Below are 140137 nucleotides of genomic sequence, written 5' to 3'. Positions count from 1 at the left end.
TGAGCAGCCATTCCCGTTCACCTCCCACAGATCGACTTCCGTTGTGTCTGCCGCGGTACTCTGCGTCGCCTTTGGCCTCCGCGTCAACTCTTGTAGGAGTCTGCCGTACTGGACCTCCAAGGCCCCAAGGTAGTCTTTTGTGCAGGCAGTTAGGGTGTCGGCACCTTCGATTATTCTCTTCCTCCGCAGAAGCTCATTCATTTCTCTGGTTATTCTTTTTTTTCGTTTCCTGCCCTCTCTTTGCAGGAGCCCTTTCCACACATTCTTCAGGTGGTCCCAGACTTCAGGGGTGACCTGGGGGGCTTCTTTCAGCGAGTTTGCGATGAGGTCCTGAAGAATCGGGGCGCAAGTTTTGTCATCCAACAGCGCCGAGTCGAGTCGCCAGCGCGTGCTGCCGGTAGGAAGACCGGGCGTTCCCTTGACCGTTGTGAGGACTGGGGCATGGTCAGTTTGCCCTTGCAGGAAGTCCGGCAGGGCTAGGACTTCGCACGACATAATGGAGGGGAGGAGGAAGTCCGGGACGTAAGCCCGGTCGATCCTGCTTGCCGTGGTTCTTGATGACCGGGTGGGAACGAAGGTGTCATCGTGGAGATGGACCCATACATCCGTGAGCCGCAGGTGCCGAAGGATCTTCACCAGTTCTTTGGCGTGGTAGGTTGATCCCCCTCGGCCTGGACCCCGGATGTCTCTCGTCGAGTCAACCACGCAGTTGAAGTCACCAAGAATCACGTGTGGCAGAGGATCGGTTAGGCATTCATGGAGTTCCTTAAAAAAGGAGTTTGTATCCGCGCGCGTCACTGGGGCGTATACGTTCGTAAAACGGACTCTCCTTCCGTCCACGTATATGTCTAGCATGATCGAGCGGCCATTTGCTGAAAAAATACAGTGGGAGCCCTGCCGGTAGCGACCCGAAACGAAAATGACCCCGACACCACAGGACCTGGCAGTCGTCAAGGAGAAAAAGGCATCAGTGTGGCACGAACGCCGGAAATTAACCACGTCTAAGGGAGACCTGAAGTTGGTCTCTTGGACGAAAAGTATGTCTATGTCCTGACCTTGGGCAACGGATAAGACCTGACGTTGTTTGTCCCTGTCTCGGAACCCACGGACGTTCCAGGTGGCAAACTTAAGCGACGGCATCTCCGATGGCTGCGCGCACAGCTGAGTGAAGGTAAAGAGCCAGCTGAGAGCAGGCAAAAAAAACTAGGGAGGCATTGTTAGGGGGACAAACGCCTAGGCTGTTGAGCAGAACGGGCTCGCGTGTTTTTCGTCGGTGCGGTGATCGCCTGTTTAACAGCACGCAAGCGTCAAATGTAAACAAGCGTGACGTCACGCGCTGCCGCGATAGCGAAAGAGTGTGAAAGCGCGTGTGTGCCTGCGATAAGAGGAGCATTGCAGCATGGCTTGATTCCGGTGTCGGTGGCGAGGGTGTCTCGGCGTGGCTAATCTTAGTAAGAGGGGAGGGGGGGGGGGGGGAGAGCGGCGCGTCGCCTAGGCAGATGGATGGCCACTTATTTTCTTCGCTCCCCGGTGTCATCCGCGGGGGCGGAGGGGGGGCCGTCGCCTATAGAGCCCTTTCGCGACTTCTTTGGCTGGTTGCGGGCTAATGTTGCATCACTGTCGCTGCTTGTTTCAGGGGGCTTTGAGCGGCGTAGGGCGTGCTCGGCGCTCTCGGCTCTCCCCCCTTTCTCCTTCCTCCTGTCTTCTGTACCGGTCGCCGACCTTCGGCGCGAGCGTGAACGGTGCCGCCGCTGTTCGAGTTCAGGCGGGAGCGTGTTTGCGGGAGAGGAAGGGGGGGCGTCTCCTGAGCTGCTCGCTATTGGTAACTGGTGGAAGAGGCCGGTGAGGGTTGTCGAATCGTCGTGTGCAGCGTCGCCCGGGAGTATGTAGCGGCCGCAACTCGTGATCGGGATGTCTTCTGAGCAGTTTGGGCGTGTGTGCCTGCTGGGCAGCGGCGGGAAAGATTCGTCGTCCAGTCTGCGCGGCGCTTGCTCCTCTCTATTATTAGTCGCCTTGGCCTTTGCGGTTTCTTGGTCATCAGGCTCCGATAAGACCACCACCCATGAATCACGTGACGAGTTCGGGGAACTGGACTCGGTGCCGCTTCCGCCGTCGGAGACGCGGTGTGTGTGAGGGCTGTCTGCTCCTCCCGCTTTCGCTGGCTGACCCGCGGGAAGCGACGTGGACGTGGACTCGGCGTGCGTACTGTCACTCGTGTTCGTGGTATCCGTCTCCCTAACTGGTGGAACGCTAGGGGGGGTACGAGTGGGGGGGCCCGAACGCAAGACTTGCAAGTTCGGCTTGTCGGTACGGCTGACCAGGGGGGTGAGGACGCTCGCGCGGTCTTGTTTGTTGGCGGCGGTTGTAAGAGCAGTCGGGAGGCCACGGGCGGCTGCGACATAAGACCGTTTGCGAAAACATTCGCGTGTGCCGTGTTGGCCCCCACATCGCTGGCACTCGGCTTCGCATCCCTCCGTATCATGGCCAAAGGTGCCACACCGTTTGCAATAAGGCGTCGAGCAAGCGGAGGCCATGTGGCCCACCTCGCTACACCGCGCGCAAACGCGCCGCATTCCCCGGTACTCGAACATTACGCGGTGCCCCGCGACGGTTGTGAAGTTGGGCACCGGTTTGTTCATTTCCATGCGCACAACTCGTATGCCATTCAGCTTGTTTGGGCGGTTTGTGGCTGTCGCAAAGGCCACGCTCTTCACCTTCCCAAACTGCGCAAGTGCGTTTATCAGGGGTTCATCGGGGAGAAATGCGGGGTAGCGAAACACGTTAACGAAAGTTATCGGTGGCCCCACAGCCTCCACTGCCACTTTCACATTGCTAACGACAAAACCCTCGGCTACCGTCAATTTGGTTGCTTGAGCCGCGGTGCGAGTACACACCAGGAAGCGCGATCCACCCATATGCTGGAGTACGTGCACGCTATCATCTCCGGCAGTGCGCTCTACTGCATCGATTAAATCATCTATACAAAGATCGCCGTCTGGCGCGTTAAAGAAAAAACAATTTTCCCTCACCGGGAGGTTAGTTTGCGCGGATGTCATGCTGGTAAGCGTTGCCTGTTGCTCCTCCAAGCTAGGAGAAGGGGGGGCGTGGCTGTGACTGGTAGGAACGCAGCTATGCTGCGTACTGGTAGACGGGCTCAGCAGGCGCTGTGTCCGAGGTCTGGTAGTTGATGGTAGACGGCGGGGCGGAAGGCACCAGGGCAGCAGGTGGGGTCCGGGGTCCGCACGTCATCGGGCATGGGGGGGTCACCGAGCAGGAAAGCCCGGGACAGGGATCCGGGTGCTGCAGGCTGGGCCGACAGCTCTCCGGGGTAGACGCTGGACTTTCTTTTCGCACTGGAAGGCCCGGGGGTCGACGTCGGCGCGACGTGACCCCAGGTCCGGCTGAGTGACTCGCGCGAGAAAAAACGGCTTGCTCGGACACTTTGATCTTAGCCAAAAGGCCGAGAAGCGATGCAATTCATTAGCACGTAATTAAAATCCATTCTTTCACACCTCGTACTTAGTTCTGGCCAAAAGCCGGGCAAACAGTAGCAAAGCAATTCCGACGTCCACCCATGCACAACCAGCATTGTGCACCGACAGCGGCAGCGCTGGCTTCACGGCATTGCTTTTATCCCCAGTCCGCTTGAAGTTTCTAGTTTCGCTTACAAACATGTTAAAACTGAAACCTTCTTTTTCCCAGAGGTCGAAGCCACGCGTGCTTGCTTGCATGCGTACTCTCTATGCGCCCATGACGTCACACCAAATGCTTGCTGGCGAACATTATCAGGCATGTCGCGAGGGATGCTACAGCATTTGTTTTAAAAACTGATGCATAGTGTACATGTCCAACTCGAGCACCAAAGTCTGGAAGGAAGGAAAAAAAAAAAAAAAAATGACTGTGCAAAATGTGAATACGTCACCCATCCAACATGGCTTCTACGCCGGCTGCCCAAGCAACGCCTCTGCAACGACGCCCACAATCATCGGCAAAAAGGTGGTGCCTTTGGCTGCTTCAGCACGCTCAACATATGCCTTGCAAGTTCCGACGTGGCGGAACACCGCACCGAGGTCGACGAAGGTCCTGCCGTGAAAGGCAGACCCGGGAATGCGTGCGAAACGTCTACCGCGTGGGTTGTGAAGCCGGTGAATGAAGGATCATGTGGCAGAGGGTGACGGAACGTGAGTGTGCGACTTGACGCTGCGATGTCGTTCAAGCGTTCAACGGGCCGGCAGGTTCTGTCTGTCGTGGTCGAAAACGTCCGAGTTTTGCTGATTCCGAGGGGTAGGAGTGCTATGGTGGCGTGTACGAGGCGCTGGTGCGGCGCTCCGTCGATCGTGCCGGACGGACATGAGGCGGCCGAAGGCGGTCGTGAAGTGGTCGCGGAAATCAGTGGAGAAGTACTCGCCTGCGCTTTTCGTCGAAGACGCGCGACACACGGTCTTCGGGAGACACGGGTGGTTGCACAAATGCGACCGTGCGTCAACGTGCAGCCATATTCGTGGATTATTTCGCCCCATTACGATAGCTTCGTCACTGCGCTCGCTGGTGTTGCTTGTTTTTGTTGACCTTCACTTGTGGCTCACACCCACTGTGGGGGATTGGCTGGTTTGTTGTTCTGCTTCTTCGACTTCTACATACTCGGCTTAGTGAAGCTGTGAGGAGTGACGAGTGGGTACGGAGGCAAAGCGCGCCCGGGGCGTGATCTCACGCGTCCTGGGGTCCACGTCGCTTCAGGTACGTGCGTGGTGCGTCCGAACGTCTAGTGCGCAATTTTCTTGGAACTTCCAGCAACTGGCAATTCCATTGAGGTGAGCGTGCGAGGATGTTCGTTGTAATTAACGAGAGCCAACGGTGGATGAGCTGGTATGAGATGGTGTTCAGAAATGAAGTGTTTGATCAACAAGGCGATGCCCGCCGTGGTGGTCTGATGGCCGTAAGGTACTCGGCTGCTGACCCGCAGGTGGTGGGATCGAATCCCGGCCGCGGCGGCTGCATTTCCCTGTGCTCAGATTAGGGTGCACGTGAAAGAACCCCAGGTGGTCGAAATTTTCCCATAATCATATGGTGGTTTTGGGACGTCAAACCCCAAAGGTCAGTGGACATAGGAAAAGCACATCGGGGCTTTGCCGCTCCACCGTACAGCAGGTGTGTGCGGAGTGGGTCCTGTGGCGTTCTTTGCGATTTTAATTTGTGATGGGGAATAGTGTAGATGCGTAGACGTGGCGAGAGCACGCGTCTTCAGGTTCAGACGCCGCGTGAAGATGTGAAATAAAAATGCCTTCGCTTGCCACTGCAACTGTAAACAGAAACACCAACCAAACCCCATTTTCTAGAGGCTTTTTTTATTTTTCGTTGCGAAACGGGTGAATTCGAAAAGCGGAAATAGCTTGGCACATACATACACACTTCTACACACATACATACATACACATCGCACATGCATACACATCGTATACACACTTCTAGCTTTCCTCCGAAACAGTAATGATAATTTCCTCAATAGTTTTATTAATATGAGTAGGAACGTTAAAAAAATAAGAAACTTGAGTATGTACGTGTGAACATAACAAAATAAAAGAGACCCTCCATATATGAAATACACACGGAAACATTTATTTTCCCAGAGCAATCGTAAGTGTAAACACAGCTAGCGCACTCCCTGCACGCGAATACCGCGTCAGCCGGGGCGGCGTGCCGCCACCGTCTCGGACACTCGACGCACCCAAGCCGTTTACCCCGGTATCATGGGTAAATCCGAACACTCCTTCTATCATTGAATTTATTGTCGAACTCACCCCGCAGGGGGTGAGTGGGCCGATCCCGGAGGTAGTGCAATACCGGGCCAACCCGTGGCGGAGGTGAAGCAAGCTTCAAGCACTCCGCCGCATCACAAAAATAAGTTTAATATCTTGGATCCAAATAGGATCCGTATCAGATATTAAGCTGATAAGAACAGATTGAGGTTGTCAAAAGAGGCAGCACACAAGAGAGGAAGTAGAAGTCTCGGCCTTGCTGGCCCGATCAAAGGCCGCCCGGACCTCCGGGACCACCGGGCCTGACCAAGGGTGCGGCGCCCTACCGGCTGCCCCAGCGTCCACCCTTTCTCACCAAAGGGCTTGGCCAGTCGCCATGGCTTAGAGCCATGGTGGAGCTGCATTGGAGCAGGCCGGCAGAGCAGGGGCTGGGCTGCACGTCCACCCAGGGCCGGGGAACCCTGGGCTTAGTCGGGAAGGCCGCCTTGGGCGACCACCCGCCAGCTAAGCAAGCGACCCCAGAGCTTATAGCTCAATACAGCGGTGATAGCGGGGTGAGCCTTTTGCCCACCGCGGAGCGTCACTCCCCTGCTGCCGCACCCCGAAGAGAGGCCGCAAGTGGATCCCGCAGGCATAACACCTTCGCGGGTCCAAAGACCCCAGACAGTCCTGCTGGAGAGGCCAGGCGGTCAGGGGTGGGTTCAGACCCACGCCCTAACCTCAGGACAGGGGAAGAACGTATAAGTTGCGGTGCAACTGCCCAGTCAGCTCCCGAGGGAGCCCGGTTTGGATGCACCGCAAGCGTAAGAAGGAAGCGGGAAAAGAGAAGCGAGAGGAGAAAGAAAAAAAAGAGTGAAAAGGGTTGTCCCCCCTCAAGGGGGGGCATCCAACCCCGGCCCAAAGGCCAAAAATGTAGTCCCGAGAGGTAGGACTACACTTTGATCTTAGCCAAAAGGCCGAGAAGCGATGCAATTCATTAGCACGTAATTAAAATCCATTCTTTCACACCTCGTACTTAGTTCTGGCCAAAAGCCGGGCAAACAGTAGCAAAGCAATTCCGACGTCCACCCATGCACAACCAGCATTGTGCACCGACAGCGGCAGCGCTGGCTTCACGGCATTGCTTTTATCCCCAGTCCGCTTGAAGTTTCTAGTTTCGCTTACAAACATGTTAAAACTGAAACCTTCTTTTTCCCAGAGGTCGAAGCCACGCGTGCTTGCTTGCATGCGTACTCTCTATGCGCCCATGACGTCACACCAAATGCTTGCTGGCGAACATTATCAGGCATGTCGCGAGGGATGCTACAGCATTTGTTTTAAAAACTGATGCATAGTGTACATGTCCAACTCGAGCACCAAAGTCTGGAAGGAAGGAAAAAAAAAAAAAAATGACTGTGCAAAATGTGAATACGTCACCCATCCAACATGGCTTCTACGCCGGCTGCCCAAGCAACGCCTCTGCAACGACGCCCACAATCATCGGCAAAAAGGTGGTGCCTTTGGCTGCTTCAGCACGCTCAACATATGCCTTGCAAGTTCCGACGTGGCGGAACACCGCACCGAGGTCGACGAAGGTCCTGCCGTGAAAGGCAGACCCGGGAATGCGTGCGAAACGTCTACCGCGTGGGTTGTGAAGCCGGTGAATGAAGGATCATGTGGCAGAGGGTGACGGAACGTGAGTGTGCGACTTGACGCTGCGATGTCGTTCAAGCGTTCAACGGGCCGGCAGGTTCTGTCTGTCGTGGTCGAAAACGTCCGAGTTTTGCTGATTCCGAGGGGTAGGAGTGCTATGGTGGCGTGTACGAGGCGCTGGTGCGGCGCTCCGTCGATCGTGCCGGACGGACATGAGGCGGCCGAAGGCGGTCGTGAAGTGGTCGCGGAAATCAGTGGAGAAGTACTCGCCTGCGCTTTTCGTCGAAGACGCGCGACAGACGGTCTTCGGGAGACACGGGTGGTTGCACAAATGCGACCGTGCGTCAACGTGCAGCCATATTCGTGGATTATTTCGCCCCATTACGATAGCTTCGTCACTGCGCTCGCTGGTGTTGCTTGTTTTTGTTGACCTTCACTTGTGGCTCACACCCACTGTGGGGGATTGGCTGGTTTGTTGTTCTGCTTCTTCGACTTCTACATACTCGGCTTAGTGAAGCTGTGAGGAGTGACGAGTGGGTACGGAGGCAAAGCGCGCCCGGGGCGTGATCTCACGCGTCCTGGGGTCCACGTCGCTTCAGGTACGTGCGTGGTGCGTCCGAACGTCTAGTGCGCAATTTTCTTGGAACTTCCAGCAACTGGCAATTCCATTGAGGTGAGCGTGCGAGGATGTTCGTTGTAATTAACGAGAGCCAACGGTGGATGAGCTGGTATGAGATGGTGTTCAGAAATGAAGTGTTTGATCAACAAGGCGATGCCCGCCGTGGTGGTCTGATGGCCGTAAGGTACTCGGCTGCTGACCCGCAGGTGGTGGGATCGAATCCCGGCCGCGGCGGCTGCATTTCCCTGTGCTCAGATTAGGGTGCACGTGAAAGAACCCCAGGTGGTCGAAATTTTCCCATAATCATATGGTGGTTTTGGGACGTCAAACCCCAAAGGTCAGTGGACATAGGAAAAGCACATCGGGGCTTTGCCGCTCCACCGTACAGCAGGTGTGTGCGGAGTGGGTCCTGTGGCGTTCTTTGCGATTTTAATTTGTGATGGGGAATAGTGTAGATGCGTAGACGTGGCGAGAGCACGCGTCTTCAGGTTCAGACGCCGCGTGAAGATGTGAAATAAAAATGCCTTCGCTTGCCACTGCAACTGTAAACAGAAACACCAACCAAACCCCATTTTCTAGAGGCTTTTTTTATTTTTCGTTGCGAAACGGGTGAATTCGAAAAGCGGAAATAGCTTGGCACATACATACACACTTCTACACACATACATACATACACATCGCACATGCATACACATCGTATACACACTTCTAGCTTTCCTCCGAAACAGTAATGATAATTTCCTCAATAGTTTTATTAATATGAGTAGGAACGTTAAAAAAAATAAGAAACTTGAGTATGTACGTGTGAACATAACAAAATAAAAGAGACCCTCCATATATGAAATACACACGGAAACATTTATTTTCCCAGAGCAATCGTAAGTGTAAACACAGCTAGCGCACTCCCTGCACGCGAATACCGCGTCAGCCGGGGCGGCGTGCCGCCACCGTCTCGGACACTCGACGCACCCAAGCCGTTTACCCCGGTATCATGGGTAAATCCGAACACTCCTTCTATCATTGAATTTATTGTCGAACTCACCCCGCAGGGGGTGAGTGGGCCGATCCCGGAGGTAGTGCAATACCGGGCCAACCCGTGGCGGAGGTGAAGCAAGCTTCAAGCACTCCGCCGCATCACAAAAATAAGTTTAATATCTTGGATCCAAATAGGATCCGTATCAGATATTAAGCTGATAAGAACAGAGGTTTTCAAAAATGTTAGGAACATTTCTGACCGAAAAGGAAAAACTTGTTCTCATTTTTTGTTCCTTCAACCAGAAAGGAAGAAGGTGGTGTATCGTGAACTGTGTATAGAGAAGGTAAAAATAGGAAATAGCAGGGGAGAAAAAGTGAAAGGGGCGTGTGTCGTGTAGTATCACCTCTTATTTTTGCGATGTCTTTGGGAGGGTGACTTTGTCAGCACGTGGCCCAGCGAGTGACAGTCACTTTATGGCCACGTGTGCGCAGTACACTTCCCGAGAAGCTGCAATGGTCTCGCTCACTGCAAGCTTCTTAAGTAACCGGAGATATCTCCGGCTGCAGAGTTTTTTAAAAACTCTGTCATTTGCCGGGTCCCAGGAGCCAAGCATGCCGACGACGACTGCTTCGATCGTGACTCTCTGGTAGCGGCGGAGCAAGAAGTCCCGAACTGGTTCGTATTTTCGTTCCTTTTCCAGTCGGGCTGCCTCGAGTGCTTTGAGCCGGTTGTCAAAGGGGCAGGTCACGTCGACGATGATCGCCTCTTCCCCCCTGGCGAGAACGAGGTCGGGGCGAAGGTTGGTGGTACCAACCGCTCTGTTCTCATGCGTGACCGTGAACTTCTTGCTGGCGGCTTGTTTCACCCTCGCCACAATCTTGTTGTGACGACTGGTGTAGGCCATGCTGTGGCGCATGCAGTGACCCAGGACGTGTGGCAGCGTTTCCACTGCGTAACCGCACACACGGCACCGTTTGTCGGCGGAGGTGGTCCATGGGTTGGCTCCATTCACAGGTAGGAGGTTCAGGCGTGCCCTGTGAATGAAGCGCCAGTCGCAAAAGCGGGTGAATTTGCCGGAGCGCATGAAGTGGGAGCTGCTCGGGTCTGCGGCGACGCATTCCATTGCCTTCCCTTGATTGGGCATTTCTTGAAGGAAGCGATCGCGTGCCCGCATCATTCGGACACGCAGCGTTTTCACCACTTTTCGTCGTTTCTTTGACGTGAGAGTTTCCTCTCCGTCACACGTGATGCTGGTCCCCCCGTCCTCGAAGATTTCCCAGGTGACGTGTAGCCTGCGGGAAGCCTTCCGAGCCTCGGTCCAGACGGACTGCAGTTGTGTCGGCCGTGCCTGGAAAATGCCCTCCGTTTCGCCGCTGAGGTAGCAGGCGAGCTCCTCGTTGGTGGCCTGCCTGCGAATGCGCTTGGAGACAATTTTGGTTAGCGCTTCGAAGGCAAGTTCCCGGACCTCGAGATCGGCTGAGGTCAGAAGCTTGAAGGCGTTGTCCACGCGGCAGGCGTCACTTGTGTCTGCGGCGAGGGGGATTCCAGCTGCTCCGGCCGCTGCGCTGCCGTAGAGGTAGTTGTTTGCAGCGTTACCTGGAAGATAAAGAGTTTTCTTTATCAGGGGCCGGAGTGCGTCGTCTAGGCGGGCCCATTCCGCCTTGCCCACTTGTCCGCACCGCATGGCGAAGTTGAGTGCTGGAAAGACAAAAGTTTTCAGTGCATCAATTCGCTGCCATGGGGCAAGCATGGACTCGAGCAGGGTGCGGCCGACGGAGATCGCCTCATCGACCTTAGAGCGGTCTTGGAGAAGGCTGAACCCGACGGGGCGTCCTAGAAAAGATTGACTCTCGTAGTCACTGATGCGAGGGATCTCTTCTCCGTCGACGAAGAATTTCGTGTCCCTAGTGCCTACGGGAGTCCTACCAGAGAGGTGCAGGCTTCTGCACTTCTTGGGGTTCAGCCGAAGTCCCAGCTGGCCCGCGAGAGCCGCCACGACGTTGATGCGGTCCTGCAGTTTCTGCAGTCCTGCAGTTGATGCGGTCCTGCAACTGGCAATTCCATTGAGGTGAGCGTGCGAGGATGTTCGTTGTAATTAACGAGAGCCAACGGTGGATGAGCTGGTATGAGATGGTGTTCAGAAATGAAGTGTTTGATCAACAAGGCGATGCCCGCCGTGGTGGTCTGATGGCCGTAAGGTACTCGGCTGCTGACCCGCAGGTGGTGGGATCGAATCCCGGCCGCGGCGGCTGCATTTCCCTGTGCTCAGATTAGGGTGCACGTGAAAGAACCCCAGGTGGTCGAAATTTTCCCATAATCATATGGTGGTTTTGGGACGTCAAACCCCAAAGGTCAGTGGACATAGGAAAAGCACATCGGGGCTTTGCCGCTCCACCGTACAGCAGGTGTGTGCGGAGTGGGTCCTGTGGCGTTCTTTGCGATTTTAATTTGTGATGGGGAATAGTGTGTAGATGCGTAGACGTGGCGAGAGCACGCGTCTTCAGGTTCAGACGCCGCGTGAAGATGTGAAATAAAAATGCCTTCGCTTGCCACTGCAACTGTAAACAGAAACACCAACCAAACCCCATTTTCTAGAGGCTTTTTTTATTTTTCGTTGCGAAACGGGTGAATTCGAAAAGCGGAAATAGCTTGGCACATACATACACACTTCTACACACATACATACATACACATCGCACATGCATACACATCGTATACACACTTCTAGCTTTCCTCCGAAACAGTAATGATAATTCCTCAATAGTTTTATTAATATGAGTAGGAACGTTAAAAAAATAAGAAACTTGAGTATGTACGTGTGAACATAACAAAATAAAAGAGACCCTCCATATATGAAATACACACGGAAACATTTATTTTCCCAGAGCAATCGTAAGTGTAAACACAGCTAGCGCACTCCCTGCACGCGAATACCGCGTCAGCCGGGGCGGCGTGCCGCCACCGTCTCGGACACTCGACGCACCCAAGCCGTTTACCCCGGTATCATGGGTAAATCCGAACACTCCTTCTATCATTGAATTTATTGTCGAACTCACCCCGCAGGGGGTGAGTGGGCCGATCCCGGAGGTAGTGCAATACCGGGCCAACCCGTGGCGGAGGTGAAGCAAGCTTCAAGCACTCCGCCGCATCACAAAAATAAGTTTAATATCTTGGATCCAAATAGGATCCGTATCAGATATTAAGCTGATAAGAACAGAGTGAGGTTGTCAAAAGAGGCAGCACACAAGAGAGGAAGTAGAAGTCTCGGCCTTGCTGGCCCGATCAAAGGCCGCCCGGACCTCCGGGACCACCGGGCCTGACCAAGGGTGCGGCGCCCTACCGGCTGCCCCAGCGTCCACCCTTTCTCACCAAAGGGCTTGGCCAGTCGCCATGGCTTAGAGCCATGGTGGAGCTGCATTGGAGCAGGCCGGCAGAGCAGGGGCTGGGCTGCACGTCCACCCAGGGCCGGGGTACCCTGGGCTTAGTCGGGAAGGCCGTCTTGGGCGACCACCCGCCAGCTAAGCAAGCGACCCCAGAGCTTATAGCTCAATACAGCGGTGATAGCGGGGTGAGCCTTTTGCCCACCGCGGAGCGTCACTCCCCTGCTGCCGCACCCCGAAGAGAGGCCGCAAGTGGATCCCGCAGGCATAACACCTTCGCGGGTCCAAAGACCCCAGACAGTCCTGCTGGAGAGGCCAGGCGGTCAGGGGTGGGTTCAGACCCACGCCCTAACCTCAGGACAGGGGAAGAACGTATAAGTTGCGGTGCAACTGCCCAGTCAGCTCCCGAGGGAGCCCGGTTTGGATGCACCGCAAGCGTAAGAAGGAAGCGGGAAAAGAGAAGCGAGAGGAGAAAGAAAAAAAAGAGTGAAAAGGGTTGTCCCCCCTCAAGGGGGGGCATCCAACCCCGGCCCAAAGGCCAAAAATGTAGTCCCGAGAGGTAGGACTACACTTTGATCTTAGCCAAAAGGCCGAGAAGCGATGCAATTCATTAGCACGTAATTAAAATCCATTCTTTCACACCTCGTACTTAGTTCTGGCCAAAAGCCGGGCAAACAGTAGCAAAGCAATTCCGACGTCCACCCATGCACAACCAGCATTGTGCACCGACAGCGGCAGCGCTGGCTTCACGGCATTGCTTTTATCCCCAGTCCGCTTGAAGTTTCTAGTTTCGCTTACAAACATGTTAAAACTGAAACCTTCTTTTTCCCAGAGGTCGAAGCCACGCGTGCTTGCTTGCATGCGTACTCTCTATGCGCCCATGACGTCACACCAAATGCTTGCTGGCGAACATTATCAGGCATGTCGCGAGGGATGCTACAGCATTTGTTTTAAAAACTGATGCATAGTGTACATGTCCAACTCGAGCACCAAAGTCTGGAAGGAAGGAAAAAAAAAAAAAAAAAAAATGACTGTGCAAAATGTGAATACGTCACCCATCCAACATGGCTTCTACGCCGGCTGCCCAAGCAACGCCTCTGCAACGACGCCCACAATCATCGGCAAAAAGGTGGTGCCTTTGGCTGCTTCAGCACGCTCAACATATGCCTTGCAAGTTCCGACGTGGCGGAACACCGCACCGAGGTCGACGAAGGTCCTGCCGTGAAAGGCAGACCCGGGAATGCGTGCGAAACGTCTACCGCGTGGGTTGTGAAGCCGGTGAATGAAGGATCATGTGGCAGAGGGTGACGGAACGTGAGTGTGCGACTTGACGCTGCGATGTCGTTCAAGCGTTCAACGGGCCGGCAGGTTCTGTCTGTCGTGGTCGAAAACGTCCGAGTTTTGCTGATTCCGAGGGGTAGGAGTGCTATGGTGGCGTGTACGAGGCGCTGGTGCGGCGCTCCGTCGATCGTGCCGGACGGACATGAGGCGGCCGAAGGCGGTCGTGAAGTGGTCGCGGAAATCAGTGGAGAAGTACTCGCCTGCGCTTTTCGTCGAAGACGCGCGACAGACGGTCTTCGGGAGACACGGGTGGTTGCACAAATGCGACCGTGCGTCAACGTGCAGCCATATTCGTGGATTATTTCGCCCCATTACGATAGCTTCGTCACTGCGCTCGCTGGTGTTGCTTGTTTTTGTTGACCTTCACTTGTGGCTCACACCCACTGTGGGGGATTGGCTGGTTTGTTGTTCTGCTTCTTCGACTTCTACATACTCGGCTTAGTGAAGCTGTGAGGAGTGACGAGTGGGTACGGAGGCAAAGCGCGCCCGGGGCGTGATCTCACGCGTCCTGGGGTCCACGTCGCTTCAGGTACGTGCGTGGTGCGTCCGAACGTCTAGTGCGCAATTTTCTTGGAACTTCCAGCAACTGGCAATTCCATTGAGGTGAGCGTGCGAGGATGTTCGTTGTAATTAACGAGAGCCAACGGTGGATGAGCTGGTATGAGATGGTGTTCAGAAATGAAGTGTTTGATCAACAAGGCGATGCCCGCCGTGGTGGTCTGATGGCCGTAAGGTACTCGGCTGCTGACCCGCAGGTGGTGGGATCGAATCCCGGCCGCGGCGGCTGCATTTCCCTGTGCTCAGATTAGGGTGCACGTGAAAGAACCCCAGGTGGTCGAAATTTTCCCATAATCATATGGTGGTTTTGGGACGTCAAACCCCAAAGGTCAGTGGACATAGGAAAAGCACATCGGGGCTTTGCCGCTCCACCGTACAGCAGGTGTGTGCGGAGTGGGTCCTGTGGCGTTCTTTGCGATTTTAATTTGTGATGGGGAATAGTGTAGATGCGTAGACGTGGCGAGAGCACGCGTCTTCAGGTTCAGACGCCGCGTGAAGATGTGAAATAAAAATGCCTTCGCTTGCCACTGCAACTGTAAACAGAAACACCAACCAAACCCCATTTTCTAGAGGCTTTTTTTATTTTTCGTTGCGAAACGGGTGAATTCGAAAAGCGGAAATAGCTTGGCACATACATACACACTTCTACACACATACATACATACACATCGCACATGCATACACATCGTATACACACTTCTAGCTTTCCTCCGAAACAGTAATGATAATTTCCTCAATAGTTTTATTAATATGAGTAGGAACGTTAAAAAAAATAAGAAACTTGAGTATGTACGTGTGAACATAACAAAATAAAAGAGACCCTCCATATATGAAATACACACGGAAACATTTATTTTCCCAGAGCAATCGTAAGTGTAAACACAGCTAGCGCACTCCCTGCACGCGAATACCGCGTCAGCCGGGGCGGCGTGCCGCCACCGTCTCGGACACTCGACGCACCCAAGCCGTTTACCCCGGTATCATGGGTAAATCCGAACACTCCTTCTATCATTGAATTTATTGTCGAACTCACCCCGCAGGGGGTGAGTGGGCCGATCCCGGAGGTAGTGCAATACCGGGCCAACCCGTGGCGGAGGTGAAGCAAGCTTCAAGCACTCCGCCGCATCACAAAAATAAGTTTAATATCTTGGATCCAAATAGGATCCGTATCAGATATTAAGCTGATAAGAACAGAGTGAGGTTGTCAAAAGAGGCAGCACACAAGAGAGGAAGTAGAAGTCTCGGCCTTGCTGGCCCGATCAAAGGCCGCCCGGACCTCCGGGACCACCGGGCCTGACCAAGGGTGCGGCGCCCTACCGGCTGCCCCAGCGTCCACCCTTTCTCACCAAAGGGCTTGGCCAGTCGCCATGGCTTAGAGCCATGGTGGAGCTGCATTGGAGCAGGCCGGCAGAGCAGGGGCTGGGCTGCACGTCCACCCAGGGCCGGGGTACCCTGGGCTTAGTCGGGAAGGCCGCCTTGGGCGACCACCCGCCAGCTAAGCAAGCGACCCCAGAGCTTATAGCTCAATACAGCGGTGATAGCGGGGTGAGCCTTTTGCCCACCGCGGAGCGTCACTCCCCTGCTGCCGCACCCCGAAGAGAGGCCGCAAGTGGATCCCGCAGGCATAACACCTTCGCGGGTCCAAAGACCCCAGACAGTCCTGCTGGAGAGGCCAGGCGGTCAGGGGTGGGTTCAGACCCACGCCCTAACCTCAGGACAGGGGAAGAACGTATAAGTTGCGGTGCAACTGCCCAGTCAGCTCCCGAGGGAGCCCGGTTTGGATGCACCGCAAGCGTAAGAAGGAAGCGGGAAAAGAGAAGCGAGAGGAGAAAGAAAAAAAAGAGTGAAAAGGGTTGTCCCCCCTCAAGGGGGGGCATCCAACCCCGGCCCAAAGGCCAAAAATGTAGTCCCGAGAGGTAGGACTACACTTTGATCTTAGCCAAAAGGCCGAGAAGCGATGCAATTCATTAGCACGTAATTAAAATCCATTCTTTCACACCTCGTACTTAGTTCTGGCCAAAAGCCGGGCAAACAGTAGCAAAGCAATTCCGACGTCCACCCATGCACAACCAGCATTGTGCACCGACAGCGGCAGCGCTGGCTTCACGGCATTGCTTTTATCCCCAGTCCGCTTGAAGTTTCTAGTTTCGCTTACAAACATGTTAAAACTGAAACCTTCTTTTTCCCAGAGGTCGAAGCCACGCGTGCTTGCTTGCATGCGTACTCTCTATGCGCCCATGACGTCACACCAAATGCTTGCTGGCGAACATTATCAGGCATGTCGCGAGGGATGCTACAGCATTTGTTTTAAAAACTGATGCATAGTGTACATGTCCAACTCGAGCACCAAAGTCTGGAAGGAAGGAAAAAAAAAAAAAAATGACTGTGCAAAATGTGAATACGTCACCCATCCAACATGGCTTCTACGCCGGCTGCCCAAGCAACGCCTCTGCAACGACGCCCACAATCATCGGCAAAAAGGTGGTGCCTTTGGCTGCTTCAGCACGCTCAACATATGCCTTGCAAGTTCCGACGTGGCGGAACACCGCACCGAGGTCGACGAAGGTCCTGCCGTGAAAGGCAGACCCGGGAATGCGTGCGAAACGTCTACCGCGTGGGTTGTGAAGCCGGTGAATGAAGGATCATGTGGCAGAGGGTGACGGAACGTGAGTGTGCGACTTGACGCTGCGATGTCGTTCAAGCGTTCAACGGGCCGGCAGGTTCTGTCTGTCGTGGTCGAAAACGTCCGAGTTTTGCTGATTCCGAGGGGTAGGAGTGCTATGGTGGCGTGTACGAGGCGCTGGTGCGGCGCTCCGTCGATCGTGCCGGACGGACATGAGGCGGCCGAAGGCGGTCGTGAAGTGGTCGCGGAAATCAGTGGAGAAGTACTCGCCTGCGCTTTTCGTCGAAGACGCGCGACAGACGGTCTTCGGGAGACACGGGTGGTTGCACAAATGCGACCGTGCGTCAACGTGCAGCCATATTCGTGGATTATTTCGCCCCATTACGATAGCTTCGTCACTGCGCTCGCTGGTGTTGCTTGTTTTTGTTGACCTTCACTTGTGGCTCACACCCACTGTGGGGGATTGGCTGGTTTGTTGTTCTGCTTCTTCGACTTCTACATACTCGGCTTAGTGAAGCTGTGAGGAGTGACGAGTGGGTACGGAGGCAAAGCGCGCCCGGGGCGTGATCTCACGCGTCCTGGGGTCCACGTCGCTTCAGGTACGTGCGTGGTGCGTCCGAACGTCTAGTGCGCAATTTTCTTGGAACTTCCAGCAACTGGCAATTCCATTGAGGTGAGCGTGCGAGGATGTTCGTTGTAATTAACGAGAGCCAACGGTGGATGAGCTGGTATGAGATGGTGTTCAGAAATGAAGTGTTTGATCAACAAGGCGATGCCCGCCGTGGTGGTCTGATGGCCGTAAGGTACTCGGCTGCTGACCCGCAGGTGGTGGGATCGAATCCCGGCCGCGGCGGCTGCATTTCCCTGTGCTCAGATTAGGGTGCACGTGAAAGAACCCCAGGTGGTCGAAATTTTCCCATAATCATATGGTGGTTTTGGGACGTCAAACCCCAAAGGTCAGTGGACATAGGAAAAGCACATCGGGGCTTTGCCGCTCCACCGTACAGCAGGTGTGTGCGGAGTGGGTCCTGTGGCGTTCTTTGCGATTTTAATTTGTGATGGGGAATAGTGTAGATGCGTAGACGTGGCGAGAGCACGCGTCTTCAGGTTCAGACGCCGCGTGAAGATGTGAAATAAAAATGCCTTCGCTTGCCACTGCAACTGTAAACAGAAACACCAACCAAACCCCATTTTCTAGAGGCTTTTTTTATTTTTCGTTGCGAAACGGGTGAATTCGAAAAGCGGAAATAGCTTGGCACATACATACACACTTCTACACACATACATACATACACATCGCACATGCATACACATCGTATACACACTTCTAGCTTTCCTCCGAAACAGTAATGATAATTTCCTCAATAGTTTTATTAATATGAGTAGGAACGTTAAAAAAAATAAGAAACTTGAGTATGTACGTGTGAACATAACAAAATAAAAGAGACCCTCCATATATGAAATACACACGGAAACATTTATTTTCCCAGAGCAATCGTAAGTGTAAACACAGCTAGCGCACTCCCTGCACGCGAATACCGCGTCAGCCGGGGCGGCGTGCCGCCACCGTCTCGGACACTCGACGCACCCAAGCCGTTTACCCCGGTATCATGGGTAAATCCGAACACTCCTTCTATCATTGAATTTATTGTCGAACTCACCCCGCAGGGGGTGAGTGGGCCGATCCCGGAGGTAGTGCAATACCGGGCCAACCCGTGGCGGAGGTGAAGCAAGCTTCAAGCACTCCGCCGCATCACAAAAATAAGTTTAATATCTTGGATCCAAATAGGATCCGTATCAGATATTAAGCTGATAAGAACAGAGGTTTTCAAAAATGTTAGGAACATTTCTGACCGAAAAGGAAAAACTTGTTCTCATTTTTTGTTCCTTCAACCAGAAAGGAAGAAGGTGGTGTATCGTGAACTGTGTATAGAGAAGGTGAAAATAGGAAATAGCAGGGGAGAAAAAGTGAAAGGGGCGTGTGTCGTGTAGTATCACCTCTTATTTTTGCGATGTCTTTGGGAGGGTGACTTTGTCAGCACGTGGCCCAGCGAGTGACAGTCACTTTATGGCCACGTGTGCGCAGTACACTTCCCGAGAAGCTGCAATGGTCTCGCTCACTGCAAGCTTCTTAAGTAACCGGAGATATCTCCGGCTGCAGAGTTTTTTAAAAACTCTGTCATTTGCCGGGTCCCAGGAGCCAAGCATGCCGACGACGACTGCTTCGATCGTGACTCTCTGGTAGCGGCGGAGCAAGAAGTCCCGAACTGGTTCGTATTTTCGTTCCTTTTCCAGTCGGGCTGCCTCGAGTGCTTTGAGCCGGTTGTCAAAGGGGCAGGTCACGTCGACGATGATCGCCTCTTCCCCCCTGGCGAGAACGAGGTCGGGGCGAAGGTTGGTGGTACCAACCGCTCTGTTCTCATGCGTGACCGTGAACTTCTTGCTGGCGGCTTGTTTCACCCTCGCCACAATCTTGTTGTGACGACTGGTGTAGGCCATGCTGTGGCGCATGCAGTGACCCAGGACGTGTGGCAGCGTTTCCACTGCGTAACCGCACACACGGCACCGTTTGTCGGCGGAGGTGGTCCATGGGTTGGCTCCATTCACAGGTAGGAGGTTCAGGCGTGCCCTGTGAATGAAGCGCCAGTCGCAAAAGCGGGTGAATTTGCCGGAGCGCATGAAGTGGGAGCTGCTCGGGTCTGCGGCGACGCATTCCATTGCCTTCCCTTGATTGGGCATTTCTTGAAGGAAGCGATCGCGTGCCCGCATCATTCGGACACGCAGCGTTTTCACCACTTTTCGTCGTTTCTTTGACGTGAGAGTTTCCTCTCCGTCACACGTGATGCTGGTCCCCCCGTCCTCGAAGATTTCCCAGGTGACGTGTAGCCTGCGGGAAGCCTTCCGAGCCTCGGTCCAGACGGACTGCAGTTGTGTCGGCCGTGCCTGGAAAATGCCCTCCGTTTCGCCGCTGAGGTAGCAGGCGAGCTCCTCGTTGGTGGCCTGCCTGCGAATGCGCTTGGAGACAATTTTGGTTAGCGCTTCGAAGGCAAGTTCCCGGACCTCGAGATCGGCTGAGGTCAGAAGCTTGAAGGCGTTGTCCACGCGGCAGGCGTCACTTGTGTCTGCGGCGAGGGGGATTCCAGCTGCTCCGGCCGCTGCGCTGCCGTAGAGGTAGTTGTTTGCAGCGTTACCTGGAAGATAAAGAGTTTTCTTTATCAGGGGCCGGAGTGCGTCGTCTAGGCGGGCCCATTCCGCCTTGCCCACTTGTCCGCACCGCATGGCGAAGTTGAGTGCTGGAAAGACAAAAGTTTTCAGTGCATCAATTCGCTGCCATGGGGCAAGCATGGACTCGAGCAGGGTGCGGCCGACGGAGATCGCCTCATCGACCTTAGAGCGGTCTTGGAGAAGGCTGAACCCGACGGGGCGTCCTAGAAAAGATTGACTCTCGTAGTCACTGATGCGAGGGATCTCTTCTCCGTCGACGAAGAATTTCGTGTCCCTAGTGCCTACGGGAGTCCTACCAGAGAGGTGCAGGCTTCTGCACTTCTTGGGGTTCAGCCGAAGTCCCAGCTGGCCCGCGAGAGCCGCCACGACGTTGATGCGGTCCTGCAGTTTCTGCAGTCCTGCAGTTGATGCGGTCCTGCAACTGGCAATTCCATTGAGGTGAGCGTGCGAGGATGTTCGTTGTAATTAACGAGAGCCAACGGTGGATGAGCTGGTATGAGATGGTGTTCAGAAATGAAGTGTTTGATCAACAAGGCGATGCCCGCCGTGGTGGTCTGATGGCCGTAAGGTACTCGGCTGCTGACCCGCAGGTGGTGGGATCGAATCCCGGCCGCGGCGGCTGCATTTCCCTGTGCTCAGATTAGGGTGCACGTGAAAGAACCCCAGGTGGTCGAAATTTTCCCATAATCATATGGTGGTTTTGGGACGTCAAACCCCAAAGGTCAGTGGACATAGGAAAAGCACATCGGGGCTTTGCCGCTCCACCGTACAGCAGGTGTGTGCGGAGTGGGTCCTGTGGCGTTCTTTGCGATTTTAATTTGTGATGGGGAATAGTGTAGATGCGCAGACGTGGCGAGAGCACGCGTCTTCAGGTTCAGACGCCGCGTGAACATGTGAAATAAAAATGCCTTCGCTTGCCACTGCAACTGTAAACAGAAACACCAACCAAACCCCATTTTCTAGAGGCTTTTTTTATTTTTCGTTGCGAAACGGGTGAATTCGAAAAGCGGAAATAGCTTGGCACATACATACACACTTCTACACACATACATACATACACATCGCACATGCATACACATCGTATACACACTTCTAGCTTTCCTCCGAAACAGTAATGATAATTTCCTCAATAGTTTTATTAATATGAGTAGGAACGTTAAAAAAAATAAGAAACTTGAGTATGTACGTGTGAACATAACAAAATAAAAGAGACCCTCCATATATGAAATACACACGGAAACATTTATTTTCCCAGAGCAATCGTAAGTGTAAACACAGCTAGCGCACTCCCTGCACGCGAATACCGCGTCAGCCGGGGCGGCGTGCCGCCACCGTCTCGGACACTCGACGCACCCAAGCCGTTTACCCCGGTATCATGGGTAAATCCGAACACTCCTTCTATCATTGAATTTATTGTCGAACTCACCCCGCAGGGGGTGAGTGGGCCGATCCCGGAGGTAGTGCAATACCGGGCCAACCCGTGGCGGAGGTGAAGCAAGCTTCAAGCACTCCGCCGCATCACAAAAATAAGTTTAATATCTTGGATCCAAATAGGATCCGTATCAGATATTAAGCTGATAAGAACAGAGTGAGGTTGTCAAAAGAGGCAGCACACAAGAGAGGAAGTAGAAGTCTCGGCCTTGCTGGCCCGATCAAAGGCCGCCCGGACCTCCGGGACCACCGGGCCTGACCAAGGGTGCGGCGCCCTACCGGCTGCCCCAGCGTCCACCCTTTCTCACCAAAGGGCTTGGCCAGTCGCCATGGCTTAGAGCCATGGTGGAGCTGCATTGGAGCAGGCCGGCAGAGCAGGGGCTGGGCTGCACGTCCACCCAGGGCCGGGGTACCCTGGGCTTAGTCGGGAAGGCCGTCTTGGGCGACCACCCGCCAGCTAAGCAAGCGACCCCAGAGCTTATAGCTCAATACAGCGGTGATAGCGGGGTGAGCCTTTTGCCCACCGCGGAGCGTCACTCCCCTGCTGCCGCACCCCGAAGAGAGGCCGCAAGTGGATCCCGCAGGCATAACACCTTCGCGGGTCCAAAGACCCCAGACAGTCCTGCTGGAGAGGCCAGGCGGTCAGGGGTGGGTTCAGACCCACGCCCTAACCTCAGGACAGGGGAAGAACGTATAAGTTGCGGTGCAACTGCCCAGTCAGCTCCCGAGGGAGCCCGGTTTGGATGCACCGCAAGCGTAAGAAGGAAGCGGGAAAAGAGAAGCGAGAGGAGAAAGAAAAAAAAGAGTGAAAAGGGTTGTCCCCCCTCAAGGGGGGGCATCCAACCCCGGCCCAAAGGCCAAAAATGTAGTCCCGAGAGGTAGGACTACACTTTGATCTTAGCCAAAAGGCCGAGAAGCGATGCAATTCATTAGCACGTAATTAAAATCCATTCTTTCACACCTCGTACTTAGTTCTGGCCAAAAGCCGGGCAAACAGTAGCAAAGCAATTCCGACGTCCACCCATGCACAACCAGCATTGTGCACCGACAGCGGCAGCGCTGGCTTCACGGCATTGCTTTTATCCCCAGTCCGCTTGAAGTTTCTAGTTTCGCTTACAAACATGTTAAAACTGAAACCTTCTTTTTCCCAGAGGTCGAAGCCACGCGTGCTTGCTTGCATGCGTACTCTCTATGCGCCCATGACGTCACACCAAATGCTTGCTGGCGAACATTATCAGGCATGTCGCGAGGGATGCTACAGCATTTGTTTTAAAAACTGATGCATAGTGTACATGTCCAACTCGAGCACCAAAGTCTGGAAGGAAGGAAAAAAAAAAAAAAAAAATGACTGTGCAAAATGTGAATACGTCACCCATCCAACATGGCTTCTACGCCGGCTGCCCAAGCAACGCCTCTGCAACGACGCCCACAATCATCGGCAAAAAGGTGGTGCCTTTGGCTGCTTCAGCACGCTCAACATATGCCTTGCAAGTTCCGACGTGGCGGAACACCGCACCGAGGTCGACGAAGGTCCTGCCGTGAAAGGCAGACCCGGGAATGCGTGCGAAACGTCTACCGCGTGGGTTGTGAAGCCGGTGAATGAAGGATCATGTGGCAGAGGGTGACGGAACGTGAGTGTGCGACTTGACGCTGCGATGTCGTTCAAGCGTTCAACGGGCCGGCAGGTTCTGTCTGTCGTGGTCGAAAACGTCCGAGTTTTGCTGATTCCGAGGGGTAGGAGTGCTATGGTGGCGTGTACGAGGCGCTGGTGCGGCGCTCCGTCGATCGTGCCGGACGGACATGAGGCGGCCGAAGGCGGTCGTGAAGTGGTCGCGGAAATCAGTGGAGAAGTACTCGCCTGCGCTTTTCGTCGAAGACGCGCGACAGACGGTCTTCGGGAGACACGGGTGGTTGCACAAATGCGACCGTGCGTCAACGTGCAGCCATATTCGTGGATTATTTCGCCCCATTACGATAGCTTCGTCACTGCGCTCGCTGGTGTTGCTTGTTTTTGTTGACCTTCACTTGTGGCTCACACCCACTGTGGGGGATTGGCTGGTTTGTTGTTCTGCTTCTTCGACTTCTACATACTCGGCTTAGTGAAGCTGTGAGGAGTGACGAGTGGGTACGGAGGCAAAGCGCGCCCGGGGCGTGATCTCACGCGTCCTGGGGTCCACGTCGCTTCAGGTACGTGCGTGGTGCGTCCGAACGTCTAGTGCGCAATTTTCTTGGAACTTCCAGCAACTGGCAATTCCATTGAGGTGAGCGTGCGAGGATGTTCGTTGTAATTAACGAGAGCCAACGGTGGATGAGCTGGTATGAGATGGTGTTCAGAAATGAAGTGTTTGATCAACAAGGCGATGCCCGCCGTGGTGGTCTGATGGCCGTAAGGTACTCGGCTGCTGACCCGCAGGTGGTGGGATCGAATCCCGGCCGCGGCGGCTGCATTTCCCTGTGCTCAGATTAGGGTGCACGTGAAAGAACCCCAGGTGGTCGAAATTTTCCCATAATCATATGGTGGTTTTGGGACGTCAAACCCCAAAGGTCAGTGGACATAGGAAAAGCACATCGGGGCTTTGCCGCTCCACCGTACAGCAGGTGTGTGCGGAGTGGGTCCTGTGGCGTTCTTTGCGATTTTAATTTGTGATGGGGAATAGTGTAGATGCGTAGACGTGGCGAGAGCACGCGTCTTCAGGTTCAGACGCCGCGTGAAGATGTGAAATAAAAATGCCTTCGCTTGCCACTGCAACTGTAAACAGAAACACCAACCAAACCCCATTTTCTAGAGGCTTTTTTTATTTTTCGTTGCGAAACGGGTGAATTCGAAAAGCGGAAATAGCTTGGCACATACATACACACTTCTACACACATACATACATACACATCGCACATGCATACACATCGTATACACACTTCTAGCTTTCCTCCGAAACAGTAATGATAATTTCCTCAATAGTTTTATTAATATGAGTAGGAACGTTAAAAAAAAATAAGAAACTTGAGTATGTACGTGTGAACATAACAAAATAAAAGAGACCCTCCATATATGAAATACACACGGAAACATTTATTTTCCCAGAGCAATCGTAAGTGTAAACACAGCTAGCGCACTCCCTGCACGCGAATACCGCGTCAGCCGGGGCGGCGTGCCGCCACCGTCTCGGACACTCGACGCACCCAAGCCGTTTACCCCGGTATCATGGGTAAATCCGAACACTCCTTCTATCATTGAATTTATTGTCGAACTCACCCCGCAGGGGGTGAGTGGGCCGATCCCGGAGGTAGTGCAATACCGGGCCAACCCGTGGCGGAGGTGAAGCAAGCTTCAAGCACTCCGCCGCATCACAAAAATAAGTTTAATATCTTGGATCCAAATAGGATCCGTATCAGATATTAAGCTGATAAGAACAGAGTGAGGTTGTCAAAAGAGGCAGCACACAAGAGAGGAAGTAGAAGTCTCGGCCTTGCTGGCCCGATCAAAGGCCGCCCGGACCTCCGGGACCACCGGGCCTGACCAAGGGTGCGGCGCCCTACCGGCTGCCCCAGCGTCCACCCTTTCTCACCAAAGGGCTTGGCCAGTCGCCATGGCTTAGAGCCATGGTGGAGCTGCATTGGAGCAGGCCGGCAGAGCAGGGGCTGGGCTGCACGTCCACCCAGGGCCGGGGTACCCTGGGCTTAGTCGGGAAGGCCGCCTTGGGCGACCACCCGCCAGCTAAGCAAGCGACCCCAGAGCTTATAGCTCAATACAGCGGTGATAGCGGGGTGAGCCTTTTGCCCACCGCGGAGCGTCACTCCCCTGCTGCCGCACCCCGAAGAGAGGCCGCAAGTGGATCCCGCAGGCATAACACCTTCGCGGGTCCAAAGACCCCAGACAGTCCTGCTGGAGAGGCCAGGCGGTCAGGGGTGGGTTCAGACCCACGCCCTAACCTCAGGACAGGGGAAGAACGTATAAGTTGCGGTGCAACTGCCCAGTCAGCTCCCGAGGGAGCCCGGTTTGGATGCACCGCAAGCGTAAGAAGGAAGCGGGAAAAGAGAAGCGAGAGGAGAAAGAAAAAAAAGAGTGAAAAGGGTTGTCCCCCCTCAAGGGGGGGCATCCAACCCCGGCCCAAAGGCCAAAAATGTAGTCCCGAGAGGTAGGACTACACTTTGATCTTAGCCAAAAGGCCGAGAAGCGATGCAATTCATTAGCACGTAATTAAAATCCATTCTTTCACACCTCGTACTTAGTTCTGGCCAAAAGCCGGGCAAACAGTAGCAAAGCAATTCCGACGTCCACCCATGCACAACCAGCATTGTGCACCGACAGCGGCAGCGCTGGCTTCACGGCATTGCTTTTATCCCCAGTCCGCTTGAAGTTTCTAGTTTCGCTTACAAACATGTTAAAACTGAAACCTTCTTTTTCCCAGAGGTCGAAGCCACGCGTGCTTGCTTGCATGCGTACTCTCTATGCGCCCATGACGTCACACCAAATGCTTGCTGGCGAACATTATCAGGCATGTCGCGAGGGATGCTACAGCATTTGTTTTAAAAACTGATGCATAGTGTACATGTCCAACTCGAGCACCAAAGTCTGGAAGGAAGGAAAAAAAAAAAAATGACTGTGCAAAATGTGAATACGTCACCCATCCAACATGGCTTCTACGCCGGCTGCCCAAGCAACGCCTCTGCAACGACGCCCACAATCATCGGCAAAAAGGTGGTGCCTTTGGCTGCTTCAGCACGCTCAACATATGCCTTGCAAGTTCCGACGTGGCGGAACACCGCACCGAGGTCGACGAAGGTCCTGCCGTGAAAGGCAGACCCGGGAATGCGTGCGAAACGTCTACCGCGTGGGTTGTGAAGCCGGTGAATGAAGGATCATGTGGCAGAGGGTGACGGAACGTGAGTGTGCGACTTGACGCTGCGATGTCGTTCAAGCGTTCAACGGGCCGGCAGGTTCTGTCTGTCGTGGTCGAAAACGTCCGAGTTTTGCTGATTCCGAGGGGTAGGAGTGCTATGGTGGCGTGTACGAGGCGCTGGTGCGGCGCTCCGTCGATCGTGCCGGACGGACATGAGGCGGCCGAAGGCGGTCGTGAAGTGGTCGCGGAAATCAGTGGAGAAGTACTCGCCTGCGCTTTTCGTCGAAGACGCGCGACAGACGGTCTTCGGGAGACACGGGTGGTTGCACAAATGCGACCGTGCGTCAACGTGCAGCCATATTCGTGGATTATTTCGCCCCATTACGATAGCTTCGTCACTGCGCTCGCTGGTGTTGCTTGTTTTTGTTGACCTTCACTTGTGGCTCACACCCACTGTGGGGGATTGGCTGGTTTGTTGTTCTGCTTCTTCGACTTCTACATACTCGGCTTAGTGAAGCTGTGAGGAGTGACGAGTGGGTACGGAGGCAAAGCGCGCCCGGGGCGTGATCTCACGCGTCCTGGGGTCCACGTCGCTTCAGGTACGTGCGTGGTGCGTCCGAACGTCTAGTGCGCAATTTTCTTGGAACTTCCAGCAACTGGCAATTCCATTGAGGTGAGCGTGCGAGGATGTTCGTTGTAATTAACGAGAGCCAACGGTGGATGAGCTGGTATGAGATGGTGTTCAGAAATGAAGTGTTTGATCAACAAGGCGATGCCCGCCGTGGTGGTCTGATGGCCGTAAGGTACTCGGCTGCTGACCCGCAGGTGGTGGGATCGAATCCCGGCCGCGGCGGCTGCATTTCCCTGTGCTCAGATTAGGGTGCACGTGAAAGAACCCCAGGTGGTCGAAATTTTCCCATAATCATATGGTGGTTTTGGGACGTCAAACCCCAAAGGTCAGTGGACATAGGAAAAGCACATCGGGGCTTTGCCGCTCCACCGTACAGCAGGTGTGTGCGGAGTGGGTCCTGTGGCGTTCTTTGCGATTTTAATTTGTGATGGGGAATAGTGTAGATGCGTAGACGTGGCGAGAGCACGCGTCTTCAGGTTCAGACGCCGCGTGAAGATGTGAAATAAAAATGCCTTCGCTTGCCACTGCAACTGTAAACAGAAACACCAACCAAACCCCATTTTCTAGAGGCTTTTTTTATTTTTCGTTGCGAAACGGGTGAATTCGAAAAGCGGAAATAGCTTGGCACATACATACACACTTCTACACACATACATACATACACATCGCACATGCATACACATCGTATACACACTTCTAGCTTTCCTCCGAAACAGTAATGATAATTTCCTCAATAGTTTTATTAATATGAGTAGGAACGTTAAAAAAAATAAGAAACTTGAGTATGTACGTGTGAACATAACAAAATAAAAGAGACCCTCCATATATGAAATACACACGGAAACATTTATTTTCCCAGAGCAATCGTAAGTGTAAACACAGCTAGCGCACTCCCTGCACGCGAATACCGCGTCAGCCGGGGCGGCGTGCCGCCACCGTCTCGGACACTCGACGCACCCAAGCCGTTTACCCCGGTATCATGGGTAAATCCGAACACTCCTTCTATCATTGAATTTATTGTCGAACTCACCCCGCAGGGGGTGAGTGGGCCGATCCCGGAGGTAGTGCAATACCGGGCCAACCCGTGGCGGAGGTGAAGCAAGCTTCAAGCACTCCGCCGCATCACAAAAATAAGTTTAATATCTTGGATCCAAATAGGATCCGTATCAGATATTAAGCTGATAAGAACAGAGGTTTTCAAAAATGTTAGGAACATTTCTGACCGAAAAGGAAAAACTTGTTCTCATTTTTTGTTCCTTCAACCAGAAAGGAAGAAGGTGGTGTATCGTGAACTGTGTATAGAGAAGGTGAAAATAGGAAATAGCAGGGGAGAAAAAGTGAAAGGGGCGTGTGTCGTGTAGTATCACCTCTTATTTTTGCGATGTCTTTGGGAGGGTGACTTTGTCAGCACGTGGCCCAGCGAGTGACAGTCACTTTATGGCCACGTGTGCGCAGTACACTTCCCGAGAAGCTGCAATGGTCTCGCTCACTGCAAGCTTCTTAAGTAACCGGAGATATCTCCGGCTGCAGAGTTTTTTAAAAACTCTGTCATTTGCCGGGTCCCAGGAGCCAAGCATGCCGACGACGACTGCTTCGATCGTGACTCTCTGGTAGCGGCGGAGCAAGAAGTCCCGAACTGGTTCGTATTTTCGTTCCTTTTCCAGTCGGGCTGCCTCGAGTGCTTTGAGCCGGTTGTCAAAGGGGCAGGTCACGTCGACGATGATCGCCTCTTCCCCCCTGGCGAGAACGAGGTCGGGGCGAAGGTTGGTGGTACCAACCGCTCTGTTCTCATGCGTGACCGTGAACTTCTTGCTGGCGGCTTGTTTCACCCTCGCCACAATCTTGTTGTGACGACTGGTGTAGGCCATGCTGTGGCGCATGCAGTGACCCAGGACGTGTGGCAGCGTTTCCACTGCGTAACCGCACACACGGCACCGTTTGTCGGCGGAGGTGGTCCATGGGTTGGCTCCATTCACAGGTAGGAGGTTCAGGCGTGCCCTGTGAATGAAGCGCCAGTCGCAAAAGCGGGTGAATTTGCCGGAGCGCATGAAGTGGGAGCTGCTCGGGTCTGCGGCGACGCATTCCATTGCCTTCCCTTGATTGGGCATTTCTTGAAGGAAGCGATCGCGTGCCCGCATCATTCGGACACGCAGCGTTTTCACCACTTTTCGTCGTTTCTTTGACGTGAGAGTTTCCTCTCCGTCACACGTGATGCTGGTCCCCCCGTCCTCGAAGATTTCCCAGGTGACGTGTAGCCTGCGGGAAGCCTTCCGAGCCTCGGTCCAGACGGACTGCAGTTGTGTCGGCCGTGCCTGGAAAATGCCCTCCGTTTCGCCGCTGAGGTAGCAGGCGAGCTCCTCGTTGGTGGCCTGCCTGCGAATGCGCTTGGAGACAATTTTGGTTAGCGCTTCGAAGGCAAGTTCCCGGACCTCGAGATCGGCTGAGGTCAGAAGCTTGAAGGCGTTGTCCACGCGGCAGGCGTCACTTGTGTCTGCGGCGAGGGGGATTCCAGCTGCTCCGGCCGCTGCGCTGCCGTAGAGGTAGTTGTTTGCAGCGTTACCTGGAAGATAAAGAGTTTTCTTTATCAGGGGCCGGAGTGCGTCGTCTAGGCGGGCCCATTCCGCCTTGCCCACTTGTCCGCACCGCATGGCGAAGTTGAGTGCTGGAAAGACAAAAGTTTTCAGTGCATCAATTCGCTGCCATGGGGCAAGCATGGACTCGAGCAGGGTGCGGCCGACGGAGATCGCCTCATCGACCTTAGAGCGGTCTTGGAGAAGGCTGAACCCGACGGGGCGTCCTAGAAAAGATTGACTCTCGTAGTCACTGATGCGAGGGATCTCTTCTCCGTCGACGAAGAATTTCGTGTCCCTAGTGCCTACGGGAGTCCTACCAGAGAGGTGCAGGCTTCTGCACTTCTTGGGGTTCAGCCGAAGTCCCAGCTGGCCCGCGAGAGCCGCCACGACGTTGATGCGGTCCTGCAGTTTCTGCAGTCCTGCAGTTGATGCGGTCCTGCAACTGGCAATTCCATTGAGGTGAGCGTGCGAGGATGTTCGTTGTAATTAACGAGAGCCAACGGTGGATGAGCTGGTATGAGATGGTGTTCAGAAATGAAGTGTTTGATCAACAAGGCGATGCCCGCCGTGGTGGTCTGATGGCCGTAAGGTACTCGGCTGCTGACCCGCAGGTGGTGGGATCGAATCCCGGCCGCGGCGGCTGCATTTCCCTGTGCTCAGATTAGGGTGCACGTGAAAGAACCCCAGGTGGTCGAAATTTTCCCATAATCATATGGTGGTTTTGGGACGTCAAACCCCAAAGGTCAGTGGACATAGGAAAAGCACATCGGGGCTTTGCCGCTCCACCGTACAGCAGGTGTGTGCGGAGTGGGTCCTGTGGCGTTCTTTGCGATTTTAATTTGTGATGGGGAATAGTGTAGATGCGTAGACGTGGCGAGAGCACGCGTCTTCAGGTTCAGACGCCGCGTGAAGATGTGAAATAAAAATGCCTTCGCTTGCCACTGCAACTGTAAACAGAAACACCAACCAAACCCCATTTTCTAGAGGCTTTTTTTATTTTTCGTTGCGAAACGGGTGAATTCGAAAAGCGGAAATAGCTTGGCACATACATACACACTTCTACACACATACATACATACACATCGCACATGCATACACATCGTATACACACTTCTAGCTTTCCTCCGAAACAGTAATGATAATTTCCTCAATAGTTTTATTAATATGAGTAGGAACGTTAAAAAAAATAAGAAACTTGAGTATGTACGTGTGAACATAACAAAATAAAAGAGACCCTCCATATATGAAATACACACGGAAACATTTATTTTCCCAGAGCAATCGTAAGTGTAAACACAGCTAGCGCACTCCCTGCACGCGAATACCGCGTCAGCCGGGGCGGCGTGCCGCCACCGTCTCGGACACTCGACGCACCCAAGCCGTTTACCCCGGTATCATGGGTAAATCCGAACACTCCTTCTATCATTGAATTTATTGTCGAACTCACCCCGCAGGGGGTGAGTGGGCCGATCCCGGAGGTAGTGCAATACCGGGCCAACCCGTGGCGGAGGTGAAGCAAGCTTCAAGCACTCCGCCGCATCACAAAAATAAGTTTAATATCTTGGATCCAAATAGGATCCGTATCAGATATTAAGCTGATAAGAACAGATACTACACAAGGAGAAGTTTATTCAACTCTCAACGCATGAAACAAAAAAAACAGTACAGTATGCACCGCCGGGTAATCGGCTGATAACTACATCAAATACATGAGTTACTTATAGCACAGAAAAAAAACAGAGTAACATTGAACAACGGATGTGTGTATATACAAAGGTGAGTAAACAAGGCGTACAGAGAAACGAAAAAAACACGCGGGCTATATACATATATACAATGCCGGAAAACAAGATGAGCAATGGATATCAGTTTCCCCACGAATGAATATAGACGCTGGGGGGGGGGGGGGGGTACACAACAAGGTCTGAGTTACACCTCAAAAGATTGACACATGGGATGCATGTGGAACGCACTACTTAAACATAAGGTGTTGGAGCAGGAGGGGGGGGGGGGTTAGAAGGGAGTGATTGGGGCGGCTAACTTGCCGTCCCTGAGGAAGAAAAATTTCGTATGCCAGCGACGGAGGAACTTTTCCTCGCCGCTGGCTTCGAGTTCGGCCGATAAATAGGCCCACAGCAGCCTTCGGATCCTCGAGACTGCCGGAAACGCGGCTCGTACTGGTTTCCTGCGCGCTTCCGCAAGCGATCGCCTCTGCCATAAAACCAACACTGTGAAAATCACCACGAGTTGGGCGAAGGCGCCTTTGTTACGTTTGTGGTTGGGAGGGGTGCGGATGCCGAAGGAGTGGGCCACCATGCGCCACACGGGTTTCACCGCGACGCATTCAAACAACGCGTGCTCCTGCGTTTCCACGACGCGACAGTTGGGGCAGCTAGCATTCGGGACTATGCCTAATTTGTTAAGGCGCTGTCTTGTAGGTAGGACGTGCCAGGCCTTTTTAAGGAGCAAATCGTGCGCCTCGCGGGGGATGCCGCAACGGAGGGAGCCAAGTTCGCTCTGCGCGCGCTTGGCCCGTTTTCGGTCGGCATCGCTTAGCTGGTTCATCGTGATGGCCTCGACGATGCGTGCTGGCGGGTCTTCGTCTACGTCACAGCCGGGTAGTTCATTCCCCAACATGCGCATTGTTGCCGCTGCCGTTTTATAGTAGGGCGCGGGTGCTTCAGCAAAAGGACCGGTGTGTCGGCCAGCGTCCAGCCAGTCGTGCCTGGCACCGCTCCAGTAGAGGAGGAGGTTGTGGCCAACGTAATCGCTCGCGCGCGCGAGCGCTCGGGCGGTTTTAAGGGCTAGAATTCTGCCTGCGCTCTGTACATGTGGAAGGCCGAGACCCCCTTCGGATACTGCCAGGTGTAAGAGGTGTCTTTTTAAAGGTGGCGGTTTCCCTTCCCACAAGTACGCCGTGATGAGCTTGGACAGCTGGTTTATCGTCCTTGCGGGCATCACTGCTACTCGACTTGCGTACAAAGCAAGTGCGCAAATACTCGTTTTAACCGCCAGCGCTTTCTCGCGCAACGAGAGGTCTCGCAGGCCTGCACGCTCTGCCATTTGAGCGGCCCTTTCAAGGACGCGGGACCACGTTGACGGTGCGACTCCCTCGCTCGAAAAATATATCCCGAGTACCTTTACTGTGTTGACCGCTTGAAAGGTGCCGATGGCATGCGCAGGGAAATTGCCGAAGCGAAGGGCCCTGCACTTTTCCTCGTTCAGCTGCGCTCCGGACGCTGCCGCGTAGAATGCGAAGAGCTGACGAAAACGGTCGAGGCTACTGGCGTCCCTCACGAAAAGGGAGATGTCATCGGCATAACCAAGGATCTTTAGTTCCGCAGTTCCTGTGAGCGGGAGGCCCCGAATACGCGTGTCACCGGCTACGGACGTGAGCAGGGGCTCTATGGAAAGCACAAACAGGGTCGGGCCAAGTGGGCATCCCTGTCTGATCCCACGCGTGTACTGGAAGGTGTCCGTAGTGGAGCCGTTCACAACCACATGGCACCTGAGGTCCGAGTAGAGGAGCTTGATGATGTTAACAAACCCTGCCGGGAGGCCAAACTCTCGGAGCGTTTCGAACAGGTAGGCGTGCCTGACCCGGTCGAAGGCCTTGGCCTGGTCGAGGGAAAGAAAAGCTCCTGATACTCTTTTCTCGGTGGCGTACTGAAAGGCGTCTCTAGTCATGTTCAGGTTGGCAAACAGTGATCTGCCCGGAACTGCGCAGGTTTGGTGCGGCGCGATGATGTCCGGCAGAAAGGTCTTTAAACGGCTGTTTAGAATAGAGGCGACAATCTTGTAATCCGCATTCAGTAGCGTGATAGGGCGCCATGACGTGGGGTCGTTCGGTGGTGAGCCTTCCTTAAGTATCAGGACCACGCGCCCCATGGCAAACGAGGCGGGTTTCGCGTGGCCTTCGAGAATGCTGTTGATTACGCCAAGTAGCGGCTCGCTCAGGATACTAAAAAAGGTCGCATAAAACCCTGCAGTGAGGCCATCCGCGCCGGGAGCTGAGTTCGGTGGCATAGACTGGATGGCGGCCCACAATTCCTGCATCGTCGCTGCGCCGCATAAGGTCGGGCATTCACCTTCATCGAGGTGTTTCAAGAATTGGTACAGTTCTGACCGGTGCGGTAGCTCCGATGAGGTCGTTATGGGCTCCGGTTCGCGGAAAGCGGTCTCGAAGTGGCGTCGAAAGGTCGCCTCGATCTCTGCTGGGTCTTCCGTGAGTGTGCCATCTGGGCGCCTTACTTGTAGGATCCGTACTGAGCCGTTGCCGCTTACTTCGCGCAGGTCCTCTTCCCGGTGCCCCTCTGAGGTGGTTCGGAACGCGCACTTCTCGCCGGTGATGGCTCGTTGCAGTCGTGCATGCTGTACCTTAAGCGCGGCAAGATAGTCGCGAGTGCAGGAAGTGAGACACTCGGCGTTCTGGACGATGCGCATCCTGCGCAGCAGCTCGTTCATCTGAGCCGTAATGCGTTTTTTTCTCGCTCTGCCCTCTTGTTGTAAATGCGCCTTCCAGGTCGCCTTGAGGTCGTCCCAGACGGCCGGGGTCACTCGGGGGGTCGCTCTGATTGTGGCTTCAATGCGTTGCTGCATCAGGGGGGTGGAAACCGGGTCATTTAATAAAGCCGGATCTAGGCGCCACGACGCGTTTGCTGGACTGGGGCCGGGCTTCCCGCGCACGGTTGTCACCAACGGGACGTGATCCGAAATGCCCGCCAAGGCAGGAGGCAACGGGAGCACCTCACACGCCTCAAGGGAAGGTAACAAAAGGTCAGGTAAGTAGGCGCGGTCGAGCCTACTGGCGGTGGTCCTCGACATGCGAGTGGGACCGAATGCGTTATCATGCTGGAGAACCCATGCATCCGAGAGTCGCAGTCGGCGAAGGAGTCTGACAAGGTCTTTCGCGTGGTAGGCTGAGCCTCCGCGACCTGGGCCCCTGATGTCCCTTGTAGTGTCGACGACACAGTTGAAGTCGCCGAGGACTACATGCGGGAGGGGCGCTTGCAAGGACTCGCCGAGCTCTCTAAAAAAGGTGTTCGTTTCCGTTCTCGTTGTTGGCGCGTACACATTAACGAGCCGTACTTTGCGACCGTCGATGAAGATGTCCAGGATTAGCGTACGGCCGTCGGCGCCAAACACGCAATGAGCCTTTTGCCTGAACCTTCCAGAGACGAAGACGACTCCGACCCCGCATGACTTGGCCCGCGTCAAGGAAAAGAAGGCATCGACCTGGCAAAGGTTCCGAAAAAGGGTGACATCGAGGAGGGAACGGAAATTCGCCTCTTGGACGAACAGCAGGTCAATGTCATGGAGCTTGGCCAAAGAGATGACGGCGGTTTGCTTCGTCTTATCGCGGAACCCGCGTACGTTCCAGGTGGCGAAACGCAGCCGGTCAGCCATAAAGCGGAGCTAGGAGGGGAGAGGGGGCAAGTTTACGAAAGGGTGAGTGCATGGCGCGCCAGGGGAAAGGGACACAGAGGGAGAAGGAAGGGAGCGCAGTGGGGGAAGGGCGCTGCCATCTGGGGTGGGGTCGGCGTACTAGGCGCTGGAATCGCCGGCTTGAGGGGGCGGGTCCCCTTCGCTTTCCGCGCGCTCGCCCAACTTCTGTGATTTCGCTTTCGGAGGGGCGTCGCTGTCGCTGCTCCTCGCGCCGAGCCCGGCCCGTCGCTGCTTCGTCTCTCCGCTCGTCGCTCGTTCTCTCGGATCGCTCTTAACACCCTCTCCTGTGCGTCGGCGCGAGCGCGAGCGGGAGCGTGTCCTCTGATCGCGGCCAGTCGCGGTCTGAGCTGTAATCGGGTCCCGGTTTCGGCAGAGACTGGGCAACGCATGGTCAGAGGAGGGCGCAGGGAGGGGTATCAGGCTTGGTTGAGCGCGGACTTCAGGGAGCACGTAGTACCCGCGACTCACGATGGGCAAGTCCTCTCGGGCGGGGTCTTGGCTCCTTTCTTCCAAGTCCAGGGGAGTGACTGGAGCCAGCACGTTAGTGGGTGGGTTTGCGACAAGGAGGCTCGCTGCTTCTTGCTCAGAGGCACCAGTAAGGGCTTTAGGCGCGACAGAGGAGCCCTGGCGGCCGGGCCCGCCTAGCGGGCGTGCGGGCTGCGTGGTGGGTGACGATTGTGCAGAGACCGTCTCGAGGTCACTGGTGTCTGTTTCAGACGACGTGGTGGCGACGTCGTCAACGCTTCCCGGCTTCTCCCCTTCGTTGGCAGACGAAGTGTCCGCACTGCTGCCTGTGGGCGGGCCAGTGTTGCAGTTGCGGTCCTCGGGTGGGAGCCCCTTCCCAATGGTGCGAGGTGCAGTCCTTGGCGATAGCACCTGTAGGCGTGGGGCACTGGCGGCCTTCGATACGGCAGGGCCGCTTACATGTACAAGTGAGGGGGTGGTATCAGTCAGTGTGGGGAAACCGCGGGCGGCAGACGCGTAAGAGCGCCTCCGAAAACACTCGCGCGTCCCGTGGTGGCCGCCACAGCGTTTACATTCGGCCTCGCAGCCCTCCGTATCGTGGCCAAAAATGCCACACCGTCTGCAGTACGCGGCAGAACATGCGGTCGCCATATGTCCGACCTCGCCGCAGCGGGCGCACACGCGACGCATCCCACGGTATTCACACATGACTTTGTGCCCCGCTATTGTCATGAAATTAGGAACAGGCCGGGACATTTCTATTTTGACTAGCCTCACACCATTTAGCTTAGTCTGGCGAGTCGCCAAGGTGGCGAAGGAAATGCTCTTAATTTTGCCGAAAGGGGCAAGAGCATTACTAAGGGCCTCATCAGACAAGAAAGCCGGGTAGCGGTAGACGTTCACGTACGTTACCGGCGGCCCGACTGCCTCTACCGGCACCTTCACCCCATTCACCGTGAAACCCTCCGCCACCATTAGGCTCGTCGCCTGACTAGCATTGCGAGTACACACAAGGAACTTTGCGCCCCCCATGTGCTGAAGCACGAATACACTATCATCACCAGCGGTTAATTCTACTGCATCAATCAGATCGTCAACAGAGACATCGCCCTCGGGCGCGGAAAACATGAAACAATTCTCCCTCACCGGGAGCTCAACTGGCATGGCCATACTGGTGGGCGGATCCCGCAAGCCGCCGGGGGGGGGCGAGGCTCTGGGACGACTCGTGACGTGCAGTCAAGCTGCACACTGGTAGGCAGCGGCTCAGCTGAGGCGGGGGCCGCTTGGGGTCTGGTGATGGCAGGGGTCGCCGCTAGGAGCTCCGGGGCAGCAGGGGCGGACCGGGGGCCTGGCTCGACCTGGCATGTAGAGGGTCTCCGGGCGGGAAGGCCCGAAACCCAAGGGTGGCAGCCGCGTGCACGAGGCTGCGGCGGCGAAGGGCTTGCACTGGTTCTGGGGCTCGAACTCCGAGAGGGCCCGGGGGCCGACGCCGACGTGACGTGACCCCGGGTCTCGCGCGAGGGCTCGTAAAAAACAGCTAACTCGACACTTTGATCTTAGCCAAAAGGCCGAGAAGCGATGCAATTCATTAGCACGTAATTAAAATCCATTCTTTCACACCTCGTACTTAGTTCTGGCCAAAAGCCGGGCAAACAGTAGCAAAGCAATTCCGACGTCCACCCATGCACAACCAGCATTGTGCACCGACAGCGGCAGCGCTGGCTTCACGGCATTGCTTTTATCCCCAGTCCGCTTGAAGTTTCTAGTTTCGCTTACAAACATGTTAAAACTGAAACCTTCTTTTTCCCAGAGGTCGAAGCCACGCGTGCTTGCTTGCATGCGTACTCTCTATGCGCCCATGACGTCACACCAAATGCTTGCTGGCGAACATTATCAGGCATGTCGCGAGGGATGCTACAGCATTTGTTTTAAAAACTGATGCATAGTGTACATGTCCAACTCGAGCACCAAAGTCTGGAAGGAAGGAAAAAAAAAAAAAAAATGACTGTGCAAAATGTGAATACGTCACCCATCCAACATGGCTTCTACGCCGGCTGCCCAAGCAACGCCTCTGCAACGACGCCCACAATCATCGGCAAAAAGGTGGTGCCTTTGGCTGCTTCAGCACGCTCAACATATGCCTTGCAAGTTCCGACGTGGCGGAACACCGCACCGAGGTCGACGAAGGTCCTGCCGTGAAAGGCAGACCCGGGAATGCGTGCGAAACGTCTACCGCGTGGGTTGTGAAGCCGGTGAATGAAGGATCATGTGGCAGAGGGTGACGGAACGTGAGTGTGCGACTTGACGCTGCGATGTCGTTCAAGCGTTCAACGGGCCGGCAGGTTCTGTCTGTCGTGGTCGAAAACGTCCGAGTTTTGCTGATTCCGAGGGGTAGGAGTGCTATGGTGGCGTGTACGAGGCGCTGGTGCGGCGCTCCGTCGATCGTGCCGGACGGACATGAGGCGGCCGAAGGCGGTCGTGAAGTGGTCGCGGAAATCAGTGGAGAAGTACTCGCCTGCGCTTTTCGTCGAAGACGCGCGACAGACGGTCTTCGGGAGACACGGGTGGTTGCACAAATGCGACCGTGCGTCAACGTGCAGCCATATTCGTGGATTATTTCGCCCCATTACGATAGCTTCGTCACTGCGCTCGCTGGTGTTGCTTGTTTTTGTTGACCTTCACTTGTGGCTCACACCCACTGTGGGGGATTGGCTGGTTTGTTGTTCTGCTTCTTCGACTTCTACATACTCGGCTTAGTGAAGCTGTGAGGAGTGACGAGTGGGTACGGAGGCAAAGCGCGCCCGGGGCGTGATCTCACGCGTCCTGGGGTCCACGTCGCTTCAGGTACGTGCGTGGTGCGTCCGAACGTCTAGTGCGCAATTTTCTTGGAACTTCCAGCAACTGGCAATTCCATTGAGGTGAGCGTGCGAGGATGTTCGTTGTAATTAACGAGAGCCAACGGTGGATGAGCTGGTATGAGATGGTGTTCAGAAATGAAGTGTTTGATCAACAAGGCGATGCCCGCCGTGGTGATCTGATGGCCGTAAGGTACTCGGCTGCTGACCCGCAGGTGGTGGGATCGAATCCCGGCCGCGGCGGCTGCATTTCCCTGTGCTCAGATTAGGGTGCACGTGAAAGAACCCCAGGTGGTCGAAATTTTCCCATAATCATATGGTGGTTTTGGGACGTCAAACCCCAAAGGTCAGTGGACATAGGAAAAGCACATCGGGGCTTTGCCGCTCCACCGTACAGCAGGTGTGTGCGGAGTGGGTCCTGTGGCGTTCTTTGCGATTTTAATTTGTGATGGGGAATAGTGTAGATGCGTAGACGTGGCGAGAGCACGCGTCTTCAGGTTCAGACGCCGCGTGAAGATGTGAAATAAAAATGCCTTCGCTTGCCACTGCAACTGTAAACAGAAACACCAACCAAACCCCATTTTCTAGAGGCTTTTTTTATTTTTCGTTGCGAAACGGGTGAATTCGAAAAGCGGAAATAGCTTGGCACATACATACACACTTCTACACACATACATACATACACATCGCACATGCATACACATCGTATACACACTTCTAGCTTTCCTCCGAAACAGTAATGATAATTTCCTCAATAGTTTTATTAATATGAGTAGGAACGTTAAAAAAAATAAGAAACTTGAGTATGTACGTGTGAACATAACAAAATAAAAGAGACCCTCCATATATGAAATACACACGGAAACATTTATTTTCCCAGAGCAATCGTAAGTGTAAACACAGCTAGCGCACTCCCTGCACGCGAATACCGCGTCAGCCGGGGCGGCGTGCCGCCACCGTCTCGGACACTCGACGCACCCAAGCCGTTTACCCCGGTATCATGGGTAAATCCGAACACTCCTTCTATCATTGAATTTATTGTCGAACTCACCCCGCAGGGGGTGAGTGGGCCGATCCCGGAGGTAGTGCAATACCGGGCCAACCCGTGGCGGAGGTGAAGCAAGCTTCAAGCACTCCGCCGCATCACAAAAATAAGTTTAATATCTTGGATCCAAATAGGATCCGTATCAGATATTAAGCTGATAAGAACAGATACTTTTTATTGATGTTTCATGGGGCCGTAAGTGAATGAGTCCAACTATTAGACATAGCTTTTCCCGCGACATAATTGATGTTAGCGCGATAGCCAAAACATGAAATGGCGCTTTAGAATCGACACTTTCAGGTCACTTGCAAGGACGCACTTGGGGAGTTTGCACATGGTCGGGAACGAGTTCAACCAGATTATATAATGTTAATGCATTTGCATTGTTCTAGGGACGCGCACGCACACAGTTTAATTTGACTGCCGTAAGTGTTCGTGATATATGCCTCGTGATGCGGCAATCACTTCACTAACGCAGAGTTTCTTAAATAGGCGCAGATAGGGACGCGAACATATGCGCCGAAGCACACGATCGTTCCTTGAGTCCCACGCGCCGAGGGCTCCCACGATGACGGCGTCCATGGTGACCCGCTGGTACCGGCGACGGAGAAACGCCACCACCGGCTCGTAATGAGCCAGCTTGGCGTTGCGGGCGTTCTCGAATGCATCCGGCGTATTCTCGAACGGGCACGTGACGTCGATGACAATTGCCTCTTCGCCACGCACCAGGACGAGATCCGGACGCAGGCCCGTGTCTCCGACGGCCTGGTTTTCGAAGGCCACCGTGAACTCGCGGGAGGCGGCGGTCCGGACACGGTTGACGATGGCGTCGTGGCGGGCCCGGTAGAGTGCACTGCGAGGCATGCAGTGGCACACCACATGCGGCAGCGTCTCCCTCAGGTATCCGCAGACGCGGCACCGCTGGTCCCTGTCCGGCGCGCCCCACATGCGAGCGCCGTTGAGTGGGAGCAGGTTCAGTCGGGCCCTGTGCACGAACCGCCAGTCCGCGAAGGTGGTGAAGGCGCCCGTCCGCATGAAGTGGGAACTGGCGCGATCAGCCGCCACGCAGGCCAGCACCTTCCCTTGGTTGGGGAGGTCGTGCAGGGCGCGGTCCCGTTGTCTGGCCAGTATCTCACGCAGCGTCCGCATGACGCGGCATCGGTGCTGCGGAGTTATCGTCGCGTCGCCACAGGTGAGCCGAACGCCGCCAGGATCCAGGGTCCAGGCGACGTTGTACTGGCGGGACGCTTTACGGGCATTCGTCCACACGGACCGCAACTGGTTGGCCGGGACCCGGAACCCGTCCTCAAGCGATCCGCCGAGGTACGACTCCAACTCGAAGCGGGTGACCTCCCAACCGAGGCGTGCAGTGGCGGTTGCATAGGCGTCTTCCAAGGCCATCTGCCGCAGCTCGGTGTCGGGGGACGTCAGGAGCTTGTAGGCCGAGTCGATGCGGCAGAGTTGGCTAAGCTCCGCCGCGACCGGGATCCCGACGGCACCACCAGGGGCGGAACCGTAGATATAGTTGGTGGCCGCGTTGGTCGGGAGGTAAAGCGTGCGCTTTACCAGCGGCCGAATGGCATCGTCCAGTCGGCGCCAGTCCGTCGTCGAAAGGACCCCGCACCTCATCGGGAAGTTGAGCGCCGGGTAGACGAAGGTCCGGAGGGCGTCCAGACGCTGCCACGGCGCCAACATCGATGACATGATCGCCCGGGCTTGGGCGATGGCGGACTCGACGGCGGAACCGGAGCCGGAGGGGATCCGGAAGCCGATGGGTCGTCCCAAGTACCGCTGCGGCTCGAAGTCGCGCAGTACCGAGATGGGAACGCCCGAGACTGTGAACTCCGTCGGGCGCATCCCCACAGGTGTCGATCCGACCATGTGGAAAGACGCGCACTTCGACGGGTTCAAGGACAGGCCCAGGGATGCGGCGAGGGTCTCGATCCGGTTGATGCGCTGCTGGAGTCGGCGCGGGGTCGAGGCCAGGGGAGTCAGGTCGTCCGCGTAGGCAAGGATCTTGTGGTCGGAACCTTCACCCTGCACTGCGCGGATGACCGGGTCAATCACCAAGTTAAATAAAATTCCACTTAGTGGGCAACCCTGACGCAGCCCTGCCAGGATCGGGATCGGCTCGGTTGTTCCCTCGGCCGCCAGGATGCAGGTGGTGTTGTCCCTGTAAAGGTCGCCGATTACCTCCGTAAACACGGGGCCGGCGCCAGCACCGGTCAGGGCGTCGAGCAAAGCCCGGTGCGGGACGGATCCAAACGCGTTGTTGAAGTCCAAGAGCGCCGCACACAGGTCGGGGCCTCCCGACCGGGCGATGTCGAGCCTGCGTTGTAAGATGTAGTTAAGCTCGAACACGCCGTCGTGCGGAAGGAAGCCCTTCTGGCACTTCGACAGCACGGCGTGCTCGATCATCCAGGCCTGGAGCCGGGCTGCAAGGCACTTAGCATAAAGCTTCGCAGCCGTGCAGCCAAGGGCTATGGGCCGCCAGTTGGACGGGACCTGGGGGTCTCCTCTCTTGAAAATGAGGACGGTTCTAGTTGTCCTCCAAGAGTCGGGCGTGCGTCTGTGGTGTAGACAGGCGTTGAAGAGCGCCGCCAGGAACCGTGCCTCCGGGTCGACCGTTCGCCAATGGTGGTAGGTAAGACGGTCTGCTCCGGGGGCCGTGCTCTCGGACTTGCGCAAACGCCCGAACACCTCGTCTGGTGAAAAGTTGGTCGTATCTACTCCCGCCGGGGCCGGTTCTCTTCCCAGAAGAAGGGTAGAGTCGGCCTGGCGGGCCGACCACGTGCGTCCCCAATGGTCCTGCAGATCCTGGAGCGGGATGGCGCACGTCTGGGGTTGTCCCTCCAGGATTAGCCGAACCGCGCGTCGACGGTTGCGGCGGTACAGCCGCTGTATGTCGACCGCGTTCGTTGGGTCGGGCTGGCGGCGTTGGCGACCAGGACGCACCGGTGGGAGACGCACCGCCTCGACAGCCAAGGCGACGGCCCGCGTCCATGCTTCCTCGCATTGGGCCCATGACTCGTCGGTGGGCGGGTCCCGCAGCAAGGAGCGGAGCAGGCGTGCCTGGTCCTCGAGGAGGCGCGTGTGGTCCGGTGGCATCCGGAGGGTCGCGGGGTCGGACTCGGGTTGCTCCTGTACGTCGTCGGGATCCGCCGCGGCCTCGTCCACGGACGCGGGTGGCGACGGGGAGGAGGCCGGAGACACCGGGGACCCGGGCAGAACGACCGGGGACGACCCGGCATCGAGCGGCGGCGAAGACACCGCGACGTCGTAGGAGATGGTGTCGTCGTCGTCGAGCAGAAACGCGGCGTCGCCAACGGGCGAAGCCGCCGACGAGCCGCGCGGGGCAGGAGACGCGCCATCTGACGACGACGAGGGCCCGAAGTCGTACGGTACCAGGACTTGCCTGGCGGACGACGGAGGTCTTTGTGGCGACGCAGGATCCGGCGACCGTGGTGACCCGAGAACGGGCGAGGCCACGGGAACGCCGGCAGGCGTCGGGACCCCTATCTGCGGCGTAGGTGAAGACGTGCCTCCGGCGTCACGCAAGGGCTGCTCGGAGGGGGCCGGGCTTGCGGCAGGTGATGGTGCCGGCGAACCGGGGACGGAGGCCGAGCCCACGGACGTCGACGAACCGCTGGACGACAGGTACTCGAAGGCAGACGGTTCGCCGATCGACGCGGGCGAAGAGGCCCCCGACCTGGCGGCCGGAGACGACGGGGGCCGCACCGGAGATGCGGCGTCAGAGGGCGATAGGCCCCTGAGGCGTCGCGAAGCCCGGGGTGCTGCTGGCGGCGACGAGGAACCCGATCCGGACGATGACGTGTCAGACGATGATGAGCTGACGTGGCGCACACGCCGGGCAGGCGCGCGCTCGCGAGCGGCGCCGGACGGCCCAGCCTGGTCGACGTGGCACCGCAGGTGATTGGCCAGGCCGCGCTTGGTAGTAAACGTGGCGTCGCACACGCCACAGCGACGGCGAGGCGTCTCCGTCGATGGCACGAGCGTGGCCCTTGCCAGGCAGTGGTGGTACGAGGGCCGGGACGTGAGCGGCGCGCCGCACACCGCGCACACGTAGATTCGCTCGCGCACGCGAACGCCGTGCTCGAACTCCACGTGGCGGCGCACCGACTGCGCGCGAGACGTCCAAGCGGCCCCGCTGTACCTCATACTGCAGTTGTCGACCGGGCACTGCAGCTCCGCCGGGGCCGGGAGATACACCCACAGAACGTCGCCGTCCAGGGTCGGCTGGCGTGGTTGCACCGGGGCAGAAGGGCGTGAGGACGCCGGTGCTTCGGAACCAGCCGGTCCCGGCGAGGGCGACGCAGTCGACGCCGGCGATGAAGGGCCCGCCGCGGGAGAACCCGGAGTCCCGCGCCGAGGTCGCTGAGGAGGGGGCGGTGCCGGGGAGCCAGTAGGGGCAGCAGCGTGGCGCCTCCTGGCACGACGCCCCCTCGCGGAACTCGGGCGGGCAGGATCCATGGCGGCGGTCCCGGCAGGCAGCAGGACCGGACGGCAACAGCAAGGCCAGGCAGGACCAGGCGGGCCGGGCGGTGGGCGACGACGGCGGTGCGGTCACGAGGGTGACCGTGGCCCGATGACGTCGTCAGCAGGCGGTGACGACCGGGCCGGGCATGCAGCAGGCGGCAGGCGAAGAGCCAAGCAAGGAAATGAGCTGTAGACTCTCACCAACCGCCGTCCAGCATCCGGGGGTCGCCAGGGCCAGCCAGGACGTCCAAGGCCTCCAGGGTCAGCAGGTCCGCCACGTCGAAGGTCCGAGAACGGGAAGCTCAGCCGGTCAGCAGCAGCAGCAGCAGGTGCCCCTCCGCAAGGGCAGGCGCAGCCAGGAACGTCGTCGCCTTCCCGGGGTGGCCGAGTCCCCGGGAGGGGACGCCTCTCGACCTAGGCCAGAGGATCAAAGTGGGTCAGCTTATATTAAGCTGATAAGAACAGACCAAAAATAAGTTTAATATCCGCCGCATCACAAAAATAAGTTTAATATCTTGGATCCAAATAGGATCCGTATCAGATATTAAGCTGATAAGAACAGATTGAGGTTGTCAAAAGAGGCAGCACACAAGAGAGGAAGTAGAAGTCTCGGCCTTGCTGGCCCGATCAAAGGCCGCCCGGACCTCCGGGACCACCGGGCCTGACCAAGGGTGCGGCGCCCTACCGGCTGCCCCAGCGTCCACCCTTTCTCACCAAAGGGCTTGGCCAGTCGCCATGGCTTAGAGCCATGGTGGAGCTGCATTGGAGCAGGCCGGCAGAGCAGGGGCTGGGCTGCACGTCCACCCAGGGCCGGGGAACCCTGGGCTTAGTCGGGAAGGCCGCCTTGGGCGACCACCCGCCAGCTAAGCAAGCGACCCCAGAGCTTATAGCTCAATACAGCGGTGATAGCGGGGTGAGCCTTTTGCCCACCGCGGAGCGTCACTCCCCTGCTGCCGCACCCCGAAGAGAGGCCGCAAGTGGATCCCGCAGGCATAACACCTTCGCGGGTCCAAAGACCCCAGACAGTCCTGCTGGAGAGGCCAGGCGGTCAGGGGTGGGTTCAGACCCACGCCCTAACCTCAGGACAGGGGAAGAACGTATAAGTTGCGGTGCAACTGCCCAGTCAGCTCCCGAGGGAGCCCGGTTTGGATGCACCGCAAGCGTAAGAAGGAAGCGGGAAAAGAGAAGCGAGAGGAGAAAGAAAAAAAAGAGTGAAAAGGGTTGTCCCCCCTCAAGGGGGGGCATCCAACCCCGGCCCAAAGGCCAAAAATGTAGTCCCGAGAGGTAGGACTACACTTTGATCTTAGCCAAAAGGCCGAGAAGCGATGCAATTCATTAGCACGTAATTAAAATCCATTCTTTCACACCTCGTACTTAGTTCTGGCCAAAAGCCGGGCAAACAGTAGCAAAGCAATTCCGACGTCCACCCATGCACAACCAGCATTGTGCACCGACAGCGGCAGCGCTGGCTTCACGGCATTGCTTTTATCCCCAGTCCGCTTGAAGTTTCTAGTTTCGCTTACAAACATGTTAAAACTGAAACCTTCTTTTTCCCAGAGGTCGAAGCCACGCGTGCTTGCTTGCATGCGTACTCTCTATGCGCCCATGACGTCACACCAAATGCTTGCTGGCGAACATTATCAGGCATGTCGCGAGGGATGCTACAGCATTTGTTTTAAAAACTGATGCATAGTGTACATGTCCAACTCGAGCACCAAAGTCTGGAAGGAAGGAAAAAAAAAAAAAAAAATGACTGTGCAAAATGTGAATACGTCACCCATCCAACATGGCTTCTACGCCGGCTGCCCAAGCAACGCCTCTGCAACGACGCCCACAATCATCGGCAAAAAGGTGGTGCCTTTGGCTGCTTCAGCACGCTCAACATATGCCTTGCAAGTTCCGACGTGGCGGAACACCGCACCGAGGTCGACGAAGGTCCTGCCGTGAAAGGCAGACCCGGGAATGCGTGCGAAACGTCTACCGCGTGGGTTGTGAAGCCGGTGAATGAAGGATCATGTGGCAGAGGGTGACGGAACGTGAGTGTGCGACTTGACGCTGCGATGTCGTTCAAGCGTTCAACGGGCCGGCAGGTTCTGTCTGTCGTGGTCGAAAACGTCCGAGTTTTGCTGATTCCGAGGGGTAGGAGTGCTATGGTGGCGTGTACGAGGCGCTGGTGCGGCGCTCCGTCGATCGTGCCGGACGGACATGAGGCGGCCGAAGGCGGTCGTGAAGTGGTCGCGGAAATCAGTGGAGAAGTACTCGCCTGCGCTTTTCGTCGAAGACGCGCGACAGACGGTCTTCGGGAGACACGGGTGGTTGCACAAATGCGACCGTGCGTCAACGTGCAGCCATATTCGTGGATTATTTCGCCCCATTACGATAGCTTCGTCACTGCGCTCGCTGGTGTTGCTTGTTTTTGTTGACCTTCACTTGTGGCTCACACCCACTGTGGGGGATTGGCTGGTTTGTTGTTCTGCTTCTTCGACTTCTACATACTCGGCTTAGTGAAGCTGTGAGGAGTGACGAGTGGGTACGGAGGCAAAGCGCGCCCGGGGCGTGATCTCACGCGTCCTGGGGTCCACGTCGCTTCAGGTACGTGCGTGGTGCGTCCGAACGTCTAGTGCGCAATTTTCTTGGAACTTCCAGCAACTGGCAATTCCATTGAGGTGAGCGTGCGAGGATGTTCGTTGTAATTAACGAGAGCCAACGGTGGATGAGCTGGTATGAGATGGTGTTCAGAAATGAAGTGTTTGATCAACAAGGCGATGCCCGCCGTGGTGGTCTGATGGCCGTAAGGTACTCGGCTGCTGACCCGCAGGTGGTGGGATCGAATCCCGGCCGCGGCGGCTGCATTTCCCTGTGCTCAGATTAGGGTGCACGTGAAAGAACCCCAGGTGGTCGAAATTTTCCCATAATCATATGGTGGTTTTGGGACGTCAAACCCCAAAGGTCAGTGGACATAGGAAAAGCACATCGGGGCTTTGCCGCTCCACCGTACAGCAGGTGTGTGCGGAGTGGGTCCTGTGGCGTTCTTTGCGATTTTAATTTGTGATGGGGAATAGTGTAGATGCGTAGACGTGGCGAGAGCACGCGTCTTCAGGTTCAGACGCCGCGTGAAGATGTGAAATAAAAATGCCTTCGCTTGCCACTGCAACTGTAAACAGAAACACCAACCAAACCCCATTTTCTAGAGGCTTTTTTTATTTTTCGTTGCGAAACGGGTGAATTCGAAAAGCGGAAATAGCTTGGCACATACATACACACTTCTACACACATACATACATACACATCGCACATGCATACACATCGTATACACACTTCTAGCTTTCCTCCGAAACAGTAATGATAATTTCCTCAATAGTTTTATTAATATGAGTAGGAACGTTAAAAAAAATAAGAAACTTGAGTATGTACGTGTGAACATAACAAAATAAAAGAGACCCTCCATATATGAAATACACACGGAAACATTTATTTTCCCAGAGCAATCGTAAGTGTAAACACAGCTAGCGCACTCCCTGCACGCGAATACCGCGTCAGCCGGGGCGGCGTGCCGCCACCGTCTCGGACACTCGACGCACCCAAGCCGTTTACCCCGGTATCATGGGTAAATCCGAACACTCCTTCTATCATTGAATTTATTGTCGAACTCACCCCGCAGGGGGTGAGTGGGCCGATCCCGGAGGTAGTGCAATACCGGGCCAACCCGTGGCGGAGGTGAAGCAAGCTTCAAGCACTCCGCCGCATCACAAAAATAAGTTTAATATCTTGGATCCAAATAGGATCCGTATCAGATATTAAGCTGATAAGAACAGATTGAGGTTGTCAAAAGAGGCAGCACACAAGAGAGGAAGTAGAAGTCTCGGCCTTGCTGGCCCGATCAAAGGCCGCCCGGACCTCCGGGACCACCGGGCCTGACCAAGGGTGCGGCGCCCTACCGGCTGCCCCAGCGTCCACCCTTTCTCACCAAAGGGCTTGGCCAGTCGCCATGGCTTAGAGCCATGGTGGAGCTGCATTGGAGCAGGCCGGCAGAGCAGGGGCTGGGCTGCACGTCCACCCAGGGCCGGGGAACCCTGGGCTTAGTCGGGAAGGCCGCCTTGGGCGACCACCCGCCAGCTAAGCAAGCGACCCCAGAGCTTATAGCTCAATACAGCGGTGATAGCGGGGTGAGCCTTTTGCCCACCGCGGAGCGTCACTCCCCTGCTGCCGCACCCCGAAGAGAGGCCGCAAGTGGATCCCGCAGGCATAACACCTTCGCGGGTCCAAAGACCCCAGACAGTCCTGCTGGAGAGGCCAGGCGGTCAGGGGTGGGTTCAGACCCACGCCCTAACCTCAGGACAGGGGAAGAACGTATAAGTTGCGGTGCAACTGCCCAGTCAGCTCCCGAGGGAGCCCGGTTTGGATGCACCGCAAGCGTAAGAAGGAAGCGGGAAAAGAGAAGCGAGAGGAGAAAGAAAAAAAAGAGTGAAAAGGGTTGTCCCCCCTCAAGGGGGGGCATCCAACCCCGGCCCAAAGGCCAAAAATGTAGTCCCGAGAGGTAGGACTACACTTTGATCTTAGCCAAAAGGCCGAGAAGCGATGCAATTCATTAGCACGTAATTAAAATCCATTCTTTCACACCTCGTACTTAGTTCTGGCCAAAAGCCGGGCAAACAGTAGCAAAGCAATTCCGACGTCCACCCATGCACAACCAGCATTGTGCACCGACAGCGGCAGCGCTGGCTTCACGGCATTGCTTTTATCCCCAGTCCGCTTGAAGTTTCTAGTTTCGCTTACAAACATGTTAAAACTGAAACCTTCTTTTTCCCAGAGGTCGAAGCCACGCGTGCTTGCTTGCATGCGTACTCTCTATGCGCCCATGACGTCACACCAAATGCTTGCTGGCGAACATTATCAGGCATGTCGCGAGGGATGCTACAGCATTTGTTTTAAAAACTGATGCATAGTGTACATGTCCAACTCGAGCACCAAAGTCTGGAAGGAAGGAAAAAAAAAAAAAAATGACTGTGCAAAATGTGAATACGTCACCCATCCAACATGGCTTCTACGCCGGCTGCCCAAGCAACGCCTCTGCAACGACGCCCACAATCATCGGCAAAAAGGTGGTGCCTTTGGCTGCTTCAGCACGCTCAACATATGCCTTGCAAGTTCCGACGTGGCGGAACACCGCACCGAGGTCGACGAAGGTCCTGCCGTGAAAGGCAGACCCGGGAATGCGTGCGAAACGTCTACCGCGTGGGTTGTGAAGCCGGTGAATGAAGGATCATGTGGCAGAGGGTGACGGAACGTGAGTGTGCGACTTGACGCTGCGATGTCGTTCAAGCGTTCAACGGGCCGGCAGGTTCTGTCTGTCGTGGTCGAAAACGTCCGAGTTTTGCTGATTCCGAGGGGTAGGAGTGCTATGGTGGCGTGTACGAGGCGCTGGTGCGGCGCTCCGTCGATCGTGCCGGACGGACATGAGGCGGCCGAAGGCGGTCGTGAAGTGGTCGCGGAAATCAGTGGAGAAGTACTCGCCTGCGCTTTTCGTCGAAGACGCGCGACAGACGGTCTTCGGGAGACACGGGTGGTTGCACAAATGCGACCGTGCGTCAACGTGCAGCCATATTCGTGGATTATTTCGCCCCATTACGATAGCTTCGTCACTGCGCTCGCTGGTGTTGCTTGTTTTTGTTGACCTTCACTTGTGGCTCACACCCACTGTGGGGGATTGGCTGGTTTGTTGTTCTGCTTCTTCGACTTCTACATACTCGGCTTAGTGAAGCTGTGAGGAGTGACGAGTGGGTACGGAGGCAAAGCGCGCCCGGGGCGTGATCTCACGCGTCCTGGGGTCCACGTCGCTTCAGGTACGTGCGTGGTGCGTCCGAACGTCTAGTGCGCAATTTTCTTGGAACTTCCAGCAACTGGCAATTCCATTGAGGTGAGCGTGCGAGGATGTTCGTTGTAATTAACGAGAGCCAACGGTGGATGAGCTGGTATGAGATGGTGTTCAGAAATGAAGTGTTTGATCAACAAGGCGATGCCCGCCGTGGTGGTCTGATGGCCGTAAGGTACTCGGCTGCTGACCCGCAGGTGGTGGGATCGAATCCCGGCCGCGGCGGCTGCATTTCCCTGTGCTCAGATTAGGGTGCACGTGAAAGAACCCCAGGTGGTCGAAATTTTCCCATAATCATATGGTGGTTTTGGGACGTCAAACCCCAAAGGTCAGTGGACATAGGAAAAGCACATCGGGGCTTTGCCGCTCCACCGTACAGCAGGTGTGTGCGGAGTGGGTCCTGTGGCGTTCTTTGCGATTTTAATTTGTGATGGGGAATAGTGTAGATGCGTAGACGTGGCGAGAGCACGCGTCTTCAGGTTCAGACGCCGCGTGAAGATGTGAAATAAAAATGCCTTCGCTTGCCACTGCAACTGTAAACAGAAACACCAACCAAACCCCATTTTCTAGAGGCTTTTTTTATTTTTCGTTGCGAAACGGGTGAATTCGAAAAGCGGAAATAGCTTGGCACATACATACACACTTCTACACACATACATACATACACATCGCACATGCATACACATCGTATACACACTTCTAGCTTTCCTCCGAAACAGTAATGATAATTTCCTCAATAGTTTTATTAATATGAGTAGGAACGTTAAAAAAAATAAGAAACTTGAGTATGTACGTGTGAACATAACAAAATAAAAGAGACCCTCCATATATGAAATACACACGGAAACATTTATTTTCCCAGAGCAATCGTAAGTGTAAACACAGCTAGCGCACTCCCTGCACGCGAATACCGCGTCAGCCGGGGCGGCGTGCCGCCACCGTCTCGGACACTCGACGCACCCAAGCCGTTTACCCCGGTATCATGGGTAAATCCGAACACTCCTTCTATCATTGAATTTATTGTCGAACTCACCCCGCAGGGGGTGAGTGGGCCGATCCCGGAGGTAGTGCAATACCGGGCCAACCCGTGGCGGAGGTGAAGCAAGCTTCAAGCACTCCGCCGCATCACAAAAATAAGTTTAATATCTTGGATCCAAATAGGATCCGTATCAGATATTAAGCTGATAAGAACAGAGGTTTTCAAAAATGTTAGGAACATTTCTGACCGAAAAGGAAAAACTTGTTCTCATTTTTTGTTCCTTCAACCAGAAAGGAAGAAGGTGGTGTATCGTGAACTGTGTATAGAGAAGGTGAAAATAGGAAATAGCAGGGGAGAAAAAGTGAAAGGGGCGTGTGTCGTGTAGTATCACCTCTTATTTTTGCGATGTCTTTGGGAGGGTGACTTTGTCAGCACGTGGCCCAGCGAGTGACAGTCACTTTATGGCCACGTGTGCGCAGTACACTTCCCGAGAAGCTGCAATGGTCTCGCTCACTGCAAGCTTCTTAAGTAACCGGAGATATCTCCGGCTGCAGAGTTTTTTAAAAACTCTGTCATTTGCCGGGTCCCAGGAGCCAAGCATGCCGACGACGACTGCTTCGATCGTGACTCTCTGGTAGCGGCGGAGCAAGAAGTCCCGAACTGGTTCGTATTTTCGTTCCTTTTCCAGTCGGGCTGCCTCGAGTGCTTTGAGCCGGTTGTCAAAGGGGCAGGTCACGTCGACGATGATCGCCTCTTCCCCCCTGGCGAGAACGAGGTCGGGGCGAAGGTTGGTGGTACCAACCGCTCTGTTCTCATGCGTGACCGTGAACTTCTTGCTGGCGGCTTGTTTCACCCTCGCCACAATCTTGTTGTGACGACTGGTGTAGGCCATGCTGTGGCGCATGCAGTGACCCAGGACGTGTGGCAGCGTTTCCACTGCGTAACCGCACACACGGCACCGTTTGTCGGCGGAGGTGGTCCATGGGTTGGCTCCATTCACAGGTAGGAGGTTCAGGCGTGCCCTGTGAATGAAGCGCCAGTCGCAAAAGCGGGTGAATTTGCCGGAGCGCATGAAGTGGGAGCTGCTCGGGTCTGCGGCGACGCATTCCATTGCCTTCCCTTGATTGGGCATTTCTTGAAGGAAGCGATCGCGTGCCCGCATCATTCGGACACGCAGCGTTTTCACCACTTTTCGTCGTTTCTTTGACGTGAGAGTTTCCTCTCCGTCACACGTGATGCTGGTCCCCCCGTCCTCGAAGATTTCCCAGGTGACGTGTAGCCTGCGGGAAGCCTTCCGAGCCTCGGTCCAGACGGACTGCAGTTGTGTCGGCCGTGCCTGGAAAATGCCCTCCGTTTCGCCGCTGAGGTAGCAGGCGAGCTCCTCGTTGGTGGCCTGCCTGCGAATGCGCTTGGAGACAATTTTGGTTAGCGCTTCGAAGGCAAGTTCCCGGACCTCGAGATCGGCTGAGGTCAGAAGCTTGAAGGCGTTGTCCACGCGGCAGGCGTCACTTGTGTCTGCGGCGAGGGGGATTCCAGCTGCTCCGGCCGCTGCGCTGCCGTAGAGGTAGTTGTTTGCAGCGTTACCTGGAAGATAAAGAGTTTTCTTTATCAGGGGCCGGAGTGCGTCGTCTAGGCGGGCCCATTCCGCCTTGCCCACTTGTCCGCACCGCATGGCGAAGTTGAGTGCTGGAAAGACAAAAGTTTTCAGTGCATCAATTCGCTGCCATGGGGCAAGCATGGACTCGAGCAGGGTGCGGCCGACGGAGATCGCCTCATCGACCTTAGAGCGGTCTTGGAGAAGGCTGAACCCGACGGGGCGTCCTAGAAAAGATTGACTCTCGTAGTCACTGATGCGAGGGATCTCTTCTCCGTCGACGAAGAATTTCGTGTCCCTAGTGCCTACGGGAGTCCTACCAGAGAGGTGCAGGCTTCTGCACTTCTTGGGGTTCAGCCGAAGTCCCAGCTGGCCCGCGAGAGCCGCCACGACGTTGATGCGGTCCTGCAGTTTCTGCAGTCCTGCAGTTGATGCGGTCCTGCAACTGGCAATTCCATTGAGGTGAGCGTGCGAGGATGTTCGTTGTAATTAACGAGAGCCAACGGTGGATGAGCTGGTATGAGATGGTGTTCAGAAATGAAGTGTTTGATCAACAAGGCGATGCCCGCCGTGGTGGTCTGATGGCCGTAAGGTACTCGGCTGCTGACCCGCAGGTGGTGGGATCGAATCCCGGCCGCGGCGGCTGCATTTCCCTGTGCTCAGATTAGGGTGCACGTGAAAGAACCCCAGGTGGTCGAAATTTTCCCATAATCATATGGTGGTTTTGGGACGTCAAACCCCAAAGGTCAGTGGACATAGGAAAAGCACATCGGGGCTTTGCCGCTCCACCGTACAGCAGGTGTGTGCGGAGTGGGTCCTGTGGCGTTCTTTGCGATTTTAATTTGTGATGGGGAATAGTGTAGATGCGTAGACGTGGCGAGAGCACGCGTCTTCAGGTTCAGACGCCGCGTGAAGATGTGAAATAAAAATGCCTTCGCTTGCCACTGCAACTGTAAACAGAAACACCAACCAAACCCCATTTTCTAGAGGCTTTTTTTATTTTTCGTTGCGAAACGGGTGAATTCGAAAAGCGGAAATAGCTTGGCACATACATACACACTTCTACACACATACATACATACACATCGCACATGCATACACATCGTATACACACTTCTAGCTTTCCTCCGAAACAGTAATGATAATTTCCTCAATAGTTTTATTAATATGAGTAGGAACGTTAAAAAAAATAAGAAACTTGAGTATGTACGTGTGAACATAACAAAATAAAAGAGACCCTCCATATATGAAATACACACGGAAACATTTATTTTCCCAGAGCAATCGTAAGTGTAAACACAGCTAGCGCACTCCCTGCACGCGAATACCGCGTCAGCCGGGGCGGCGTGCCGCCACCGTCTCGGACACTCGACGCACCCAAGCCGTTTACCCCGGTATCATGGGTAAATCCGAACACTCCTTCTATCATTGAATTTATTGTCGAACTCACCCCGCAGGGGGTGAGTGGGCCGATCCCGGAGGTAGTGCAATACCGGGCCAACCCGTGGCGGAGGTGAAGCAAGCTTCAAGCACTCCGCCGCATCACAAAAATAAGTTTAATATCTTGGATCCAAATAGGATCCGTATCAGATATTAAGCTGATAAGAACAGATACTACAACAAGGAGAAGTTTATTTAACTCCAAACATGTATACTCAGGTCACTGACTTATACATAATACTCAGCCGGCACTTCGGCTGGTCACAATAGTTTGGCGCGATCATTGGAGCGCCGCGTTACAGGAACAACACGTATGTGAATAGGTGCGCCTGAACGGGAAAACAATACATATGCAGTCATTTTAACAGGCTCTCCCACGCCCGACTCGCAAATTAACATGCAAGTGTGTACACTATGCACCCGGCCTACATAAAATAAATACATGCAACATTTATTAAATTTATACAATGCTACGCAGTGAGCGCTCTGCGCAGCGCGGCGGCGCTGCGCAGGGCAAGCACATTGCAGCGCGGTCGTGTGCGCATCTGCTCAAAACAGGATAAAGCTTGTTCGTTTATCGAGGGAGCAGTTAGGCTCCTGCGTGATACCCTATGTATCGCTCATTTGAAGAAAAGGGTGGGAGGTGGTGGGGAGGGGGGCCTCGGACGGCGGTCCGGAACTAAAAAAAGGTGGGAGGGGGGGGGGGGGTGTCAGTAGGGGATGATCGGGGAAACGAGCTTTCCGTTTCTCAAAAAGAAAAACTTGGTGTGCCAGCGGCGCAAAAACTTTTCCTCCCCGCCAGCTTCTAGCGCTTCGGACAGGAATGCCCACACCATCAAGCGAATGTTCGCTACTACCGGAAATGCCGCCCTCACTGGCGAGCGGCGCGCTTCCGCGAGGGAGCGACGCTTCCAAATCGCGAAGAGCGTGCATGCCACGACCAGTTTAGCGAAGGCGCCTTTGTTTCGCCTGAGATAGGGGGGAGGGCGGATGCGGAAACATCGTGCGATGATGCGCCACACAGGCTTGGCGGCCGTGCAATCAACTAGGGCGTGTTTCTGCGTTTCCGTTTCGCGGCAATTCGGGCAACGCGCGTTCGGGACGATGCCGAGTTTGTGCAGGCGCTGCCGCGTTGGCAGCACGTTATACGCCTTCTGCCACGCAAAGTCATGGGTCGCCTTTGGCTGGCCGTGGAAGGTTGTTGGCAGGGCTCGAAGAGCGTTTCTGGCCACCGTTTTCTCCTCGTCGGATAGTTGGGCGCGGTTGAGGGCTTCCGCGATTCGGGTGGGCGGGTCGGCGTCAACGTCGCAGTCCGGCGTCTCTTTGGTAAGCATGCGCATCGTCGCTGATGCTGTCCTGTAGAAATGCGAGGGTATTTCTGCGTGTGGCCCGGAGTGTCTGCTTGCGCCCAACCAACTATTTGTTGCGCCACTCCAGTATAGGAGCAGGCCTCTCCCGAGGTAATCGCCCGCTTGGAAGAGGGAGCGCGCCGTCTTCACAGCGAGGATTTTGCTTAGGGTGAGGGCGTGCGGTAGCCCAAGCCCCCCCTCTGTCACAGCCATCTGTAGGAGGCTTCGCCGCACCGGTGGAGGTTTGTGGTTCCAAAGGAATGCGTTTAGCATCTTGTTGATCTGGGTTGCCACTTTCACAGGCATGACAGCAACCCGGCTCGTGTAGAGGGCTAGTGCGCAAACACACGTTTTCGCGGCGAGAGCCTTCTCATGAATGGACAGACTGTGCCGGCTCGCTCTTTCGATGAAGTGGCGAGCCCTGTCTAGGACTCGCGTCCACGTTGTCACCGCCACTCCCTCGCATGTGTAGTAAATGCCCAGCACTTTCACCGTAGATACGATGCTGATTTCTCCGATTGCCTCGGCGGGGAAGCCACCGAACAGGAGGGCCTTACTCTTGGCTTCGTTCAGCAAGGCGCCCGATATTCCTGCGTAGGTGCTGAAGATCCGACGGAAGTGCTCCATACTGCTTGGGTTCCGGACGAACAGGGAGACGTCGTCAGCGTATGCTAACACCTTTAGTTCGTCAGAGCCCGTCAGGGGTAGGCCTCTAAACTGCGGGTCACATGCGAGGTTTGTAAGTAGGGGTTCCAGTGACAGGATGAAGAGCGTCGGGCCCAACGGGCACCCCTGTCTTATTCCGCGCGTGTATTGGAATCCAGCCGACTCGGACCCGTTGACTACGACGCTGCCTCTCAGATCTTTATACAGGAGTTCTAGTATAGAGACGAAGTCCGCTGGGAGGCCGAAATGACGGAGCATTTCGAACAGGTATGCATGCCGCACCCTGTCGAAGGCCTTCGCCTGGTCCAGCGACAAGAAGGCTCCCTTAATTTTCTTTGCTGCGGCGAACTCGAATGCGTCTCTTGTGAGCGAAAGATTCGCAAACATAGATCTGCCTGGCACGGCGCAGGTCTGGTGCGGGGCTACCATGTCTGGGAGGAAGAGTTTGAGCCGATTGTTGACTATGGTTGCCACGATTTTATAGTCAACATTAAGAAGGGTAATCGGACGCCAAGACGTCGGGTCACATGGGGGGGCTCCGTCTTTCAAGATCAGGACGATCCGTCCGTGGCGGAAAGAGTCCGGCTTCACCCGTTGCTTGAGAACCAGGTTTACAACCTCAAGGAGGTGATTACCAAGAGTCTCAAGAAAAGCAACATAGAAAGCAGCCGTGAGGCCGTCTGTTCCTGGGGCAGAAGTTGGGGGCATGGTGCCTAAGGCGCAACGAAGCTCCTCAATCGTTGCTTCGCCACACAAAGTCGTGTAGTCAGCCTCGTCCAAGCGCCGGAGATTCCTGCAGAGATCGCTTGTTGCTCTTGGTAGCCCAGGTTCACAGGGCTCAGTCTGCTGGAAGGCCGACCTGAGGTGGTCCCGGAAGATGGCTGCAATCTCGGCCTGGTCTTCTGTGATCGTCCCGTCAGGACGCCTGGCCTCAGTGATCTTTGAGCAGCCATTCCCGTTCACCTCCCACAGATCGACTTCCGTTGTGTCTGCCGCGGTACTCTGCGTCGCCTTTGGCCTCCGCGTCAACTCTTGTAGGAGTCTGCCGTACTGGACCTCCAAGGCCCCAAGGTAGTCTTTTGTGCAGGCAGTTAGGGTGTCGGCACCTTCGATTATTCTCTTCCTCCGCAGAAGCTCATTCATTTCTCTGGTTATTCTTTTTTTTCGTTTCCTGCCCTCTCTTTGCAGGAGCCCTTTCCACACATTCTTCAGGTGGTCCCAGACTTCAGGGGTGACCTGGGGGGCTTCTTTCAGCGAGTTTGCGATGAGGTCCTGAAGAATCGGGGCGCAAGTTTTGTCAGCCAACAGCGCCGAGTCGAGTCGCCAGCGCGTGCTGCCGGTAGGAAGACCGGGCGTTCCCTTGACCGTTGTGAGGACTGGGGCATGGTCAGTTTGCCCTTGCAGGAAGTCCGGCAGGGCTAGGACTTCGCACGACATAATGGAGGGGAGGAGGAAGTCCGGGACGTAAGCCCGGTCGATCCTGCTTGCCGTGGTTCCTGATGACCGGGTGGGAACGAAGGTGTCATCGTGGAGATGGACCCATACATCCGTGAGCCGCAGGTGCCGAAGGATCTTCACCAGTTCTTTGGCGTGGTAGGTTGATCCCCCTCGGCCTGGACCCCGGATGTCTCTCGTCGAGTCAACCACGCAGTTGAAGTCACCAAGAATCACGTGTGGCAGAGGATCGGTTAGGCATTCATGGAGTTCCTTAAAAAAGGAATTTGTATCCGCGCGCGTCACTGGGGCGTATACGTTCGTAAAACGGACTCTCCTTCCGTCCACGTATATGTCTAGCATGATCGAGCGGCCATTTGCTGAAAAAATACAGTGGGAGCCCTGCCGGTAGCGACCCGAAACGAAAATGACCCCGACACCACAGGACCTGGCAGTCGTCAAGGAGAAAAAGGCATCAGTGTGGCACGAACGCCGGAAATTAACCACGTCTAAGGGAGACCTGAAGTTGGTCTCTTGGACGAAAAGTATGTCTATGTCCTGACCTTGGGCAAAGGATAAGACCTGACGTTGTTTGTCCCTGTCTCGGAACCCACGGACGTTCCAGGTGGCAAACTTAAGCGACGGCATCTCCGATGGCTGCGCGCACAGCTGAGTGAAGGTAAAGAGCCAGCTGAGAGCAGGCAAAAAAAACTAGGGAGGCATTGTTAGGGGGACAAACGCCTAGGCTGTTGAGCAGAACGGGCTCGCGTGTTTTTCGTCGGTGCGGTGATCGCCTGTTTAACAGCACGCAAGCGTCAAATGTAAACAAGCGTGACGTCACGCGCTGCCGCGATAGCGAAAGAGTGTGAAAGCGCGTGTGTGCCTGCGATAAGAGGAGCATTGCAGCATGGCTTGATTCCGGTGTCGGTGGCGAGGGTGTCTCGGCGTGGCTAATCTTAGTAAGAGGGGAGGGGGGGGGGAGAGCGGCGCGTCGCCTAGGCAGATGGATGGCCACTTATTTTCTTCGCTCCCCGGTGTCATCCGCGGGGGCGGAGGGGGGGCCGTCGCCTATAGAGCCCTTTCGCGACTTCTTTGGCTGGTTGCGGGCTAATGTTGCATCACTGTCGCTGCTTGTTTCAGGGGGCTTTGAGCGGCGTAGGGCGTGCTCGGCGCTCTCGGCTCTCCCCCCTTTCTCCTTCCTCCTGTCTTCTGTACCGGTCGCCGACCTTCGGCGCGAGCGTGAACGGTGCCGCCGCTGTTCGAGTTCAGGCGGGAGCGTGTTTGCGGGAGAGGAAGGGGGGGCGTCTCCTGAGCTGCTCGCTATTGGTAACTGGTGGAAGAGGCCGGTGAGGGTTGTCGAATCGTCGTGTGCAGCGTCGCCCGGGAGTATGTAGCGGCCGCAACTCGTGATCGGGATGTCTTCTGAGCAGTTTGGGCGTGTGTGCCTGCTGGGCAGCGGCGGGAAAGATTCGTCGTCCAGTCTGCGCGGCGCTTGCTCCTCTCTATTATTAGTCGCCTTGGCCTTTGCGGTTTCTTGGTCATCAGGCTCCGATAAGACCACCACCCATGAATCACGTGACGAGTCCGGGGAACTGGACTCGGTGCCGCTTCCGCCGTCGGAGACGCGGTGTGTGTGAGGGCTGTCTGCTCCTCCCGCTTTCGCTGGCTGACCCGCGGGAAGCGACGTGGACGTGGACTCGGCGTGCGTACTGTCACTCGTGTTCGTGGTATCCGTCTCCCTAACTGGTGGAACGCTAGGGGGGGTACGAGTGGGGGGGCCCGAACGCAAGACTTGCAAGTTCGGCTTGTCGGTACGGCTGACCAGGGGGGTGAGGACGCTCGCGCGGTCTTGTTTGTTGGCGGCGGTTGTAAGAGCAGTCGGGAGGCCACGGGCGGCTGCGACATAAGACCGTTTGCGAAAACATTCGCGTGTGCCGTGTTGGCCCCCACATCGCTGGCACTCGGCTTCGCATCCCTCCGTATCATGGCCAAAGGTGCCACACCGTTTGCAATAAGGCGTCGAGCAAGCGGAGGCCATGTGGCCCACCTCGCTACACCGCGCGCAAACGCGCCGCATTCCCCGGTACTCGAACATTACGCGGTGCCCCGCGACGGTTGTGAAGTTGGGCACCGGTTTGTTCATTTCCATGCGCACAACTCGTATGCCATTCAGCTTGTTTGGGCGGTTTGTGGCTGTCGCAAAGGCCACGCTCTTCACCTTCCCAAACTGCGCAAGTGCGTTTATCAGGGGTTCATCGGGGAGAAATGCGGGGTAGCGAAACACGTTAACGAAAGTTATCGGTGGCCCCACAGCCTCCACTGCCACTTTCACATTGCTAACGACAAAACCCTCGGCTACCGTCAATTTGGTTGCTTGAGCCGCGGTGCGAGTACACACCAGGAAGCGCGATCCACCCATATGCTGGAGTACGTGCACGCTATCATCTCCGGCAGTGCGCTCTACTGCATCGATTAAATCATCTATACAAAGATCGCCGTCTGGCGCGTTAAAGAAAAAACAATTTTCCCTCACCGGGAGGTTAGTTTGCGCGGATGTCATGCTGGTAAGCGTTGCCTGTTGCTCCTCCAAGCTAGGAGAAGGGGGGGCGTGGCTGTGACTGGTAGGAACGCAGCTATGCTGCGTACTGGTAGACGGGCTCAGCAGGCGCTGTGTCCGAGGTCTGGTAGTTGATGGTAGACGGCGGGGCGGAAGGCACCAGGGCAGCAGGTGGGGTCCGGGGTCCGCACGTCATCGGGCATGGGGGGGTCACCGAGCAGGAAAGCCCGGGACAGGAATCCGGGTGCTGCAGGCTGGGCCGACAGCTCTCCGGGGTAGACGCTGGACTTTCTTTTCGCACTGGAAGGCCCGGGGGTCGACGTCGGCGCGACGTGACCCCAGGTCCGGCTGAGTGACTCGCGCGAGAAAAAACGGCTTGCTCGGACACTTTGATCTTAGCCAAAAGGCCGAGAAGCGATGCAATTCATTAGCACGTAATTAAAATCCATTCTTTCACACCTCGTACTTAGTTCTGGCCAAAAGCCGGGCAAACAGTAGCAAAGCAATTCCGACGTCCACCCATGCCCAACCAGCATTGTGCACCGACAGCGGCAGCGCTGGCTTCACGGCATTGCTTTTATCCCCAGTCCGCTTGAAGTTTCTAGTTTCGCTTACAAACATGTTAAAACTGAAACCTTCTTTTTCCCAGAGGTCGAAGCCACGCGTGCTTGCTTGCATGCGTACTCTCTATGCGCCCATGACGTCACACCAAATGCTTGCTGGCGAACATTATCAGGCATGTCGCGAGGGATGCTACAGCATTTGTTTTAAAAACTGATGCATAGTGTACATGTCCAACTCGAGCACCAAAGTCTGGAAGGAAGGAAAAAAAAAAAAAAAATGACTGTGCAAAATGTGAATACGTCACCCATCCAACATGGCTTCTACGCCGGCTGCCCAAGCAACGCCTCTGCAACGACGCCCACAATCATCGGCAAAAAGGTGGTGCCTTTGGCTGCTTCAGCACGCTCAACATATGCCTTGCAAGTTCCGACGTGGCGGAACACCGCACCGAGGTCGACGAAGGTCCTGCCGTGAAAGGCAGACCCGGGAATGCGTGCGAAACGTCTACCGCGTGGGTTGTGAAGCCGGTGAATGAAGGATCATGTGGCAGAGGGTGACGGAACGTGAGTGTGCGACTTGACGCTGCGATGTCGTTCAAGCGTTCAACGGGCCGGCAGGTTCTGTCTGTCGTGGTCGAAAACGTCCGAGTTTTGCTGATTCCGAGGGGTAGGAGTGCTATGGTGGCGTGTACGAGGCGCTGGTGCGGCGCTCCGTCGATCGTGCCGGACGGACATGAGGCGGCCGAAGGCGGTCGTGAAGTGGTCGCGGAAATCAGTGGAGAAGTACTCGCCTGCGCTTTTCGTCGAAGACGCGCGACAGACGGTCTTCGGGAGACACGGGTGGTTGCACAAATGCGACCGTGCGTCAACGTGCAGCCATATTCGTGGATTATTTCGCCCCATTACGATAGCTTCGTCACTGCGCTCGCTGGTGTTGCTTGTTTTTGTTGACCTTCACTTGTGGCTCACACCCACTGTGGGGGATTGGCTGGTTTGTTGTTCTGCTTCTTCGACTTCTACATACTCGGCTTAGTGAAGCTGTGAGGAGTGACGAGTGGGTACGGAGGCAAAGCGCGCCCGGGGCGTGATCTCACGCGTCCTGGGGTCCACGTCGCTTCAGGTACGTGCGTGGTGCGTCCGAACGTCTAGTGCGCAATTTTCTTGGAACTTCCAGCAACTGGCAATTCCATTGAGGTGAGCGTGCGAGGATGTTCGTTGTAATTAACGAGAGCCAACGGTGGATGAGCTGGTATGAGATGGTGTTCAGAAATGAAGTGTTTGATCAACAAGGCGATGCCCGCCGTGGTGGTCTGATGGCCGTAAGGTACTCGGCTGCTGACCCGCAGGTGGTGGGATCGAATCCCGGCCGCGGCGGCTGCATTTCCCTGTGCTCAGATTAGGGTGCACGTGAAAGAACCCCAGGTGGTCGAAATTTTCCCATAATCATATGGTGGTTTTGGGACGTCAAACCCCAAAGGTCAGTGGACATAGGAAAAGCACATCGGGGCTTTGCCGCTCCACCGTACAGCAGGTGTGTGCGGAGTGGGTCCTGTGGCGTTCTTTGCGATTTTAATTTGTGATGGGGAATAGTGTAGATGCGTAGACGTGGCGAGAGCACGCGTCTTCAGGTTCAGACGCCGCGTGAAGATGTGAAATAAAAATGCCTTCGCTTGCCACTGCAACTGTAAACAGAAACACCAACCAAACCCCATTTTCTAGAGGCTTTTTTTATTTTTCGTTGCGAAACGGGTGAATTCGAAAAGCGGAAATAGCTTGGCACATACATACACACTTCTACACACATACATACATACACATCGCACATGCATACACATCGTATACACACTTCTAGCTTTCCTCCGAAACAGTAATGATAATTTCCTCAATAGTTTTATTAATATGAGTAGGAACGTTAAAAAAAATAAGAAACTTGAGTATGTACGTGTGAACATAACAAAATAAAAGAGACCCTCCATATATGAAATACACACGGAAACATTTATTTTCCCAGAGCAATCGTAAGTGTAAACACAGCTAGCGCACTCCCTGCACGCGAATACCGCGTCAGCCGGGGCGGCGTGCCGCCACCGTCTCGGACACTCGACGCACCCAAGCCGTTTACCCCGGTATCATGGGTAAATCCGAACACTCCTTCTATCATTGTATTTATTGTCGAACTCACCCCGCAGGGGGTGAGTGGGCCGATCCCGGAGGTAGTGCAATACCGGGCCAACCCGTGGCGGAGGTGAAGCAAGCTTCAAGCACTCCGCCGCATCACAAAAATAAGTTTAATATCTTGGATCCAAATAGGATCCGTATCAGATATTAAGCTGATAAGAACAGAGGTTTTCAAAAATGCTAGGAACATTTCTGACCGAAAAGAAAAAACTTGTTCTCATTTTTTGTTCCTTCAACCAGAAAGGAAGAAGGTGGTATATCGTGAACTGTGTATAGAGAAGGTGAAAATAGGAAATAGCAGGGGAGAAAAAGTGAAAGGGGCGTGTGTCGTGTAGTATCACCTCTTATTTTTGCGATGTCTTTGGGAGGGTGACTTTGTCAGCACGTGGCCCAGCGAGTGACAGTCACTTTATGGCCACGTGTGCGCAGTACACTTCCCGAGAAGCTGCAATGGTCTCGCTCACTGCAAGCTTCTTAAGTAACCGGAGATATCTCCGGCTGCAGAGTTTTTTGAAAACTCTGTCATTTGCCGGGTCCCAGGAGCCAAGCATGCCGACGACGACTGCTTCGATCGTGACTCTCTGGTAGCGGCGGACCAAGAAGTCCCGAACTGGTTCGTATTTTCGTTCCTTTTCCAGTCGGGCTGCCTCGAGTGCTTTGAGCCGGTTGTCAAAGGGGCAGGTCACGTCCACGATGATCGCCTCTTCCCCCCTGGCGAGAACGAGGTCGGGGCGAAGGTTGGTGGTACCAACCGCTCTGTTCTCATGCGTGACCGTGAACTTCTTGCTGGCGGCTTGTTTCACCCTCGCCACAATCTTGTTGTGACGACTGGTGTAGGCCATGCTGTGGCGCATGCAGTGACCCAGGACGTGTGGCAGCGTTTCCACTGCGTAACCGCACACACGGCACCGTTTGTCGGCGGAGGTGGTCCATGGGTTGGCTCCATTCACAGGTAGGAGGTTCAGGCGTGCCCTGTGAATGAAGCGCCAGTCGCAAAAGCGGGTGAATTTGCCGGAGCGCATGAAGTGGGAGCTGCTCGGGTCTGCGGCGACGCATTCCATTGCCTTCCCTTGATTGGGCATTTCTTGAAGGAAGCGATCGCGTGCCCGCATCATTCGGAAGCGCAGCGTTTTCACCACTTTTCGTCGTTTCTTTGACGTGAGAGTTTCCTCTCCGTCACACGTGATGCTGGTCCCTCCGTCCTCGAAAATTTCCCAGGTGACGTGTAGCCTGCGGGAAGCCTTCCGAGCCTCGGTCCAGACGGACTGCAGTTGTGTCGGCCGTGCCTGGAAAATGCCCTCCGTTTCGCCGCTGAGGTAGCAGGCGAGCTCCTCGTTGGTGGCCTGCCTGCGAATGCGCTTGGAGACAATTTTGGTTAGCGCTTCGAAGGCAAGTTCCCGGACCTCGAGATCGGCTGAGGTCAGAAGCTTGAAGGCGTTGTCCACGCGGCAGGCGTCACTTGTGTCTGCGGCGAGGGGGATTCCAGCTGCTCCGGCCGCTGCGCTGCCGTAGAGGTAGTTGTTTGCAGCGTTACCTGGAAGATAAAGAGTTTTCTTTATCAGGGGCCGGAGTGCGTCGTCTAGGCGGGCCCATTCCGCCTTGCCCACTTGTCCGCACCGCATGGCGAAGTTGAGTGCTGGAAAGACAAAAGTTTTCAGTGCATCAATTCGCTGCCATGGGGCAAGCATGGACTCGAGCAGGGTGCGGCCGACGGAGATCGCCTCATCGACCTTAGAGCGGTCTTGGAGAAGGCTGAACCCGACGGGGCGTCCTAGAAAAGATTGACTCTCGTAGTCACTGATGCGAGGGATCTCTTCTCCGTCGACGAAGAATTTCGTGTCCCTAGTGCCTACGGGAGTCCTACCAGAGAGGTGCAGGCTTCTGCACTTCTTGGGGTTCAGCCGAAGTCCCAGCTGGCCCGCGAGAGCCGCCACGACGTTGATGCGGTCCTGCAGTTTCTTGGGGCTGTCCGCCAAGGGGGTCAGATCATCGGCGTAAGCCAGCACATTGTGCTGCCTCTCACCTCCTTGGACCGCCCGAATGACTGGATCGAGCACCAAGTTGAAGAGCAGGCCGCTCAGTGGGCAGCCCTGTCTAATTCCGGCGGAGATTGTGACTGGGGCCGTTGTCCCAGCTTCGGCGACAATCCGGGTGGCGTTGTCTCGGTAGAGGTCTGCGATGATTGCGCAGAAGTCCTCTCCTGCACCTGCACCACGAAGAGAATCGATTAGTGCGTTGTGCGGAACTGAGCCAAATGCGTTGGCGAAGTCGAGAAAGGCCACGCAAAGGTCACCACCGCCGGCCCGCGCGGCGTCCAGGCGCTCCTGCAGCACGAAGTTGTGTTCAAACACGCCGTCGTGCGGCAGGAACCCCTTCTGACACCTCGAGAGCACGTCATGGTCACACACCCACTGCTGCATGCGGGAAGCTAGGCAACCCGCATACAGCTTGGAGATGGTGTTCCCAAGGGCAATGGGTCTCCAATTCGTGACCTCACTCGGATCACCCTTCTTGTGGATGAGGATGGTCCTCGTTTCCTTCCAGGCGTCGGGCACTTGCTTGTACTGGAGGCACACGTTGAATGCTGCGGAGAGAAAGAGACCTTCAGGATCATGTTCTTTCCAATGGCGGTAGGTGATCCTGTCACTGCCGGGGGCCGTGTTTTCGCATCTGCGAAGACGGGCCGCCACCTCGTCGCTGGTGAATCGGGCGAGGCAGATCTCTGTCATGTCGTCCGGGCGAGCCTTGTTAAGGAGCAGGTGGGTGTTCCCTTCCTTCGGCGCCCATGTTTCAGCAAAGTGTTGCTCCAGTCTGTCCAGCGGAATCTCGCAGAGTTTGGTTTCGCCCTGTACGATGATACGAACAGCCCGACGGCGGTTGCGACGATACAGGCTCTGTATCTGCTGGGCGTTGTTCGGGTTGGTCGGGACGCGGGGTTTCCCACCGGCAGGGTTGTCCGGAATTTTCGCCTCCTTCCTCACCGCCGATACGGCCTCCTCCAGGATGGAGAGGAAGTCGTCCCAGCGCTCAGCAGTGGCGGGCTCCCGAAGCAGTTGCCGGATTCGCTGGCTGTGTTCTGCGAGTACGCTTGTGTCGTCGATTGGCCCGGAGAGGGTGATCTCGCCGGGGTTCACTGTCGGCGGGGCGGGGTCCTGTGATTCGCCGCCTGCGTCGTCTATCGAAAGTCCCTCGGATGATGCTGGATGTGTGGGGGAATCGACGCTGTGGGTGATACTCCTGGCTGATGGACTTGCTTGAGGGTCCTCCTGTGCTGTTGTCAAGCTTTGTTGTGGTGCTCCTTGCTGGCTGGTCCTCTGAGTAGCGCGGGCTGTGTCTGGAACCTGCTGGAGACGGGACGAAAACCGTGACCCTTCTGGTGGTGACTCCTCCTCGCTGGTTGCTGATGGAATTGTCGCATCCCTGGAGCTCTGGCTTGGAGAGCAAGCTGTGCTGCCTAAGAGAGGAGGGAGAGGGGTAGGGGCCCGGTCCAGTGATGGTGGCCGGGAACGCCGTGGGTTGTCGTGGTCCGTGTCGCTGTGCGGCGACTCATGTTGCCTGGGACTCGGCGTGATGGGGGACGCGTTTCCAACCTGTGAGAACAGAGAGGCACATGAAGACCTGCTCCTCGCGGTGGAGGCCTCGCTAGGCGTGGGCGATGGGGTGCCCGTGGTTGCCGAAACCCGGTCAGGGATTTCTTGCAAGTCACCTAGAAGGGGGGAGGAAGGTGTGAGTGCCAGCTCTGTTGGTGTTGGAGAGTCCGGCGTTGCGCTCAGTGTCGCGCTGTCCTCGCTTGGTGATGATCCCGTTGACGTCGTTGAGTTGGAGCTCTGTGACGATCGAAGGGTCATTGTCCGTGTGGCTCGGTTGCCGGCAGCAGCGCGGGGCGGTCGGCCAGTCGGAGTTGCAGTAGGTGCAGCCCTCGAAGTCCTTGCAGTCGGTGGTCGCTCGTTCATGTGCTGTGCTTCCTGTTTTCTGTGTTTGCGCATGTGATTGTCCAGCCCTTTCCTTGTTGTCATGGTGGCAGGGCATTGTGGACACTTGTGCCTGTTGAGGTCGAGGGGCGACAGCTCGTGTCTACCTCTTGAGATGCAGGAGTGGAGTGTGGGATGCAGCCCAAGGCCGGTCGTGGAGCAGAGGGTACAGGTGTATGCCACCTTTACTTTGAGCTCATGCTCGTCTAGCAGATGCCGCACCAAGCTTTGTCGCCTGCTTGTCCAGCTGATCCCGGAGTACCGTACCCCACATTTGTCTATGGGGCAGGTGAAGCTGTGTGGGATTGGGAAGAAGACATCAAGGGTCTGTCCCTCCTTGCCTAGCTGGGGTTGGTTTTGGGCATCTAGCGGCCTCGGTGCAGTGGGCGTCCCGGCCTCCCCTGTATTCGGGGGACCTACCTCCTCGGACATCACCTACTGGCGGGCGAACACTTCTAAAGACAACAGGATTAGCAAGGCCGGATGTACATCATCGTGAGAACACTTAGGCATCTTGTGAAAAAACACTTCAATAAAAGACGGCACTGTACACTTGAGTAAGAAGTAGAATGATGGAGAGGAGATAGAGAAGGATGAGAGGAAAGGGAGAAAGAAAAAAAAAAAGGTGGGGGTGGGGAGTGATCGTCAACCCATGCTTAAGTGGAGCTGACGACCTAAGACAAAGGGGAAGAAAATGAGGTAGTGAGTGACCTCCTCCCCCTGGTCGGGGGAGAAGAGAGAAGAGGGGTGCGCTCGCCCAGAGAGGAAAAGGAAGAGAAAGAAAGTGGAAAGAAAAAAAAAAAACACTGCGTGCGCACCAGTGAGAGTCGCGGGCTACAAGCTACATGGCGAGTGCAGCTGGCTGCCCCAAGAAGGCAGAAGGAGTACCGACTGCGGCAGCAGAGAGGAGGGTACGAGAAGGAATTAGTAAAGAAGAGAGAAGAAAGCGAGCGAATGAAGAAGGGAGAGGAAAAAAAAAAAAAAAGAGGAAGGCAGGAGGAACCGGTTGAGCGGACCCTCTACTGACACGTGTCAGCAAAGGCGCTTCCGAGAAAAAAAAAAAAAAAGAAAAGAAGGCGTGCAAGAGTAGAGAGAAAGTCGCCTGGCTACATTGTTAGTGTAGCTGGCAACAGTGGGAGCGGGAGGGGAGCCTTAGCGCGGGCCACGTGGATGGAAAGTAGAAGAGAGAAAAAAAAAAAAAGAAAAAAAAAGAGAGAGAGAGAAAGTGAAGAAAGAGGAGAGAGCGGAGACGCTGCTTCCACGTGGTCACCAGCGGCGCTCGCTGGTGTCCAGAGTAGAGGCGCGCTCCGAAAAAAAAAAAAAAAAAAAAAGAGCGTGCAAGGAAGGCTTGCGCTATCTTACATCACTTGGGCAGATGATGCAAGGGCCGCTGAGCCAACTAATACACAAGAAAAAGGGTGCTTTTCAGACGGGAAGCTGCCGGCAAGGCCGGTTGGAGCAGCCCGTCTCGCCGAGCACGAGAACCCACCCCCCCAAAGGGGGGCGGAAAAGAAAGGCAAAAAAGAAGTGTTTTAAAGAACTAGCATCTCACCAATGACCAGAGCCAGAAATCCAGGGCAGCAGGAACCAAGTGTCAGCAGGGGGGTCCAAGAATCCGCAGGCAGTCGTTGCTGGTCGCTCGAACAAGCTAAGAAGGCATGCACACAACAACAACAACACAAGAAGAGACAGAGAAAGACACCGCACTAACCGGGCGGGTGGTCGATTGCTTCTACAAAGAGCAGGAGTAGGATGGACAAGCCAACACTACACTTTGATCTTAGCCAAAAGGCCGAGAAGCGATGCAATTCATTAGCACGTAATTAAAATCCATTCTTTCACACCTCGTACTTAGTTCTGGCCAAAAGCCGGGCAAACAGTAGCAAAGCAATTCCGACGTCCACTCATGCACAACCAGCATTGTGCACCGACAGCGGCAGCGCTGGCTTCACGGCATTGCTTTTATCCCCAGTCCGCTTGAAGTTTCTAGTTTCGCTTACAAACATGTTAAAACTGAAACCTTCTTTTTCCCAGAGGTCGAAGCCACGCGTGCTTGCTTGCATGCGTACTCTCTATGCGCCCATGACGTCACACCAAATGCTTGCTGGCGAACATTATCAGGCATGTCGCGAGGGATGCTACAGCATTTGTTTTAAAAACTGATGCATAGTGTACATGTCCAACTCGAGCACCAAAGTCTGGAAGGAAGGAAAAAAAAAAAAATGACTGTGCAAAATGTGAATACGTCACCCATCCAACATGGCTTCTACGCCGGCTGCCCAAGCAACGCCTCTGCAACGACGCCCACAATCATCGGCAAAAAGGTGGTGCCTTTGGCTGCTTCAGCACGCTCAACATATGCCTTGCAAGTTCCGACGTGGCGGAACACCGCACCGAGGTCGACGAAGGTCCTGCCGTGAAAGGCAGACCCGGGAATGCGTGCGAAACGTCTACCGCGTGGGTTGTGAAGCCGGTGAATGAAGGATCATGTGGCAGAGGGTGACGGAACGTGAGTGTGCGACTTGACGCTGCGATGTCGTTCAAGCGTTCAACGGGCCGGCAGGTTCTGTCTGTCGTGGTCGAAAACGTCCGAGTTTTGCTGATTCCGAGGGGTAGGAGTGCTATGGTGGCGTGTACGAGGCGCTGGTGCGGCGCTCCGTCGATCGTGCCGGACGGACATGAGGCGGCCGAAGGCGGTCGTGAAGTGGTCGCGGAAATCAGTGGAGAAGTACTCGCCTGCGCTTTTCGTCGAAGACGCGCGACAGACGGTCTTCGGGAGACACGGGTGGTTGCACAAATGCGACCGTGCGTCAACGTGCAGCCATATTCGTGGATTATTTCGCCCCATTACGATAGCTTCGTCACTGCGCTCGCTGGTGTTGCTTGTTTTTGTTGACCTTCACTTGTGGCTCACACCCACTGTGGGGGATTGGCTGGTTTGTTGTTCTGCTTCTTCGACTTCTACATACTCGGCTTAGTGAAGCTGTGAGGAGTGACGAGTGGGTACGGAGGCAAAGCGCGCCCGGGGCGTGATCTCACGCGTCCTGGGGTCCACGTCGCTTCAGGTACGTGCGTGGTGCGTCCGAACGTCTAGTGCGCAATTTTCTTGGAACTTCCAGCAACTGGCAATTCCATTGAGGTGAGCGTGCGAGGATGTTCGTTGTAATTAACGAGAGCCAACGGTGGATGAGCTGGTATGAGATGGTGTTCAGAAATGAAGTGTTTGATCAACAAGGCGATGCCCGCCGTGGTGGTCTGATGGCCGTAAGGTACTCGGCTGCTGACCCGCAGGTGGTGGGATCGAATCCCGGCCGCGGCGGCTGCATTTCCCTGTGCTCAGATTAGGGTGCACGTGAAAGAACCCCAGGTGGTCGAAATTTTCCCATAATCATATGGTGGTTTTGGGACGTCAAACCCCAAAGGTCAGTGGACATAGGAAAAGCACATCGGGGCTTTGCCGCTCCACCGTACAGCAGGTGTGTGCGGAGTGGGTCCTGTGGCGTTCTTTGCGATTTTAATTTGTGATGGGGAATAGTGTAGATGCGTAGACGTGGCGAGAGCACGCGTCTTCAGGTTCAGACGCCGCGTGAAGATGTGAAATAAAAATGCCTTCGCTTGCCACTGCAACTGTAAACAGAAACACCAACCAAACCCCATTTTCTAGAGGCTTTTTTTATTTTTCGTTGCGAAACGGGTGAATTCGAAAAGCGGAAATAGCTTGGCACATACATACACACTTCTACACACATACATACATACACATCGCACATGCATACACATCGTATACACACTTCTAGCTTTCCTCCGAAACAGTAATGATAATTTCCTCAATAGTTTTATTAATATGAGTAGGAACGTTAAAAAAAATAAGAAACTTGAGTATGTACGTGTGAACATAACAAAATAAAAGAGACCCTCCATATATGAAATACACACGGAAACATTTATTTTCCCAGAGCAATCGTAAGTGTAAACACAGCTAGCGCACTCCCTGCACGCGAATACCGCGTCAGCCGGGGCGGCGTGCCGCCACCGTCTCGGACACTCGACGCACCCAAGCCGTTTACCCCGGTATCATGGGTAAATCCGAACACTCCTTCTATCATTGAATTTATTGTCGAACTCACCCCGCAGGGGGTGAGTGGGCCGATCCCGGAGGTAGTGCAATACCGGGCCAACCCGTGGCGGAGGTGAAGCAAGCTTCAAGCACTCCGCCGCATCACAAAAATAAGTTTAATATCTTGGATCCAAATAGGATCCGTATCAGATATTAAGCTGATAAGAACAGAGGTTTTCAAAAATGCTAGGAACATTTCTGACCGAAAAGGAAAAACTTGTTCTCATTTTTTGTTCCTTCAACCAGAAAGGAAGAAGGTGGTATATCGTGAACTGTGTATAGAGAAGGTGAAAATAGGAAATAGCAGGGGAGAAAAAGTGAAAGGGGCGTGTGTCGTGTAGTATCACCTCTTATTTTTGCGATGTCTTTGGGAGGGTGACTTTGTCAGCACGTGGCCCAGCGAGTGACAGTCACTTTATGGCCACGTGTGCGCAGTACACTTCCCGAGAAGCTGCAATGGTCTCGCTCACTGCAAGCTTCTTAAGTAACCGGAGATATCTCCGGCTGCAGAGTTTTTTGAAAACTCTGTCATTTGCCGGGTCCCAGGAGCCAAGCATGCCGACGACGACTGCTTCGATCGTGACTCTCTGGTAGCGGCGGACCAAGAAGTCCCGAACTGGTTCGTATTTTCGTTCCTTTTCCAGTCGGGCTGCCTCGAGTGCTTTGAGCCGGTTGTCAAAGGGGCAGGTCACGTCCACGATGATCGCCTCTTCCCCCCTGGCGAGAACGAGGTCGGGGCGAAGGTTGGTGGTACCAACCGCTCTGTTCTCATGCGTGACCGTGAACTTCTTGCTGGCGGCTTGTTTCACCCTCGCCACAATCTTGTTGTGACGACTGGTGTAGGCCATGCTGTGGCGCATGCAGTGACCCAGGACGTGTGGCAGCGTTTCCACTGCGTAACCGCACACACGGCACCGTTTGTCGGCGGAGGTGGTCCATGGGTTGGCTCCATTCACAGGTAGGAGGTTCAGGCGTGCCCTGTGAATGAAGCGCCAGTCGCAAAAGCGGGTGAATTTGCCGGAGCGCATGAAGTGGGAGCTGCTCGGGTCTGCGGCGACGCATTCCATTGCCTTCCCTTGATTGGGCATTTCTTGAAGGAAGCGATCGCGTGCCCGCATCATTCGGAAGCGCAGCGTTTTCACCACTTTTCGTCGTTTCTTTGACGTGAGAGTTTCCTCTCCGTCACACGTGATGCTGGTCCCTCCGTCCTCGAAAATTTCCCAGGTGACGTGTAGCCTGCGGGAAGCCTTCCGAGCCTCGGTCCAGACGGACTGCAGTTGTGTCGGCCGTGCCTGGAAAATGCCCTCCGTTTCGCCGCTGAGGTAGCAGGCGAGCTCCTCGTTGGTGGCCTGCCTGCGAATGCGCTTGGAGACAATTTTGGTTAGCGCTTCGAAGGCAAGTTCCCGGACCTCGAGATCGGCTGAGGTCAGAAGCTTGAAGGCGTTGTCCACGCGGCAGGCGTCACTTGTGTCTGCGGCGAGGGGGATTCCAGCTGCTCCGGCCGCTGCGCTGCCGTAGAGGTAGTTGTTTGCAGCGTTACCTGGAAGATAAAGAGTTTTCTTTATCAGGGGCCGGAGTGCGTCGTCTAGGCGGGCCCATTCCGCCTTGCCCACTTGTCCGCACCGCATGGCGAAGTTGAGTGCTGGAAAGACAAAAGTTTTCAGTGCATCAATTCGCTGCCATGGGGCAAGCATGGACTCGAGCAGGGTGCGGCCGACGGAGATCGCCTCATCGACCTTAGAGCGGTCTTGGAGAAGGCTGAACCCGACGGGGCGTCCTAGAAAAGATTGACTCTCGTAGTCACTGATGCGAGGGATCTCTTCTCCGTCGACGAAGAATTTCGTGTCCCTAGTGCCTACGGGAGTCCTACCAGAGAGGTGCAGGCTTCTGCACTTCTTGGGGTTCAGCCGAAGTCCCAGCTGGCCCGCGAGAGCCGCCACGACGTTGATGCGGTCCTGCAGTTTCTTGGGGCTGTCCGCCAAGGGGGTCAGATCATCGGCGTAAGCCAGCACATTGTGCTGCCTCTCACCTCCTTGGACCGCCCGAATGACTGGATCGAGCACCAAGTTGAAGAGCAGGCCGCTCAGTGGGCAGCCCTGTCTAATTCCGGCGGAGATTGTGACTGGGGCCGTTGTCCCAGCTTCGGCGACAATCCGGGTGGCGTTGTCTCGGTAGAGGTCTGCGATGATTGCGCAGAAGTCCTCTCCTGCACCTGCACCACGAAGAGAATCGATTAGTGCGTTGTGCGGAACTGAGCCAAATGCGTTGGCGAAGTCGAGAAAGGCCACGCAAAGGTCACCACCGCCGGCCCGCGCGGCGTCCAGGCGCTCCTGCAGCACGAAGTTGTGTTCAAACACGCCGTCGTGCGGCAGGAACCCCTTCTGACACCTCGAGAGCACGTCATGGTCACACACCCACTGCTGCATGCGGGAAGCTAGGCAACCCGCATACAGCTTGGAGATGGTGTTCCCAAGGGCAATGGGTCTCCAATTCGTGACCTCACTCGGATCACCCTTCTTGTGGATGAGGATGGTCCTCGTTTCCTTCCAGGCGTCGGGCACTTGCTTGTACTGGAGGCACACGTTGAATGCTGCGGAGAGAAAGAGACCTTCAGGATCATGTTCTTTCCAATGGCGGTAGGTGATCCTGTCACTGCCGGGGGCCGTGTTTTCGCATCTGCGAAGACGGGCCGCCACCTCGTCGCTGGTGAATCGGGCGAGGCAGATCTCTGTCATGTCGTCCGGGCGAGCCTTGTTAAGGAGCAGGTGGGTGTTCCCTTCCTTCGGCGCCCATGTTTCAGCAAAGTGTTGCTCCAGTCTGTCCAGCGGAATCTCGCAGAGTTTGGTTTCGCCCTGTACGATGATACGAACAGCCCGACGGCGGTTGCGACGATACAGGCTCTGTATCTGCTGGGCGTTGTTCGGGTTGGTCGGGACGCGGGGTTTCCCACCGGCAGGGTTGTCCGGAATTTTCGCCTCCTTCCTCACCGCCGATACGGCCTCCTCCAGGATGGAGAGGAAGTCGTCCCAGCGCTCAGCAGTGGCGGGCTCCCGAAGCAGTTGCCGGATTCGCTGGCTGTGTTCTGCGAGTACGCTTGTGTCGTCGATTGGCCCGGAGAGGGTGATCTCGCCGGGGTTCACTGTCGGCGGGGCGGGGTCCTGTGATTCGCCGCCTGCGTCGTCTATCGAAAGTCCCTCGGATGATGCTGGATGTGTGGGGGAATCGACGCTGTGGGTGATACTCCTGGCTGATGGACTTGCTTGAGGGTCCTCCTGTGCTGTTGTCAAGCTTTGTTGTGGTGCTCCTTGCTGGCTGGTCCTCTGAGTAGCGCGGGCTGTGTCTGGAACCTGCTGGAGACGGGACGAAAACCGTGACCCTTCTGGTGGTGACTCCTCCTCGCTGGTTGCTGATGGAATTGTCGCATCCCTGGAGCTCTGGCTTGGAGAGCAAGCTGTGCTGCCTAAGAGAGGAGGGAGAGGGGTAGGGGCCCGGTCCAGTGATGGTGGCCGGGAACGCCGTGGGTTGTCGTGGTCCGTGTCGCTGTGCGGCGACTCATGTTGCCTGGGACTCGGCGTGATGGGGGACGCGTTTCCAACCTGTGAGAACAGAGAGGCACATGAAGACCTGCTCCTCGCGGTGGAGGCCTCGCTAGGCGTGGGCGATGGGGTGCCCGTGGTTGCCGAAACCCGGTCAGGGATTTCTTGCAAGTCACCTAGAAGGGGGGAGGAAGGTGTGAGTGCCAGCTCTGTTGGTGTTGGAGAGTCCGGCGTTGCGCTCAGTGTCGCGCTGTCCTCGCTTGGTGATGATCCCGTTGACGTCGTTGAGTTGGAGCTCTGTGACGATCGAAGGGTCATTGTCCGTGTGGCTCGGTTGCCGGCAGCAGCGCGGGGCGGTCGGCCAGTCGGAGTTGCAGTAGGTGCAGCCCTCGAAGTCCTTGCAGTCGGTGGTCGCTCGTTCATGTGCTGTGCTTCCTGTTTTCTGTGTTTGCGCATGTGATTGTCCAGCCCTTTCCTTGTTGTCATGGTGGCAGGGCATTGTGGACACTTGTGCCTGTTGAGGTCGAGGGGCGACAGCTCGTGTCTACCTCTTGAGATGCAGGAGTGGAGTGTGGGATGCAGCCCAAGGCCGGTCGTGGAGCAGAGGGTACAGGTGTATGCCACCTTTACTTTGAGCTCATGCTCGTCTAGCAGATGCCGCACCAAGCTTTGTCGCCTGCTTGTCCAGCTGATCCCGGAGTACCGTACCCCACATTTGTCTATGGGGCAGGTGAAGCTGTGTGGGATTGGGAAGAAGACATCAAGGGTCTGTCCCTCCTTGCCTAGCTGGGGTTGGTTTTGGGCATCTAGCGGCCTCGGTGCAGTGGGCGTCCCGGCCTCCCCTGTATTCGGGGGACCTACCTCCTCGGACATCACCTACTGGCGGGCGAACACTTCTAAAGACAACAGGATTAGCAAGGCCGGATGTACATCATCGTGAGAACACTTAGGCATCTTGTGAAAAAACACTTCAATAAAAGACGGCACTGTACACTTGAGTAAGAAGTAGAATGATGGAGAGGAGATAGAGAAGGATGAGAGGAAAGGGAGAAAGAAAAAAAAAAGGTGGGGGTGGGGAGTGATCGTCAACCCATGCTTAAGTGGAGCTGACGACCTAAGACAAAGGGGAAGAAAATGAGGTAGTGAGTGACCTCCTCCCCCTGGTCGGGGGAGAAGAGAGAAGAGGGGTGCGCTCGCCCAGAGAGGAAAAGGAAGAGAAAGAAAGTGGAAAGAAAAAAAAAACACTGCGTGCGCACCAGTGAGAGTCGCGGGCTACAAGCTACATGGCGAGTGCAGCTGGCTGCCCCAAGAAGGCAGAAGGAGTACCGACTGCGGCAGCAGAGAGGAGGGTACGAGAAGGAATTAGTAAAGAAGAGAGAAGAAAGCGAGCGAATGAAGAAGGGAGAGGAAAAAAAAAAAAAGAGGAAGGCAGGAGGAACCGGTTGAGCGGACCCTCTACTGACATGTGTCAGCAAAGGCGCTTCCGAGAAAAAAAAAAAGAAAAGAAGGCGTGCAAGAGTAGAGAGAAAGTCGCCTGGCTACATTGTTAGTGTAGCTGGCAACAGTGGGAGCGGGAGGGGAGCCTTAGCGCGGGCCACGTGGATGGAAAGTAGAAGAGAGAGAAAAAAAAAAGAAAAAAAAAGAGAGAGAGAGAAAGTGAAGAAAGAGGAGAGAGCGGAGACGCTGCTTCCATGTGGTCACCAGCGGCGCTCGCTGGTGTCCAGAGTAGAGGCGCGCTCCGAAAAAAAAAAAAAAAAAAAGAGCGTGCAAGGAAGGCTTGCGCTATCTTACATCACTTGGGCAGATGATGCAAGGGCCGCTGAGCCAACTAATACACAAGAAAAAGGGTGCTTTTCAGACGGGAAGCTGCCGGCAAGGCCGGTTGGAGCAGCCCGTCTCGCCGAGCACGAGAACCCACCCCCCCAAAGGGGGGCGGAAAAGAAAGGCAAAAAAGAAGTGTTTTAAAGAACTAGCATCTCACCAATGACCAGAGCCAGAAATCCAGGGCAGCAGGAACCAAGTGTCAGCAGGGGGGTCCAAGAATCCGCAGGCAGTCGTTGCTGGTCGCTCGAACAAGCTAAGAAGGCATGCACACAACAACAACAACACAAGAAGAGACAGAGAAAGACACCGCACTAACCGGGCGGGTGGTCGATTGCTTCTACAAAGAGCAGGAGTAGGATGGACAAGCCAACACTACACTTTGATCTTAGCCAAAAGGCCGAGAAGCGATGCAATTCATTAGCACGTAATTAAAATCCATTCTTTCACACCTCGTACTTAGTTCTGGCCAAAAGCCGGGCAAACAGTAGCAAAGCAATTCCGACGTCCACCCATGCACAACCAGCATTGTGCACCGACAGCGGCAGCGCTGGCTTCACGGCATTGCTTTTATCCCCAGTCCGCTTGAAGTTTCTAGTTTCGCTTACAAACATGTTAAAACTGAAACCTTCTTTTTCCCAGAGGTCGAAGCCACGCGTGCTTGCTTGCATGCGTACTCTCTATGCGCCCATGACGTCACACCAAATGCTTGCTGGCGAACATTATCAGGCATGTCGCGAGGGATGCTACAGCATTTGTTTTAAAAACTGATGCATAGTGTACATGTCCAACTCGAGCACCAAAGTCTGGAAGGAAGGAAAAAAAAAAAAATGACTGTGCAAAATGTGAATACGTCACCCATCCAACATGGCTTCTACGCCGGCTGCCCAAGCAACGCCTCTGCAACGACGCCCACAATCATCGGCAAAAAGGTGGTGCCTTTGGCTGCTTCAGCACGCTCAACATATGCCTTGCAAGTTCCGACGTGGCGGAACACCGCACCGAGGTCGACGAAGGTCCTGCCGTGAAAGGCAGACCCGGGAATGCGTGCGAAACGTCTACCGCGTGGGTTGTGAAGCCGGTGAATGAAGGATCATGTGGCAGAGGGTGACGGAACGTGAGTGTGCGACTTGACGCTGCGATGTCGTTCAAGCGTTCAACGGGCCGGCAGGTTCTGTCTGTCGTGGTCGAAAACGTCCGAGTTTTGCTGATTCCGAGGGGTAGGAGTGCTATGGTGGCGTGTACGAGGCGCTGGTGCGGCGCTCCGTCGATCGTGCCGGACGGACATGAGGCGGCCGAAGGCGGTCGTGAAGTGGTCGCGGAAATCAGTGGAGAAGTACTCGCCTGCGCTTTTCGTCGAAGACGCGCGACAGACGGTCTTCGGGAGACACGGGTGGTTGCACAAATGCGACCGTGCGTCAACGTGCAGCCATATTCGTGGATTATTTCGCCCCATTACGATAGCTTCGTCACTGCGCTCGCTGGTGTTGCTTGTTTTTGTTGACCTTCACTTGTGGCTCACACCCACTGTGGGGGATTGGCTGGTTTGTTGTTCTGCTTCTTCGACTTCTACATACTCGGCTTAGTGAAGCTGTGAGGAGTGACGAGTGGGTACGGAGGCAAAGCGCGCCCGGGGCGTGATCTCACGCGTCCTGGGGTCCACGTCGCTTCAGGTACGTGCGTGGTGCGTCCGAACGTCTAGTGCGCAATTTTCTTGGAACTTCCAGCAACTGGCAATTCCATTGAGGTGAGCGTGCGAGGATGTTCGTTGTAATTAACGAGAGCCAACGGTGGATGAGCTGGTATGAGATGGTGTTCAGAAATGAAGTGTTTGATCAACAAGGCGATGCCCGCCGTGGTGGTCTGATGGCCGTAAGGTACTCGGCTGCTGACCCGCAGGTGGTGGGATCGAATCCCGGCCGCGGCGGCTGCATTTCCCTGTGCTCAGATTAGGGTGCACGTGAAAGAACCCCAGGTGGTCGAAATTTTCCCATAATCATATGGTGGTTTTGGGACGTCAAACCCCAAAGGTCAGTGGACATAGGAAAAGCACATCGGGGCTTTGCCGCTCCACCGTACAGCAGGTGTGTGCGGAGTGGGTCCTGTGGCGTTCTTTGCGATTTTAATTTGTGATGGGGAATAGTGTAGATGCGTAGACGTGGCGAGAGCACGCGTCTTCAGGTTCAGACGCCGCGTGAAGATGTGAAATAAAAATGCCTTCGCTTGCCACTGCAACTGTAAACAGAAACACCAACCAAACCCCATTTTCTAGAGGCTTTTTTTATTTTTCGTTGCGAAACGGGTGAATTCGAAAAGCGGAAATAGCTTGGCACATACATACACACTTCTACACACATACATACATACACATCGCACATGCATACACATCGTATACACACTTCTAGCTTTCCTCCGAAACAGTAATGATAATTTCCTCAATAGTTTTATTAATATGAGTAGGAACGTTAAAAAAAATAAGAAACTTGAGTATGTACGTGTGAACATAACAAAATAAAAGAGACCCTCCATATATGAAATACACACGGAAACATTTATTTTCCCAGAGCAATCGTAAGTGTAAACACAGCTAGCGCACTCCCTGCACGCGAATACCGCGTCAGCCGGGGCGGCGTGCCGCCACCGTCTCGGACACTCGACGCACCCAAGCCGTTTACCCCGGTATCATGGGTAAATCCGAACACTCCTTCTATCATTGAATTTATTGTCGAACTCACCCCGCAGGGGGTGAGTGGGCCGATCCCGGAGGTAGTGCAATACCGGGCCAACCCGTGGCGGAGGTGAAGCAAGCTTCAAGCACTCCGCCGCATCACAAAAATAAGTTTAATATCTTGGATCCAAATAGGATCCGTATCAGATATTAAGCTGATAAGAACAGATACTACACAAGGAGAAGTTTATTCAACTCTCAACGCATGAAACAAAAAAAACAGTACAGTATGCACCGCCGGGTAATCGGCTGATTACTACATCAAATACATGAGTTACTTATAGCACAGAAAAAAAAACAGAGTAACATTGAACAACGGATGTGTGTATATACAAAGGTGAGTAAACAAGGCGTACAGAGAAACGAAAAAAACACGCGGGCTATATACATATATACAATGCCGGAAAACAAGATGAGCAATGGATATCAGTTTCCCCACGAATGAATATAGACGCTGGGGGGGGGGGGGGGGGTACACAACAAGGTCTGAGTTACACCTCAAAAGATTGACACATGGGATGCATGTAGAACGCACAACTTAAACATAAGGTGTTGGAGCCGGAGGGGGGCGGGGGGGTTAGAAGGGAGTGATTGGGGCGGCTAGCTTGCCGTCCCTGAGGAAGAAAAATTTCGTATGCCAGCGGCGGAGGAACTTTTCCTCGCCGCTGGCTTCGAGTTCGGCCGATAAATAGGCCCACAGCAGCCTTCGGATCCTCGAGACTGCCGGAAACGCGGCTCGTACTGGTTTCCTGCGCGCTTCCACAAGCGATCGCCTCTGCCATAAAACCAACACTGTGAAAATCACCACGAGTTGGGCGAAGGCGCCTTTGTTACGTTTGTGGTTGGGAGGGGTGCGGATGCCGAAGGAGTGGGCCACCATGCGCCACACGGGTTTCACCGCGACGCATTCAAACAACGCGTGCTCCTGCGTTTCCACGACGCGACAGTTGGGGCAGCTAGCATTCGGGACTATGCCTAATTTGTTAAGGCGCTGTCTTGTAGGTAGGACGTGCCAGGCCTTTTTAAGGAGCAAATCGTGCGCCTCGCGGGGGATGCCGCAACGGAGGGAGCCAAGTTCGCTCTGCGCGCGCTTGGCCCGTTTTCGGTCGGCATCGCTTAGCTGGTTCATCGTGATGGCCTCGACGATGCGTGCTGGCGGGTCTTCGTCTACGTCACAGCCGGGTAGTTCATTCCCCAACATGCGCATTGTTGCCGCTGCCGTTTTATAGTAGGGCGCGGGTGCTTCAGCAAAAGGACCGGTGTGTCGGCCAGCGTCCAGCCAGTCGTGCCTGGCACCGCTCCAGTAGAGGAGGAGGTTGTGGCCAACGTAATCGCTCGCGCGCGCGAGCGCTCGGGCGGTTTTAAGGGCTAGAATTCTGCCTGCGCTCTGTACATGTGGAAGGCCGAGACCCCCTTCGGATACTGCCAGGTGTAAGAGGTGTCTTTTTAAAGGTGGCGGTTTCCCTTCCCACAAGTACGCCGTGATGAGCTTGGACAGCTGGTTTATCGTCCTTGCGGGCATCACTGCTACTCGACTTGCGTACAAAGCAAGTGCGCAAATACTCGTTTTAACCGCCAGCGCTTTCTCGCGCAACGAGAGGTCTCGCAGGCCTGCACGCTCTGCCATTTGAGCGGCCCTTTCAAGGACGCGGGACCACGTTGACGGTGCGACTCCCTCGCTCGAAAAATATATCCCGAGTACCTTTACTGTGTTGACCGCTTGAAAGGTGCCGATGGCATGCGCAGGGAAATTGCCGAAGCGAAGGGCCCTGCACTTTTCCTCGTTCAGCTGCGCTCCGGACGCTGCCGCGTAGAATGCGAAGAGCTGACGAAAACGGTCGAGGCTACTGGCGTCCCTCACGAAAAGGGAGATGTCATCGGCATAACCAAGGATCTTTAGTTCCGCAGTTCCTGTGAGCGGGAGGCCCCGAATACGCGTGTCACCGGCTACGGACGTGAGCAGGGGCTCTATGGAAAGCACAAACAGGGTCGGGCCAAGTGGGCATCCCTGTCTGATCCCACGCGTGTACTGGAAGGTGTCCGTAGTGGAGCCGTTCACAACCACATGGCACCTGAGGTCCGAGTACAGGAGCTTGATGATGTTAACAAACCCTGCCGGGAGGCCAAACTCTCGGAGCGTTTCGAACAGGTAGACGTGCCTGACCCGGTCGAAGGCCTTGGCCTGGTCGAGGGAAAGAAAAGCTCCTGATACTCTTTTCTCGGTGGCGTACTGAAAGGCGTCTCTAGTCATGTTCAGGTTGGCAAACAGTGATCTGCCCGGAACTGCGCAGGTTTGGTGCGGCGCGATGATGTCCGGCAGAAAGGTCTTTAAACGGCTGTTTAGAATAGAGGCGACAATCTTGTAATCCGCATTCAGTAGCGTGATAGGGCGCCATGACGTGGGGTCGTTCGGTGGTGAGCCTTCCTTAAGTATCAGGACCACGCGCCCCATGGCAAACGAGGCGGGTTTCGCGTGGCCTTCGAGAATGCTGTTGATTACGCCAAGTAGCGGCTCGCTCAGGATACTAAAAAAGGTCGCATAAAACCCTGCAGTGAGGCCATCCGCGCCGGGAGCTGAGTTCGGTGGCATAGACTGGATGGCGGCCCACAATTCCTGCATCGTCGCTGCGCCGCATAAGGTCGGGCATTCACCTTCATCGAGGTGTTTCAAGAATTGGTACAGTTCTGACCGGTGCGGTAGCTCCGATGAGGTCGTTATGGGCTCCGGTTCGCGGAAAGCGGTCTCGAAGTGGCGTCGAAAGGTCGCCTCGATCTCTGCTGGGTCTTCCGTGAGTGTGCCGTCTGGGCGCCTTACTTGTAGGATCCGTACTGAGCCGTTGCCGCTTACTTCGCGCAGGTCCTCTTCCCGGTGCCCCTCTGAGGTGGTTCGGAACGCGCACTTCTCGCCGGTGATGGCTCGTTGCAGTCGTGTATGCTGTACCTTAAGCGCGGCAAGATAGTCGCGAGTGCAGGAAGTGAGACACTCGGCGTTCTGGACGATGCGCATCCTGCGCAGCAGCTCGTTCATCTGAGCCGTAATGCGTTTTTTTCTCGCTCTGCCCTCTTGTTGTAAATGCGCCTTCCAGGTCGCCTTGAGGTCGTCCCAGACGGCCGGGGTCACTCGGGGGGTCGCTCTGATTGTGGCTTCAATGCGTTGCTGCATCAGGGGGGGTGGAAACCGGGTCATTTAATAAAGCCGGATCTAGGCGCCACGACGCGTTTGCTGGACTGGGGCCGGGCTTCCCGCGCACGGTTGTCACCAACGGGACGTGATCCGAAATGCCCGCCAAGGCAGGAGGCAACGGGAGCACCTCACACGCCTCAAGGGAAGGTAACAAAAGGTCAGGTAAGTAGGCGCGGTCGAGCCTACTGGCGGTGGTCCTCGACATGCGAGTGGGACCGAATGCGTTATCATGCTGGAGAACCCATGCATCCGAGAGTCGCAGTCGGCGAAGGAGTCTGACAAGGTCTTTCGCGTGGTAGGCTGAGCCTCCGCGACCTGGGCCCCTGATGTCCCTTGTAGTGTCGACGACACAGTTGAAGTCGCCGAGGACTACATGCGGGAGGGGCGCTTGCAAGGACTCGCCGAGCTCTCTAAAAAAGGTGTTCGTTTCCGTTCTCGTTGTTGGCGCGTACACATTAACGAGCCGTACTTTGCGACCGTCGATGAAGATGTCCAGGATTAGCGTACGGCCGTCGGCGCCAAACACGCAATGAGCCTTTTGCCTGAACCTTCCAGAGACGAAGACGACTCCGACCCCGCATGACTTGGCCCGCGTCAAGGAAAAGAAGGCATCGACCTGGCAAAGGTTCCGAAAAAGGGTGACATCGAGGAGGGAACGGAAATTCGCCTCTTGGACGAACAGCAGGTCAATGTCATGGAGCTTGGCCAAAGAGATGACGGCGGTTTGCTTCGTCTTATCGCGGAACCCGCGTACGTTCCAGGTGGCGAAACGCAGCCGGTCAGCCATAAAGCGGAGCTAGGAGGGGAGAGGGGGCGAGTTTACGAAAGGGTGAGTGCATGGCGCGCCAGGGGAAAGGGACACAGAGGGAGAAGGAAGGGAGCGCAGTGGGGGAAGGGCGCTGCCATCTGGGGTGGGGTCGGCGTACTAGGCGCTGGAATCGCCGGCTTGAGGGGGCGGGTCCCCTTCGCTTTCCGCGCGCTCGCCCAACTTCTGTGATTTCGCTTTCGGAGGGGCGTCGCTGTCGCTGCTCCTCGCGCCGAGCCCGGCCCGTCGCTGCTTCGTCTCTCCGCTCGTCGCTCGTTCTCTCGGATCGCTCTTAACACCCTCTCCTGTGCGTCGGCGCGAGCGCGAGCGCGAGCGTGTCCTCTGTTCGCGGCCAGTCGCGGTCTGAGCTGTAATCGGGTCCCGGTTTCGGCAGAGACTGGGCAACGCATGGTCAGAGGAGGGCGCAGGGAGGGGTATCAGGCTTGGTTGAGCGCGGACTTCAGGGAGCACGTAGTACCCGCGACTCACGATGGGCAAGTCCTCTCGGGCGGGGTCTTGGCTCCTTTCTTCCAAGTCCAGGGGAGTGACTGGAGCCAGCACGTTAGTGGGTGGGTTTGCGACAAGGAGGCTCGCTGCTTCTTGCTCAGAGGCACCAGTAAGGGCTTTAGGCGCGACAGAGGAACCCTGGCGGCCGGGCCCGCCTAGCGGGCGTGCGGGCTGCGTGGTGGGTGACGATTGTGCAGAGACCGTCTCGAGGTCACTGGTGTCTGTTTCAGACGACGTGGTGGCGACGTCGTCAACGCTTCCCGGCTTCTCCCCTTCGTTGGCAGACGAAGTGTCCGCACTGCTGCCTGTGGGCGGGCCAGTATTGCAGTTGCAGTCCTCGGGTGGGAGCCCCTTCCCAATGGTGCGAGGTGCAGTCCTTGGCGATAGCACCTGTAGGCGTGGGGCACTGGCGGCCTTCGATACGGCAGGGCCGCTTACATGTACAAGTGAGGGGGTGGTATCAGTCAGTGTGGGGAAACCGCGGGCGGCAGACGCGTAAGAGCGCCTCCGAAAACACTCGCGCGTCCCGTGGTGGCCGCCACAGCGTTTACATTCGGCCTCGCAGCCCTCCGTATCGTGGCCAAAAATGCCACACCGTCTGCAGTACGCGGCAGAACATGCGGTCGCCATATGTCCGACCTCGCCGCAGCGGGCGCACACGCGACGCATCCCACGGTATTCACACATGCCTTTGTGCCCCGCTATTGTCATGAAATTAGGAACAGGCCGGGACATTTCTATTTTGACTAGCCTCACACCATTTAGCTTAGTCTGGCGAGTCGCCAAGGTGGCGAAGGAAATGCTCTTAATTTTGCCGAAAGGGGCAAGAGCATTACTAAGGGCCTCATCAGACAAGAAAGCCGGGTAGCGGTAGACGTTCACGTACGTCACCGGCGGCCCGACTGCCTCGACCGGCACCTTCACCCCATTCACCGTGAAACCCTCCGCCACCATTAGGCTCGTCGCCTGACTAGCATTGCGAGTACACACAAGGAACTTTGCGCCCCCCATGTGCTGAAGCACGAATACACTATCATCACCAGCGGTTAATTCTACTGCATCAATCAGATCGTCAACAGAGACATCGCCCTCGGGCGCGGAAAACATGAAACAATTCTCCCTCACCGGGAGCTCAACTGGCATGGCCATACTGGTGGGCGGATCCCGCAAGCCGCCGGGGGGGGCGAGGCTCTGGGACGACTCGTGACGTGCAGTCAAGCTGCACACTGGTAGGCAGCGGCTCAGCTGAGGCGGGGGCCGCTTGGGGTCTGGTGATGGCAGGGGTCGCCGCTAGGAGCTCCGGGGCAGCAGGGGCGGACCGGGGGCCTGGCTCGACCTGGCATGTAGAGGGTCTCTGGGCGGGAAGGCCCGAAACCCAAGGGTGGCAGCCGCGTGCACGAGGCTGCGGCGGCGAAGGGCTTGCACTGGTTCTGGGGCTCGAACTCCGAGAGGGCCCGGGGGCCGACGCCGACGTGACGTGACCCCGGGACTCGCGCGAGGGCTCGTAAAAAAAACAGCTAACTCGACACTTTGATCTTAGCCAAAAGGCCGAGAAGCGATGCAATTCATTAGCACGTAATTAAAATCCATTCTTTCACACCTCGTACTTAGTTCTGGCCAAAAGCCGGGCAAACAGTAGCAAAGCAATTCCGACGTCCACCCATGCACAACCAGCATTGTGCACCGACAGCGGCAGCGCTGGCTTCACGGCATTGCTTTTATCCCCAGTCCGCTTGAAGTTTCTAGTTTCGCTTACAAACATGTTAAAACTGAAACCTTCTTTTTCCCAGAGGTCGAAGCCACGCGTGCTTGCTTGCATGCGTACTCTCTATGCGCCCATGACGTCACACCAAATGCTTGCTGGCGAACATTATCAGGCATGTCGCGAGGGATGCTACAGCATTTGTTTTAAAAACTGATGCATAGTGTACATGTCCAACTCGAGCACCAAAGTCTGGAAGGAAGGAAAAAAAAAAAAAAATGACTGTGCAAAATGTGAATACGTCACCCATCCAACATGGCTTCTACGCCGGCTGCCCAAGCAACGCCTCTGCAACGACGCCCACAATCATCGGCAAAAAGGTGGTGCCTTTGGCTGCTTCAGCACGCTCAACATATGCCTTGCAAGTTCCGACGTGGCGGAACACCGCACCGAGGTCGACGAAGGTCCTGCCGTGAAAGGCAGACCCGGGAATGCGTGCGAAACGTCTACCGCGTGGGTTGTGAAGCCGGTGAATGAAGGATCATGTGGCAGAGGGTGACGGAACGTGAGTGTGCGACTTGACGCTGCGATGTCGTTCAAGCGTTCAACGGGCCGGCAGGTTCTGTCTGTCGTGGTCGAAAACGTCCGAGTTTTGCTGATTCCGAGGGGTAGGAGTGCTATGGTGGCGTGTACGAGGCGCTGGTGCGGCGCTCCGTCGATCGTGCCGGACGGACATGAGGCGGCCGAAGGCGGTCGTGAAGTGGTCGCGGAAATCAGTGGAGAAGTACTCGCCTGCGCTTTTCGTCGAAGACGCGCGACAGACGGTCTTCGGGAGACACGGGTGGTTGCACAAATGCGACCGTGCGTCAACGTGCAGCCATATTCGTGGATTATTTCGCCCCATTACGATAGCTTCGTCACTGCGCTCGCTGGTGTTGCTTGTTTTTGTTGACCTTCACTTGTGGCTCACACCCACTGTGGGGGATTGGCTGGTTTGTTGTTCTGCTTCTTCGACTTCTACATACTCGGCTTAGTGAAGCTGTGAGGAGTGACGAGTGGGTACGGAGGCAAAGCGCGCCCGGGGCGTGATCTCACGCGTCCTGGGGTCCACGTCGCTTCAGGTACGTGCGTGGTGCGTCCGAACGTCTAGTGCGCAATTTTCTTGGAACTTCCAGCAACTGGCAATTCCATTGAGGTGAGCGTGCGAGGATGTTCGTTGTAATTAACGAGAGCCAACGGTGGATGAGCTGGTATGAGATGGTGTTCAGAAATGAAGTGTTTGATCAACAAGGCGATGCCCGCCGTGGTGGTCTGATGGCCGTAAGGTACTCGGCTGCTGACCCGCAGGTGGTGGGATCGAATCCCGGCCGCGGCGGCTGCATTTCCCTGTGCTCAGATTAGGGTGCACGTGAAAGAACCCCAGGTGGTCGAAATTTTCCCATAATCATATGGTGGTTTTGGGACGTCAAACCCCAAAGGTCAGTGGACATAGGAAAAGCACATCGGGGCTTTGCCGCTCCACCGTACAGCAGGTGTGTGCGGAGTGGGTCCTGTGGCGTTCTTTGCGATTTTAATTTGTGATGGGGAATAGTGTAGATGCGTAGACGTGGCGAGAGCACGCGTCTTCAGGTTCAGACGCCGCGTGAAGATGTGAAATAAAAATGCCTTCGCTTGCCACTGCAACTGTAAACAGAAACACCAACCAAACCCCATTTTCTAGAGGCTTTTTTTATTTTTCGTTGCGAAACGGGTGAATTCGAAAAGCGGAAATAGCTTGGCACATACATACACACTTCTACACACATACATACATACACATCGCACATGCATACACATCGTATACACACTTCTAGCTTTCCTCCGAAACAGTAATGATAATTTCCTCAATAGTTTTATTAATATGAGTAGGAACGTTAAAAAAAATAAGAAACTTGAGTATGTACGTGTGAACATAACAAAATAAAAGAGACCCTCCATATATGAAATACACACGGAAACATTTATTTTCCCAGAGCAATCGTAAGTGTAAACACAGCTAGCGCACTCCCTGCACGCGAATACCGCGTCAGCCGGGGCGGCGTGCCGCCACCGTCTCGGACACTCGACGCACCCAAGCCGTTTACCCCGGTATCATGGGTAAATCCGAACACTCCTTCTATCATTGAATTTATTGTCGAACTCACCCCGCAGGGGGTGAGTGGGCCGATCCCGGAGGTAGTGCAATACCGGGCCAACCCGTGGCGGAGGTGAAGCAAGCTTCAAGCACTCCGCCGCATCACAAAAATAAGTTTAATATCTTGGATCCAAATAGGATCCGTATCAGATATTAAGCTGATAAGAACAGAGTGAGGTTGTCAAAAGAGGCAGCACACAAGAGAGGAAGTAGAAGTCTCGGCCTTGCTGGCCCGATCAAAGGCCGCCCGGACCTCCGGGACCACCGGGCCTGACCAAGGGTGCGGCGCCCTACCGGCTGCCCCAGCGTCCACCCTTTCTCACCAAAGGGCTTGGCCAGTCGCCATGGCTTAGAGCCATGGTGGAGCTGCATTGGAGCAGGCCGGCAGAGCAGGGGCTGGGCTGCATGTCCACCCAGGGCCGGGGTACCCTGGGCTTAGTCGGAAAGGCCGCCTTGGGCGACCACCCGCCAGCTAAGCAAGCGACCCCAGAGCTTATAGCTCAATACAGCGGTGATAGCGGGGTGAGCCTTTTGCCCACCGCGGAGCGTCACTCCCCTGCTGCCGCACCCCGAAGAGAGGCCGCAAGTGGATCCCGCAGGCATAACACCTTCGCGGGTCCAAAGACCCCAGACAGTCCTGCTGGAGAGGCCAGGCGGTCAGGGGTGGGTTCAGACCCACGCCCTGACCTCAGGACAGGGGAAGAACGTATAAGTTGCGGTGCAACTGCCCAGTCAGCTCCCGAAGGAACCCGGTTTGGATGCACCGCAAGCGTAAGAAGGAAGCGGGAAAAGAGAAGCGAGAGGAGAAAGAAAAAAAAGAGTGAAAAGGGTTGTCCCCCCTCAAGGGGGGGCATCCAACCCCGGCCCAAAGGCCAAAAATGTAGTCCCGAGAGGTAGGACTACACTTTGATCTTAGCCAAAAGGCCGAGAAGCGATGCAATTCATTAGCACGTAATTAAAATCCATTCTTTCACACCTCGTACTTAGTTCTGGCCAAAAGCCGGGCAAACAGTAGCAAAGCAATTCCGACGTCCACCCATGCACAACCAGCATTGTGCACCGACAGCGGCAGCGCTGGCTTCACGGCATTGCTTTTATCCCCAGTCCGCTTGAAGTTTCTAGCTTCGCTTACAAACATGTTAAAACTGAAACCTTCTTTTTCCCAGAGGTCGAAGCCACGCGTGCTTGCTTGCATGCGTACTCTCTATGCGCCCATGACGTCACACCAAATGCTTGCTGGCGAACATTATCAGGCATGTCGCGAGGGATGCTACAGCATTTGTTTTAAAAACTGATGCATAGTGTACATGTCCAACTCGAGCACCAAAGTCTGGAAGGAAGGAAAAAAAAAAAAATGACTGTGCAAAATGTGAATACGTCACCCATCCAACATGGCTTCTACGCCGGCTGCCCAAGCAACGCCTCTGCAACGACGCCCACAATCATCGGCAAAAAGGTGGTGCCTTTGGCTGCTTCAGCACGCTCAACATATGCCTTGCAAGTTCCGACGTGGCGGAACACCGCACCGAGGTCGACGAAGGTCCTGCCGTGAAAGGCAGACCCGGGAATGCGTGCGAAACGTCTACCGCGTGGGTTGTGAAGCCGGTGAATGAAGGATCATGTGGCAGAGGGTGACGGAACGTGAGTGTGCGACTTGACGCTGCGATGTCGTTCAAGCGTTCAACGGGCCGGCAGGTTCTGTCTGTCGTGGTCGAAAACGTCCGAGTTTTGCTGATTCCGAGGGGTAGGAGTGCTATGGTGGCGTGTACGAGGCGCTGGTGCGGCGCTCCGTCGATCGTGCCGGACGGACATGAGGCGGCCGAAGGCGGTCGTGAAGTGGTCGCGGAAATCAGTGGAGAAGTACTCGCCTGCGCTTTTCGTCGAAGACGCGCGACAGACGGTCTTCGGGAGACACGGGTGGTTGCACAAATGCGACCGTGCGTCAACGTGCAGCCATATTCGTGGATTATTTCGCCCCATTACGATAGCTTCGTCACTGCGCTCGCTGGTGTTGCTTGTTTTTGTTGACCTTCACTTGTGGCTCACACCCACTGTGGGGGATTGGCTGGTTTGTTGTTCTGCTTCTTCGACTTCTACATACTCGGCTTAGTGAAGCTGTGAGGAGTGACGAGTGGGTACGGAGGCAAAGCGCGCCCGGGGCGTGATCTCACGCGTCCTGGGGTCCACGTCGCTTCAGGTACGTGCGTGGTGCGTCCGAACGTCTAGTGCGCAATTTTCTTGGAACTTCCAGCAACTGGCAATTCCATTGAGGTGAGCGTGCGAGGATGTTCGTTGTAATTAACGAGAGCCAACGGTGGATGAGCTGGTATGAGATGGTGTTCAGAAATGAAGTGTTTGATCAACAAGGCGATGCCCGCCGTGGTGGTCTGATGGCCGTAAGGTACTCGGCTGCTGACCCGCAGGTGGTGGGATCGAATCCCGGCCGCGGCGGCTGCATTTCCCTGTGCTCAGATTAGGGTGCACGTGAAAGAACCCCAGGTGGTCGAAATTTTCCCATAATCATATGGTGGTTTTGGGACGTCAAACCCCAAAGGTCAGTGGACATAGGAAAAGCACATCGGGGCTTTGCCGCTCCACCGTACAGCAGGTGTGTGCGGAGTGGGTCCTGTGGCGTTCTTTGCGATTTTAATTTGTGATGGGGAATAGTGTAGATGCGTAGACGTGGCGAGAGCACGCGTCTTCAGGTTCAGACGCCGCGTGAAGATGTGAAATAAAAATGCCTTCGCTTGCCACTGCAACTGTAAACAGAAACACCAACCAAACCCCATTTTCTAGAGGCTTTTTTTATTTTTCGTTGCGAAACGGGTGAATTCGAAAAGCGGAAATAGCTTGGCACATACATACACACTTCTACACACATACATACATACACATCGCACATGCATACACATCGTATACACACTTCTAGCTTTCCTCCGAAACAGTAATGATAATTTCCTCAATAGTTTTATTAATATGAGTAGGAACGTTAAAAAAAATAAGAAACTTGAGTATGTACGTGTGAACATAACAAAATAAAAGAGACCCTCCATATATGAAATACACACGGAAACATTTATTTTCCCAGAGCAATCGTAAGTGTAAACACAGCTAGCGCACTCCCTGCACGCGAATACCGCGTCAGCCGGGGCGGCGTGCCGCCACCGTCTCGGACACTCGACGCACCCAAGCCGTTTACCCCGGTATCATGGGTAAATCCGAACACTCCTTCTATCATTGAATTTATTGTCGAACTCACCCCGCAGGGGGTGAGTGGGCCGATCCCGGAGGTAGTGCAATACCGGGCCAACCCGTGGCGGAGGTGAAGCAAGCTTCAAGCACTCCGCCGCATCACAAAAATAAGTTTAATATCTTGGATCCAAATAGGATCCGTATCAGATATTAAGCTGATAAGAACAGATACTACACAAAGAGAAGTTTATTGAACTTCAAACAAAAAGTTACAGGGTATTAACATGCATTTACAGAAAAAACTACAAACAGTGGGCACACTGAATATATATACAGTTATACAATCGCACAACCCGATACAAAGGAGCATGTTATTTATACCTATTTACAAGCACAAAAAAACTACTCAGGGAAAAAAAACACAAACACAGTTCAACTGCTATGTTTTACAAAAGGAATATGCAGGGGTGGGGGGGGGGGTATCGCGTTGTATGTACATATTTGCAGTCCTATTTACATGAACGGAGATAAATACAAATGAGAGAACACACAGCATATATACCTATGCTTCTACAAAGAACGAAAAGGAGGATATTTACAAAAACATGAGGCGCTATATACATATGTACAATAACCGGCCACCCTTTGGTGTCGGCAGACGGGGCCAGCGGCACAACACGGTATCGAAAAAAAACTCGCTTCACCAGAGTTCAAATCACTTTATGTAGACAGGCGCTTCAGTGGTGTATCTGGGGAGAGCGGCGAGGGGGGGTCACCATGATGGTTGGGAGCCGCATATGTGTCGCCCTCGAGTTGAAAGACGCCCGAAACCGAGAGCGGTTAGTAATTAACGATCGGAGCGACCAGCTTGCCCTCTCTCAAGAAGAAGAATTTCGTGTGCCAGCGGCGGAGAAACATCTCCTCTCCGCTGGCCTCGAGTTCCCGGGAGAGGAGCTCCCACACCAGTCTTCTAATACGTGCGACGGCGGGTGGCGCCGCCCGAACTGGCCGTCTCCGCGCTTCCGCGAGTGAGCGGCGCTGCCACACAACGAAAAGGGTACAGGCGGTCACCAGCCGTGCGAACGCGCCTTTGTTGCGTCTGTGACCTGGTGGGGGGCGGATCCCAAAGGTGTGCGCTACCATGCGCCAGACAGGCCGCGCGGCCGAACACTCGAACAAGGCATGCTTCTGGGTTTCGGGTGCCCGGCAGTTTGGGCAGCGGTCGTCGGGTACAATGCCTAGTTTTTTTAAGCGACACCTAGTTGGGAGGACCTCCCACGCCCTCTTCCAGAGAAAGTCCTGGATATCGCAGGGTAGCAGGCTATGCAGCAGGGAGAGGTTGCGTTTAGCATGCCCCGCTCGTCGCCGGTCCTCATCACTGAGCTGGCTTGCCGTAAGTGCCTCCACTATGCGGGCCGGCTGCTCCGCGTCAGGGTCGTGGTTCGGCACTTCCTTGCGCAGCATGCGGGCTGTCGCTGCTAATGCCTTGTAAAAAGGCGACGGCGATTCGGCGTGCGGGCCGGGGTGTTGACCGGCATCCAGCCAACTGTTGCACGGGCCGCTCCAATAGAGTAGCAGGCCTCTCCCAACATAGTTGTCTGCTTGCGCCAGCTTGCGGGCCGTCTTCAAGGCAAGCACTTTGCCCGAGGTGAGTGCGTGCGGAAGGCCGATCCCCCCCTCTTTGGTTTCTAGCTGGAGGAGTGTTCGCTTGACTGGGGGCGGCGTCCGGCCCCACAGCAGTTCGTTTGCCATCATGCCGAGTCGGGCAGCCACCCGCGCTGGCATCACTGCTACCCTGCTCACATGAGAGGCCAAGGCAAGCACTCTGGTCTTTAATGCGACAGCCTTTTCGCGCAGGGTCAAGTTGAACAGCGCTGCGCGCTCAGTGAGTAGTGCTGCCCTGTCGACGACCCGCGTCCATGTAGAATCGTCCACTCCTTCGCGTGAAAAGTATACACCGAGGACCTTGACCGTGTAGACCGGTTCGATGTCGCCAATCGCTTCTGTAGGAAACGAGCCGAAAAGCAGTGCTCGGCTCTTTCTCTCATTCAATTCGGCTCCTGATGCCTTTGCGTAAAGCTGGAATACGCCACGGAAGCGGTCGAGGCTTCGCGCGTCCTTTAGAAAGAGAGAGATGTCATCTGCAAACGCCAGGACTCTGATCTCTTCGGTACCGGTCATTGGCAGGCCCCGGATGCACTTGTCGCTGGCCAGGGTTGTCAGCAGGGGCTCAATGGAAAGTACAAACAGGGTTGGGCCCAAGGGGCACCCTTGCCTGATGCCTCTCGTGTACCGAAAGAAGTCCGTAGACGTGCCGTTCACCGCGACACAGCTTCGCAAATCAGAGTAAAGAAGCTCAACGACAGCCACAAACTCCTGCGGGAGCCCGAAACGGCGGAGCACTTCGAAGAGGTACGTGTGTCTGACCCTGTCGAACGCCTTTGCTTGGTCGAGGGACAGGAAGGCACCCGTGACTCTCTTCTGGGCCGCGTATTCGAAAACGTCTCGTGTGGCTGTGAGGTTGGCGAACATAGACCGGCCAGGCACGGCGCAGGCTTGGTGGGGAGCTATCAAGTCTGGCAAGAAGGTCCTCAGCCTGGTGTTAAGTATGGACGCCACGATCTTGTAATCTACATTGAGTAGAGAGATCGGGCGCCATGACGACAGTTCTCGTGGGGGTGCACCGTCCTTGAGGATGAGGGCTATGCGCCCCGCGCTGAAGGAGTCGGGTTTCGTGTGCCGCTGGAGGACCATGTTGACCACAGCTAGGAGTGGGGCGCACAAGACGTCAAAGAACGTCGTGTAGAAACTGGCCGTCAGGCCGTCGGTGCCCGGAGCTGAGTTCGGTGGCATGGCTCGGATGGCTATGCGGAGTTCCTCCTCCGTTGCTGCACCACACAAGACTGTGCACTCATCTTCGGCAAGTCGAGGCAATTGCGAACAGAGACCGTTCATGAGAGCTGCCTCTGGAGGGGGACCGCAAGAGTTCGGCTCACGGAAAATGGCCTCAAAGTAATTATGGCACTCCGCCTCGATCTCAGAGGGGTCGGAGATGAGGCTACCATCAGGGCGTTGCAATTCTAAGATGCGGAGGGAGCCGTTCCCGCGTGCTTCGGTCAAGTCTAGCCCCGCTGGTTCCCCCGCAGTAGTCCCTTGTTCGCGTGGGTTGCGCGCGTATTCCCGGAAGAGGCGGTCGTGCTGAACTTGGAGCGAGTGGAGGTAGTCGCGCGTGCATGCCGTGAGGTTGTCCGCGCTCTGTACTATCCGCATTCGGCGGAGTATCTCATTCATTTGTTCTGTGATACGCTTCTTCCTCACGCTGCCTTCTTCTTGCAGGAATGCTCTCCATCTCGCTTTCAAGTCGTCCCATACATCCGGGCTGGTGCAGGGGGTAGCCTCAATCGTCTCTTCCAGGTACGCGGATATTCTCGGGGCGCTCGTTCGGTCTTGGAGGAGCGCCGGATCGAGTCGCCAAGCTTCATTTCTTGGGTGATGGCCAGGTGTCCCCCTCACTGTTGTTACCAACGGGAGGTGGTCAGTTCTCTTCGCCAGTCCTTCAGGGAGAGCGAGGACTTCGCACGCCACGATGGAGTGGACAAGGCGTTCAGGGACGTAAGCTCGGTCGAGTCTGCTGGCCGTGGTCCGAGAGGTCCGAGTGGGGACGAACTCGTTGCCGTGTGCGTGTACCCATGCGTCTGTGAGCCGCAGGTGCCGGAGGATCTTCACCAGCTCTTTGGCGTGGTAGGTCGAGCCCCCTTGGCCCGGGCCCCGGACGTCTCTTGTGGAGTCCACGACACAGTTAAAGTCGCCGAGAACCACGTGAGGGGCGGGCTCCAGCAGGTAGCCGTGCAGCTCCTTAAAGTACGGATTGGTGTCCGATCTGGTAACCGGCGCATAAACGTTCACAAAGCGCACCTTGGACCCGTCGACGAAGACGTCGAGCACAAGTGTGCGCCCATTCGCTCCGAAAACACAATGCGACTTTCGCCGGAACCTGTCTGTGACGAACACGACACCAACGCCGCAAGCCCTCGCGGATGTTAGAGAAAAAAAGCCGTCAACTTGGCAGTTGCGCCTGAATAAGGTAACATCGAGCGGGGAGCGGAAGTTGGTCTCCTGCAGAAAGAGGAGGTCGATGCCCTTAGACCGGGCGAACGTCACTACAGCGGTCTGTTTATTCCTGTCGCGAAAGCCGCGTATGTTTAAAGTGGCGAACCGCAGCGTGGCCATGATCCGTCAGTTGGAGCGCCTTGTCTCGCTTGAGGCGAGAAGGAAAGCTGAAGGGCGAGATAACCAGGCGAGCTAGGCATCAGCGGAGTGCGTGCGAAAGGGAGCGAGGAGGATGCTGCACTAGAGGGGAAAGGGCCCATCTGGGTGAGAGAGAGATTGCGGGGGACGAAGGAAGTGGGAGAGCGGATGCGAGGCGAGGCGGGAGAGCGGAAGGCGGCGAAGCCGTCGAAGCGGGCGCGCCGCTTCGTTTTTCGAAAAGCCTTCTCAGGACTTGGGCGGCAGCTCCCGTTTGCCCCCACCCGCTTGCTCAAGCTTCTGGGACTTCGCATGTGGCGGAGCGTCGCTATCGCTGCTTTGGCCAACCGGCCCCGATCTGCGCTGCCGGGCATCCTTGCTAGCGGTCCCCTCGTCAGCCGCACGCCTGTCGTCGCCAGGGCGTCTTCGCGAGCGCGAGCGCGACCGCTGTTCGAGGCCAGGGCGCGGCTGGTCCGCCTTTGCATCGGAATTCCTGCTTGACCGTTTAGGTTGAGCGGGGGAAGGGCAAGTCGGGGGGGTGTCGTTGCGCTCGCCGTCCTCGGGCAGCACGTAGAACCCCTTGCTCTTAATGGGCAGTTCATCTTGAGCAGTGTCTCGGGGACGTGCCTCCAGGTCTTCAGAGGTGACTAGCGCTAACACGTTGGCCGGCGTTGGCAGGATAGGGGAAGGGGCCCTTTCCAGTTCAGTGACGTCATCGGCGGGCGCATTTTGTACTGGTGGCGAAAATGCGCGGTCCACCTGGCCCGACGGGAGTGCCAGCGGTGAAGGAGGGGCGGACTGCGCGGAAGCAGTACCCGAGAAGCTGGTCTCTGTTTCGGAAGGCGCGGTGGTAACCTCCTCGCTCGTCTCGCTCTTCTCTCTCTCGCTGGCAGGTGAATCCGCCTCGCTGCTGCGTGTAGGCGAGTCAGTGTTCGTGGTGTCGTCGCTTCGCTCCCTCGCTGCCGTGTTGGGCTTGGTCTTAGGCGCAAGCACCTGGAGGCGCGATTGTGGCTTATCAGACCGGGGCGATAAAGAGCCACTAGGTGGGGCTAGGTTAGAGGCGTGGTCGGAAGTCGAGGGGAAACCGCGGGCGGCCGACGCGTAAGATCGCCTTCTGAAACATTCCCTCGTCCCGTGGTGACCCCCACAACGCTTACATTCGCTTGTACAGCCCTCAGTGTCGTGCCCGAAAGTTCCGCACCGTTTACAAAAAGGAGCGGAGCATGCCGTCGCCATGTGGCCCACTTCGCCGCAGCGTGCGCAAACTCGCCTCATACCGCGGTACTCGAACATTACGCGGTGCCCTGCGATAGTCGCGAAGTTTGGCACCGGTTTGCTCATCTCAATCTTTATAACCCTTACGCCGTTGAGCTTGTTTTGGCGTGTGGCCACAGTGGCGAACGATATGCCCCTCACTTTGCCGTACTGAGCAAGGGCGTTGCTAAGTACCTCGTCGGACAAGTAGGCGGGGTACCGGTAGGCATTTACGTACGTGACCGGCGGCCCTACGGCCTCAACCGGTACGTTTTCGCCGTTAACCCGGAACCCTTCCGCCACCATTAACCTTGTCGCCTGACTGGCGTTACGCGTACAGACGAGGAACCTAGCCCCGCCCATGTGCTGAAGGACAAACACACTATCTTCCCCAGATACAAGTTCTACCGCATCGATAAGGTCATCGATGGATACGTCGCCTTCGGGCGCTGTAAACATAAAGCAATTCTCCCTCACCGGGAGGTCGGACGTCGACGCCATTCTGGTGCGCGTTGCCGCTGGCTGCCAGGAAGGCGTGGCTGGTATAAACTGGTCTCGTGCAGGCTAGCTGCACACTGGTAGGACTGCGGCTTAGCCGAGGCGGGGGCCGCACGGGTACAGGAGACGCCGGGTGGGTTGCAGGAGGACTCCGGGACGGCAGGCGAAGACCGGGGGCCTTGCTTCACCAGGCATAGGACGGGTGGGCGCCGGACAGGGAGGTCCGAAGCCCAGGGCGGCGGTCGCACGTGCGGGACGGCGATGCCGCGTAAGCTAACTTTGGCGACTTGAACCCCGGGGTCGACGTCAGCGGGACGTGACCCTGGGTCTCGCGCGAGGCGCAAAGAAACGGCTAGCTCGACAATTGGTCTAGCCAAAAGGCCGAGAAGCGATGCAATTCATTAGCACGTAATTAAAATCCATTCTTTCACACCTCGTACTTAGTTCTGGCCAAAAGCCGGGCAAACAGTAGCAAAGCAATTCCGACGTCCACCCATGCACAACCAGCATTGTGCACCGACAGCGGCAGCGCTGGCTTCACGGCATTGCTTTTATCCCCAGTCCGCTTGAAGTTTCTAGTTTCGCTTACAAACATGTTAAAACTGAAACCTTCTTTTTCCCAGAGGTCGAAGCCACGCGTGCTTGCTTGCATGCGTACTCTCTATGCGCCCATGACGTCACACCAAATGCTTGCTGGCGAACATTATCAGGCATGTCGCGAGGGATGCTACAGCATTTGTTTTAAAAACTGATGCATAGTGTACATGTCCAACTCGAGCACCAAAGTCTGGAAGGAAGGAAAAAAAAAAAAAAATGACTGTGCAAAATGTGAATACGTCACCCATCCAACATGGCTTCTACGCCGGCTGCCCAAGCAACGCCTCTGCAACGACGCCCACAATCATCGGCAAAAAGGTGGTGCCTTTGGCTGCTTCAGCACGCTCAACATATGCCTTGCAAGTTCCGACGTGGCGGAACACCGCACCGAGGTCGACGAAGGTCCTGCCGTGAAAGGCAGACCCGGGAATGCGTGCGAAACGTCTACCGCGTGGGTTGTGAAGCCGGTGAATGAAGGATCATGTGGCAGAGGGTGACGGAACGTGAGTGTGCGACTTGACGCTGCGATGTCGTTCAAGCGTTCAACGGGCCGGCAGGTTCTGTCTGTCGTGGTCGAAAACGTCCGAGTTTTGCTGATTCCGAGGGGTAGGAGTGCTATGGTGGCGTGTACGAGGCGCTGGTGCGGCGCTCCGTCGATCGTGCCGGACGGACATGAGGCGGCCGAAGGCGGTCGTGAAGTGGTCGCGGAAATCAGTGGAGAAGTACTCGCCTGCGCTTTTCGTCGAAGACGCGCGACAGACGGTCTTCGGGAGACACGGGTGGTTGCACAAATGCGACCGTGCGTCAACGTGCAGCCATATTCGTGGATTATTTCGCCCCATTACGATAGCTTCGTCACTGCGCTCGCTGGTGTTGCTTGTTTTTGTTGACCTTCACTTGTGGCTCACACCCACTGTGGGGGATTGGCTGGTTTGTTGTTCTGCTTCTTCGACTTCTACATACTCGGCTTAGTGAAGCTGTGAGGAGTGACGAGTGGGTACGGAGGCAAAGCGCGCCCGGGGCGTGATCTCACGCGTCCTGGGGTCCACGTCGCTTCAGGTACGTGCGTGGTGCGTCCGAACGTCTAGTGCGCAATTTTCTTGGAACTTCCAGCAACTGGCAATTCCATTGAGGTGAGCGTGCGAGGATGTTCGTTGTAATTAACGAGAGCCAACGGTGGATGAGCTGGTATGAGATGGTGTTCAGAAATGAAGTGTTTGATCAACAAGGCGATGCCCGCCGTGGTGGTCTGATGGCCGTAAGGTACTCGGCTGCTGACCCGCAGGTGGTGGGATCGAATCCCGGCCGCGGCGGCTGCATTTCCCTGTGCTCAGATTAGGGTGCACGTGAAAGAACCCCAGGTGGTCGAAATTTTCCCATAATCATATGGTGGTTTTGGGACGTCAAACCCCAAAGGTCAGTGGACATAGGAAAAGCACATCGGGGCTTTGCCGCTCCACCGTACAGCAGGTGTGTGCGGAGTGGGTCCTGTGGCGTTCTTTGCGATTTTAATTTGTGATGGGGAATAGTGTAGATGCGTAGACGTGGCGAGAGCACGCGTCTTCAGGTTCAGACGCCGCGTGAAGATGTGAAATAAAAATGCCTTCGCTTGCCACTGCAACTGTAAACAGAAACACCAACCAAACCCCATTTTCTAGAGGCTTTTTTTATTTTTCGTTGCGAAACGGGTGAATTCGAAAAGCGGAAATAGCTTGGCACATACATACACACTTCTACACACATACATACATACACATCGCACATGCATACACATCGTATACACACTTCTAGCTTTCCTCCGAAACAGTAATGATAATTTCCTCAATAGTTTTATTAATATGAGTAGGAACGTTAAAAAAAATAAGAAACTTGAGTATGTACGTGTGAACATAACAAAATAAAAGAGACCCTCCATATATGAAATACACACGGAAACATTTATTTTCCCAGAGCAATCGTAAGTGTAAACACAGCTAGCGCACTCCCTGCACGCGAATACCGCGTCAGCCGGGGCGGCGTGCCGCCACCGTCTCGGACACTCGACGCACCCAAGCCGTTTACCCCGGTATCATGGGTAAATCCGAACACTCCTTCTATCATTGAATTTATTGTCGAACTCACCCCGCAGGGGGTGAGTGGGCCGATCCCGGAGGTAGTGCAATACCGGGCCAACCCGTGGCGGAGGTGAAGCAAGCTTCAAGCACTCCGCCGCATCACAAAAATAAGTTTAATATCTTGGATCCAAATAGGATCCGTATCAGATATTAAGCTGATAAGAACAGAATTTTTTATTATGCTTAGTACACAAACATCATACATGGTTATATAACAGAACAAGAAACGGTGTAAGAACAGAATTTTTTATTATGCTTAGTACACAAACTTTGATCTTAGCCAAAAGGCCGAGAAGCGATGCAATTCATTAGCACGTAATTAAAATCCATTCTTTCACACCTCGTACTTAGTTCTGGCCAAAAGCCGGGCAAACAGTAGCAAAGCAATTCCGACGTCCACCCATGCACAACCAGCATTGTGCACCGACAGCGGCAGCGCTGGCTTCACGGCATTGCTTTTATCCCCAGTCCGCTTGAAGTTTCTAGTTTCGCTTACAAACATGTTAAAACTGAAACCTTCTTTTTCCCAGAGGTCGAAGCCACGCGTGCTTGCTTGCATGCGTACTCTCTATGCGCCCATGACGTCACACCAAATGCTTGCTGGCGAACATTATCAGGCATGTCGCGAGGGATGCTACAGCATTTGTTTTAAAAACTGATGCATAGTGTACATGTCCAACTCGAGCACCAAAGTCTGGAAGGAAGGAAAAAAAAAAAAAATGACTGTGCAAAATGTGAATACGTCACCCATCCAACATGGCTTCTACGCCGGCTGCCCAAGCAACGCCTCTGCAACGACGCCCACAATCATCGGCAAAAAGGTGGTGCCTTTGGCTGCTTCAGCACGCTCAACATATGCCTTGCAAGTTCCGACGTGGCGGAACACCGCACCGAGGTCGACGAAGGTCCTGCCGTGAAAGGCAGACCCGGGAATGCGTGCGAAACGTCTACCGCGTGGGTTGTGAAGCCGGTGAATGAAGGATCATGTGGCAGAGGGTGACGGAACGTGAGTGTGCGACTTGACGCTGCGATGTCGTTCAAGCGTTCAACGGGCCGGCAGGTTCTGTCTGTCGTGGTCGAAAACGTCCGAGTTTTGCTGATTCCGAGGGGTAGGAGTGCTATGGTGGCGTGTACGAGGCGCTGGTGCGGCGCTCCGTCGATCGTGCCGGACGGACATGAGGCGGCCGAAGGCGGTCGTGAAGTGGTCGCGGAAATCAGTGGAGAAGTACTCGCCTGCGCTTTTCGTCGAAGACGCGCGACAGACGGTCTTCGGGAGACACGGGTGGTTGCACAAATGCGACCGTGCGTCAACGTGCAGCCATATTCGTGGATTATTTCGCCCCATTACGATAGCTTCGTCACTGCGCTCGCTGGTGTTGCTTGTTTTTGTTGACCTTCACTTGTGGCTCACACCCACTGTGGGGGATTGGCTGGTTTGTTGTTCTGCTTCTTCGACTTCTACATACTCGGCTTAGTGAAGCTGTGAGGAGTGACGAGTGGGTACGGAGGCAAAGCGCGCCCGGGGCGTGATCTCACGCGTCCTGGGGTCCACGTCGCTTCAGGTACGTGCGTGGTGCGTCCGAACGTCTAGTGCGCAATTTTCTTGGAACTTCCAGCAACTGGCAATTCCATTGAGGTGAGCGTGCGAGGATGTTCGTTGTAATTAACGAGAGCCAACGGTGGATGAGCTGGTATGAGATGGTGTTCAGAAATGAAGTGTTTGATCAACAAGGCGATGCCCGCCGTGGTGGTCTGATGGCCGTAAGGTACTCGGCTGCTGACCCGCAGGTGGTGGGATCGAATCCCGGCCGCGGCGGCTGCATTTCCCTGTGCTCAGATTAGGGTGCACGTGAAAGAACCCCAGGTGGTCGAAATTTTCCCATAATCATATGGTGGTTTTGGGACGTCAAACCCCAAAGGTCAGTGGACATAGGAAAAGCACATCGGGGCTTTGCCGCTCCACCGTACAGCAGGTGTGTGCGGAGTGGGTCCTGTGGCGTTCTTTGCGATTTTAATTTGTGATGGGGAATAGTGTAGATGCGTAGACGTGGCGAGAGCACGCGTCTTCAGGTTGAGACGCCGCGTGAAGATGTGAAATAAAAATGCCTTCGCTTGCCACTGCAACTGTAAACAGAAACACCAACCAAACCCCATTTTCTAGAGGCTTTTTTTATTTTTCGTTGCGAAACGGGTGAATTCGAAAAGCGGAAATAGCTTGGCACATACATACACACTTCTACACACATACATACATACACATCGCACATGCATACACATCGTATACACACTTCTAGCTTTCCTCCGAAACAGTAATGATAATTTCCTCAATAGTTTTATTAATATGAGTAGGAACGTTAAAAAAAATAAGAAACTTGAGTATGTACGTGTGAACATAACAAAATAAAAGAGACCCTCCATATATGAAATACACACGGAAACATTTATTTTCCCAGAGCAATCGTAAGTGTAAACACAGCTAGCGCACTCCCTGCACGCGAATACCGCGTCAGCCGGGGCGGCGTGCCGCCACCGTCTCGGACACTCGACGCACCCAAGCCGTTTACCCCGGTATCATGGGTAAATCCGAACACTCCTTCTATCATTGAATTTATTGTCGAACTCACCCCGCAGGGGGTGAGTGGGCCGATCCCGGAGGTAGTGCAATACCGGGCCAACCCGTGGCGGAGGTGAAGCAAGCTTCAAGCACTCCGCCGCATCACAAAAATAAGTTTAATATCTTGGATCCAAATAGGATCCGTATCAGATATTAAGCTGATAAGAACAGATACTACAACAAGGAGAAGTTTATTTAACTCCAAACATGTATACTCAGGTCACTGACTTATACATAATACTCAGCCGGCACTTCGGCTGGTCACAATAGTTTGGCGCGATCATTGGAGCGCCGCGTTACAGGAACAACACGTATGTGAATAGGTGCGCCTGAACGGGAAAACAATACATATGCAGTCATTTTAACAGGCTCTCCCACGCCCGACTCGCAAATTAACATGCAAGTGTGTACACTATGCACCCGGCCTACATAAAATAAATACATGCAACATTTATTAAATTTATACAATGCTACGCAGTGAGCGCTCTGCGCAGCGCGGCGGCGCTGCGCAGGGCAAGCACATTGCAGCGCGGTCGTGTGCGCATCTGCTCAAAACAGGATAAAGCTTGTTCGTTTATCGAGGGAGCAGTTAGGCTCCTGCGTGATACCCTATGTATCGCTCATTTGAAGAAAAGGGTGGGAGGTGGTGGGGAGGGGGGCCTCGGACGGCGGTCCGGAACTAAAAAAAAGGTGGGAGGGGGGGGGGGGGTGTCAGTAGGGGATGGTCGGGGAAACGAGCTTTCCGTTTCTCAAAAAGAAAAACTTGGTGTGCCAGCGGCGCAAAAACTTTTCCTCCCCGCCAGCTTCTAGCGCTTCGGACAGGAATGCCCACACCATCAAGCGAATGTTCGCTACTACCGGAAATGCCGCCCTCACTGGCGAGCGGCGCGCTTCCGCGAGGGAGCGACGCTTCCAAATCGCGAAGAGCGTGCATGCCACGACCAGTTTAGCGAAGGCGCCTTTGTTTCGCCTGAGATAGGGGGGAGGGCGGATGCGGAAACATCGTGCGATGATGCGCCACACAGGCTTGGCGGCCGTGCAATCAACTAGGGCGTGTTTCTGCGTTTCCGTTTCGCGGCAATTCGGGCAACGCGCGTTCGGGACGATGCCGAGTTTGTGCAGGCGCTGCCGCGTTGGCAGCACGTTATACGCCTTCTGCCACGCAAAGTCATGGGTCGCCTTTGGCTGGCCGTGGAAGGTTGTTGGCAGGGCTCGAAGAGCGTTTCTGGCCACCGTTTTCTCCTCGTCGGATAGTTGGGCGCGGTTGAGGGCTTCCGCGATTCGGGTGGGCGGGTCGGCGTCAACGTCGCAGTCCGGCGTCTCTTTGGTAAGCATGCGCATCGTCGCTGATGCTGTCCTGTAGAAATGCGAGGGTATTTCTGCGTGTGGCCCGGAGTGTCTGCTTGCGCCCAACCAACTATTTGTTGCGCCACTCCAGTATAGGAGCAGGCCTCTCCCGAGGTAATCGCCCGCTTGGAAGAGGGAGCGCGCCGTCTTCACAGCGAGGATTTTGCTTAGGGTGAGGGCGTGCGGTAGCCCAAGCCCCCCCTCTGTCACAGCCATCTGTAGGAGGCTTCGCCGCACCGGTGGAGGTTTGTGGTTCCAAAGGAATGCGTTTAGCATCTTGTTGATCTGGGTTGCCACTTTCACAGGCATGACAGCAACCCGGCTCGTGTAGAGGGCTAGTGCGCAAACACACGTTTTCGCGGCGAGAGCCTTCTCATGAATGGACAGACTGTGCCGGCTCGCTCTTTCGATGAAGTGGCGAGCCCTGTCTAGGACTCGCGTCCACGTTGTCACCGCCACTCCCTCGCATGTGTAGTAAATGCCCAGCACTTTCACCGTAGATACGATGCTGATTTCTCCGATTGCCTCGGCGGGGAAGCCACCGAACAGGAGGGCCTTACTCTTGGCTTCGTTCAGCAAGGCGCCCGATATTCCTGCGTAGGTGCTGAAGATCCGACGGAAGTGCTCCATACTGCTTGGGTTCCGGACGAACAGGGAGACGTCGTCAGCGTATGCTAACACCTTTAGTTCGTCAGAGCCCGTCAGGGGTAGGCCTCTAAACTGCGGGTCACATGCGAGGTTTGTAAGTAGGGGTTCCAGTGACAGGATGAAGAGCGTCGGGCCCAACGGGCACCCCTGTCTTATTCCGCGCGTGTATTGGAATCCAGCCGACTCGGACCCGTTGACTACGACGCTGCCTCTCAGATCTTTATACAGGAGTTCTAGTATAGAGACGAAGTCCGCTGGGAGGCCGAAATGACGGAGCATTTCGAACAGGTATGCATGCCGCACCCTGTCGAAGGCCTTCGCCTGGTCCAGCGACAAGAAGGCTCCCTTAATTTTCTTTGCTGCGGCGAACTCGAATGCGTCTCTTGTGAGCGAAAGATTCGCAAACATAGATCTGCCTGGCACGGCGCAGGTCTGGTGCGGGGCTACCATGTCTGGGAGGAAGAGTTTGAGCCGATTGTTGACTATGGTTGCCACGATTTTATAGTCAACATTAAGAAGGGTAATCGGACGCCAAGACGCCGGGTCACATGGGGGGGCTCCGTCTTTCAAGATCAGGACGATCCGTCCGTGGCGGAAAGAGTCCGGCTTCACCCGTTGCTTGAGAACCAGGTTTACAACCTCAAGGAGGTGATTACCAAGAGTCTCAAGAAAAGCAACATAGAAAGCAGCCGTGAGGCCGTCTGTTCCTGGGGCAGAAGTTGGGGGCATGGTGCCTAAGGCGCAACGAAGCTCCTCAATCGTTGCTTCGCCACACAAAGTCGTGTAGTCAGCCTCGTCCAAGCGCCGGAGATTCCTGCAGAGATCGCTTGTTGCTCTTGGTAGCCCAGGTTCACAGGGCTCAGTCTGCTGGAAGGCCGACCTGAAGTGGTCCCGGAAGATGGCTGCAATCTCGGCCTGGTCTTCTGTTATCGTCCCGTCAGGACGCCTGGCCTCAGTGATCTTTGAGCAGCCATTCCCGTTCACCTCCCACAGATCGACTTCCGTTGTGTCTGCCGCGGTACTCTGCGTCGCCTTTGGCCTCCGCGTCAACTCTTGTAGGAGTCTGCCGTACTGGACCTCCAAGGCCCCAAGGTAGTCTTTTGTGCAGGCAGTTAGGGTGTCGGCACCTTCGATTATTCTCTTCCTCCGCAGAAGCTCATTCATTTCTCTGGTTATTCTTTTTTTTCGTTTCCTGCCCTCTCTTTGCAGGAGCCCTTTCCACACATTCTTCAGGTGGTCCCAGACTTCAGGGGTGACCTGGGGGGCTTCTTTCAGCGAGTTTGCGATGAGGTCCTGAAGAATCGGGGCGCAAGTTTTGTCAGCCAACAGCGCCGAGTCGAGTCGCCAGCGCGTGCTGCCGGTAGGAAGACCGGGCGTTCCCTTGACCGTTGTGAGGACTGGGGCATGGTCAGTTTGCCCTTGCAGGAAGTCCGGCAGGGCTAGGACTTCGCACGACATAATGGAGGGGAGGAGGAAGTCCGGGACGTAAGCCCGGTCGATCCTGCTTGCCGTGGTTCTTGATGACCGGGTGGGAACGAAGATGTCATCGTGGAGATGGACCCATACATCCGTGAGCCGCAGGTGCCGAAGGATCTTCACCAGTTCTTTGGCGTGGTAGGTTGATCCCCCTCGGCCTGGACCCCGGATGTCTCTCGTCGAGTCAACCACGCAGTTGAAGTCACCAAGAATCACGTGTGGCAGAGGATCGGTTAGGCATTCATGGAGTTCCTTAAAAAAGGAATTTGTATCCGCGCGCGTCACTGGGGCGTATACGTTCGTAAAACGGACTCTCCTTCCGTCCACGTATATGTCTAGCATGATCGAGCGGCCATTTGCTGAAAAAATACAGTGGGAGCCCTGCCGGTAGCGACCCGAAACGAAAATGACCCCGACACCACAGGACCTGGCAGTCGTCAAGGAGAAAAAGGCATCAGTGTGGCACGAACGCCGGAAATTAACCACGTCTAAGGGAGACCTGAAGTTGGTCTCTTGGACGAAAAGTATGTCTATGTCCTGACCTTGGGCAAAGGATAAGACCTGACGTTGTTTGTCCCTGTCTCGGAACCCACGGACGTTCCAGGTGGCAAACTTAAGCGACGGCATCTCCGATGGCTGCGCGCACAGCTGAGTGAAGGTAAAGAGCCAGCTGAGAGCAGGCAAAAAAAACTAGGGAGGCATTGTTAGGGGGACAAACGCCTAGGCTGTTGAGCAGAACGGGCTCGCGTGTTTTTCGTCGGTGCGGTGATCGCCTGTTTAACAGCACGCAAGCGTCAAATGTAAACAAGCGTGACGTCACGCGCTGCCGCGATAGCGAAAGAGTGTGAAAGCGCGTGTGTGCCTGCGATAAGAGGAGCATTGCAGCATGGCTTGATTCCGGTGTCGGTGGCGAGGGTGTCTCGGCGTGGCTAATCTTAGTAAGAGGGGAGGGGGGGGGGGGGGAGAGCGGCGCGTCGCCTAGGCAGATGGATGGCCACTTATTTTCTTCGCTCCCCGGTGTCATCCGCGGGGGCGGAGGGGGGGCCGTCGCCTATAGAGCCCTTTCGCGACTTCTTTGGCTGGTTGCGGGCTAATGTTGCATCACTGTCGCTGCTTGTTTCAGGGGGCTTTGAGCGGCGTAGGGCGTGCTCGGCGCTCTCGGCTCTCCCCCCTTTCTCCTTCCTCCTGTCTTCTGTACCGGTCGCCGACCTTCGGCGCGAGCGTGAACGGTGCCGCCGCTGTTCGAGTTCAGGCGGGAGCGTGTTTGCGGGAGAGGAAGGGGGGGCGTCTCCTGAGCTGCTCGCTATTGGTAACTGGTGGAAGAGGCCGGTGAGGGTTGTCGAATCGTCGTGTGCAGCGTCGCCCGGGAGTATGTAGCGGCCGCAACTCGTGATCGGGATGTCTTCTGAGCAGTTTGGGCGTGTGTGCCTGCTGGGCAGCGGCGGGAAAGATTCGTCGTCCAGTCTGCGCGGCGCTTGCTCCTCTCTATTATTAGTCGCCTTGGCCTTTGCGGTTTCTTGGTCATCAGGCTCCGATAAGACCACCACCCATGAATCACGTGACGAGTCCGGGGAACTGGACTCGGTGCCGCTTCCGCCGTCGGAGACGCGGTGTGTGTGAGGGCTGTCTGCTCCTCCCGCTTTCGCTGGCTGACCCGCGGGAAGCGACGTGGACGTGGACTCGGCGTGCGTACTGTCACTCGTGTTCGTGGTATCCGTCTCCCTAACTGGTGGAACGCTAGGGGGGGTACGAGTGGGGGGGCCCGAACGCAAGACTTGCAAGTTCGGCTTGTCGGTACGGCTGACCAGGGGGGTGAGGACGCTCGCGCGGTCTTGTTTGTTGGCGGCGGTTGTAAGAGCAGTCGGGAGGCCACGGGCGGCTGCGACATAAGACCGTTTGCGAAAACATTCGCGTGTGCCGTGTTGGCCCCCACATCGCTGGCACTCGGCTTCGCATCCCTCCGTATCATGGCCAAAGGTGCCACACCGTTTGCAATAAGGCGTCGAGCAAGCGGAGGCCATGTGGCCCACCTCGCTACACCGCGCGCAAACGCGCCGCATTCCCCGGTACTCGAACATTACGCGGTGCCCCGCGACGGTTGTGAAGTTGGGCACCGGTTTGTTCATTTCCATGCGCACAACTCGTATGCCATTCAGCTTGTTTGGGCGGTTTGTGGCTGTCGCAAAGGCCACGCTCTTCACCTTCCCAAACTGCGCAAGTGCGTTTATCAGGGGTTCATCGGGGAGAAATGCGGGGTAGCGAAACACGTTAACGAAAGTTATCGGTGGCCCCACAGCCTCCACTGCCACTTTCACATTGCTAACGACAAAACCCTCGGCTACCGTCAATTTGGTTGCTTGAGCCGCGGTGCGAGTACACACCAGGAAGCGCGATCCACCCATATGCTGGAGTACGTGCACGCTATCATCTCCGGCAGTGCGCTCTACTGCATCGATTAAATCATCTATACAAAGATCGCCGTCTGGCGCGTTAAAGAAAAAACAATTTTCCCTCACCGGGAGGTTAGTTTGCGCGGATGTCATGCTGGTAAGCGTTGCCTGTTGCTCCTCCAAGCTAGGAGAAGGGGGGGCGTGGCTGTGACTGGTAGGAACGCAGCTATGCTGCGTACTGGTAGACGGGCTCAGCAGGCGCTGTGTCCGAGGTCTGGTAGTTGATGGTAGACGGCGGGGCGGAAGGCACCAGGGCAGCAGGTGGGGTCCGGGGTCCGCACGTCATCGGGCATGGGGGGGTCACCGAGCAGGAAAGCCCGGGACAGGAATCCGGGTGCTGCAGGCTGGGCCGACAGCTCTCCGGGGTAGACGCTGGACTTTCTTTTCGCACTGGAAGGCCCGGGGGTCGACGTCGGCGCGACGTGACCCCAGGTCCGGCTGAGTGACTCGCGCGAGAAAAAACGGCTTGCTCGGACACTTTGATCTTAGCCAAAAGGCCGAGAAGCGATGCAATTCATTAGCACGTAATTAAAATCCATTCTTTCACACCTCGTACTTAGTTCTGGCCAAAAGCCGGGCAAACAGTAGCAAAGCAATTCCGACGTCCACCCATGCACAACCAGCATTGTGCACCGACAGCGGCAGCGCTGGCTTCACGGCATTGCTTTTATCCCCAGTCCGCTTGAAGTTTCTAGTTTCGCTTACAAACATGTTAAAACTGAAACCTTCTTTTTCCCAGAGGTCGAAGCCACGCGTGCTTGCTTGCATGCGTACTCTCTATGCGCCCATGACGTCACACCAAATGCTTGCTGGCGAACATTATCAGGCATGTCGCGAGGGATGCTACAGCATTTGTTTTAAAAACTGATGCATAGTGTACATGTCCAACTCGAGCACCAAAGTCTGGAAGGAAGGAAAAAAAAAATGACTGTGCAAAATGTGAATACGTCACCCATCCAACATGGCTTCTACGCCGGCTGCCCAAGCAACGCCTCTGCAACGACGCCCACAATCATCGGCAAAAAGGTGGTGCCTTTGGCTGCTTCAGCACGCTCAACATATGCCTTGCAAGTTCCGACGTGGCGGAACACCGCACCGAGGTCGACGAAGGTCCTGCCGTGAAAGGCAGACCCGGGAATGCGTGCGAAACGTCTACCGCGTGGGTTGTGAAGCCGGTGAATGAAGGATCATGTGGCAGAGGGTGACGGAACGTGAGTGTGCGACTTGACGCTGCGATGTCGTTCAAGCGTTCAACGGGCCGGCAGGTTCTGTCTGTCGTGGTCGAAAACGTCCGAGTTTTGCTGATTCCGAGGGGTAGGAGTGCTATGGTGGCGTGTACGAGGCGCTGGTGCGGCGCTCCGTCGATCGTGCCGGACGGACATGAGGCGGCCGAAGGCGGTCGTGAAGTGGTCGCGGAAATCAGTGGAGAAGTACTCGCCTGCGCTTTTCGTCGAAGACGCGCGACAGACGGTCTTCGGGAGACACGGGTGGTTGCACAAATGCGACCGTGCGTCAACGTGCAGCCATATTCGTGGATTATTTCGCCCCATTACGATAGCTTCGTCACTGCGCTCGCTGGTGTTGCTTGTTTTTGTTGACCTTCACTTGTGGCTCACACCCACTGTGGGGGATTGGCTGGTTTGTTGTTCTGCTTCTTCGACTTCTACATACTCGGCTTAGTGAAGCTGTGAGGAGTGACGAGTGGGTACGGAGGCAAAGCGCGCCCGGGGCGTGATCTCACGCGTCCTGGGGTCCACGTCGCTTCAGGTACGTGCGTGGTGCGTCCGAACGTCTAGTGCGCAATTTTCTTGGAACTTCCAGCAACTGGCAATTCCATTGAGGTGAGCGTGCGAGGATGTTCGTTGTAATTAACGAGAGCCAACGGTGGATGAGCTGGTATGAGATGGTGTTCAGAAATGAAGTGTTTGATCAACAAGGCGATGCCCGCCGTGGTGGTCTGATGGCCGTAAGGTACTCGGCTGCTGACCCGCAGGTGGTGGGATCGAATCCCGGCCGCGGCGGCTGCATTTCCCTGTGCTCAGATTAGGGTGCACGTGAAAGAACCCCAGGTGGTCGAAATTTTCCCATAATCATATGGTGGTTTTGGGACGTCAAACCCCAAAGGTCAGTGGACATAGGAAAAGCACATCGGGGCTTTGCCGCTCCACCGTACAGCAGGTGTGTGCGGAGTGGGTCCTGTGGCGTTCTTTGCGATTTTAATTTGTGATGGGGAATAGTGTAGATGCGTAGACGTGGCGAGAGCACGCGTCTTCAGGTTCAGACGCCGCGTGAAGATGTGAAATAAAAATGCCTTCGCTTGCCACTGCAACTGTAAACAGAAACACCAACCAAACCCCATTTTCTAGAGGCTTTTTTTATTTTTCGTTGCGAAACGGGTGAATTCGAAAAGCGGAAATAGCTTGGCACATACATACACACTTCTACACACATACATACATACACATCGCACATGCATACACATCGTATACACACTTCTAGCTTTCCTCCGAAACAGTAATGATAATTTCCTCAATAGTTTTATTAATATGAGTAGGAACGTTAAAAAAAATAAGAAACTTGAGTATGTACGTGTGAACATAACAAAATAAAAGAGACCCTCCATATATGAAATACACACGGAAACATTTATTTTCCCAGAGCAATCGTAAGTGTAAACACAGCTAGCGCACTCCCTGCACGCGAATACCGCGTCAGCCGGGGCGGCGTGCCGCCACCGTCTCGGACACTCGACGCACCCAAGCCGTTTACCCCGGTATCATGGGTAAATCCGAACACTCCTTCTATCATTGAATTTATTGTCGAACTCACCCCGCAGGGGGTGAGTGGGCCGATCCCGGAGGTAGTGCAATACCGGGCCAACCCGTGGCGGAGGTGAAGCAAGCTTCAAGCACTCCGCCGCATCACAAAAATAAGTTTAATATCTTGGATCCAAATAGGATCCGTATCAGATATTAAGCTGATAAGAACAGATACTACAACAAGGAGAAGTTTATTTAACTCCAAACATGTATACTCAGGTCACTGACTTATACATAATACTCAGCCGGCACTTCGGCTGGTCACAATAGTTTGGCGCGATCATTGGAGCGCCGCGTTACAGGAACAACACGTATGTGAATAGGTGCGCCTGAACGGGAAAACAATACATATGCAGTCATTTTAACAGGCTCTCCCACGCCCGACTCGCAAATTAACATGCAAGTGTGTACACTATGCACCCGGCCTACATAAAATAAATACATGCAACATTTATTAAATTTATACAATGCTACGCAGTGAGCGCTCTGCGCAGCGCGGCGGCGCTGCGCAGGGCAAGCACATTGCAGCGCGGTCGTGTGCGCATCTGCTCAAAACAGGATAAAGCTTGTTCGTTTATCGAGGGAGCAGTTAGGCTCCTGCGTGATACCCTATGTATCGCTCATTTGAAGAAAAGGGTGGGAGGTGGTGGGGAGGGGGGCCTCGGACGGCGGTCCGGAACTAAAAAAAAGGTGGGAGGGGGGGGGGGTGTCAGTAGGGGATGGTCGGGGAAACGAGCTTTCCGTTTCTCAAAAAGAAAAACTTGGTGTGCCAGCGGCGCAAAAACTTTTCCTCCCCGCCAGCTTCTAGCGCTTCGGACAGGAATGCCCACACCATCAAGCGAATGTTCGCTACTACCGGAAATGCCGCCCTCACTGGCGAGCGGCGCGCTTCCGCGAGGGAGCGACGCTTCCAAATCGCGAAGAGCGTGCATGCCACGACCAGTTTAGCGAAGGCGCCTTTGTTTCGCCTGAGATAGGGGGGAGGGCGGATGCGGAAACATCGTGCGATGATGCGCCACACAGGCTTGGCGGCCGTGCAATCAACTAGGGCGTGTTTCTGCGTTTCCGTTTCGCGGCAATTCGGGCAACGCGCGTTCGGGACGATGCCGAGTTTGTGCAGGCGCTGCCGCGTTGGCAGCACGTTATACGCCTTCTGCCACGCAAAGTCATGGGTCGCCTTTGGCTGGCCGTGGAAGGTTGTTGGCAGGGCTCGAAGAGCGTTTCTGGCCACCGTTTTCTCCTCGTCGGATAGTTGGGCGCGGTTGAGGGCTTCCGCGATTCGGGTGGGCGGGTCGGCGTCAACGTCGCAGTCCGGCGTCTCTTTGGTAAGCATGCGCATCGTCGCTGATGCTGTCCTGTAGAAATGCGAGGGTATTTCTGCGTGTGGCCCGGAGTGTCTGCTTGCGCCCAACCAACTATTTGTTGCGCCACTCCAGTATAGGAGCAGGCCTCTCCCGAGGTAATCGCCCGCTTGGAAGAGGGAGCGCGCCGTCTTCACAGCGAGGATTTTGCTTAGGGTGAGGGCGTGCGGTAGCCCAAGCCCCCCCTCTGTCACAGCCATCTGTAGGAGGCTTCGCCGCACCGGTGGAGGTTTGTGGTTCCAAAGGAATGCGTTTAGCATCTTGTTGATCTGGGTTGCCACTTTCACAGGCATGACAGCAACCCGGCTCGTGTAGAGGGCTAGTGCGCAAACACACGTTTTCGCGGCGAGAGCCTTCTCATGAATGGACAGACTGTGCCGGCTCGCTCTTTCGATGAAGTGGCGAGCCCTGTCTAGGACTCGCGTCCACGTTGTCACCGCCACTCCCTCGCATGTGTAGTAAATGCCCAGCACTTTCACCGTAGATACGATGCTGATTTCTCCGATTGCCTCGGCGGGGAAGCCACCGAACAGGAGGGCCTTACTCTTGGCTTCGTTCAGCAAGGCGCCCGATATTCCTGCGTAGGTGCTGAAGATCCGACGGAAGTGCTCCATACTGCTTGGGTTCCGGACGAACAGGGAGACGTCGTCAGCGTATGCTAACACCTTTAGTTCGTCAGAGCCCGTCAGGGGTAGGCCTCTAAACTGCGGGTCACATGCGAGGTTTGTAAGTAGGGGTTCCAGTGACAGGATGAAGAGCGTCGGGCCCAACGGGCACCCCTGTCTTATTCCGCGCGTGTATTGGAATCCAGCCGACTCGGACCCGTTGACTACGACGCTGCCTCTCAGATCTTTATACAGGAGTTCTAGTATAGAGACGAAGTCCGCTGGGAGGCCGAAATGACGGAGCATTTCGAACAGGTATGCATGCCGCACCCTGTCGAAGGCCTTCGCCTGGTCCAGCGACAAGAAGGCTCCCTTAATTTTCTTTGCTGCGGCGAACTCGAATGCGTCTCTTGTGAGCGAAAGATTCGCAAACATAGATCTGCCTGGCACGGCGCAGGTCTGGTGCGGGGCTACCATGTCTGGGAGGAAGAGTTTGAGCCGATTGTTGACTATGGTTGCCACGATTTTATAGTCAACATTAAGAAGGGTAATCGGACGCCAAGACGCCGGGTCACATGGGGGGGCTCCGTCTTTCAAGATCAGGACGATCCGTCCGTGGCGGAAAGAGTCCGGCTTCACCCGTTGCTTGAGAACCAGGTTTACAACCTCAAGGAGGTGATTACCAAGAGTCTCAAGAAAAGCAACATAGAAAGCAGCCGTGAGGCCGTCTGTTCCTGGGGCAGAAGTTGGGGGCATGGTGCCTAAGGCGCAACGAAGCTCCTCAATCGTTGCTTCGCCACACAAAGTCGTGTAGTCAGCCTCGTCCAAGCGCCGGAGATTCCTGCAGAGATCGCTTGTTGCTCTTGGTAGCCCAGGTTCACAGGGCTCAGTCTGCTGGAAGGCCGACCTGAAGTGGTCCCGGAAGATGGCTGCAATCTCGGCCTGGTCTTCTGTGATCGTCCCGTCAGGACGCCTGGCCTCAGTGATCTTTGAGCAGCCATTCCCGTTCACCTCCCACAGATCGACTTCCGTTGTGTCTGCCGCGGTACTCTGCGTCGCCTTTGGCCTCCGCGTCAACTCTTGTAGGAGTCTGCCGTACTGGACCTCCAAGGCCCCAAGGTAGTCTTTTGTGCAGGCAGTTAGGGTGTCGGCACCTTCGATTATTCTCTTCCTCCGCAGAAGCTCATTCATTTCTCTGGTTATTCTTTTTTTTTCGTTTCCTGCCCTCTCTTTGCAGGAGCCCTTTCCACACATTCTTCAGGTGGTCCCAGACTTCAGGGGTGACCTGGGGGGCTTCTTTCAGCGAGTTTGCGATGAGGTCCTGAAGAATCGGGGCGCAAGTTTTGTCAGCCAACAGCGCCGAGTCGAGTCGCCAGCGCGTGCTGCCGGTAGGAAGACCGGGCGTTCCCTTGACCGTTGTGAGGACTGGGGCATGGTCAGTTTGCCCTTGCAGGAAGTCCGGCAGGGCTAGGACTTCGCACGACATAATGGAGGGGAGGAGGAAGTCCGGGACGTAAGCCCGGTCGATCCTGCTTGCCGTGGTTCTTGATGACCGGGTGGGAACGAAGGTGTCATCGTGGAGATGGACCCATACATCCGTGAGCCGCAGGTGCCGAAGGATCTTCACCAGTTCTTTGGCGTGGTAGGTTGATCCCCCTCGGCCTGGACCCCGGATGTCTCTCGTCGAGTCAACCACGCAGTTGAAGTCACCAAGAATCACGTGTGGCAGAGGATCGGTTAGGCATTCATGGAGTTCCTTAAAAAAGGAATTTGTATCCGCGCGCGTCACTGGGGCGTATACGTTCGTAAAACGGACTCTCCTTCCGTCCACGTATATGTCTAGCATGATCGAGCGGCCATTTGCTGAAAAAATACAGTGGGAGCCCTGCCGGTAGCGACCCGAAACGAAAATGACCCCGACACCACAGGACCTGGCAGTCGTCAAGGAGAAAAAGGCATCAGTGTGGCACGAACGCCGGAAATTAACCACGTCTAAGGGAGACCTGAAGTTGGTCTCTTGGACGAAAAGTATGTCTATGTCCTGACCTTGGGCAAAGGATAAGACCTGACGTTGTTTGTCCCTGTCTCGGAACCCACGGACGTTCCAGGTGGCAAACTTAAGCGACGGCATCTCCGATGGCTGCGCGCACAGCTGAGTGAAGGTAAAGAGCCAGCTGAGAGCAGGCAAAAAAAACTAGGGAGGCATTGTTAGGGGGACAAACGCCTAGGCTGTTGAGCAGAACGGGCTCGCGTGTTTTTCGTCGGTGCGGTGATCGCCTGTTTAACAGCACGCAAGCGTCAAATGTAAACAAGCGTGACGTCACGCGCTGCCGCGATAGCGAAAGAGTGTGAAAGCGCGTGTGTGCCTGCGATAAGAGGAGCATTGCAGCATGGCTTGATTCCGGTGTCGGTGGCGAGGGTGTCTCGGCGTGGCTAATCTTAGTAAGAGGGGAGGGGGGGGGGGGAGAGCGGCGCGTCGCCTAGGCAGATGGATGGCCACTTATTTTCTTCGCTCCCCGGTGTCATCCGCGGGGGCGGAGGGGGGGCCGTCGCCTATAGAGCCCTTTCGCGACTTCTTTGGCTGGTTGCGGGCTAATGTTGCATCACTGTCGCTGCTTGTTTCAGGGGGCTTTGAGCGGCGTAGGGCGTGCTCGGCGCTCTCGGCTCTCCCCCCTTTCTCCTTCCTCCTGTCTTCTGTACCGGTCGCCGACCTTCGGCGCGAGCGTGAACGGTGCCGCCGCTGTTCGAGTTCAGGCGGGAGCGTGTTTGCGGGAGAGGAAGGGGGGGCGTCTCCTGAGCTGCTCGCTATTGGTAACTGGTGGAAGAGGCCGGTGAGGGTTGTCGAATCGTCGTGTGCAGCGTCGCCCGGGAGTATGTAGCGGCCGCAACTCGTGATCGGGATGTCTTCTGAGCAGTTTGGGCGTGTGTGCCTGCTGGGCAGCGGCGGGAAAGATTCGTCGTCCAGTCTGCGCGGCGCTTGCTCCTCTCTATTATTAGTCGCCTTGGCCTTTGCGGTTTCTTGGTCATCAGGCTCCGATAAGACCACCACCCATGAATCACGTGACGAGTCCGGGGAACTGGACTCGGTGCCGCTTCCGCCGTCGGAGACGCGGTGTGTGTGAGGGCTGTCTGCTCCTCCCGCTTTCGCTGGCTGACCCGCGGGAAGCGACGTGGACGTGGACTCGGCGTGCGTACTGTCACTCGTGTTCGTGGTATCCGTCTCCCTAACTGGTGGAACGCTAGGGGGGGTACGAGTGGGGGGGCCCGAACGCAAGACTTGCAAGTTCGGCTTGTCGGTACGGCTGACCAGGGGGGTGAGGACGCTCGCGCGGTCTTGTTTGTTGGCGGCGGTTGTAAGAGCAGTCGGGAGGCCACGGGCGGCTGCGACATAAGACCGTTTGCGAAAACATTCGCGTGTGCCGTGTTGGCCCCCACATCGCTGGCACTCGGCTTCGCATCCCTCCGTATCATGGCCAAAGGTGCCACACCGTTTGCAATAAGGCGTCGAGCAAGCGGAGGCCATGTGGCCCACCTCGCTACACCGCGCGCAAACGCGCCGCATTCCCCGGTACTCGAACATTACGCGGTGCCCCGCGACGGTTGTGAAGTTGGGCACCGGTTTGTTCATTTCCATGCGCACAACTCGTATGCCATTCAGCTTGTTTGGGCGGTTTGTGGCTGTCGCAAAGGCCACGCTCTTCACCTTCCCAAACTGCGCAAGTGCGTTTATCAGGGGTTCATCGGGGAGAAATGCGGGGTAGCGAAACACGTTAACGAAAGTTATCGGTGGCCCCACAGCCTCCACTGCCACTTTCACATTGCTAACGACAAAACCCTCGGCTACCGTCAATTTGGTTGCTTGAGCCGCGGTGCGAGTACACACCAGGAAGCGCGATCCACCCATATGCTGGAGTACGTGCACGCTATCATCTCCGGCAGTGCGCTCTACTGCATCGATTAAATCATCTATACAAAGATCGCCGTCTGGCGCGTTAAAGAAAAAACAATTTTCCCTCACCGGGAGGTTAGTTTGCGCGGATGTCATGCTGGTAAGCGTTGCCTGTTGCTCCTCCAAGCTAGGAGAAGGGGGGGCGTGGCTGTGACTGGTAGGAACGCAGCTATGCTGCGTACTGGTAGACGGGCTCAGCAGGCGCTGTGTCCGAGGTCTGGTAGTTGATGGTAGACGGCGGGGCGGAAGGCACCAGGGCAGCAGGTGGGGTCCGGGGTCCGCACGTCATCGGGCATGGGGGGGTCACCGAGCAGGAAAGCCCGGGACAGGAATCCGGGTGCTGCAGGCTGGGCCGACAGCTCTCCGGGGTAGACGCTGGACTTTCTTTTCGCACTGGAAGGCCCGGGGGTCGACGTCGGCGCGACGTGACCCCAGGTCCGGCTGAGTGACTCGCGCGAGAAAAAACGGCTTGCTCGGACACTTTGATCTTAGCCAAAAGGCCGAGAAGCGATGCAATTCATTAGCACGTAATTAAAATCCATTCTTTCACACCTCGTACTTAGTTCTGGCCAAAAGCCGGGCAAACAGTAGCAAAGCAATTCCGACGTCCACCCATGCACAACCAGCATTGTGCACCGACAGCGGCAGCGCTGGCTTCACGGCATTGCTTTTATCCCCAGTCCGCTTGAAGTTTCTAGTTTCGCTTACAAACATGTTAAAACTGAAACCTTCTTTTTCCCAGAGGTCGAAGCCACGCGTGCTTGCTTGCATGCGTACTCTCTATGCGCCCATGACGTCACACCAAATGCTTGCTGGCGAACATTATCAGGCATGTCGCGAGGGATGCTACAGCATTTGTTTTAAAAACTGATGCATAGTGTACATGTCCAACTCGAGCACCAAAGTCTGGAAGGAAGGAAAAAAAAAAAAATGACTGTGCAAAATGTGAATACGTCACCCATCCAACATGGCTTCTACGCCGGCTGCCCAAGCAACGCCTCTGCAACGACGCCCACAATCATCGGCAAAAAGGTGGTGCCTTTGGCTGCTTCAGCACGCTCAACATATGCCTTGCAAGTTCCGACGTGGCGGAACACCGCACCGAGGTCGACGAAGGTCCTGCCGTGAAAGGCAGACCCGGGAATGCGTGCGAAACGTCTACCGCGTGGGTTGTGAAGCCGGTGAATGAAGGATCATGTGGCAGAGGGTGACGGAACGTGAGTGTGCGACTTGACGCTGCGATGTCGTTCAAGCGTTCAACGGGCCGGCAGGTTCTGTCTGTCGTGGTCGAAAACGTCCGAGTTTTGCTGATTCCGAGGGGTAGGAGTGCTATGGTGGCGTGTACGAGGCGCTGGTGCGGCGCTCCGTCGATCGTGCCGGACGGACATGAGGCGGCCGAAGGCGGTCGTGAAGTGGTCGCGGAAATCAGTGGAGAAGTACTCGCCTGCGCTTTTCGTCGAAGACGCGCGACAGACGGTCTTCGGGAGACACGGGTGGTTGCACAAATGCGACCGTGCGTCAACGTGCAGCCATATTCGTGGATTATTTCGCCCCATTACGATAGCTTCGTCACTGCGCTCGCTGGTGTTGCTTGTTTTTGTTGACCTTCACTTGTGGCTCACACCCACTGTGGGGGATTGGCTGGTTTGTTGTTCTGCTTCTTCGACTTCTACATACTCGGCTTAGTGAAGCTGTGAGGAGTGACGAGTGGGTACGGAGGCTGTCACACCTGTCCCGTTACTAGGGAGGCGATCGCCGGGCTAATTCCAAGAGCCGAAGTATCGGCCCCCCGAACCGCACCACGAAAGCGTGGACAATTTAGAAGTGGTCCTTATTGGTGCGCCAGCGGACGCCGGCTGTGGCCCAAAGAACAAGACAGAGCCGAGAGTTGATAAACAAACAAAATTATATTCTCATTAACGGCAGATCAAAACGCAATACACACGTATGCACACTCCACAATAGTTACATACAATACGTCACCAAACAAACAATGTACTACACAGTACAATCAACCACACTTGAAACAACGGACACAGACAACAATACGCACTACAATGCAGTCGCATGCATTGAACAACCAAGACACTTAAAGACCAAAGAGATATAAAACCTATTCAGTCCAAAGTCCTTGGAACAAAAGTCTGAATGATACTCTTCCGAGAATCACTCACTCAAAGTCCAGCGTTGTTGTCGTTCCGCAGCTCTCGAAGTTCTCTTCCAGGAAACCTCCCGTCTTCAATTGGCCACTCTTCCAACTTCAACTTCTTCGCCGGAAATCCGTCGGCTTCACACACGCAGCTGTTGCCCGCGTCTTCGCTCGATAGCGGTAAACCCACGCTCTTGCCTGTAGCTCGAGCCGTCCCTACGGACCAAAAACTTCGCCGACTACACGGCGGAATCTCTCTACGCACTCTGGCGCTCACTTCCGTCTCCTCCTGTTCTGTCACTACGGGCAGAACCTTCGCCGACTACACGGCGGAATTCCTACGCGCTCTGGCGTTAACTTCCGTCACCTCCTGCTTTCTCGTCTCGGCCGCTCGATTAAATACCTTCCGCGCCACTTTCCAGAATTTTCTCGTCCTTTCGTCGGCGCGATACGCAGCGAAGGCTGGAGAGAGGCGAGACGGTTTGTCAGCCCTCCGCGTCGGGTGACTCAGCTCGGCGTAGCCACGCCTCCCTCGTTCTGGAAATTTCTAGCGCTTGCCCGGCCGCCGCTGTGGGGTGAGGAGGTTCGTCTGCGAAGCCGTGCTTCTGCGGGGAGAGCGCGCGCCCGGGAGCCTTGGATGTTTGCTTTCTTTTTTTTTCTTTTTACCTCGCGGCGTTTCTACCGCCCGTTGTCGCAAGGATTTGGCGGCGCGCTCTCTTTTTTAGCGCTCGTTCTGTGACACTGCCCCCCACTTTAAGAATATTATCTCATAATATTCAAAACCACACAAACGAGCGCGAACAGTCACCACACATTCTCACAGACTGTAACACAATCCGTCGCTCATGACACTTCACATTCACAATATATCACTCAATACAATCGTACATTGTAGTTCAATTCCACAACACATGAAATATAGCCACAGGTACATGCCTACAACACTTCATCACACATTCTAAACAATACAACCGTACAAAGTTCTGTCTATCCAACAATTATACAACACTATACATCACACCATCGCACAGAACACTGACTCACTCGACATACACTTGAGACACAGGATAACAAGAATATTAACACAACATATGTCACTCAGCCCTGCCGAACACATTCTGATTCCACCTCAGCACCTATCTTGAGTACTTCGAACAGCGCTTGCGCCCCTTTTTGCGGTGCTCGCTCGATCTATTCTTGTGTTTCCACGTTCTTTTTCGGCGAGCCCTTTCCCACGACGATATCTGAGGCGTCGTCTCAGCCATCGTTGTCTCTTCCGACACCGTTAACGCGTCATTACATTCGACGGGTCCTGTCTGTTTATTTACCCGCTTGATAATGCCTCTACATTTTGCCCGGCTGGCCAACTCCGTCTCCTTTATACTGTCTGTCGGTTGAGGTCGTGCCGACGTAAGTCCAGTTGCTCGGCCCGTGGACTCATTCGACACGATCGTCTTCTCCTTCGCTGTCTCTTGCGCCGCAGCTTCACCTTGGGCTCTAGTGAGACCCGTCACGGGATGCTCCTCCACTGTATCTCGCGGCCGCTGTGTTGGCGAGGGCTCTATCTTCGGGTCTTCTCCCAAACATTCTGGATCACTTGGCCCTCGCGCCCCGTCGATGTTTCCGATGACAAGGTCATACAGGGGGGTCGTCATGCATAAAGCAGTAACCTTCCCGCTGAAGTACGGGGTTTCAACCTCAATTTCTGCTTCGGGAAGCATCCGGACCGTACGGTCAATTAGGCAAACCGGTTTCGTTCTGCCTGTCAACTCTCTTTCCCGTACCAAATTTCTCCTCACGATAACAGTGGAGCTGCCGGTATCTCTTAACACCGTAATCTTTTTGCCCGCAACTTTTCCAGGCAGCGTTGGCATTCCTTTCGTAACACCGGTTGGCTGTTTTGACATTACAGCACCCACGATAGGAATTTTCTCCCCATTCTTCAACTCTACGAATCCATCGGTGACGGCATTATCACCGGATTTCGGTGCCGCTTGCACACAGGATACCTGGTGAGTTTGACTCGCTCCGTTTCGACATGCATCTGCTTTGTGCCCAGTCTGACCACACTTGAAACATTTTACAACCGTGGGGCTCGTGAAGTTAGTTCGGCAGTGGCTAGCACGGTGACCCACTCGGTTACACAGAAAACATCGCGGAATTTTCTCCGGTGCATGCTTCTTTTCCTCAGGAGCCGATTTCTTCGAATCCTCGGGACCCTCCTTCTTGACTTTGGCCAAATTAGTGCCACCTTGCGCTTCCAAGAATTGATCAGCTAATTCAAGCATGTCTTCAAGTGACTTAGCTCTCCTCTCTTTCAAGTACAGCGACAGGCTTGGGTGGCAACTAGTAAGAAATTGTTCTCTAATTAGGAGCTCTCTAAGCTCTTCGTACTCCTGTGCTGTCCCTGAAAGTTCAATCCATCTGTCAAAATAATGGCAAAGTCGGGCGGCATACTGCGTAGCCGTTTCACCATCAGCTGGCTTTCCTGTCCGAAATCTGTCCCGGAATCCTTCCACAGTGAATCTAAATCGCTTCAACAAAGCAGCTTTCACCTTTGCATAGTTGGCCGCATCGGTCGGCGTCAGCCTACCGTACACACTGAGCGCTTCACCACTCAAGCAGGTACTCAAAGCAGTTGCCCATTGCTGTTCCGGCCAATTCTGGCTCCTCGCAATCGTCTCAAATCTGTGGAGGTACGCGTCTAGGTCGTCCTTCCTTTCATCAAACGCTACGAGCAGCTTGCTTGGGTTCAAGCGGAAGCCGTGATCTTCCCGTTCGCTGCTTTCAACTCTAGCTTGGACGGGAGTTTCGTTTCGCTGTTGCAAACGGAGCCGCTCGAGTTCAATTTCGTGCTGCCGCTGCCGTTCTCTTTCAGCCATCTCCGCTTCTCTTTCTTCTTTCAGCTGGCGCTCCCTCGCTTCTCTTTCTTCTCTCGCCCTTTCGGCTGCCAACTTCTCTCTCTCCAGCTCCAACTTCAATTGCTGCTCTCTTTCTTCCTTCAGCTGTCGCTCCTTTGCTTCTCTTTCTTCTCTCGCCCTTTCAGCGGCCAGCCTTTCTCTCTCCAACTCAGCTGCCTTTTCTTCCTTGGCCCTCTCTGCCGCCAACCTCTCTCGCTCCAACTCAGCTGCTTTTTCTTCCTTGGCTCTCTCAGCTGCCAACCTCTCTCTCTCCACCGCCTCTTTCTCCTTCTGGCTTACCCATTTCCGTAGTTCGGCGCCGGAAAGACCCATCTTCTCACCAAGCGCAACTAACTTTTCGAGATCCATTGTGTCTCGCAACTCGTAAATAAAACCTTGCCGCGTGCAAAAAGTATCTGCCTAAATCTGTCTATCGGAACACTCCCCTGCACTCGTTAACGAGAACACTGAACAACACACAAAATCGTTCCGATAGCACTATCAACAACTCGAGGCTCTTTCTCACTACTCTGGACACACTGTGCACCAAAAGGTCCTGTTTCGCGGACGCCAGATTAATTGTCACACCTGTCCCGTTACTAGGGAGGCGATCGCCGGGCTAATTCCAAGAGCCGAAGTATCGGCCCCCCGAACCGCACCACGAAAGCGTGGACAATTTAGAAGTGGTCCTTATTGGTGCGCCAGCGGACGCCGGCTGTGGCCCAAAGAACAAGACAGAGCCGAGAGTTGATAAACAAACAAAATTATATTCTCATTAACGGCAGATCAAAACGCAATACACACGTATGCACACTCCACAATAGTTACATACAATACGTCACCAAACAAACAATGTACTACACAGTACAATCAACCACACTTGAAACAACGGACACAGACAACAATACGCACTACAATGCAGTCGCATGCATTGAACAACCAAGACACTTAAAGACCAAAGAGATATAAAACCTATTCAGTCCAAAGTCCTTGGAACAAAAGTCTGAATGATACTCTTCCGAGAATCACTCACTCAAAGTCCAGCGTTGTTGTCGTTCCGCAGCTCTCGAAGTTCTCTTCCAGGAAACCTCCCGTCTTCAATTGGCCACTCTTCCAACTTCAACTTCTTCGCCGGAAATCCGTCGGCTTCACACACGCAGCTGTTGCCCGCGTCTTCGCTCGATAGCGGTAAACCCACGCTCTTGCCTGTAGCTCGAGCCGTCCCTACGGACCAAAAACTTCGCCGACTACACGGCGGAATCTCTCTACGCACTCTGGCGCTCACTTCCGTCTCCTCCTGTTCTGTCACTACGGGCAGAACCTTCGCCGACTACACGGCGGAATTCCTACGCGCTCTGGCGTTAACTTCCGTCACCTCCTGCTTTCTCGTCTCGGCCGCTCGATTAAATACCTTCCGCGCCACTTTCCAGAATTTTCTCGTCCTTTCGTCGGCGCGATACGCAGCGAAGGCTGGAGAGAGGCGAGACGGTTTGTCAGCCCTCCGCGTCGGGTGACTCAGCTCGGCGTAGCCACGCCTCCCTCGTTCTGGAAATTTCTAGCGCTTGCCCGGCCGCCGCTGTGGGGTGAGGAGGTTCGTCTGCGAAGCCGTGCTTCTGCGGGGAGAGCGCGCGCCCGGGAGCCTTGGATGTTTGCTTTCTTTTTTTTTCTTTTTACCTCGCGGCGTTTCTACCGCCCGTTGTCGCAAGGATTTGGCGGCGCGCTCTCTTTTTTAGCGCTCGTTCTGTGACAGAGGCAAAGCGCGCCCGGGGCGTGATCTCACGCGTCCTGGGGTCCACGTCGCTTCAGGTACGTGCGTGGTGCGTCCGAACGTCTAGTGCGCAATTTTCTTGGAACTTCCAGCAACTGGCAATTCCATTGAGGTGAGCGTGCGAGGATGTTCGTTGTAATTAACGAGAGCCAACGGTGGATGAGCTGGTATGAGATGGTGTTCAGAAATGAAGTGTTTGATCAACAAGGCGATGCCCGCCGTGGTGGTCTGATGGCCGTAAGGTACTCGGCTGCTGACCCGCAGGTGGTGGGATCGAATCCCGGCCGCGGCGGCTGCATTTCCCTGTGCTCAGATTAGGGTGCACGTGAAAGAACCCCAGGTGGTCGAAATTTTCCCATAATCATATGGTGGTTTTGGGACGTCAAACCCCAAAGGTCAGTGGACATAGGAAAAGCACATCGGGGCTTTGCCGCTCCACCGTACAGCAGGTGTGTGCGGAGTGGGTCCTGTGGCGTTCTTTGCGATTTTAATTTGTGATGGGGAATAGTGTAGATGCGTAGACGTGGCGAGAGCACGCGTCTTCAGGTTCAGACGCCGCGTGAAGATGGGAAATAAAAATGCCTTCGCTTGCCACTGCAACTGTAAACAGAAACACCAACCAAACCCCATTTTCTAGAGGCTTTTTTTATTTTTCGTTGCGAAACGGGTGAATTCGAAAAGCGGAAATAGCTTGGCACATACGTACACACTTCTACACACATACATACATACACATCGCACATGCATACACATCGTATACACACTTCTAGCTTTCCTCCGAAACAGTAATGATAATTTCCTCAATAGTTTTATTAATATGAGTAGGAACGTTAAAAAAAATAAGAAACTTGAGTATGTACGTGTGAACATAACAAAATAAAAGAGACCCTCCATATATGAAATACACACGGAAACATTTATTTTCCCAGAGCAATCGTAAGTGTAAACACAGCTAGCGCACTCCCTGCACGCGAATACCGCGTCAGCCGGGGCGGCGTGCCGCCACCGTCTCGGACACTCGACGCACCCAAGCCGTTTACCCCGGTATCATGGGTAAATCCGAACACTCCTTCTATCATTGAATTTATTGTCGAACTCACCCCGCAGGGGGTGAGTGGGCCGATCCCGGAGGTAGTGCAATACCGGGCCAACCCGTGGCGGAGGTGAAGCAAGCTTCAAGCACTCCGCCGCATCACAAAAATAAGTTTAATATCTTGGATCCAAATAGGATCCGTATCAGATATTAAGCTGATAAGAACAGAATTTTTTTATTATACTTAGTACACAAAACATCATACATGGTTATATAACATAACAAAGAACGGCAATAAAAGGTGTATAAATAAAACCAGGTAACAAAAAGGCTAAAAAAGAGTTAGTGGTGTTAGTATGAATAAAAGCGTATAACAATAAAAAACGCGGTATCGCTTCTCGATTAAAAAACTATTTACAAAACGCCTATATGGCCACGATAAATGTCCGTAGAGGCAGCGATCGTGTCTGAAACGCAAAGTCTTTTCATGGTCCGCAGGTAGCTCCTGGAGCAGAACCTGCGGCAGACACGATCGTTGGCCGGATCCCACGAGCCGAGGCAGCCTACGACGATGGCGTCGACGGACACGCGCTGGAACCGCTGGAGGAGATGACGCTGTAGAGGGGCGTACTTCTCCTCCTTGACCCTCCGAGCCTCCTGGAACGCCTGCATACGGTTGTCGAAGGGACAGCAGACGTCCAGGATCAGGGCTTCCTCACCACGGGCCAGGACGAGGTCGGGTCGCAAGCCGGGGACGCCGACCTGCTGGTTCTCCCCGATGACGGTGAACCGCTCCAGGGCCGCCTTCTTGAGGCGCGCAACGATGGCGTTGTGGCGCTCTGTCAAGGCCCGGCTCTGCCGCATGCAGTGGCAGAGGACGTGCGGCAGGGTCTCCTCCCCGTACCCGCAGCGTCGGCACCTCTTGTCAGCTGCGGGCACCCACGTTCTTGTGCCGTTCAGGGGGAGGAGATTCAGCCGGGCTCGATGAATGAAGCGCCACTCCTTGAAGCGAGTGTAGCGGCCGGACCTCATGAAGTGGAAACTGGCGGGGTCCGCCGCTACACATGCCATCGCCTTGCCCTGGGACGGCTTCTCCTGGAGAGAACGGTCCCGGTCCTGGTTTAGGATGGCCCGAAGGATCTTGATGAGCTTGTTTCGGTTCCGCGCTGACACCGTGGCCTCTCCGCAGGTGATGCGGGCGCCCTGGTCCAGTAGCTCCCAGGCGACGGACAGGCGACGGGAGGCTTTGCGTGCCTCCGTCCAGACAGACTGCAGCTGGGTCGCAGTCTGCCGGAAGTCGCCCTCCGTTTCGCCTGAGAGGTAGGCCTCGGTGTCGTCCGTGTCCGCCGGTCGCCTCAGCCGCCTCGACACCACCCGGTTGAGCTCCTCCCTCGCTCGCTCCCGGACCTCCAGATCAGTCGACGACAGGAGCTTGAAGGCCCCGTCCACCCGGCAGATGTCGCTGAGCTCCGCCGCAAGAGGGATCCCTGCAGTGCCGGCATGTGCGCTCCCGTACACATACTCATTTGACGCTCTGGCCGGCACATACAGGGTCTTCTTGATCAGCGGGCGAAGCTCCTCGTCCAAGCGATGCCACTCTCCTTTGCTGGCAAGGCCCACCCGCATGGCGAAGTTGAGGGCTGGATATAGAAATGTTTTAATAGAATCCAGCCTCTGCCATGGGGTGAGCATGGAGGAGAGCAGCCGTCTGCCGAGATGGATGGCCTCGTCGACCGTTGTCTGGTCCGGTAGCACCCGAAACCCCACAGGACGCCCCAGGAACCGGTGCCCCTCGAAGTCCGCAAGTGCCGGGACCGGGACGCTCCCCACGGTGAAAGTGGTGGGCCGTGTGCCCACCGGGTAGCGCCCGGACAGGTGGAGGGTGCGGCACTTGGCAGGCTTCAGTCGCAGCCCGAGCGGGTCCGAAAGGGCCGTCACCACGTTGAGGCGGCGCTGCAAGGTGGCGGGATCCCCGGCGAGCAGCGTCAGATCATCGGCGTAGGCAAGGATGTTGTGTTGCCTATCGCCTCCCTGCACCGCTCTGATGATGGGGTCCACCACCAGGTTGAACAGCAGGCCGCTCAGGGGACAGCCTTGGCGTAGGCCCGCTCCGATGGCGATTGGCTCCGTGGTGCCGTCAGCTGCCACGACGCAGGTGGTGTTGGCGCGGTAGAGTTCCTCCACAATCTCCGCGAAGGGCTCCCCCGCGCCGGCGCCGCGGACAGCGTCGACGAGGGCCTCATGGGCGACCGAGCCGAAAGCGTTGGCGTAGTCGAGGAACCCCACGCACAGCTCCCCACCTCCCGTCCTGGCGTCGTCCAGGCGTCCCTGCAGCACGAAGTTGTGTTCGAACACCCCATCGTGCGGCAGGAAGCCCTTCTGACACCTGGACAGTACCGCATGGTCGCCCAACCACCGCTGCAGCCGCGTGGTGAGACACCCGGCATACAGTTTGGCGATCGTTCGACCAAGGGCAATGGGTCGCCAGTTTGTGGGGTCCTCGCGGTCGCCCTTCTTGTGAATGAGGATCGTCCTCGTCGACTTCCAGCTCCGGGGTGTGCGGCGGTATTTGAGGCAGACGTTGAATACCGCCGCAAGGTACCGCCCTTCAGGGTCCACCTGCCTCCAGTGGTGGTAAGTGAGGCGGTCCTCTCCCGGAGCTGTACTCTCGCACCTTCCGAGCTTGGCTGCGACCTCGTCGTCCAAGAAGGGGCAGAGGTCCAGTTCCTCGTTGGTGGGGGCTCGCGTCCTTAGGATTGTAGTGTCCACTGCTGCCGGCGACCAGAGGCGGGTGTAGTAGCTTTGAAGCGTGCCTGGGTCAATGGGGCAGAGCTGCGAAGGGCCCTCCGCAATCAGGCGGACGGCACGGCGCCGGTTCCTCCTGTAAAGAGCCTGTATCTGGGAGGGGTTATCGGGATTAATCTCGCGCCGAGGTGGTGTTTGGCGCGAGTCCCGATTGGGCAGCCTCAGGTGGTCAGTAATGGCTGCCTCTGCGCGGTCCAGGATGGTTTCGAACCGCGCCCACTCCTCCTCAGATACGGGCAACCGGCTTAGTGCCCGCAGCTCCGCCGTCATCTCAGCTAGGACCCAGGCACTCTCTGGTCCGGCGGTGTCGGCCATCTCCTCCTGGGTGCCGTATGCGCTGCCGCTGTGTCGGTTGACTCTGCGGGGTGTCATCGCCTCGGGAGAAGGTGGTGGTGGACTCCCGATGGCTCGCCCCGCAGTCTGCTCTGGAAGCTCCCCCTCTGCAGGACTGCAGTACTCGTCCGAGGGGGAACTCGGTCGTGCTGCCTGGTGGTCAGCTGGGCTGCCCGCCGCATCCTCGACGCCGCCTGGCAGGGGGGTAGGCAGGACCTCCTGTGGAGAGGGTCCTGCGGCGGCGCTTTGGGTGGGTGAAGCGGTGGCCCGCTGCTGCTGGTCCGTCTCGCCCGGTGAAGAGCCGGTGCCACTCTGCGAGGGAGAGGGGGCCACCACTGGGGGTGTCCCCGGAGTGGCGGCACGTCCGGACGAGGCCTGCTGGTGGGGACTGGTGGAACCGGTGGCGCTGGTGGGCGGCTGTCGGGGCGGAGCACCTGCGGCGACGTTTTGCCTGGCCTGCTTCGCCTCCTCCCTCAAGTGCCACTGTTGATGGTTGTGAAGGCCCTTCCTTGCGGGGAAGGACCTTGGGCACTTATCGCATTGGTGCCGGAAACGCGGGGGAGGGGCGGCGGTGGGAACGTTGGCCAGGCATTTGTTGACATGGGCCATTGGTCTTTGGCCCAGGACGTCGCCGCATAACGAGCAGATGTAGGAGGTGCTCGTAATTCTGGCTCCGTGCTCCGCCTCCAGGTGCCGCTCCAGGGACTGCCGCCGAGAGGTCCATGTGGCCGGGTTGTAGGTGGCCCCGCAGCCGAGCTCGCAGCACTCGATGGCAGGAGGCACGGGGAAGTACACTACAAGTGTACTCCCGTTGCGCACCGGCTGGCGCTCCTGCCAAGGGGGGTCGCCGTCATCCTCGCTGGAGTCCAGGGTTGGACCCCCGGAGGCCATGACCCTATTGCCACGCTAGGCGTGAGGGCCAGGGGGCCTCGGCGAGGACAGGGTGGTCGATGGCGACCATGGCGGGGCCAGGGAGGCCCCCGAGTGCGGCTGCGGCAGGACCAGGACGGCAGGCGCAGCACCGGCAAGCAGCAGGCAGGACCAAACAGCAGGCACGACCAGACGGCAGGGCAGCAGGTCCTGGGGCAGCAGGACCACGGCAGCAAAACCAGGGCAGCAACACCAGGGCAGCAGGCAGGCAGCAGGAGGCGGCCGAATCCGAGTAGCAGCAGTGGACAAGGGGTGGGTGGGAGCGAGGGAGAAAGACTCCGCTGTAACCGGGCGGGTATCCGGTTGCCTCTACGAAGATCAGGGAGTGCAGGGCGGTCAAGCCACCACTACACTTTGATCTTAGCCAAAAGGCCGAGAAGCGATGCAATTCATTAGCACGTAATTAAAATCCATTCTTTCACACCTCGTACTTAGTTCTGGCCAAAAGCCGGGCAAACAGTAGCAAAGCAATTCCGACGTCCACCCATGCACAACCAGCATTGTGCACCGACAGCGGCAGCGCTGGCTTCACGGCATTGCTTTTATCCCCAGTCCGCTTGAAGTTTCTAGTTTCGCTTACAAACATGTTAAAACTGAAACCTTCTTTTTCCCAGAGGTCGAAGCCACGCGTGCTTGCTTGCATGCGTACTCTCTATGCGCCCATGACGTCACACCAAATGCTTGCTGGCGAACATTATCAGGCATGTCGCGAGGGATGCTACAGCATTTGTTTTAAAAACTGATGCATAGTGTACATGTCCAACTCGAGCACCAAAGTCTGGAAGGAAGGAAAAAAAAAAAAAATGACTGTGCAAAATGTGAATACGTCACCCATCCAACATGGCTTCTACGCCGGCTGCCCAAGCAACGCCTCTGCAACGACGCCCACAATCATCGGCAAAAAGGTGGTGCCTTTGGCTGCTTCAGCACGCTCAACATATGCCTTGCAAGTTCCGACGTGGCGGAACACCGCACCGAGGTCGACGAAGGTCCTGCCGTGAAAGGCAGACCCGGGAATGCGTGCGAAACGTCTACCGCGTGGGTTGTGAAGCCGGTGAATGAAGGATCATGTGGCAGAGGGTGACGGAACGTGAGTGTGCGACTTGACGCTGCGATGTCGTTCAAGCGTTCAACGGGCCGGCAGGTTCTGTCTGTCGTGGTCGAAAACGTCCGAGTTTTGCTGATTCCGAGGGGTAGGAGTGCTATGGTGGCGTGTACGAGGCGCTGGTGCGGCACTCCGTCGATCGTGCCGGACGGACATGAGGCGGCCGAAGGCGGTCGTGAAGTGGTCGCGGAAATCAGTGGAGAAGTACTCGCCTGCGCTTTTCGTCGAAGACGCGCGACAGACGGTCTTCGGGAGACACGGGTGGTTGCACAAATGCGACCGTGCGTCAACGTGCAGCCATATTCGTGGATTATTTCGCCCCATTACGATAGCTTCGTCACTGCGCTCGCTGGTGTTGCTTGTTTTTGTTGACCTTCACTTGTGGCTCACACCCACTGTGGGGGATTGGCTGGTTTGTTGTTCTGCTTCTTCGACTTCTACATACTCGGCTTAGTGAAGCTGTGAGGAGTGACGAGTGGGTACGGAGGCAAAGCGCGCCCGGGGCGTGATCTCACGCGTCCTGGGGTCCACGTCGCTTCAGGTACGTGCGTGGTGCGTCCGAACGTCTAGTGCGCAATTTTCTTGGAACTTCCAGCAACTGGCAATTCCATTGAGGTGAGCGTGCGAGGATGTTCGTTGTAATTAACGAGAGCCAACGGTGGATGAGCTGGTATGAGATGGTGTTCAGAAATGAAGTGTTTGATCAACAAGGCGATGCCCGCCGTGGTGGTCTGATGGCCGTAAGGTACTCGGCTGCTGACCCGCAGGTGGTGGGATCGAATCCCGGCCGCGGCGGCTGCATTTCCCTGTGCTCAGATTAGGGTGCACGTGAAAGAACCCCAGGTGGTCGAAATTTTCCCATTATCATATGGTGGTTTTGGGACGTCAAACCCCAAAGGTCAGTGGACATAGGAAAAGCACATCGGGGCTTTGCCGCTCCACCGTACAGCAGGTGTGTGCGGAGTGGGTCCTGTGGCGTTCTTTGCGATTTTAATTTGTGATGGGGAATAGTGTAGATGCGTAGACGTGGCGAGAGCACGCGTCTTCAGGTTCAGACGCCGCGTGAAGATGTGAAATAAAAATGCCTTCGCTTGCCACTGCAACTGTAAACAGAAACACCAACCAAACCCCATTTTCTAGAGGCTTTTTTTATTTTTCGTTGCGAAACGGGTGAATTCGAAAAGCGGAAATAGCTTGGCACATACATACACACTTCTACACACATACATACATACACATCGCACATGCATACACATCGTATACACACTTCTAGCTTTCCTCCGAAACAGTAATGATAATTTCCTCAATAGTTTTATTAATATGAGTAGGAACGTTAAAAAAAATAAGAAACTTGAGTATGTACGTGTGAACATAACAAAATAAAAGAGACCCTCCATATATGAAATACACACGGAAACATTTATTTTCCCAGAGCAATCGTAAGTGTAAACACAGCTAGCGCACTCCCTGCACGCGAATACCGCGTCAGCCGGGGCGGCGTGCCGCCACCGTCTCGGACACTCGACGCACCCAAGCCGTTTACCCCGGTATCATGGGTAAATCCGAACACTCCTTCTATCATTGAATTTATTGTCGAACTCACCCCGCAGGGGGTGAGTGGGCCGATCCCGGAGGTAGTGCAATACCGGGCCAACCCGTGGCGGAGGTGAAGCAAGCTTCAAGCACTCCGCCGCATCACAAAAATAAGTTTAATATCTTGGATCCAAATAGGATCCGTATCAGATATTAAGCTGATAAGAACAGACTTTTTATTCAATTTTCACGTACAAAAACATCATAATGGTTAGGAAAAAACTCAAAGAGAAAACTTAGTATAAGTGTAAAAGTTAAAATCCGGTAACAAAAGGGTTAAAAACTGTTAGTACACATAAGTTAAAAACGGTAAAACTGTAAAGGTGTATAAGTCTAAAAATATGGAAAAAATCGCAACTCTAAAAACTTTGGCTATACAATGTCACTGTACACCGATGTGGCGGCGGTAAATGTCCGTGGAAGCTGCGATCGTGTCACTGACGCACAAGCGTTTCATTGTCCGCAGATAGTTCTTTGAACACAGTCTGCGCGTGACACGATCGTTAGCCGGATCCCACGACCCCAGGCAGCCGACGACGATGGCTTCGACGGAAACGCGCTGGAACCGTCGGAGGAGATGTCGCTGTAAGGGGGCGTACTTCTCCTCCTTAAGCCTCCGGGCTTCCTGGAACGCCTGCAGTCTGTTGTCGAAAGGGCAGCAGACGTCCAGGATCAAGGCTTCCTCGCCTCGTGCCAGGACCAGGTCAGGTCGCAGGCCGGGAAGTCCGACCTGTTGGTTCTCCCCGATGACGGTGAACCTTCCCAGGGCAGCCTTCTTGATACGTGCGACGATGGCGTTGTGGCGCTCCGTCATTGCCCGGCTCTGCCGCATACAATGGCAGAGTACGTGCGGCAGCGTCTCCTCCGTGTACCCGCAGCGTCGGCACCGTTTATCAGCTGCAGGTACCCAGGTACGTGTGCCGTTGAGGGGGAGGAGATTAAGCCGGGCTCGATGAATGAAGCGCCACTCCTTGAACCTGGTGTAGCGGCCGGTCCGCATGAAGTGCGAGTTAGCGGGGTCCGCCGCTACACACGCCATCGCCTTGCCCTGGTTTGGCTTCGCCTCGAGGGAACGGTCCCGGTTCTGGCTGAGGATGGCCCGGAGAGTTCTCACCAGCTTGTTCCGGTTCCGCGCGGACACCGTGGCCTCCCCGCAGGTGATGCGGGCGCCCTGGTCTTGTAGCTCCCAGGCAACAGTTAGGCGACGGGAGGCTTTGCGGGCCTCCGTCCAGACAGACTGAAGTTGAGTGGGGGTCTGTCTGAAGTCGCCTTCCGTGTCGCCCGAGAGGTAGGCCTCGATGTCCTCGCCGTCAGCATCGCGTCGGAGCCGCCTGGAGACCACCTGGTGCAGCGCCTCCCTTGCCCGCTCCCGAACCTCCGTGTCCGTCGACGTCAGGAGCTTGAAGGCCCCGTCCACCCGGCAGATGTCACTCAGCTCCGCCGCCAAAGGGATCCCTGCAGTGCCGGCCCGTGCGCTCCCGTACACGTAGTCGTTAGATGCCCTGGCCGGAACGTACAGGGTCTTCTTGATGAGGGGGCGGAGCTCGTCATCCAAACGCTGCCACTCTCCCTTGCTGGCGAGGCCCACCCGCATGGCAAAGTTAAGAGCTGGATATAAAAAAGTTTTAATTGCATCCAGCCTCTGCCACGGGGTGAGCATTGAGGAGAGTAGCTTCCTGCCCAGGTGGATGGCCTCGTCGACGGTCGTTTGGTCCGGGAGGACCCGAAAGCCCACAGGTCGCCCCAGGAAACGATGCCCCTCGTAGTCCGCCAGTGCCGGAACCGGGACGCCTCCAACGGTGAAAGTGGTGGGCCGTGTGCCCACCGGATAGCGCCCGGATAGGTGGAGGGTGCGGCACTTGGCGGGCTTGAGTCGCAGTCCCAGCCGGTCCGAGAGGGCTGTCACGACGTTGAGACGGCGCTGCAAGGTGGTGGGGTCCGCAGCGAGCAGAGTCAGATCATCGGCGTAAGCAAGGATGTTGTGCTGCTTATCGCCTCCCTGCACTGCCCTGATGACTGGATCCACCACCAAGTTGAATAGCAGGCCGCTCAGTGGACATCCCTGCCTCAGGCCAGCTCTGATGGGGATTGGCTCCGTGGTGCCAGCTGCTGCCACGACGCAGGTGGTGTTGGCGCGGTAGAGCTCCTCCACGATCTCCGCGAAGGTCTCCCCTGCGCCGGCGCCGCGGACAGCCTCAACGAGGGCCTGATGGGCGACCGAGCCAAAGGCATTGGCGTAGTCGAGGAAACCTACGCACAGCTCCCCACCTTTTGTCCTGGCGTCATCCAGGCGTCCCTGCAGCACGAAGTTGTGTTCAAACACCCCATCGTACGGCAGGAAGCCCTTCTGACACCTGGACAAGACCGCATGGTCGCCCAACCACCGCTGCAGCCGGGTCGTGAGACACCCGGCATACAGTTTGGCGATCGTTCGACCAAGGGCAATGGGTCGCCAGTTTGTAGGATCCTCGCGGTCACCCTTCTTGTAAATCAGGATCGTCCTCGATGATTTCCAGCTCTGGGGTGTGCGGCGGTGTAAGAGACAGATGTTGAACACCGCCGCCAGGAACCGCCCGTCAGGATCCACCTGCCTCCAGTGGTGGTAGGTCAGACGGTCCTCCCCAGGAGCTGTGCTTTCGCACCTTCGGAGCTTGGCTGCGACTTCGTCTGGCAGGAAGGGGCACGTGTCCATCTCCTCTGTTGTGGGGGCTCGTGACCTGAGGAGCGTTGTATCCACGGCTACCGGGGCCCAGAGTTCGGTGAAGTGGCCTTGAAGGGTGCCTGGGTTGATGGGGCAGAGCTCGGACGGGCCCTCCGCAATGAGGCGGACGGCCCGTCGCCGGTTTCTCCTGTAAAGTCCCTGTATGAGAGAAGCATTGTCGGGGTTTATCTCACGCCGAGGTGGTGTTTGGCGTGAGCCCCGACAGGGCAGCCGAAGATGGTCAACGATGGCTGCCTCGGCGCGGTCCAGGATGGGCTCGAACCGCGCCCATTGCTCCTCTGACACAGGGCTCCGGCCAAGGTCACGTAGCTCTGCCGTCACCTCCGCCAGGAACCAGGCGCTCTCGGGCCCCAGGGTGTCAGCTGCCTCGTCCTGTGTACCGTAGTTGCTGCCGGTGACGTCGCCATGGGGCGCTGTCGGTTCGGCGGGTTCTCGCCCCGCTTCGCCAAAGTTGTTTGCGAGTGTCGTCGCCTGCTCGGTAGGCGCCGACAACTCGACGACGCGCCCCATCTGCTGGTGAGCTGGCTCCTCGGTGTCGTCCACAGCTGGGCTGGCGTACTCCTCCGAGGAGCTGTCGTCATCGCCTGCAGGTACTGCCTGGTTGGAGTCACCACCCGGCTGGTCGTCACCCGCATCGTCCGCCTGGTGCACAGGCGCGCTCTCCGTGCCGTCGTCGTCCGCAGAGTCACGAAGCAGCTGACTCGTCGAGACGACGGGCGTTGCTCCGAGTGCAGGCTCCCCCAGGGCCCCATCTCCGTCCAAAGGAGCAGGTGTGACCTCCTGTGAGGGAGGCCCAGTCACGGTGCTTGGGGCAGGGGGGCATTGGTCCGCCGTCAGCTCGCCCTCAGCCTGCGTGGGGGAAACGGCCGACAAAAGGGGGGGATGTGGGGGTGTAGCCGGTCCAGGTGGAGGCTGATGAGGTGGAGTCCTGGTGTCCCCTGCACGGCAGGACTCTCCTGAAGGACCGGCCACAGCGGCTGCTGGTGGTGGACCGGCAGTAGCGTTCTGCCGGGCCAAAAGTGCCTCCTCCCTCCGGTGCCGTTGCTCATGATTGTAGAGCCCCTTCCTTGACGTGAAGGAGCTCGAGCAGGTCGGGCACTGGTGCCGGTGAGGGGGGGGAGGGGCAGCAGCTGGAAGGTTCACCAGGCAGCCATGCGTTGTCGGCCGTTTCCCCAGCGTAGCGCCGCAAATGGTGCAGTGGTATACCGTCCGGGTTATCCGCACGCCATGCTCCCCCTCGAGGTGCCGCTGCAGCGACTGGCGGCGCGACGTCCATACTTCTGGGTTGTAGGCGGTCGCGCAGCCCTCCTCGCAGCATAGAAACGTCGCCGGAAGTGGAAAGAAGAGCGTGAGGGTGGTACCCTCACGCTCAGGCTGGCGCTCCTGGACGGGAGGGTCGCCATCGTCCTCGCTGTCGTCGGGAGCAGGGTTGCCCCCGGAGGCCATGTTCCAGCGGCCCCGCTAAGCGGGACGGCCAGAAGGTCGGGACGGCCTCATGGGACGCGGCGACCACCGCTGGTCAGGGAGAGTCCCCGGGAGCAGCGGCAGGGAGGCCAGCAGGGCGACCACATAGCTGGCGAGGCGCCGGAGCAGCAGGCGGGAGCAGGGGGCAAGCAGGCGGCCCCGGGCGGTAGCGGCGAGCAAGCGCCGCTGGGCAGGCGGCGAGCGGGCAGGCGGCGAGCAGGCAGCAGGACCAAGCAGCGGAGCGGGCGGCGAGGCCAGCGACGAGCGAGCGCCGCTGGGCAGGCGGCGAGGAGGAGAGCGGACCCAGGCAGCAGGCGGCGAAGCGAGCGCCGAAACCAGGCGAGCAGGACCGGGCGGTGATGGCAGCTAAACACCAGGCAGGCAGGCAGCAATCCGGGCAGCAACAGCAGGCAGCAGGCACCCAAGAGCAGTGGTAGCCGTGGATAGGGCTGGGTGAGGGAAGGGAGAAAGACGCCGCTGTAACCGGGCGGGTTCCGGTTGCTTCCACGAAGATCAAAAGTGCAGGGCGGTCAAGCCACACGACTACACTTTGATCTTAGCCAAAAGGCCGAGAAGCGATGCAATTCATTAGCACGTAATTAAAATCCATTCTTTCACACCTCGTACTTAGTTCTGGCCAAAAGCCGGGCAAACAGTAGCAAAGCAATTCCGACGTCCACCCATGCACAACCAGCATTGTGCACCGACAGCGGCAGCGCTGGCTTCACGGCATTGCTTTTATCCCCAGTCCGCTTGAAGTTTCTAGTTTCGCTTACAAACATGTTAAAACTGAAACCTTCTTTTTCCCAGAGGTCGAAGCCACGCGTGCTTGCTTGCATGCGTACTCTCTATGCGCCCATGACGTCACACCAAATGCTTGCTGGCGAACATTATCAGGCATGTCGCGAGGGATGCTACAGCATTTGTTTTAAAAACTGATGCATAGTGTACATGTCCAACTCGAGCACCAAAGTCTGGAAGGAAAAAAAAAAAATGACTGTGCAAAATGTGAATACGTCACCCATCCAACATGGCTTCTACGCCGGCTGCCCAAGCAACGCCTCTGCAACGACGCCCACAATCATCGGCAAAAAGGTGGTGCCTTTGGCTGCTTCAGCACGCTCAACATATGCCTTGCAAGTTCCGACGTGGCGGAACACCGCACCGAGGTCGACGAAGGTCCTGCCGTGAAAGGCAGACCCGGGAATGCGTGCGAAACGTCTACCGCGTGGGTTGTGAAGCCGGTGAATGAAGGATCATGTGGCAGAGGGTGACGGAACGTGAGTGTGCGACTTGACGCTGCGATGTCGTTCAAGCGTTCAACGGGCCGGCAGGTTCTGTCTGTCGTGGTCGAAAACGTCCGAGTTTTGCTGATTCCGAGGGGTAGGAGTGCTATGGTGGCGTGTACGAGGCGCTGGTGCGGCGCTCCGTCGATCGTGCCGGACGGACATGAGGCGGCCGAAGGCGGTCGTGAAGTGGTCGCGGAAATCAGTGGAGAAGTACTCGCCTGCGCTTTTCGTCGAAGACGCGCGACAGACGGTCTTCGGGAGACACGGGTGGTTGCACAAATGCGACCGTGCGTCAACGTGCAGCCATATTCGTGGATTATTTCGCCCCATTACGATAGCTTCGTCACTGCGCTCGCTGGTGTTGCTTGTTTTTGTTGACCTTCACTTGTGGCTCACACCCACTGTGGGGGATTGGCTGGTTTGTTGTTCTGCTTCTTCGACTTCTACATACTCGGCTTAGTGAAGCTGTGAGGAGTGACGAGTGGGTACGGAGGCAAAGCGCGCCCGGGGCGTGATCTCACGCGTCCTGGGGTCCACGTCGCTTCAGGTACGTGCGTGGTGCGTCCGAACGTCTAGTGCGCAATTTTCTTGGAACTTCCAGCAACTGGCAATTCCATTGAGGTGAGCGTGCGAGGATGTTCGTTGTAATTAACGAGAGCCAACGGTGGATGAGCTGGTATGAGATGGTGTTCAGAAATGAAGTGTTTGATCAACAAGGCGATGCCCGCCGTGGTGGTCTGATGGCCGTAAGGTACTCGGCTGCTGACCCGCAGGTGGTGGGATCGAATCCCGGCTGCGGCGGCTGCATTTCCCTGTGCTCAGATTAGGGTGCACGTGAAAGAACCCCAGGTGGTCGAAATTTTCCCATAATCATATGGTGGTTTTGGGACGTCAAACCCCAAAGGTCAGTGGACATAGGAAAAGCACATCGGGGCTTTGCCGCTCCACCGTACAGCAGGTGTGTGCGGAGTGGGTCCTGTGGCGTTCTTTGCGATTTTAATTTGTGATGGGGAATAGTGTAGATGCGTAGACGTGGCGAGAGCACGCGTCTTCAGGTTCAGACGCCGCGTGAAGATGTGAAATAAAAATGCCTTCGCTTGCCACTGCAACTGTAAACAGAAACACCAACCAAACCCCATTTTCTAGAGGCTTTTTTTATTTTTCGTTGCGAAACGGGTGAATTCGAAAAGCGGAAATAGCTTGGCACATACATACACACTTCTACACACATACATACATACACATCGCACATGCATACACATCGTATACACACTTCTAGCTTTCCTCCGAAACAGTAATGATAATTTCCTCAATAGTTTTATTAATATGAGTAGGAACGTTAAAAAAAATAAGAAACTTGAGTATGTACGTGTGAACATAACAAAATAAAAGAGACCCTCCATATATGAAATACACACGGAAACATTTATTTTCCCAGAGCAATCGTAAGTGTAAACACAGCTAGCGCACTCCCTGCACGCGAATACCGCGTCAGCCGGGGCGGCGTGCCGCCACCGTCTCGGACACTCGACGCACCCAAGCCGTTTACCCCGGTATCATGGGTAAATCCGAACACTCCTTCTATCATTGAATTTATTGTCGAACTCACCCCGCAGGGGGTGAGTGGGCCGATCCCGGAGGTAGTGCAATACCGGGCCAACCCGTGGCGGAGGTGAAGCAAGCTTCAAGCACTCCGCCGCATCACAAAAATAAGTTTAATATCTTGGATCCAAATAGGATCCGTATCAGATATTAAGCTGATAAGAACAGATACTACAAAGAGAAGTTTATTTAGACTCTCAACACATTCGGCAACAGAACAGAAATATTTACAAATACTCAGCCAGGAATTCGGCTGTAATGACACTCAAAACAGCACTTGACCCAATTTGGGCACAAGAAGAACACAGCTGTATTGTACAGTAAATCATATAATATACAAAAACCTATTTACATAAACAATGGATACAGTGAAATGAAAGCACATGATCTATTACGTATTTACATGCCGAAAGGAAACTTTATACAAAGATAAGCGGCACTCCCGCAAACAAACATAAACACTACGGGGGGGGGGGGCGGTTAACAGGGGGGGGGCCAGAAGAAACCTCGTGCATGGAGCACGCCTTAATATCGGTGTAACTACGACCGAGGGAAGGGCTACATGTCTGTGCTTGTGCTATAAGGGGGGGGGGGGTGGCCCCGCTTGGTTACAGAGTTGGGGGGGTAGTTAATAGGGGATTAGGGGGGACACTAATTTACCATTGCGCAGGAAGAAAAATCTGGTGTGCCAGCGCCGGAGGAAGGATTCCTCGCCACTAGCCTCCAACTCCTCCGAGAGGTGCGCCCACACCAATCGCTTGATTCGGCTCACTGTGGGGTACGCGGCTCTAACGGGCTTCCTCCTCGCCTCTGCTAGCGAACGGCGCTGCCATATCACAAAGAGAGTGAGGGCGAAGACCACTCGCGCGAAGGTGCCCTTGTTGCGTCTGTGGTTTGGCGGAGGGCGGATGCCGAAGCACTGCGCAATCATGCGCCATACGGGTCTCGCAGCAGGGCAGTTTAGGAGCGCGTGGTCTTGTGTTTCTGTCTCTCGGCAGTTCGGGCAGCGGGCGTCGGGAACGATACCGAAATGGTGTAACCTTTGCCTCGTGGGGAGGACGTTCCACGCCCGTTTCCAAAGGAAGTCTTGGACCTCGCGGGGGGTGTCTCGACTGAACGTGGCGATTTCTCGCATCGCTCGCCTGGCACGTCGCTTGTCGTCTTCGTCGAGCTGGTGGGCCGTGAGTGTCTCGACCAGTCTGGCTGGCGGGTCGGACTCGATCTCGCATCCAGGGACCTCCTTTGCGAGCATACGCATGGTCGCTGCCGCCACCCTATAAAAGGGGGAGGGCGACTCGGCAAAGGGTCCGGAGTGGCCACCCGCTTCAAGCCAGTCGTTGCCCGCGCTGCTCCAGTAGAGGAGTAAACCCCTGCCCGCATAGTCGCTCTTCTGCGCTAGCGCACGGGCGGTCTTCAAGGCGAGGATCTTGCTCGTGGTCTGGACATGGGGGAGGCCAAGTCCTCCCTCGCTCGGTGCGAGCTGCAGAAGGTGGCGCTTGACTGGCGGGGGGTTGCCATCCCACATAAAAGCTGTTATGAGCTGGTTGAGGTGGTTCGCAATTCTGGTGGGCATGGTGGTCACTCGGCTAACGTGGGAGGCGAGGGCGCAGATGCTGGTCTTCACCGCTACGGCTTTGTCACGCAGGGTAAGGTCGGAGAGCTTGGCGCGTTCAATAAGTAGGTGGGCCCTGTCTATCACTCTACGCCAGGTGGATGCCGCCACACCCTCGCAGGTGAATAGCACTCCCAGGACTTTCACAGCAGAGACAGCCTCGATCGTCCCAATAGCCTCAGCCGGAAAAGGGCCAAAGAGCAAGGCCTTACTCTTGGCTTCGTTTAGCCTTGCTCCCGATGCGGCGGCATAGGTGCTGAATACCTGGCGGAAGCGAACGAGACTGCGTGCATCTCTTAGAAAGAGTGAGAGGTCGTCCGCGAAGGCCAGGATCTTCAACTCCTCCAGGCCCGTTAGTGGCAGGCCCCTGATGCGTTCGTCGCTGGCCACAGATGTTATGAGTGGCTCGATGGAAAGGACGAAAAGGGTCGGGCCTAACGGGCACCCCTGCCTGATACCTCTTGTGTACGGGAAAGAGTCGGTCGTGGCACCGTTCACAGCTACGCAGCACTGCAGGTCCTGGTAAAGGAGCGCGATGACCGCGACGAACTCTTCCGGGAAACCAAACTCGGCCAGCGTTCCAAGCAGGTAGGAGTG

At 55.6% G+C, this 140137-nt stretch overlaps 4 non-coding genes and 21 pseudogenes across 4 annotated transcripts; all 25 read right to left on the bottom strand.

Annotated features, from left to right (window-relative positions):
- Positions 1–5807: 5807 nt before the first annotated feature.
- On the bottom strand, positions 5808–5982 carry LOC142766307 (U2 spliceosomal RNA; annotated as a pseudogene).
- Positions 5983–9058: 3076 nt separating this feature from the next.
- LOC142766367 (U2 spliceosomal RNA) lies at positions 9059–9237 on the bottom strand (annotated as a pseudogene).
- A 2811-nt stretch (positions 9238–12048) lies between these two features.
- On the bottom strand, positions 12049–12223 carry LOC142766411 (U2 spliceosomal RNA; annotated as a pseudogene).
- A 3081-nt stretch (positions 12224–15304) lies between these two features.
- Positions 15305–15479, bottom strand: LOC142766410 (U2 spliceosomal RNA; annotated as a pseudogene).
- Positions 15480–18555: 3076 nt separating this feature from the next.
- Positions 18556–18734, bottom strand: LOC142766366 (U2 spliceosomal RNA; annotated as a pseudogene).
- A 2811-nt stretch (positions 18735–21545) lies between these two features.
- LOC142766409 (U2 spliceosomal RNA) lies at positions 21546–21720 on the bottom strand (annotated as a pseudogene).
- Positions 21721–24800: 3080 nt separating this feature from the next.
- Positions 24801–24975, bottom strand: LOC142766408 (U2 spliceosomal RNA; annotated as a pseudogene).
- A 3074-nt stretch (positions 24976–28049) lies between these two features.
- Positions 28050–28228, bottom strand: LOC142766365 (U2 spliceosomal RNA; annotated as a pseudogene).
- Positions 28229–31039: 2811 nt separating this feature from the next.
- Positions 31040–31212, bottom strand: LOC142766173 (U2 spliceosomal RNA; annotated as a pseudogene).
- An 8196-nt stretch (positions 31213–39408) lies between these two features.
- On the bottom strand, positions 39409–39597 carry LOC142766245 (U2 spliceosomal RNA). Its single transcript, XR_012884437.1, has one exon. It is a non-coding gene; the product is annotated as a U2 spliceosomal RNA (small nuclear RNA).
- A 4724-nt stretch (positions 39598–44321) lies between these two features.
- LOC142766562 (U2 spliceosomal RNA) lies at positions 44322–44475 on the bottom strand (annotated as a pseudogene).
- A 3078-nt stretch (positions 44476–47553) lies between these two features.
- On the bottom strand, positions 47554–47728 carry LOC142766305 (U2 spliceosomal RNA; annotated as a pseudogene).
- A 3076-nt stretch (positions 47729–50804) lies between these two features.
- Positions 50805–50983, bottom strand: LOC142766364 (U2 spliceosomal RNA; annotated as a pseudogene).
- A 2811-nt stretch (positions 50984–53794) lies between these two features.
- Positions 53795–53966, bottom strand: LOC142766237 (U2 spliceosomal RNA; annotated as a pseudogene).
- An 8569-nt stretch (positions 53967–62535) lies between these two features.
- Positions 62536–62706, bottom strand: LOC142766336 (U2 spliceosomal RNA; annotated as a pseudogene).
- Positions 62707–70629: 7923 nt separating this feature from the next.
- Positions 70630–70800, bottom strand: LOC142766335 (U2 spliceosomal RNA; annotated as a pseudogene).
- A 7911-nt stretch (positions 70801–78711) lies between these two features.
- On the bottom strand, positions 78712–78884 carry LOC142766172 (U2 spliceosomal RNA; annotated as a pseudogene).
- Positions 78885–87085: 8201 nt separating this feature from the next.
- LOC142766407 (U2 spliceosomal RNA) lies at positions 87086–87260 on the bottom strand (annotated as a pseudogene).
- A 3074-nt stretch (positions 87261–90334) lies between these two features.
- On the bottom strand, positions 90335–90524 carry LOC142766566 (U2 spliceosomal RNA). The gene has a single exon (XR_012884588.1). It is a non-coding gene; the product is annotated as a U2 spliceosomal RNA (small nuclear RNA).
- An 8458-nt stretch (positions 90525–98982) lies between these two features.
- LOC142766452 (U2 spliceosomal RNA) lies at positions 98983–99164 on the bottom strand (annotated as a pseudogene).
- A 2435-nt stretch (positions 99165–101599) lies between these two features.
- On the bottom strand, positions 101600–101771 carry LOC142766236 (U2 spliceosomal RNA; annotated as a pseudogene).
- An 8568-nt stretch (positions 101772–110339) lies between these two features.
- Positions 110340–110511, bottom strand: LOC142766235 (U2 spliceosomal RNA; annotated as a pseudogene).
- Positions 110512–124161: 13650 nt separating this feature from the next.
- LOC142766381 (U2 spliceosomal RNA) lies at positions 124162–124345 on the bottom strand. The gene has a single exon (XR_012884510.1). It is a non-coding gene; the product is annotated as a U2 spliceosomal RNA (small nuclear RNA).
- A 6525-nt stretch (positions 124346–130870) lies between these two features.
- LOC142766328 (U2 spliceosomal RNA) lies at positions 130871–131054 on the bottom strand. The gene has a single exon (XR_012884499.1). It is a non-coding gene; the product is annotated as a U2 spliceosomal RNA (small nuclear RNA).
- Positions 131055–137944: 6890 nt separating this feature from the next.
- On the bottom strand, positions 137945–138153 carry LOC142766214 (U2 spliceosomal RNA; annotated as a pseudogene).
- Between the last annotated feature and the right edge of the window lie 1984 nt (positions 138154–140137).

This window comes from Rhipicephalus microplus, chromosome 6 (assembly GCF_043290135.1).
Source record: "Rhipicephalus microplus isolate Deutch F79 chromosome 6, USDA_Rmic, whole genome shotgun sequence".
Taxonomy (NCBI): Eukaryota; Metazoa; Arthropoda; class Arachnida; order Ixodida; family Ixodidae; genus Rhipicephalus; species Rhipicephalus microplus.
Note: the sequence above shows the minus strand (reverse complement) of the source record. Positions and strands in the feature narration are given on the sequence as shown.